Genomic DNA, 119205 nt, shown 5'->3' with positions numbered 1-119205 from the left:
TCCCCAACAAAGCAATAGGCCATATTCATATTGCAAGTAAATGTATATATTTCCAGATTGGCCTGTGGAGTAATCAATTAATTAAAAGTTAAATTGTATTTACAAATCAAATGATGTTAATGCAGCAAAGATTAACAGTTGCATATTGATTTATGGATCACAAAAAATAAGTACAGAAAATGGCAAGGCTGAATTATCTGATAAACAAATAGTGATTAAGTGATCTTTTTTCATTTGGACATCATTGTTGCAAGTTTTGATCAAGAAATGATAGGACTGGATGTTTGGTATGCTCAAAATGGAAGTTTATTTGATATTTATTTTCCTAGGTCCTTTAACAAATACTGGAAAAGTGGCTAACAATGACTGAGAATAGTACATTCCTTTAGTTTTGTGTATTGTGTGATGCATCAAGTATGAATTGCATAAAGGCAATGCCATATAATAGAGATATTATCTTCAGTTCAACTCTTCTATCGATTATTCCTAAATGCCTATTTTGGCTTTTAAATACATGGAGATTAGAAAGTCATATGTTTGTGAGAGCAGCAAAGGACTGTGGCTATTATTATTTCATCCTGATAATGTCTATCTGGTTGCCAAGAATTGACACCAATGCATAGTAACTTTTATTGATTATTAGTGCCATACATATGCTATGCCAATAATTATGACATCTAGATTCTTGGGAAGTGAGTATGAAAGCCAACATAGCTAAAGAACTAGCATCTGTAATTTTACATTCAATTCAATTCCATTTCAATTTATTAGATTTGTACGCCGCCCCTCTCCGAAGACTCGAGGCGGCTCACAACAGTAATAAAAACAGTATAACAATGGAACAAATCTAATAATAAAATTATATAAATAACTCCCAACAATTTAAAAAACCATACAGCACATACATACCAAACATAAAATATAAGAAAGCCTGGGGGAGATGTCTTAATTCCCCCATGCCTGGCGATATAGGTGGGTCTTGAGTAACTTGCGAAAGATAAGGAGGGTGGGGGCCGTTCTAATCTCCAGGGAGTTGATTCCAGAGGGCCGGGGCCGCCACAGAGAAGGCTTTTCCCCTGGGGCCCGCCAAATGACATTGTTGGCCACCCAGAGAAGGCCAACTCTGTGGGACCTTATTAGTGCGGTAGAAGGCGGTTCCGGAGGTATTCTGGTCCAATGCCATGAAGGGCTTTAAAGGTCATTACCAACACTTTGAATTGTGACCGGAAACCAATCGGCAGCCAGTGCAGGCCACGGAGTGTTGTAGAAACGTGGGTGAATCTAGGAAGCCCCACGATAGCTCTCGCAGCCGTATTCTGCACGATCTGAAGTTTCTGAACACTTTTCAAAGGTAGCCCCATGTAGAGAGCATTGCAGTAGTCGAACCTTGAGGTGATAAGGGCATGAGCGACTGTGAGCAATGACTCCCTGTCCAAATATTATTAGGTACACAACACATTGTTGTATACCTAATAATAATAAAAAGAGACATGGCATGGCAAAGTATTATATGGCCAGTACATTAAGAAAAATTGCAGACAAGCAAATAAAAACAAGTGCCGGCAACAATTAAAGAGTAGGAAAGCTGAAGAAAGAGACAAATGGGCTAATTCTGGCTGTGCAAGACCTAGCCTTAAGAACAAATTCATGCAACACTAGAATTGAGAAGCCAGCAACAGAAAACAAATGCCATCTCTGTAAAGAGTCTGCAGAAACAGTGCATCGCTTAGTACGCTCCTACAAAGGTTCACACAGACTAACAACAAGCAACAGCCTAACAAAGTAGCACATTGAAATATCTGCAATAAATACTACTTACCTGTAAGCAAGAACTGGTGGAACCACAAAATACTACTAATAGAATGTGAAGAAGCTAAAGTGTCTAGGACTTTAGAATTCAAACATACAAAAACTTGCCACCTAATACACCAGTCTTCACAATTATGGATAAGACAAAACAGTCTGGATAGTAGATAATACACTAGAACAAGGGTCCCCAAACTTGGCAGCTTTAAGACATGTGGACTTCAACTCCCAGAATTCTGGGAATTGAAGTCCACAAGTCTTAAAGTTGCCAAGTTTGGAGACTTCTGCACTAGAACAAGGGTGGCAAATTCACATTATCACATCGTCACATGACGTATTGGGACTTTCCCCCTCCCCTTTGCTAAACCGGGGGTGGGCATGATCAGAATTTGACACATCCAGCTTGCGGGCCATGAGTTTAACACCCCTGCACTAGAAAAACAGCAGAATAAAAGAGGAAGAACTGGAGAAAATAAAAGAAATATAAAGACCGGTATATAGAGGTAGAGTGACTGTGCCAAAAGAAAGCAAAACTAGTATCAATGGTATTAGTTTTGGGTGTAACTGGGATTACACCTGGGGTGTAATTCCAAAACATCTGGAGCACCAATTGAACGCTATCTGTATTGACAAAATCGCCATCAGTCAATTGCAAAAGGCAGCTTTACTTGGAACAGCTTGCATCCTACAATGATACCCTTAACATCAGCAGAGAACACCTGTCTATCCCAGGTCCTTCAGAAGTACTTAACAGGTGACTAACAATGCCAAATCATGTCTTAAAATCTGGCTGACTATGCAACTGACCATAATAATACATTACATATTTCCAGTCTGTCACTAAAGATAAAAGTCTTCAAAGAGCCACTGACATAATAAAATCTATACAGTGATACCTCGTCTTACAAACGCCTCGTCATACAAACTTTTCGAGATACAAACCCAGGGTTTAAGATTTTTTTGCCTCTTCTTACAAACTATTTTCACCTTACAAACCCACCGCCGCTGCTGGGATGCCCCGCCTCCAGACTTCCATTGCCCGTGAAGTGCCTGTTTTTGCACTGGTGGGATTACCCTGAGGCTCCCCTCCATGGGAAGCCCCACCTCCGGACTTCCGTGTTTTTGTGATGCTGCAGGGGAATCCCAGCATCGCAAAAACAGGCGCTTTGCTGGCAATGGAAGTCCGGAGGTGGGGTTTCCCAGCAAGGGGAGCCTCAGTGAAATCTCAGCATCGCAAAAACGCAGAGATCCGGAGGTGGGGTTTCGAGGACTTCAGTGTTTTTGCGATACTGTGATTTCACTGATGCTCCCTTTGCTGGGAAACCCCATCTCCGGACTTTCGTTGCCAGCGAAGCGTTCGTTTTTGCGATGCTGGGATTCCCCTGCAGCATCACAAAAACACAGAAGTCTGGAGGTGGGGTTTTCCATGGAGGCAGGGGAATCCCAGCAGCGCAAAAACGGGTACTTTGGCTGGCAAAAAGGGTGAATTTTGGGCTTGCACGCATTAATCGCTTTTCCATTGATTCCTATGGGAAACATTGTTTTGTCTTACAAACTTTTCACCTTAAGAACCTCGTCCCGGAACCAATTAAGTTTGTAAGACAAGGTATCACTGTACAAGAATAAAACGGTAAAAAACAATGGAAATCAATCAATATAAAGCAGTTATAACAAACATCTAGCACTGACACTTTTAAAATCTAAACCAGCTGAAACTCAAACCAGTCCATTAAGAGATGTACATGAAAGAATAAAGAGAATACCTGATTTCTAAACTTGCAACAGGTCCTGCATAGCAACCCATCTGAGAAGCAACCCATCTGATGAACTGTTTTGTTTCCTTATCAATTTAACAGTCATCAAAGATTACCACCTGAGAAGGACTTCCATAACTGTTTCAAAGTATTAGTAAATCCCAGCATTTTCAGTTAGCACAGATTCTAGAAGGATACTTGAAGGACATAGATGTACCTGAATAGATTGTGTTGAAATCCTGTGACTCTGCTGAACAATATTTGCATTTATTCTATTGATCAAGAAATTACCATGTGGATTGTTTAACAGGAGGAACTGCAGGTGACCAGTTTCATCCTTTCTTCTGTTTAACAGAAATCCAAATTTTAACAGCATTGCAGGCAGTGCCACCTGTTTGATCCCTGGAGGATATGTTGGATGCTGCGTGTGTAGGACTGCCCAGATCTCATTGATTGCACATATTCAGGAAGTGCAATAACTCCTGGGGAGACAACTATGTTAGAGTAGGAATGTCTAATCTCCACTCAGGATTTAACCAAGTTAATCTCTGCTCCTGTTACTTGAAAAGTTATAGACAAAGGATATACCCAGGAAAAGCTTGAAAAGGGAAAAGGGATTCCCTTTCTGCCCTGCCTAACAAAACTAACTTCTGTTCATGGCAGCCATATAGCTAGAGGTAGACTTATATGGGTGAAATACTCATTTGCACACCTTAGTCTTTCCTCATCCAGATGGGTGGTCCAACGAGAAGCATTTATGGTACAGAAAGACTTCTAGCTTTATTGGAGTGGAAGAATTAATGGCCTTGCCATTCTAGTTCCTTTGATAGCTTATGATTTCTCCTTGGCATAGGAAAAGTAATCTATGAGTTATTTAACACCCATGTGCTTTTTCAGTGTCGCGTATAATTTGTTTTAAACATTCCAACTAGACTAATCCTTATTGTTCCTATATCTTAAATGAAACTTCCATACTTAATTGAAAGAGTAGCCTAATATTCCCTATATCAGGAAAGATTATCCTAATATAGATGTATACAAATCTCGAGTGGAATTTCCATTATTTATTATTATTATTATTTATTAGATTTGTATGCCGCCCCTCTCCGAAGACTCGGGGCGGCTCACAACAGTAATAAAAACAATATAGTAGTGGAACAAATCTAATATTAAAAAACATATAAAACCCTATCATTATTTAAAAAACCAAACAGCACATTCATACCAAACATAAAACAAAGTATAAAAAAGCCTGGGGGAAAGGTGTCTCAACTCCCCCCATGCCCGGCGGTATAAGTGAGTCTTGAGTAGTTTACGAAAGACAAGGAGGGTGGGGGCAGTTCTAATCTTAATGCATTACAGCACAAAATATTTGAGAACAATGGGCAATTCAAAGATCTTTATGCCAGATTACTACAGTAACGAAATAAAAAAATGAAATTAAGAAATAATTTTGTATTTAAATTTTTGTACTGATTGCAAAAGCTCTCATTAAATAACTTTTTACAATGTTTCAGTCTTTTATTTAAATTATTTTAGAAATGCACAAGAAATCAAGTTTTCTGAAATGTTTTACTTGTGGCTCCTGTAAATTATCCTCTACAATTATTGATTGCACTAGTTTGCTATCACAAAACACATTTTTATTGCTCATACTCAGTAATAACCTGCTGTCCCCGGGGGTGGGTGGGTTAGGAATGCAGTCAAGGTAGTAAGTTTATGCACTATTTATTGAATACTTAATAGTTATTTTATTGTCTTTCCTTCTCTAGCGCCTTAGTATGATCCTTAATTACTTTTAAAATAGGAAATAATTAAATAGCATGTTTTACACATAAATGCTTTAATCATTTTAATCATCATCTAGAACTGAACTTTTATAGCAATTAAAGAAAATTTAGCTACTTGCCTAAACTGTTATCATACTGAATCTTGTGGGTTCAGTACAAAACCTTAAAATGTTACTATGCTCCTCAACAAATAATGATGTCTATCATTTGTCCTTTTTGTGGCTATTCAAATAATGTGACTTACTCAACTGAAAAAAAGTCCAAGAACCTATTTGAAAACTTATTTTGGTCTGTAAGCTATTCTCACCCAGTCACATGACCTTTAAGCCACTCCTTGTCACATGATTGCCAAGCCACTCCCACCTGGTCACATGGCCAGCAAGCCACTCCTACCCAGTCATATGACCATCAAGCTACACCCACACAATAAGCCATGCCCACAGTGTGGTAGCAAAAAATTTTGCAGCCCTTCATGCTCATACTACATACAAACAGCAATTATGTAGGGAAAATGATTAATTGATCATAATTATTCTGCCTGGCCACATTCAATGCAGTGCAAGTTCTGAAAAGAAAAAAAAACAATTTATTCTATGTATACAACCGTACAGTATTTTAAATAGTAAATTTAAATTTAAATGAGGGGGATTTAGGCATATAGAAAATATATCTTAAATAAACAGCAGGGAATGTAACTGGGAAAAAGGAGGAAGCAGCAAGTATTGTTCAATTTAGAGCACACAAACAGGGCAAAAATACTAGTAAATAATTAATTAAAAAAGGATATTGTTATTGCATCTGCTGTGACAAATCAATCGTGCTGAAAAACCCAGAAAACCATAAACCACCCATTCAGCAGCCTATCTCTACCATCATCATAAGGTACACACACTATAAACAAAACAATAATGCTCATAGATGTGTACAAAATGATGTATGGGATAATGACATTGCTTGAAAGATGCATTTTTCTCTCAGGAATAAGTTTGGATCCATGAAACTGTATCCTGAAGTTTCAGACCAGATATTATTTATCTCATATGCAGTTAAATTATAGAATTCATTACCAGTACAGTTCTAATTGTTGAGATACAAGAACTGCAGGTTGCTAAGCAAGACCTTCTAGTGTAGTCCTCGAGGATATTTCTTTAGCTAAGATGAAAGATAAACACAGAATTTATTTAATGCATTTATGAACCACCATCGGGTTCAGAGGGACTCAGGGCAATGTGCAATAAAAATTAGGTGGAACCTTCTTCAGGATTCATCGAGGAAAAACATTAAACAATTTTGAAATTTTCTTTTGCTGGAGAGACGGAGTAACGACACGGACACCAGAGCTGGATTTAAAATTGGGTCATTTTTATTAACATAAATTTGCATAATTTATTCAAATATTTTTGCATAAATTAGCATAAACAACTATGACCCGGAACTGGACCTGCAGGGTCAAACAAATACTTCCGGGGCGGAAATGACGTATGCCAGCAAACATTCCTGGGCAACTCATGGGCGTATCTCGATGCAAGGTCCAGGTGAGGGCCAGGCCATCACCTGTGACCTTTTCTGCCATGCTGTGCATGAGGGGGGTCCCACCGGCTAACCCGAATCGGGGAATTAAAGGTGTAGGACCCAAAGACAGGTTCCCCTCAGCTGCTCAGGCAGAAACTCCCTCCATGAGCTTGCGGAGAACCTGTCAATCATCCCCAAAGATGCCCAAGGGAGAACGCGCGGTTGCTAAACCACCCAATTTTCCGCCCCTAACCTGCCTACCCAAATGACCAAAGGTAAGCCAATTAACCTAATTAATGCAAGCACCCCCTAACCGCACAGCCATCACCCCAGTGTGGAATGGGCGAAAAAACAGCCCAGCTAAGAGGCAGAACTGCAAAAAATTCCCATTCGGCCCCCTAAGGGCGACCCCGAAGCACACTGCAAAATAGTGGAGGGCGGGCGGGTGTCTGCTCGGTAGATCGGTCCGGGCGAAAAGGAAGAGCCTCGGGCCTGCTCGCCCTTATATAGGGCAAGCAGGCCCCGCCCGGACCAATCAGGGCCTTAGCCAATCAGGCCCTGCTCTCCCGAGCGAAGTCTCGCATCGCGAGACTTCGCCCGGGATCCAAAATGGTGGCTGCCATGAGGGACCGTGTCTCCCGGTCCCTCCAGCAAAGCCTGCCTGCCGGGTAAGTCCGGCGCTGCCCTTGCTGGAGAGACGGAGTAACGACACGGACACCAGAGCTGGATTTAAAATTGGGTCATTTTTATTAACATAAATTTGCATAATGTATTCAAATATTTTTGCATAAATTAGCATAAACAACTATGACCCGGAACTGGACCTGCAGGGTCAAACAAATACTTCCGGGGCGGAAATGACGTATGCCAGCAAACATTCCTGGGCAACTCATGGGCGTATCTCGATGCAAGGTCCAGGTGAGGGCCAGGCCGTCACCTGTGACCTTTTCTGCCATGCTGTGCATGAGGGGGGTCCCACCGGCTAACCCGAATCGGGGAATTAAAGGTGTAGGACCCAAAGACAGGTTCCCCTCAGCTGCTCAGGCAGAAACTCCCTCCATGAGCTTGCGGAGAACCTGTCAATCATCCCCAAAGATGCCCAAGGGAGAACGCGCGGTTGCTAAACCACCCAATTTTCCGCCCCTAACCTGCCACAGGAGCGGGGGTCAGATCTCTATCTTGGCCCCCCGACTCCCCCCTCTAGCTGCGCCAGCTCACGCAGAGACCGCTGCAGGTCCTGTAAGAAGATGGCGTTCCCCTGGTCAGACAGGTGAACGCCATCATTACGGTAGAGCCATGGCTTATCTATTGATATAAGGGGATGAGGTATTACCACTCCACCCAATTCTCTAACCGTTTTCCCCATAGCCCTATTCACCCGTCTCCTAGCCCGGTGAATGGCCCTAAGGGAAGAGGCATCCCTCCACACAATCCTAGGTAATATGTCCGACCACACCACCTGCGTGGTGGGCCAGACCTCACGAAGCCTTCGCAGGTCTTCGCGTGCCTGGATGAGCAGCGCCAGGCCTCCCAGCATGCACAGGTCATTGCCACCTAAGTGCAATACCAGCCACCTGGGTGCGGCCACAGGACGCTGCCCACCCAGACCCCTTTGGGCGCGACTCCAGGAGCCGCCCCCCATATTGCCGGGCGCAGCCACAGAATGCTGACCGCCCAGCAACGCTGGTAGGAGACCCTCCCACCGCATACCTCTCCGGCCCATCCAGGTAACGTTGACCCACCGCCCCAGGGACAGGTGGGTCCCGATGGCGCTCCTGGCTGCCGCGCGGCCGGCCCAGAAAATCATGCTGTGGCCACACAGCAGCGCCGTCGGTTTCGTGTTAGCCTGGGGACCTGCAAGAGGACACAGACACAGAGAGGTTACCTAGCCTAAGCCCTGCCTGGGATCCTCAGCGGGCCTAACATAACCCAAATATGCCGCTGACCGCCAGCGGCCGATCTCCCGAATCCGATGGGCCGGGAAACCAGAAAGTGCCGCACTAGTGGCAGCGCCGATACGGAACGAATGCGTTCCATAACCGGCGGGATCCATGCCCACCTGGGCCATCGCCCTAGATACTAAAGCCCAGAATTGGAAACGGGTCAGAGGGGTACCGTCACAATGCCTAAACAGGTACCCCTGGCCTGACCCCCTCATACCACAATAAAGCCGTAGGGCAGCCACCGGACACACCGACTGGTCGGTGGCCGCACTAAGGTGTAAGGCAACCCCTCTGTGCAGCTGATCCGTTTTAGACCTTCTCACTACAAGGGACACCCCCCCTTGTCTAAAGGTCAGATCAGCGAACTGGAAGGCCCGGAGCGAAGTGTCAGCCTGAGACGAAGCCATGGCCTCGCTGACCCGAAGGGCCCCAAAGAACATGACACAAGCCGCTGCCCTGAAAAGACGGGCCTCGTACAATGAGGAACACAGACTGCCAAAAACCACGTTGATTGATGACAGCTGCTCCACCGTCAGGGGCTGACGAGTGTCACCTGGGGCCCCCGCTTGCTCCCTAAGCCAGCCCTCCAGCATCTTCCGGATGCGAAAGTCACCCGAAAGATCCGCAAACCCCCCCGCCTTGGACAGGAAGGCGAGGCCGGCTAACCGGGACCGGATCGTCCTAACTGACAGGCCACGCTGCCTAAGTTGGACGCAAAACTCGGCCAAATGCTCTACAGGGACAGGCCAACTAAGCTGGTAACCCCTGCCCTGCCTGAACTCCCCAAACTCCTTACCTGCACGCTGGTATGCCCTGAGGGTGCCGGGCGCTACAGACAAGGAGATTGCCCGGGATGCCTCGCCTCTCCACCACTCTGAATCCCTCCCAGACTCCAGAGGTGGCTGGGGAACGCTTCTGGCAGTTCTCGGGCCCACGGGGCCAGGGTCCGAAACCTGGACAACTGACCACGGGACAAGGCATCAGCAACCCCGTTATCTAACCCGGGGACATGCTTAGCCAAAAACAATGCGTTTAGAGACAAGGACCTGTGCACAAAATGGCGGACAAGCCGCATGACCCTGTCGCTCTTCGAGGACAGGGCATTCACCACATGGACAACCGCTAGGTTGTCACACCAAAAGTGCACAGTCTTGTCCCTAAACTGCTCCCCCCAAAGCTCTAAGGCCACTACTAAGGGGAAGAGCTCCAGGAACGTAAGGTCCTTAACCAACGAAGAGGCACTCCATTCCGGAGGCCATGCCGACCAGCACCACTGGTCACCTAACACTACCCCGAAACCACAAGTCCCCGCGGCGTCAGAGCAGAGCTGCAACTCAGCTTCCAACAGAAGCTCGTGCCTCCAGAAAGACAACCCGTTAAATCTATCCAAAAAATCCCGCCACACGCCGAGGTCAGCCCTGACCCCGGCGCAAAGGCGGGTACGATGATGGGGCAAACGGAGCCCCTTCATCGCATCATACAACCTCCTGGAAAAAGCCCTTCCAGGAACAACTACCCGACAGGCAAAATTAAGAATGCCTGCCAGTTCCTGAAGCTGCCGTAGGGTCACCTTCCGGCAGCCCAGAACCTCATCAAGCTTCCGCTTAATCTTTACCAACTTCTCTAGGGGCAATCTGGAAGATTGCTCCTCTGAGTCCAATTCAATACCCAGGAAGGTAATCCTGGTGGCGGGGCCTTCGGTCTTCTCAGAGGCTAAAGGCACCCCTAATTGAGCACAAAGGGCTTCGAAGTCCCGCATCAAAGCAAAACATTGCTCCGAATGCGCAGGCCCCGCCAAAAGGAAATCATCAAGGTAGTGAACGACCGTACCCAGGCCACTTTGCCTCCTGAGCGCCCACTCCAAGAAGGTGCTAAAACTCTCAAAAAGAGAGCACGAGACAGAGCACCCCATGGGCAAAGCTCTGTCCACGTAATAGCCCCCCTCGAAATGGAAGCCCAACAGCTCAAAGTCGTCTGGGTGTATGGGGAGGAGCCGGAATGCCGACTTAATGTCGCATTTACCCATAAGGGCTCCCACCCCACACTTCCTAACCATAGCCACGGCTGCATCAAAGGATGCATACCGGACTGAACACAACTCGTCAGGAATGAAATCATTCACTGACTCCCCTTTCGGAAAAGACAAATGGTGAATCAACCTAAATTCACCACTCGCCTTTTTGGGGACCACACCTAAGGGAGACACACGAAGATTCGGGAAGGGCGGCTCCGAAAAGGGCCCCAGGACCCTGCCTTCGGCAACCTCCTTCCCAATCTTCTCCCTAACAATGTCTTCATGACCAACAACCGACCTAAGGTTGTCAGACATGAAGGCCTTCCTAACACCCTGATAAGGGATCCTAAATCCCTCTGCAAAACCTAGCAAGAGAGCGGCCGCTCTCGAGCGAGGGTGGTAGTCGCCCAACCAACCCTCAAGCACCCCTAAATTAATTGGGCTGGGCCCCTTTTCCCCCAGCAGGTGGGGGAGGCTTTGGGGGACCCGAGCCTTTCTTTTCAATCCCCTTCTTGGGGCGGGGGCACACGGCTGCGGAATGGTTTCCCCCACAACTTCCGCAGGCGTGACGAAACCTGCAAATGGGGCGAAAACACGCCCCCTTTGCAGCGAACTCGTGACATATTAAAGAGGCACCCTTACTAACGGCACCCGCCACGGCCTTGGCCGGCGCGGGCGTCGCAGGCTCCTCCTCCATAAAGTGACCGCTATCGGTCCTATCACAGCCCTCCTTCCCTGACATATGAGTGGCCTGGAACCACAGGTCCGGAACCACCATATCCCAAGGCAAGTAGGGGTCATGGGCAATACGCATACGGAAGCCCTTGTCGTAGTGCCTCCATATGGTCCCCCCATACTCAAAATGGGCCCTCGCTATCAGGTCGATGTACTTCAGCAAGGCAGCGGCCCTCCCCGGCTGCCTCTGAATGACCACCGACGCAAAGGTCAGAAATGCATACAGCCACGAGCTGAAGCATTTCGTGACCTTTGTCTTTTTCACTTTCTCCCCAGGGACAACCTCCTTATCTTGTTTAGGGACCTCCCTGTTCAAGATGGAGAACAAATCAACGTACTCCCCCCGCCAGATAGCCTCCTTAACTGACGGGTGCAGATGGTACCCTAAAGGTGTGGCGGGCAACCCACAAGGGATGGCCCCAGGCTTGATGCTGGCGAACGGGTCCCACACCGTGGTGGCCCCCGAGCCCAGCACCCCAAGCCCCGGTGGATACATGAATGGGACCGGTGGCATAATGGCCGGTGGAGGAGGAATCCAACCCCCCACCCCCGGTGGGACAGGCACCCCCAGCGCCCCCACTGGCGGAGCTGGCGGGGACCAAACCTGACCACAGGTGCCTGCAGCAGCCCCCGTGAAACTGTTGCCACCCCCCATAGCTGGCGGGATGAACCCGGGACCCTGGATGGGCAGTAGCGGAGATGTGCCTGCATGTGGTGCAACCTCACCTGCCCCGTAAGGGGTAGAAGCCATCCATGGTGGGCCCATCCTGGTTGGGCCCTGGAAAGATGACCATTGCCCAGGCTGGGCCATCTGTCCAGCATGGCCCGTCTGCCCGGTGCTGCCCGCCTGTCCGGTTCCCGCCATCTGTACTTCGTGGGCCACTTGCCCAGCTGGGGCCGACTCCTCTTCGGGGTCTGCGCCCCAAGCTGCGGTGGCAGCCGAGGAAAGCCCCTCCGGGCCTGCCCCCGACCGCCACTTCTCCAACTCGTCGAGCCGCTCCAGGACCCTGGCCCAGGAGAGAGAAGGGGACACCTCGGGTTGAGGGACTGTGGGCATAAACCCTACCACCCCCCCCACCGGGATCCCCCCCGGGGGCCCCTCTGCCGCCGCCCGAGCCCGGGCAGACGGCCTGGCAGCCCTCCTAGGCCGCACCACAGGTTGGGCCGGGAGGGCCTTAGCTGGCCGCTTTTTAGGGGCCATACCACTAAAATCTATTTTTTTTTTTTTTAAACAAGAAGGAATAGGGCGGGACCAAGCCCTCCCCCAACGGGCCCTGCACCACTGGGACAAGGCCTGCTCAAAGCAGCAGGCCTCAGCGGTGCCAAAAAACCCCCCGGGAAGCCAATTCCCCCCTATCCCCGAGGGCAACAAGGCCCAAAAACCAGGCCTTTATCCCAGGCCTCGATCCCCCAGCGACCCCCGCAAGCCCGCGAGGCCACCAGGAGGCAGCACCTCCCTCCCCTTTAAAAAGGAAAATGAGGCTCCAAACCGGAGCGGAGCCCAGCCGATGCTGGCTCCGCTGGTGAGTAAGCAGGCTTTTCACCCCCCACAGGCCACAAAATGGCGCCTCGCACGAGGTCGCCAAACAAAATGGCCGCCGGAGCAGAATGATCGCACGTCTGCTCGGTAGATCGGTCCGGGCGAAAAGGAAGAGCCTCGGGCCTGCTCGCCCTTATATAGGGCAAGCAGGCCCCGCCCGGACCAATCAGGGCCTTAGCCAATCAGGCCCTGCTCTCCCGAGCGAAGTCTCGCATCGCGAGACTTCGCCCGGGATCCAAAATGGCGGCCGCCATGAGGGACCGTGTCTCCCGGTCCCTCCAGCAAAGCCTGCCTGCCGGGTAAGTCCGGCGCTGCCCTTCTGGAAATATATTTAAACTGTTGTGTGTTCCCCTCCTTTCTGGGTTAAACAATCAACTTTGTTAAAATTACTGCATGTTAAATACCATTGCTGAAAACATGCAGTAATTTTAACATGCAGTAATTTTAACAATAGTGTTCCCTCGATTTTCGCGGGTTCAAACTTCGCGAAACGGCTATACCACGGTTTTTCAAAAATATTAATTAAAAAATAATTTGCGTTTTTTTCCCCATACCATGGTTTTTCCTGCCCGATGACGTCATATGTCATCGCCAAACTTTCGTCCGCCTTTAATAAATATTTTTTAAAATAAATGTTAATAAATAAACATGGAGAGTAATAATCTAAATGGTTGCTAAGGGAATGGGAAATTGTAATTTAGGGGTTTAAAGTGTTAAGGGAAGGCTTGTGACACTGTTCATAGCCAAAAATGGTGTATTTACTTCTGCATCTCTACTTCGCGGAAATTCAATTTTCGCGGGCGGTCTCAGAACGCATCCCCCGCAAAAAGCGAGGGAACACTGTATTAATTGTTGATTGATTCTCTGAAACTTTATTAGAAAAAATTTTGGTATGTAAAACAGTAACAATCATTCTCCCTAATCTGTCTTTAAGCAGTACAAAACAGCCCAGAAAATTTCCCATCATTCATATTTACATACCAATTTTTTTTCTAATAAAGTTTCAGAGAATCAGTTTTCTGCTACTAAGCAAATGTAGACTTAGTTAACTACCTTAATAATGGTGATGGAGATTTATGAGATGCCACAGAGGTTCTGAAACTGTTCTACAATCCATAATCTAAAGTTGGACGCCCACACAGTAAAAAGATTGCAAAACAATTGAAAATGTTTGTATCGTGTTTTGCACTGATGCAATGGGAACTATGATCCCCTTGATCTAAAAAGTCACACCACCTATTATTTTCATAATATACATTCATGTATAGTGTACATTTTACTCTGTAAAATTTAACAATTGAAACGACCCTTATCAGCAACATAGCAATTAGGGAAAAACTTGAAATTATTAAGACCCGTCTTACATTATTTATTAATTTTGAGCACACAACTGTTCTTAGCGGTGGAAGACTTTATATTAAAATTAAATTAATAATATAATTTTTACATGTGACATATATCTGGCCTAAAAATGCCAAGATCACAATGGTGGTATAGGAAAAAGCTCTTTGTAACAGTTTTTATTCAATGAAAAGAAATCAATCTTCTGGCGAAGGCAAATATTGCCAGCTGCTAATGGACATTAAACAAGTAGGCGGAAAGCTAAAGTACACAAAATAACTTTATTGAAATAAAAGAGTATTTTGTTCTGAGCATGAGGATTCCTATTCATGAAATGAACTGGGGAAAATATACCTCATCAGGCATTCAAATCCTTATTATTTATGAAAAGAAAAATACCGTAGATGTTTATTACCAAGAGGGGGGTGGGATCTAATCCTTATTAAAGCTGTTTTTAAATAGCATGAAATTGTTTTAATTAAAATAGCAAGGTATCATTTATTGTTGTATCCTATTAAGCCTTTTTAAAAAAACTGTTTTTGCAAAATCCTGTTAATTTTAATTGTAATTCAAAACAAAACTGTTTTATTACCGAAACCCACAAAAATGTAAATAATCTCTTCATAATTACCCAAGGAATATTATATGATATAGAATGTGAATATTATTGGGATATTTTAGTAGAGATAATATTGTATTTGGGAGTACTATTGAGGGATAGTATAGTACTAGCATAGTGTGAAATCTATATGTTGTGGAATGCCCATTATTGGTAGCGCATAAATCATATAATTAACAGTATAAATGCACTGATCTGCACAATATTTCAAAAAGCAATAAACACAAGCATTTATTTTAATGTATTTATTATAACAAAAATAATTCTCTTTAACATTATTCTACTATTTTACACAAATAATTACAACGGGCTTTAAAATTTGCCTTTGGATATAAAAACAAAACAAAGTTGAATAGCCTTTGAACAGCATAAATGTACTCCCAAAACATTTTCAGAAAATAGAAACGGTTGTTTATCTGTTAAGGAAGCTGAGAAGTCCTTGGGGAATAGAAACAGCAGATGCTTAATGCAATAGAAGTATTACTACTACTTTTGAATTCTAAATTAAATAATCACATTTCAGAGGATAATTAAAATTTAATGTTAGCAACAAGACAGCCCAGTGAAAAGTTCAAGGGTATACTGTAAATCGTCCACAATTTGTTTCCAGTCTCATATGTATTCTATTAAATTCTAAAATAAATTAAGAAAAAGTGAAGCTACTTTCAAAAAGAATGAGTCTTATATCCTTAGTTCAATTTTAAATGGGCAAAGTCATAATCTTTGATGTGAAAAGATCTAGATAATACCAAAAGTTAACCTTTTGTGTAGTACTGTGGGATGTGAAACAAGATTATAGCAGTACAGTACAGCTGATCATGTAACATACAAACTATGGAATGTAGCTGAATCCAAGGGGCACTAGAACAGAGAGGACTGTCTCATACACATCTGTATGTGGAATTAATCCTGTGAAGGGATATGTAGAGGTGCATGATACATCAGCTGAATTGTCCTTTTCTTAAAATTAGCTTTATCTTGCACCAATCCCGAGACTACAGTGCTCCACATGTGGAGTTACAAGGCAGAATAAAAATGCAAATAGGCCTAAACTATGCAGGCCAGTGGCACAAGAAACTTTTGAAAAACAGTCTGTTTAAGCATCTTGGATGATGGCAACTAGTCATTATACAGTAGATTTGATGAAGGTGCCAAGTACCTCTTTAACAAGAACAATGATTTATTGTTTTTAACGCATTTAATGGGTGGTAATGGCTATGCCAGGCACAAGTCAGTGTAAAATAAGGATATACAGTATAGTATATAGAATCCCAGCAACCAATAAGATCCCACAGAGTTGGCCTTCTCCAGGTCCCGTCGACTAAACAATGTTGTTTGGCGGGCCCCAGGGGAAGAGCCTTCTCTGTGGCGGCCCGGCCCTCTGGAATCAACTCACCCCGGAGATTAGAATTGCCCCCACCCTCCTTGCATTTCGTAAACTACTCAAGACCCACCTATGCCGCCAGGCATGGGGGAGTTGAGACACCTTTCCCCCCAGGATTTTTATATTTTATGTTTGGTATGTATGTGTTGTTTGGTTTTAAATATGATAGGGTTTTATATGCTTCTTTTTTAATATTAGATTTGTTTCGCTATAATATTGTTTTTATTATTATTGTGAGCCGCCCCGAGTCTTTGGAGAGCGGCGGCATACAAATCTAATAAATTATTATTATTATTATTATTATTATTATTATTATTATATCTGGAGTAAGTTTTCATGCATTCGTTTATTTAGCATAAGGAACCTATTTTGGCGCTAGCTTATTTTGAACAAACACGCTGGAAATCTTCTCAACAGCCTGCAAAGTGAAATGAAATGTGAATATGCATCCCCCCCCATTACGTTTCCCCAGGCTGAAATTCACCCAGCTCTATCTGGCTCTCCGATATGGCAGGCCAACTGCGCAAAGCCCCGCCAATCCGCACAAACATGACGTCCCTTTTTTGCAACAATTTTCAGTATCTGTGCATGCACAGAATGCTTTGCACATGTGCAGACATGTGCACATTTGAGAACCGGTAGGGAAGTGAATTTCCCCCTTTCTCCCTCCTTTTCTTCCCATATCTTATGTATTCATTCACACCTATCTATTCTTAAACGGCAGAGATGCTTCCAAAAAGCCCCCCCCCCCCCCCGCTATAAATCTTTCAAAATAAGCCAGATTACTGATTTCCTAAAAGGGATTTGAATACCTCCTCAGCAGCAACTCTATTTCAAAAATGTTGCCCAAACCCCACACAACAAAGAACTTTTAAAATATGTCACAAAGAAGCTATCTGGAAGCCTTGAAAAGAAGAGGAACAGTTGTTATCTCCAATTTGGTACTGCTAAAAATAAGACTTTGATTGGGACAACAGATAGGAAAATAGTTGGAGAAGATCAAGGTCTTTGGAAAAGAGACCAAGAGCCTTCTGATATTGGCTTGAGTTTGCTTCTGTCTATACTATATCATAATACCATAGATATTTTATACTATAGATAGAATATACATGGTTGTCTGAGCAGCTATAATTGTCTTTTTCTAATAAAACTGGGGATTATAGATTAGTATACAGTGATACCTAAGGACGCCTCTACTTAAGAACTTTTCTAGATAAGAACCAGGTGTTCCAGATTTTTTTGCCTCTTCTTAAGAACCATTTTCTACTTAAGAACCCGAGCCCAGCACGAAGGCCCGGCCAGTTTCCTGCCATTCCCCCTTTAATCCCGGCCATCTCGGGCTTTTCTTGGCTGCCAGAGGAGCCTTTTGGTGGCACTTAAGGAGTCTTTGGCATGGGAGGCGTGTGCACCTCCTCGTCGCCTCAGAGTTCCTCTTTTTTTATTTTTAAGCCTTAAAGTTTTAGATTTTTTTTGATTCCCCTCACTTCAACTTCTTCCTTTGGCAGCGACTATCCTCCTCCTACTCCTCTTCTTCCTCCTCCTCCTCCCACCCAAATTCCGAGCTTTTATTTCTTTCCTAATGGGTTTACATGCATTATTTGCTTTTACATTGATTCCTATGGGAAAAAATTGCTTCTACCTAAGAACCTGATCACGGAATGAATTAAATTCTTAAGCAGAGGTACCACTGTATTTAGTTTTAAATTAATTGGATTTGGGCTACTATATTATATTGTTTTCTTTTTTATATATTGTAAGCGACCCGAGTCCTTGGAGAGGGGTGGCATATAAATCCAATAAATAAATAAATACTATATATTATGGAACCAAAGATATTCAAATCATTTAATGATGATAAATTGTTTATTTTTAATTGAAGTAAAGGAATTGGCTTGTAAAACATAAAACCATATTTTTGTCTGTGTCAACTAAGTGGTTTTCCATTGATGTTTATAAGAACTGTAGTTCAACGCCTTTGGAACATATCCCACTACCACAACGGCACAGAAATTTCAAAGACACAAGTCATCTGCAGTATTATATTAGGCAAAATTAACAAGTTAAGAAATTATATGTTTTCTAAAGAGCTAATTATTAACTGAGAGAAGAGAGGGTAAAATAAAATCCAAATAAACTCAATGATTTAGAAAGTCTGTTCTACTAGAAGAATATTATCATCTGTTACTTAAAGGGATTTTGGACAATTTGCATTAGTAATAGCTTTGATGGAAATATTATAAAACTAGATATTTGCCATCGAACAAGTGACATCAGAATTTCAAATCCTTTAAGCTAAGCTATTCCTTTAAACATTGTTTCTGAAAAATGCAGATGTCTAGGGTACTGTAGCAATTCTACTTTTACTGACTCTACAATGTCTTGGACAAATACGACAAAATATGTCATATTTTAGGTAGGGATGTTCTTTGGGGGTGGGGGAGTGGGAGGAAGGATGAAATAGTTTGCATTCGCGTAATTGCATTGCATATTTTTTTAAAAGGCTGGTGGAACTTTGATCATATAATCATGGTCACCATTACGACTTTTTAAAAATTCTCCCTGCAGATTCCTCTGATTTAAGCATTTATTTCAACATCGTGAATACATATTACTTCAAGACAATTTTATAATTCCAACATACAGGAAATTCAGAGCAGAATGACTGCTTTATTTTCGCTGTTCCATTATTTAAAATGAAAATTTCCTTACTGGCAAGCTATTTTTTGCACTATATTTAGCAATGCTCAGTAGCTAACACTACTAACCGATGCACACATCACCTTACTGAAAAAGTCATAGTTTGCAGTCCTATTTTTAAAAAGATTTAGAAACTAACTATATGCATTTCCAGCACCCCATTATGGAGAGTGTGTGTATTAATTTGTTTTGCATTTCACTGTTTGTTTTTAACTCATGATTGAAACTCAACAGAAGGGACATTATATACTGTTGCCTTAATAACATTTTATCTCGACCTCTGCTTATATGCATTGCAAGGTGTAAGTACAATGTGCCATCATGTGGAAAATGGTAAACAGAAAACTAAGAAGAAATAATAGTTTCTTATTAAACGAATATAGCCAACATTTTTCCATTTCCATTCCATGTTTGTGTAAATGACTGATAGTTACTTTCTTGGAAAACACTAATAGTAAGGCAGAGATATTCTTAGAAGATATGTGAGATATATTTATACTTTCTTTTAAAAATGGCAAATTTCTATAAATACTTTATTAAAAAAATATTTCAAATAAAAATAATTCCCCCCTTAAGTTTTACAAAAAAAAAAAAGCGATTGTCATTTAATTTGTTTCTTCTGTGAGATTCACCACAATTCGGCGATCTATAAGGTCCTTCAAAAATCTTTGCTCTGCAATAATATCATGATATTCATTCTGCAAAGAAAAAGAAAAGAAAAAAAATTCAAAAATACAAAATTTTGCAACCTTTATTTTTTTGGGCAACAGTCACTATTTATTTATTTATTTATTTATTTATTGTTTATTTGATTTACATAGCACTCATCTCAGGAAATGACTCTGGGTGGTTCACAAGTCAGAAATGTGCACTATAATCAAAACCTAAAAATATTTTTAAAAAACAAAAACAATAAGGACCATTATAACACTTTTAAAAATGTTAAAATGTCCAATGTGAATGCATACAAAGCAAGACATCATGCTTGTTAACAATATAGTCAGAAGCATAGTTCCCTCTAAGCTGAGCAGTGAGCAATCGCTCACTTAAAAATCATCATCAACTCAAGAGTTTTCCAAACCTGCCCAGAAGCCGAGAGGGAAAGAGTGAGAGGGAAGGAGAGAGAGAGAAAGAGAGGAAGAGAGAGAAACAGATAGAAAAAAGAGAGGAAAGAAAAAGAATGGGAGTAAGGAAGAGAGAAAGAAAATCAAAATCTAGTTTGAAACTAGCTCAACTATTTAACTGGCATTTTGATATTGATAGATTTGCCCTATTATGAGCTCACTGTTATAGACACACAGTACAGTATTTTATTTTGAAATTCTCTGAGGCAAAACAGGGTGGGTTTTTATTTATTTGTTTGTTTGTTTGTTTGTTTGTTTATTTATTATTTCTGTGCTGCCCAGTCCCGAAGGGACTGCCACTCAGACACTATACTTTTCCGCCCACCGCCCCAAAAAATTAGAGGGAACACTGGTCAGAAGGCAGGGCCACTGGTGCATGTAGCGCCCCAGGCTTGGTATTAAAGTTTTACAGAAGGCTAACAGGGTTGGGGCGATTCTAATCAACGAAGGGAGGATGTTTCACAGTGCAGGGGCTGCTTCAGAAAAAGGTCTTCTTCTAGTCCCTGTCAGTCAACGTTTTTAGCTTGACAGGATCTGTAGCATTAAGTGAATTGTTGTTAAGTGAACCAAGTACTCACTATGGGACAGCTTCTGCCATAAACTGGAAATAAATGCTGTTTTCCAACAAAGACGTTATAAATTGTATTTCTGTGACTACGGCGGGACATCAGAACTTCAAAAACAGGTCATAATTAGTTTTATTGGGGGTCCATTGTCACTTTGAACTGTCACCAAGCAGCTGGTTGTTAAGAGCTACCTGAATCATGTTCAAACTATGTTTTCAGAACTTGATTTGTTGTTTCTACCATGTTTTCCCAAAAATATGACCTACCCCGAAAATAAGCCCTAGCTTGATTTTTACATGTACACCCAATAAAAGCCCTAACACCACCACCACCACCACCACACACAAATAAGCCCTAATTAATACTTCAACCGGTCCAATTAAGCTACCTGAAGGCCTCATCAAAGCTCCTCATCAATCTGGAGTTCTGTTATCGGCTGCAGAGGCTTTCAGGAAAGCCTTGCCAGCCGCAGAAGTTCCTGGAGGTCTCCAACAGTGAAAGGCAGAAGCGGCCAGATCGAATCCCAGTAAGGAAGGGTGTGGCTAGCTGATGAGGCCAGAACAAGGCCGAAATGGGACCATCCTAGTCTCCCTTAATTTTAAAATTCCAGCTAAATATATATATTTGTTTTCGTAGATTTTCACGGGTATATGTATGTAGATTGTTCTGAGTTCGGGTTTTGCCCCGTGTAATATTTTGAGTGTCTATGCGACGTTTTGGTGAAATCACATTCACCATCATCAGGCTGCAGTTTTAAGCTTCGTGCTGTTGTAAATATGGAATGTTTGCAACTGCCATTTCTTCCTTATATATAGTGTTAGGGGTGGAGATTTGGTTTGAATGTAGCAAATAGATTGGGTGACTATGATTTGATTGGTTGGTGGAATCACAATTACTTGAAGGATTGACATGGTGATTATTATGAAATGTTTTTTTGTTTAAGGCTGGTTTCCAAATCTCTGGTAGGCGGGACCATAGTTCCCTCTAAGCTGAGCAGTGAGCAATCGCTCACTTAAAAATCATCATCAACTCAGAGTTTTCCAAACCTGCCCAGAAGCCGAGAGGGAAGGAGAGAGAGAGGAAGAGAGGAAGAGAGAGAAACAGATAGAAAAAAGAGAGGAAGGAAAAGAGGAAGAAAAAGAATGGGAGTAAGGAAGAGAGAAAGAAAATCAAAATCTAGTTTGAAACTAGCTCAACTATTTAAGTGGCATTTTGATATTGATAGAGTTGCCCTATTATGAGCTCACTGTTATAGACACACAGTACAGTATTTTATTTTGAAATTCTGAGGCAAAACAGGGTGGGTTTTTTGTTTGTTTGTTTGTTTGTTTGTTTGGGGACGACGATAGATTCCAAGCTGGGCGAGGTTTTTCTGTCCCGGGACAGGCAGTCTACAATCAGGAAGCTGGTGGGAGAGCTACGCCTCCAGCAGTATCCAAGTCTTCTATTCCTATCCAAAATCCTGGGAACCCTAGTTTCGTGCATAGGCATACTGCCGTGGGCAAGGTACCACCTTCGACCATTACAGTGGTTCCTTCTCCCATTTCAGAAGCAGAAATCTTTCGTTCATTCATTCATTCATTCATTCATTTATTATTTCTGTGCTGCCCAGTCCCGAAGGGACTGCCGCTCAGACACTATACTTTTCCGCCCACCCCAAAAAAAAATTTGAGGGAACACTGGGCGGGACGTATCATCTCTTTTGCTTATGCAGAGGGGGTGTTTCTCAATCTCTATTGCTTCCATAGTAATTCTTCTATATAAATTTTCTGTTTTGGAAAGTAATTTAGTTTTTTCAAAGTCAATTTCGTGCCCTGTTTTTTTAATGTGCTGGACAAGGGAGGAAGTCTTTTCTTCTTTTTTAACTGCATTCTTATGTTCTGCAATGCATGCGCTCACTCTTCGATTGGTTTGTCCAATGTATGTGGCTGCACATGTTTTGCAAGGGATTTCATAGATTCCTTTTGGGTTCCTTAGGATGTTTGCTATTTTTTGGTTAGTGACAAATGAAGTTTTGATCTTATGCTTGTGCAGAATTTTACTAATTTTGTCTGTGGTGCCCTTGATGTAAGGGATGTAAGCCTGATGATGGTGAATGTGATTTCACCGAAACGTCGCAAAGACACTCTTATTTTTGAGGAGGGAGGGTTGGTCTTCCACTGAGTCACCTCGTTTGCATGTGTTGCCCCAGCCTTTATATATATAAATATATATGTATAAAATGTTTTTAGCTGAAATTTTAAAATTAAGGGAGACTAGGATGGCACCACCTCGACCCCGTTCTGGCCTCATCAGCTAGCCACACCCTTCCTTACTGGGATTCGATCTGGCAGCTTCTGCCTTGTAAGGCAGAGAATCAACAGCTGAGCCACCAGATCTGATCCCTCCAGCTCTGCACCAGGGAGGGGCCATACACCTTTATTATTATTATTATTATTATTATTATTATTATTATTATTAATTATTATTATTATTTACATTTGTATGCTGCCCCTCTCCAAAGACTCGGGGCGCTCACAGAATAGATACAAACATAAGCATGTAGCAAAAATCTAATAATTTAAAATACAACTAAAAGCCCTAGTATAATATTTATTAATTAATTTATTTAATTGGATTTGTATGCCGCCCCTCTCCGAGGACTCGGGGCGGCTCACAGCATATATAAAAAAAGAACAGTAATATAATCCAATTAGTAATACAATATTAAAAACAATTAGAAAGAAAAGATTAACCTAAAAATTAACTTATTAACCAAACATTCAGCAATCATACTTAAGGCATTCAGTGGTCAGGGGAAGATCTAAGAGTCCCAAGTCTGGCAGCAAAGATGAGTTTTTAAGATCTTTCAGAAGGCAAGGAGGGGGGGCAGTGTGAATCTCTGGGGGGAGTTGATTCCAGAGGGCCGGGGCTCCCACAGAGAAGGCTCTTCCCCTAGGTCCCGCCAACCGACATTTTTTGGTCGACGGGACCCTAAGGAGGCCAACTCTGTGGGACCTCACCGGTCGCTGGGATTCATGCGGCAGAAGGCGGTCTCGGAGATAATCTGGCCCTGTGCCACGTAGGGCTTTATAGGTCATAACCAACACTTTGAATTGTGCCCGGAAACTGATACACAATCATACAGTCCAATCACACCATACATTATATCTATTGGTCAGAGGGCCAAGGTCTAATTGCCCCAAGCCAGGTGACATAGGTGAGTCTTAAGACTCTTGCGGAAGGCGAGGAGGGTGAGGGCAGTATGAACACATCGATGTGTTCGCCCTAGAACAAGGACAGAAGCACCAGCCTGAAGATGACGAGTGGGACCTCGTCGAAACTTCGCCAGAAATCTCTGAATCCTACACGGGAAGAAACCCGAATATGCCAAGACCTTCACACACATATAACCGCAATTTATTGCTATGTTATCGCTAATAAAAGAGAGAACAATAATCATACTGAATTTTGATCGATGATAGTTCAGAATGGTTCTGTCTCCTAAAAACTTCCTTTAGGTACTGCAGCCTCTCCTGCCCCCATCCAAAGCTGATCTGAGATACAACCTTGAGGACTTTATGAAAGAAGGGGTGGATATCTAATAACAGTTCCCCAGAAAATACTTTCTGTTGCTACAAGCTGTCATTTGATAAAACCTGGTAAAAAAGAAATATACTGCATACATATAAGTTTCTAAAGGAAATAGGGTATTACCTTAATCATCGAAGACATAGTGTCATTACCATAATAGTGCAAAGAACTGCCTTTATCCTGCAGGTTGTACTTAAAGCCTGCCAAATGAACTTCAGTACATATATCAAAGGCAAATGCAATGGCAATTAACCCTGTTGTGGGATGTTTTGGTCTCTAAAAAAAATGAAAATATATTTGATTTGCAAACAGATTCACCTATGCCAAACCACATTTTCATTTGGAAGAAATAATACAATTTCTATACCAATGTCTATTTGATTACCTATCTAATGTTAATTATAGTAAATCAAACATAGGTAATCCCTTTTATGGATATTATATTTATTGAAACTTTGAGGCTTAGGCCAAATTTCTTACGGTTAAGAGGATAGGATAAAAAATAATATACACCATTCTCAACTCTTGGGAGCAAAAATACAGAAATTTAGTAATGTCCTAATTTTGTGGTGATAGGTAATCTACAGGAAACTTTGTGATTCAATATTGCTGATTACAAGGCCCGTCGGCGACTCACCCAGCCGACAGTCTTTGCGGCGTGGCTGGGGGAAGGAGGCCGCCATTGTGGGGCGGAGCCTGCGGCCCCACGTCAGCACCGGGGGCCACAGTGACATCAGCGAGGTGCGCTGGGCACCGATTGGCTGCCGGGCGTTGAGGGAGGCAGCCCTATAAAAGGGGCTGCCTCGTGGAGCCGTTCCTCTTCGCCCGGCATTTCGGGACATTTCAGCAGCAGCAGCAGCACCCGGAAGTAGCAGACGACGAGGGACAGGTATCCACCCACCCCACGGCCGAAGAGGAAAGCGGCAGAGCACTCCTGCAGATCAAGGCATTGGCTTCAGGCTTGTTAATCCGGCAGGCAGTAGCGGCGTGGGGCGGGGGAATTAGTATTTTAGTCGGGCAGCTACTACATGGCGCGGGGAAGCAAGGGGAGGGCGGAAACCCAACGGATGGCATCGGGGGGGGGTGGATGGTGAGCAGGGAACCCCCCCCCAGCGAATCCCGCCATACGGGGAGGAAGAGGGCCCCCAAGAGGGCTTGGGTAGAGTTCCCTGGGCCTAAGAAGGCAAGGAGGCCGGAGGTAGAAGGCGGGTCTAGGGCCGAAGGTGGTTGCAAGGGACGGGCGGCAGGCGGCAGGGCGCCGGTGGCACGAACGAGAGGCCTAAACCGGGGACGGGCTCTCACACGGGGGCCACATGGTAGGGTGGTTGAGGCCTCGGGACAGGAGGTGGAGGAGCCCAGCGGCTCGGATCTCAGCGCCCCAGATGAGGGGGTCTCCACAGGGAGGGCTCCCAGGCCGGAGGGTGCAAGGGACGAATCACTTTTGGTTTCCACACAATTATTATCTGCTTTGCTAGAGAAACTGGATAAGAGGCCTAAGAAGAGGAGCGGGCCCCTGCGGAAGGGTGCCACGGGCACCACAAGCGCGGAGGAGATGCGGAGCTCCTCAGAATCGGTGGAGCGATACCAGAAGGAGCGATCGGAGCGGCACGCAAAGAAGAAACGCAAGAGACAGCGGGTGAGCAGGACAACTTCTTGCTCTGAGGATGCCGATGACGACTCTTCGCATTGGGGTGAGTGCCCTGTGCCTAAGCATCAGTGGTCCCGTCCAAGAGGGCCACGAGGCAGGCAGCAGGCCGTTAAACACAAAACACATAGGGCACACAGGACATGGCGCGCGCGCACGGCGGCACAGGTGTGGGGGAGGGGGCGCAGACGGGAGTTGGCAAGACGGGGCAGGAGGAGAAGGGACATGTCAAAGGATAGTTTCGAGGCTACTGCGATGGAGTCCACTGACCCTTACGAGGGTGACAGTGATAACCCTTTTGCCCCCGGCCTCCCAGACACTCCACTGAGCATGCATATGTCGCAGGCCCTCAAACGGAAGATCTGGAGAGGGGCATATGTGGATATATTTAGTATATTGCTACCGGAAAAGTCAAAAAAGGACAGGGACAAAGAGGACAAGAAGGGGTCGGAGGAACCGAAAGATACCAAGATGGACAAAGGGATATTAGCATGGACATATGCCTTTTTGGCTTACCATTCTGTGGTGGTAGAGGATGACGTGCACAAGACGCACGAGCTCATCCTGTACATGAATATGATTTTGAAAGCTTACCAGGAGTTTGGGGGTGAGGCATGGAAAGAGTACGACGAAACATTCCGTAGGTTCACCGCACATAATAGGCATTGGCCTTGGGACATGAAACATAATGACCTATGGCTTCAGGCTACACAGCAAGCGGCTACCCTGGCGAGCGGGCGGATGCCCACTGGTCACTTGCTGCTGACACAGGGGAAGGAAGCTACCCTCCCTCCCCCCGTGGTGGGCTCGGGGACCCAGGGCCATGCACAGCGTAGTGGGGCAGGTTCGACATTTCGGAGCGCGGCGTTCTGCTACGAGTACGGAGCAAGGGGGGCCTGCACAAGGGCGGCTTGTCGCTTTCGCCACGCCTGCGCACTGTGTAGCGGTAGGCACCCCACCTCAGTATGTTACAGAGGCAGGGGGGAGGCGGCAACAAGAAACCAGGGGGCCATCCTAAACCCCAGCCAGGAGGAACTCAGAGTAAGGGGCCCAACCCCCGTTAGGTTGGACAGATTAAAGGACAGACTTACCAGCTATCGACCCAGGAAAGGAGCGGAGTTTTTGATTAAAGGTTTTTCTGAGGGCTTTAGGATACCATATGAGGGGCCTAGGAAAGCCAGCCTAGCGGATAATTTGAAGTCGGTAGTTGGCATGGGACATGTGGTACGTGAAAAGATTATGAAAGAGGTGCGGGAAGGCCGGGTGGTGGGCCCCTTTAAGGAGCCACCTCTGACCTCCTTGCGAGTATCCCCCTTGGGGGTGGTGCCCAAGAGAACAGCAGGGGAGTTCAGGCTCATACACCATTTGTCCTTCCCTCCGGGTGAATCAGTAAATGACCACATCCCGGAGGAGCTGTGCTCAGTGCGCTACACACCTTTCGAAGCGGCAATATCAATGGTTCGGGGGTGTGGAGTGGGGGCTCTGATGGGCAAATGTGATATTAAGTCGGCCTTTCGCCTTTTACCAATTCACCCCGATGATTTTGACCTCCTGGGTTTCCAGTTTTAGGGTGGCTTCTTCGTAGACAGGGCCTTACCGATGGGTTGTTCGGTATTGTGCTCTTTATTTGAGAAATTTAGCTCGTTTCTGGAATGGGCCCACGTGAAGGGCACGGGGAATAGGTCAGTGGTACATTATCTCGATGACTTCCTTTTTGCAGGGCCCGCTGGCACTGGTGAATATAGGCGGGGGATGTCAGGATTTCAGGACTTATGTACAGACCTAGGCGTGCCCCTTGCCCATGAGAAAACCGAGGAGCCCGCCACCAGGCTTACCTTTCTAGGCATTGAAGTAGATTCGGAGGCGCAAACATGCAGGCTACCTGAGGACAAGTTAGCTAGGCTGAAGGATACAGTGAAGGTTGTTAAGGCAGCCAGGAGGGTGACCCTCAAGCAGGTGCAGGAACTAGCTGGCCTATTGAATTTTGCATGCCGCGTGATAGCGCCGGGGAGGGCGTTCATGTATAGCCTTTATAAGGCTCCACACCACAGGATTCGCTTGGCAGCTAGCATTAGGAAGGACCTGGGGGTTTGGCAGCAATTTTTGGATACATACAACGGGGTATCATTTTGGAGACAAGACATGCTGTTGAAAGGGGACTTGCAGGTGAAATCTGACGCGGACGGGACGGCTGGTTTCGGCGTTGTATGGAAAAATAGATGGTTCCGGGCTGACTGGCCACAGGGGTGGCTGGCAACAGCGGTTTGCAGGGACTTAACATTTCTAGAGCTATTTCCGATCGTAGTTGCCATCGAACTTTGGTCCCCTAGTTTCGCAGGGAAGACTGTGCATTTTTGGTGCGATAACATGGCGGTTGTACACGTAGTCAACACACTTTCTACAAAAAATGAGCGGGTGATGGGGCTGGTACGGCATATGGTGATGAAATGCTTGGCCTGTAACATGCTCTTTCGAGCACACCATGTCCCTGGGATTAGAAACGGGGTGGCTGATGCACTATCAAGGGGGCAGTTGGCTAGGTTCCGGCTGCTTGCCCCACAGGCCGAGGAACAACCGGAGGCAGCCCCCCACAACCTGTGGCTGATTGGAGGGCCGACATAAACAAGGCACTGGATATGTCCATAGCCGCGAGCACCAGGAGGTCCTACCAGCGGGCAGGTAGGGAATTTTGGGCTTTCCGTCAACTCAGTGGATATAAACAGCACTGGCCTGCCCCAGTTGAGCACCTGCTTGAGTTCTGTGCGCTTAACAGGCACCGGGGGTTGACAGCCCGGACAATCCGGGGCAAGCTGGCGGGCTTGGCTTTTATAGCCAAGTCTAGGGGTTTTCCTGACAACACAGGGGATTTTAGGATTAGGAAAGCACTGGAAGGTTGGATCAGGGAAAAGGGTCAGGTCCAGAGGGACAGCAGGCGCCCCTTCAAGTTAGCTCACCTAATGGGGCTGCGGGACATGTGGGACAGGCTGTGCCGGTCAGAGTACGAGGCAGCACTTTATCACACGGCCGCAGTCACTTTGTTTTTTGGGGCTTTCTGTATCAGTGAGGTTCTGGCGGCATCCAGGTCAGATAGTTCCGGCCGTGCCTTGACGGCTAAGGATATTAGATTCAGGTGGGGTGCGGTGTTCCTGCGGTTGAGAAGCTCCAAGACTGACCAGAGGGGATGGGGAGTTACGGTTAGGCTTTCACAGACCAGCAACAGGGAGGTGTGCCCCGTGGGGGCAATTTCATCATACTGGGCCCTTAGGGGCAGAGAGCAGGGCCCGCTGTTCTGCCAGCCCTCTGGGGGGCCTCTCACCAGATACCAGTTTTGGGCTGTAATGACTAGGGCCTTGTCCCAGCTGGGCTTGGACCCCAGGCAGTATGGGACTCACTCCTTCAGGATTGGCGCAGCTTCCTTTGCAGCTGAAGAGGGCTTTAGCACACCGGACATACGAGCCGTGGGCCGATGGAGATCAGCGGCCTTCCGGACATACATCAGCCCTTAGGTGAGTAGGGCGGGAAGGGGTGCAGCCTGCGCCTTTCTTTCTGACACTGCTTTGTTTCCTCCCTTCCTTTAGATAAAAAACAGGGTGCACACCACAAGATATTGATCTGCGACCACAGTATGGTGTACTGGGCCGAGAGGAGAGCCCAGGAGACGTCGCCCGGCACGCGATTCGATTTGGACCGGCACGTGAAGGCTCGCTGGCTGGGGCTTACCAGAGACCAGTGGCGAGCCATCCCACACGCCAAGGGGGCGTGGCAAGGGGCAGGTGTAAGTTTACCAATCCCCTGCACCCAGGCAAGGAGCTTTCGCCCGAGAGTTGCTCAGAGGAGGTTGTTGAAAGTTAACTCCGCCCCCATTTGATTTATGCACCCCTGCAGGTCACGTGGTTTAATTGTTTAAGTAGTTAAATTAGAATTTGGTTTAATAAAGTGACCCCATTATACCCATACCCATGTGTCCAACTGTTACTCCATCTGCGCCGCAATTTCTTAGCCAAGATCACTGAAATAATAAAATACTTACTTTTTGATTACGGAATTTTCTGGGGAAATGAAGCAATTCATATGCTGTTCTTTTAATAATAAATGGATCAAGGATTCTGATTTGGTTAGGCTTATAAATCATCTTCATTGCTGGTTTCTTCCAGAAGACATGAGTTGCCTATGGACAAAAAGCAGACCTTTAAGAGATTAAAGCTGTACTTCCATAACAGAAGAAAAAAATGATACAAACTGGTCTAGTCTACAAACTAAATACAGTGATCCCTCGATTAGCACGGTCTCGATTAGTGCGAAACGCTACAACACGGTTTTTCACAAAATATTAATTAAAAAATACTCCACGGTTTTTTTTGCTATACCACGGTTTTTCCCACCCGATGACGTCATACGTCATCACCAAGAGTCACTTCTCTGTCTCTTTCTCTTTCTTTCCTGTCACTATGCTTCAATCATTTTCTCATTTCTCTTTTTTCTCCCCTTTTTTCTATCATTTCTCTCTCTCTTTCTTCCTCTCTCACACTCTCTTCCTCCCTTCTCTCTCCCCCCCTCCACTTGCCCACGAGAAGAAAAAAAGCAACCTCTGCCGGGCAGCTCCCCTTGTGCCCCCGCTTTGTGCCTGCCTCTTTTGGGGATTTTTTTTCTTTTCTTTTTTGCGCTGGCGGCGGGAGCTGTTGGGGAGGGCTCTGCCGGGAAGGCCTCTCAGCTGCAGAGCCGAATGGGGGCGGAGGCAACAGCGGAGCCCGGCGCTGGGGCCATGCGAGGCTGTTCATCCAGGGGGGCGTGGACTGGCAAGTCGCCCTCCTTTCTCTCTCTTTCTCAAGATCGCTTGCCGCTTGCCTATTGCAGCGAAGGAGGCGAAGCAAGGCTCCAAGCTGCAAAGCGGCAAGCGATCTTGGGGTTTCCCCTTTGCCTGGGCGGCGGGAAGACCAAGGGAAGGTTCCTTCAGCCGCCCAACACCTGATCCGCTCCGCAGCGCGGCAGCAGCGAGGAGCCGAAGATGGGGTTTCCCCTTTGCCTTTACCCCATCTTCGGCTCCTCGCTGCTTCCGCGCTGCGGAGCAGATCAGCTGTTGGGCGGCTGAAGGAACCTTCCCTTGGTCTTCCCCGCCGCCCACACGCAAACTCCACCATCTGCGCATGTGCGGCCATGGAAAAAAAATGGCGCGCATGCGTAGATGGTGTTTTTACTTCCGCATCCAGTATAACGCGGAAATCGGTTAGCGCGGGAGGTCTTGGAACGTAACCCCCGCGCTAACCGAGGGATCACTGTATAGTCATGTTTTCTGCTTCACACTGAAAACATAGTGAAAATATACCCTGATTAAATGAGACTTAGCCTCAGAATCCTGAGGCTACTCCTTCAAAAACACAAAACACCATTCTCCCAGCTCCCGCTAACTCTATTCCAGTATAAAAATTATCCTCAGTTTAAATCTTTGGATTTCAATTTTTTTTCTAGGAACATTAATTATGGTATAAGTTACAATCTAACATAAAAAGAGTTTAGCAATATCTGAAGCATCCTGCTTTCAAAAGCAAGAAAGGGGATTTTTAAAGAATCTGCTCAAATTTTCTAAACTTTATTATTAGATTTCCATCCTGTCTCTTTTTTATTCATTTCAAAGTGGCATCCACAATATTCCCACTTATTTTTTCCATAATAACAACTCTGCATGGTTGAAAGTCCACCCAACCAGCTTTTTTTGATTAGCAAAGAACTTGAACTCATGATTTCCCTTAACCATTTTATCAAACTGATTGTTCCAAGTTATCTTGTATGTCTTCAGTCCTTTTTTCTCTCCCTTTCCCCATCTTAGAAAAAAAAATCTTAATTTGTAAGTGGATTTTTATAATATTAATTAAAATAGTCTATAGGGGTTATCACTATTTTATTTAGGGAAAAGGGAACATAATTATTATGAGATTTTTAGCCTGAGTTTTTACAATATATTTTGTTAATGCAAGGATACATTATCTATATTATACAATAAGTATAATATTATTTAACTCAGTAACTTCATCTATGCTGTAAGCTCTGGTGATATGCTCCGGTATATATTATATTCTACTATTACTTATTATTCCCATTATCATTTCCCTTCAATGCAAAGAGTGCATTTAATTGATGGAGGAAGCAGATTAAAAAATTGAAATTAAAAAATATAGATATACAATTAATTTGAAAAATAGAAACATAGAAGTCTGACGGCAGAAAAAGACCTCATGGTCCATCTAGTCTGCCCTTATACTATTTTCTGTATTTTATCTTAGGATGGATATATGTTTATCCCAGGCATGTTTAAATTCAGTTACTGTGGATTTATCTACCACGTCTGCTGGAAGTTTGTTCCAAGGATCTACTACTCTTTCAGTAAAATAATATTTTCTCATGTTGCTTTTGATCTTTCCCCCAACTAACTTCAGATTGTGTCCCCTTGTTCTTGTGTTCACTTTCCTATTAAAAACACTTCCCTCCTGGACCTTATTTAACCCTTTAATATATTTAAATGTTTCGATCATGTCCCCCCTTTTCCTTCTGTCCTCCAGACTATACAGATTGAGTTCATTAAGTCTTTCCTGATACGTTTTATGCTTAAGACCTTCCACCATTCTTGTAGCCCGTCTTTGGACCCGTTCAATTTTGTCAATATCTTTTTGTAGGTGAGGTCTCCAGAACTGAACACAGTATTCCAAATATGGTCTCACCAGCGCTCTATATAAGGGGATCACAATCTCCCTCTTCCTGCTTGTTATACCTCTAGCTATGCAGCCAAGCATCCTACTTGCTTTCCCTACCACCTGACTGCACTGTTCACCCATTTTGAGACTGTCAGAAATCACTACCCCTAAATCCTTTTTGCATGATTTCTGCTAGTTGAAGGGAAAGTCAAAAATAAATTCCAAAAGTACCAATTTAAAAGAGGTCATTCTTACTTAGGACAATTCCCCATGTCATACAGAATTTCATGGTTGCATACAGCAATATATAAATGAACATTGGCATAGCTACATGTTCTTGTGATTTAGGCATACTGTAAGAACAAGCCAATCCTGCAATAAGGTAATTAATATTACTAACTAGTCAAGTACTGTGCCTCATTATGGTAAGGAAAGCAAGAGAAAATTTACACACATTGTCAACACACAGAACTTACCATTATATTGTGGCCACTTAATAGGTCTGAAAGCCATTTTAAGTCATAGCGCTTGAAAACTGTAAAAACTGCGATAGTTTCAGGATCATAGTGAAGTGGATCTGAAAAAACTGACTCTGGATAGAAAAGTCGGAATGTCGTCCTCCTTCCAACATCATCTTCATAGCCTATAACAGGCCCATTGTTCATTCTATTCAGGAAAAATATTATTAATGGTTAGGAAAAATCCTGCTTTTATTTCTGAAGTATCACTTTGAAACGCATTCAAAAGGAGAATTTGTTCTAATATTGATTAAGGCTGCATAATATACAGATTTCACCTGTAAATATATAATAGATGCAATATGCCAACACGGGAGGTTTGACCAAAGTGATACACGATCCCTCATTTTTTGCAGGGGATGCGTTCCAAGACCACCCGTGAAAAATGAATTTCCGCGAAGTATAGGAAAGATATTTTTGTATGTATTTAATGAGTATTTGGACATTTAAAACCCACCCTTTGTATTAAACAATCAATGTACAGTGTTCCCTCGCTTTTCGCGGGGGATGCGTTCCGAGACCGCCCGCGAAAGTCAAATTTCCGCGAAGTAGAGATGCGGAAGTAAATACACTATTTTTGGCTATGAACAGTATCACAAGCCTTCCCTTAACACTTTAAACCCCTAAATTGCAATTTCCCATTCCCTTAGCAACCATTCAGATTAATACTCACCATGTTTATTCATTAAAGTTTATTTTAAAAAAATTTATTAAAGGCAGACAAAAGTTTAGCAATGACATATGACTTCATTGTGTGGGAAAAACCATGGTATAGGGAAAAAACCCGCAAAGTATTTTTTAATCAACATTTTTGAAAAAACGTGGTATAGACTTTTCACGAAGTTTGAACCCGTGAAAATTGAGGGAACACTGTATAATGTTTCTCAGCTGGAACTACATGTGATATCCTACCAGTTTCCTTAATAGAGTACAGTAGTACTGTAGAAGAATTTTATGAATTTTTCATGGATTTAAAATTTTCAATGGATTTAATGGATTTAAACCCCCTTTGAAAATCCGTGAAATACTGAATCCATGAAAGATGAACCGCGAAGTAGCGAGGGATTACTATATTACCTTAAGTCAACTGTTGAAATCTTGCTTTTATTTTTAGGAGCACCTTCATTTAGAAAAAAATCTGTCAAGGGACACAGAAGAACCCAAATTCTCCTCTTTTTCAACATTTCTTGTCCTTCTTTTTGTCTTCCCGTCAACCAGATTACTAGAAGAGTGGACTATCTTTGTCATAAATCAAAATCGATACCATGCACAAAGCATTTGACATGAAGCAAAACATTGCATGGAATTATTGAAGGATGCATATAATCTGGCAAGCCACTCGTCCTTGATTTAGTTTCTTCTGCAGAAATTTTTCAGAACCATGTAAGCTATTTTGTAAGCTACTGAGCAACAAAAACTTAAAAACTTCCCCTTCAACTATGAAAAAAGAAAGTGGAATGGGAACGGGTACAGTTACAGTTTGTTTGTTTGTTTGTTTGTTTACTTACTTACTTACTTACTTACTTACTTACTTACTTACTTACTTACTTACTTACTTACTTACTTACTTACTTACTTACTTATTTGTATGCCACCCCTCTCCGCAGACTCGGGGCGGCATACAAATCCAATAGATAAATAAATAAATCCAAATAAATAAATCAATTCCTGTGATTCCCAACTTCTTCTTTAGATTATCTGAAACAGATGTACTTTCTCATAATTTTTTCCTAAAATATTATGGAAAGTACTGAATATACAATCTTGAAATTATTTCCTAAATAAACTTTTTTATTCTGTCTTTTGAAAATTTTGAAATTTTGAAAGTATAGCCAGTCTTCATGTTTACTATTTTGCTATAGACTAACCACAGTTCTGTACTTTGCTTGTGACTTTCAAAAAAATTAAAAACCAAAGAAACAGAAAATGGGGAAGGAAGGAGTAACTTAAGATGTCATCAAACATAAATGGATTACATTTAAAAGAAGATATTTGCATAATAAAGTATCAGTTTTTAAATACATTCATGAATTTATTACACAGTATGCTGCCAACCTGCCTTCCATTGAGGACCTGTATACTGCACGAGTCAAAAAGAGGGCGGGGAAAATATTTACTGACCCCTCACATCCTGGACACAAATTGTTTCAACTCCTACCCTCAAAACGTCGCTACAGAGCACTGCACACCAATCAACTAGATACAAGAACAGTTTTTTCCTGAACGCCATCACTCTACTAAACAAATAATTCCCCTCAACACTGTCAGACTTTCTACTAAATCTGCACTTCTATTCTACTAGTTTTTCTCATCATTCCTATCACCCATTTTCTCCCATGTTGACTGTATGACTGTAACTTGTTGCTTATATCCTAAGATTTTTATTAATATTGCTTCTTCATTGCTTATTTGACCCCTATGACAATCATTAAGTGTTGTACCACATGATTCTTGACAAATGTATATTTTATTTTATGTACGCTGAGAGCATATGCACCAAGACAAATTCCTTGTGTGTCCAATCACACTTGGCCAATAAAATTCTATTCTGTTCTATTCTATTACAGGTAGTTCTTGTTGTCAGGCACAAGAAGCCAGAAGCTAGGACAGAATTCAAAAGTACTATATCTTTATTTCATGCTGCCTATGCAAGAATCTGTTTTACTAATAGTCAAGGCAAACTTTGTGCTAGGTAGTTAATGGAATTTATGGGAGCTGGATTTAGATCTCTTGTGAGAGCATAGTGATTCCAAACTGATGATGCATTTGATCCTGCCTTTAGGGTTAATCTGGTCATCTCTAAACTTGCTTAATCATTAAACTGGGATCAGTAACCCCATCATCGCTAATTACCCATGTTATCACATATGTCAGCAATGGACTTACAACCTCACTTCCACTCTAATTGTTAAATAAATCACCCCCATTTGCTATGCAAGACACTTCATAAGTGCTACTTGTGGTTTTATTCCTGACTCCTCCATTGATTCTGCTTGTTGGAAGTCAGCTGTGAAGTGTGCAAGTTGTGATCACCTGACAGTGGGGGCAATGTAACAATTGTTAAATGCAAAGACAGATCGTAAAATTACTTTTTCATTGCTAGCATCATTTCAAATAGTATCTAAACGTAGGTCTATCTATATATCATTATGCCATATTTCAGTATACCATTTTTCTTCTAATAATATGGGCCCATACCCATAATAAAGCTAATGATAAAATACTTATTTTTACAACAGAAAGTTTCTTTACCTAATTATCACATCGTAAGAATCAATTTTTTGACCCAGCTTCTTGTTTCGAAGGATTCCTCCATTGCCAACCACAATACATTTTTTACAGGGTGGGCTGCTGAATGATAAGAACACATCTATTAAGCATTATACAATAAATGTGTCTATAAACAGAAAAGCAATATCAAATGCAATTCACTGAAAATATTATTATTGGCAATATTTATTTTATTATTTTATTTATTAAATTTGTATGCCGTCCCTCTCCGCAGACTCGGGGCGGCTCACAACAGCAACAGAAAACAATATATAATACAAATTCAATAATTAGAAAGCTAAAAACCCATATTTTTTTAAAAAAAACATGCACACAACATACCATACATAAACAGTATAGGCCTGGGGAAGATATTTCAGTTCCCCCATGCCTGATGGCAGAGGTGGGTTTTAAGGAGTTTGCGGAAGGCAAGGAGGGTGGGGGCAGTTCTAATCTCAGGGGGGAGCTGGTTCCAGAGGGTCGGGGGCCGCCACAGAGAAGGCTCTATGTTCATATTCAGATCTATCTAAGGCTCTATGTTCATATTCAGATGCCCTGAAGATGAGGAAGGAGACAAAGGGATATTCTTTATCACAAAGTGACTTTAAGGATAGAAAGTCAACCTGTTGCTGACTTATTGGATTTGAAATGGGTTTTTAAGTAGAAGGTAGAGCTCCCCAACCAACATCATTCCTGTCAGTTTCTCATTTATAAGTACAGTTTCTGAAACTATTTTTTCATTAAACTACAGCAAAAGGGAAATGGGAAAGAGATATAGGCCATTTTTCTTCAGCCACACAAAATGTGCAAAATCATAAGGTTCACTTTGTTTCATTTTACTTTTTTGTTCATCTTGCACAATAGATACAGATGACCGGTAAAATAACAGTATTATATCATAAGATGCATGGTTTTTCTTACAAAGCTGTCTAAAGTCACATAAAAGATATAATCTTCACCTGTCATCTTCCAGGAACAGGTCACAGCTTTCAAGTTTTGAAAGTGCGAGTTTGAAAAACATTTCTGTAACACAAACTTTATTTTAAGAAAAGAACCAGCATTTTATTGTTCCCCCCAACAAAATTCAGCACAATTGATTTGAGTATAGTTTGTTGTTGTTGTAAAATTAAAGCACAAAAGCAAGCTTATATGAATAGTTGTATATAATTTTTTGTTGTAAAACTAAAGTGCACACAGAACAGATTTCTGTGCAGGAACTTTCTGTTGAATTTTTAGAGCTAACAAAATATAAGGCCACCTTAAATTATGTGCTAGCATGAACATGGCTTGCAAACAGGATTTAAGCACCACATTCAACAATCGGGAATGTTATCCTGAGTCAACTCTCATTGCCTCATATAAAATACATGTCTAGAAGCAGAATAATCTCTACTTACAAAGATATTAAATTATATTCCTAAACACACAATCACAATCAGACTCAACATATTCTAAACATTTTATCCCCTTCTCAACAGTTTTCAGCTGCTGCTCAAATATACATCATGGAAGCATTTACTACAGAACTATAAGAACGCCCCCCCCCAATATGTGCAAATTCTCAGAGTTGAGATCATGGTTCAGATACATATGACTTATGCTCGGTATATAGATACAGGAAGGCCTTAACCAGTATTATAAAAAAAGAGTACAAGAAAGCAAATCCTGCATCTTCTAATTTTACTGTCAAATCAAGTTGTTAATCTATATTTCACTCTATCTCTATGCAAGCCTTCTGAAAACACTATACTGTTGCAGTATAGCATGAAATATGTTAGAATAGGATTGTATTGTAATTATATATCTGGACCTCTAGCATAAAAATACTCTTACCCTGATTCTATAAACCAGGACAGGAAGGGTACTAAACTCGCCTAATCTGCATTCCTGGCAATTACTACAGGGAAACAAAAGGGCTCAAATAAACATCTCACAATAAACAAAGTTTTCACCACTCCGTTATAGGATCAAAGGGGGGAATTTACATTGCTTGAAGCATACAACAGCAGGACAGGGTGATTAAGGAAGATTAGTAAGATAAGGCAGAAGACTTCAGAGAAATTAGGTGTGAGGAACATCTGCTCTTGGGAAGCTTTCTAGGAAATTGTTTCTTGATATATATGGGAAAAGGAAGAACTCAAAAGATACGTTTGAAGTAATGTTATTGTATGTATCATTTGACATGTATATGTAATTATCCCCATTTCCTTATGTTCCCAAATAAAAAGGAGTACATGGCTCTACACCATGTCACTTCACCCAGAGAGAGACAATGTGTCCAAGCTTTCTTTCTAGGATTCGTGTTCGTGAGTGACCCCACACAGCTGGGTTGCACTTAGCCCCTTTTGAGGACGTTGCCTTCACTAGGGACTTTGACAGCATCCACACTATACCACTGAATAAAAATGAAGTACAGTGATACCTCGTCTTACAAACGCCTCGTCATACAAACTTTTCAAGATACAAACCCGGGGTTTAAGATTTTTTTGCCTCTTCTTACAAACTATTTTCACCTTACAAACCCACCGCCGCCTCTGGGATGCCCCGCCTCTAGACTTCCATTGCCAGCGAAGCACTCGTTTTTGCACTGCTGGGATTCCCCTGAGGCTCCCCTCTATGGGAAACCCCACCTCCGGACTTCCGTGTTTTTGTAATGCTGCAGGGAAATCCCAGCAGTGCAAAAACAGGTGCTTCGCTGGCAACGGAAGTCCGGAGGTGGGGTTTCCCATGGAGGGGAGCCTCAGGGGAATCCCAACAGCGCAAAAATGGGCGCTTCGGCTGGCCAAAGGGGTGAATTTTGGGCTTGCACGCATTAATCGCTTTTCCATTGATTCCTATGGAAAACATTGTTTCGTCTTACAAACTTTTCACCTTAAGAACCTCATCCCGGAACCAAATAAGTTTGTAAGACAAGGTATCACTGTACACATCTTTCATAATTGAACCCTAACTGTTTGCTGTTGGAACTACGTATAGGTAAATGGCAGCCGTCCCCAAACTTTTTTGGCAACCAGCACCAGTTTCATGGAAGACAAATTTTCCATTGATGGAGGGAGCGGGGTGTCTTTCCCACGTAACATTAACATGCCAACACTTACCTGAATTCCTCACTCCATAAGGTAGTTCAAACATATTTCTTCCATGACTTACAGTGATATCATAAAAATTACTTTTGCATAAGAAAGGCCAGAAATTATTCATCCTAAAGAAAATGAAAAAATGCTTATTTGTATTTGTGTGGTTACTTTACACTGTTTATCAGACTGCCTATTTCTCCCCGCCTTCTGTCATGGTATCCTGAGTTCCTCACTACACACCCCCAGGTATCGGAGAGCAGGGAATCCAGGGCTCAGGAATCGCAGTTGTTTTTTAATTAGTTTTGGGAGACTTGGCTTGATGTCACAGTTCTGACCAGTGCCCTAAGTCAGTGTTTCCCTTCCGCTGGCTGGGGTATTCTGGGAGTTGAAGTCCAAAAATAAGTTGCCAAGGGTTGGCAAACACTGCCCTAAGGCCATAGTTCCCTCTAAGCTGAGCAGTGAGCAATCGCTCACTTAAAATCATCATCAACTCAGAGTTTTCCAAACCTGCCCAGAAGCCGAGAGGGAAAGAGTGAGAGTGGAAGGAGAGAGAGAGGAAGAGAGAAAAAACAGATAGAAAAAAGAGAGGAAGGAAAAGAGAAAGAAAAAAGAATGGGAGTAAGGAAGAGAGAAAGAAAATCAAAATCTAGTTTGAAACTAGCTCAACTATTTAAGTGGCATTTTGATATTGATAGAATTGCCCTATTATGAGCTCACTGTTATAGACACACAGTACAGTATTTTATTTTGAAATTCTCTGAGGCAAAACAGGGTGGGTTTTTTATTTATTTGTTGTTTGTTTGTTTATTGTTTATTTATTATTTCTGTGCCGCCCAGTCCCGAAGGGACTGCCGCTCAGACACTATACTTTTCCACCCCCCCCCCCCAAAAAAAATTAGAGGGAACACTGCCTAAGGCAATCAAAAGTGGCAAGCCAGCCAGCAATAAAAACCCAGTCTTTTAGTAGGCGCACCGTAGCAACATTACCTAGGTCAGTATTTCTCAAATAGTGGGGCGGGCCTTCCTGGGGGCACGCAGAGCGATACCAGGAGGGGCGCATGAACCCTGGGGAACAATGCTTTTTTTGCGCCTTAGGGAGTAGAAGTTTTTTTGCACCAAACAATAGCACACAGCACAGAGTAAGAGAGTTGAGGTGCATATAACAAACCCTTAAGAAAAAAATGGAAAAAATATTTAACGGATAAAAAGAAAGGAGGAGAGACAGAGATAATGTGACAAACGGTAAATCCCCCGAAAGCTAAGATGAGGAAATATGACAATGCGTATGTAGCGCTTGGCTTCCCTGTGACTACGGTGAGAGACGAGGAAAGATCGGTATGTTTACTGTGGCTAAAAATGTTGGCAACAGACAGAATGAAGCCAAATAAATTAAGGCGTCACTTAAACACATTACAGTGGTACCTCTACTTAAGAACTTTTCTAGATAAGAACCAGGTGTTCAAGATTTTTTTGCCACTTCTTAAGAACCATTTTCTACTTAAGAACCCGAGCCCGGAAAACTACCCAGGAAATTTGAGAGCGGCATGAAGGCCCTAAGGTGGGTAAATCACATTATTGTCACTGCTTATTTGTGTTTATTAGTTGCAAGGAACCCATATTTGAAATTATATTTCTAAATAGATGGTCCATTCCCTCTTTCCCTCCCTCTCTGTTCATTCATTTTAAAAAATATATAATAATAATAATAATAATAATAATAATAATAATAATTTATTAGATTTGTATGCCAATTATGTGTGTCATCCTCAAAATCTGTAATACGCTACTTTCCTTCAACCAGTGGTCTCTTTCTGTTGACACAATTCTGAAAATTACTCAAGGCAGGTATCCAGGTCACATAAAGCCTTTATTTTTGAAATGGCTTTAGAGATTGCTCTTCTGCAGCTTCTGCAGTCTCTAAAAACCATGCAAAAGTTTGGCCCATTCAACTCTGGAGGCTGCATGAGAATACTGTACATCCCATTCTCACGTGATCTTTACAGAGTCCAAAAGGTGTATGAGAATGGGGCATCTATTTAGAAATAGATAAAACTCTTGAGGATAGTTGTTGGTGAATAATAGCATATCACCCAAAATGTCATAGACTGTCACCTTTGACGCATATGTCATGGGTTGCCATCACTGTTCTAGATCTAGTATAGCTTGCCTAGGAGAATGCTTCCTTTGTTATTCATTACAGAAAATAACTTCCATGAAACTAAACTGAACCTGCACCATATAACAACTCTCCGTGGGCATATAAAATAGCCACTGGTATTTGGGGAGAGGTAAGATTGGCTGAATGCTAAAAGTAGAATTGTGACATAAATCCCACCCTCTCTGTATATACATCCTTATACAGTAATACCTCATCTTACGAACCTAATTGCTTCCCAGGGGAGGTTCGTAAGGCGAAAAGTTCGTAAAACGAAACATTGTTTCCCCATAGGAAACAATGTAAAATGAATTAATGCGTGCAACGAAAAAATCCCGCAAAAAAAACGCCGCCACCAAGCTGTCACCTTTTGAAACAGCCGGGCGCTTCTCAGCGTTCTCCCAATGCCGAACCTGGAAGTTTGGCAAAAGTTCAGGTTCGGTGTGGCCGCCGAGAAGCCCCGCCGCCTGGCTGTTACCTTTTGAAACAACCGGGGGCTTCTCGGCAGCCTCCCGAACGCCAAACCCGGAAGTTCAGGTTTGGTGTTCGGGTTCAGGATCTTCTCAGCGGCCTCCTGAACCCAAACTTTTGCCGAACCTGGAAGTTTGGCAAAAGTTCAGGTTCGGGAGGCGGCCGAGAAGCCCCGCCGCACGGCTGTTACCTTTTGAAACAGCCGGGGGGCTTCTCAGCGGCCTCCCGAACGCCGAACCCAGAAGTTCCTAAGATGGAAAAAGTTCATAAGAAGAGGCAAAAAAATTCCGAATCCCGGGTTCGTATCTCAGGTTGTTCGTATGGCGAGGGGTTCGTATCATGAGGTACCACTGTACGTATGTATGAAAGGAACAACGCTTCCTATGTGGAGCTCAAAGCTTGTTTCATTCATTCTGATATAAATAGCGAGTTCCTATCGATATGCAGGCAACATATGGCTTTAAAATACTTTACTATTTTTCACAAGTGAAACCATGCATTCCTGTAGGACAGCATAACTTGAGAAGATTATTAAGGAAGAATGCAAGTATGAACAGTATTCATACATACAGTTCAACAATTGACATTTCGGAGAGGGGCGGCATACAAATCCAAATAATAAATAAATAAATAAATAAATAATAAATAAAAGCAGGAACAAAGTTATCAATTACAAAAATAAACTAAGAACGCACTCCTACAGGTGAGAAAAAATTCACGACTGTAAAGGCATTTATACTAGTAAAAGTCAGAAGTCAAACCTAGCAGTTACATATTTAAACCTTGTTTCTAATGACACAAGAGATTCTTGTAGCGATTTTTGAAGAAAATGGGCTTGGAATGTTCTCCGTCAATATTACGTTGGTTCAGAAAAGGCATAGTTCAATTGATATCAGTGCATCAACTTTTCCAGATTATAGTAATCTATACTCTAGAGCAGGAGTCTCCAAATCATGCTGGCTGGGGAATTCTGGGAATTGAAGTCCACAAGACTTATAGTTGCCAAGTTTGGAGTCCCCTGCTCTAGAGTTCTTGGTTGTTGTGCCTTTGGATAAGTCTTGATTAGTAGGCAATTGAATCTAAGTTTTCTCTTGACTCAATAAGGGTCATGGTTGGTACTTTATTCAATGTGGACAATGCTGAGCACATTCCTTCATGGGAATGTAACGCTCTCACTAACCTAAATTTCCATCACTTTTTTTTCTTACTCACTTTAATAGAGTGGAAGTATTGCCTCTGAAATTGCAATATTTTCTGTTGAGAAAGGACAATCTAGAAAAAGAAGAAGAGACTGTATTAAAACAGATTGACAAAAGATGAAGATTCCATTTTATTTATATAAAATTTGTTAGTTAAACCTTATAAAGGATAAAAAATAATGGATAGAAATAGTTAATTCCATTGGTAAAATCTAAAAAACGAATTGCCATATACAAACAATGCTACTTATTTCTGTCCAAGTATGTCTAGCAATGACAAAAAAAAATCCCTCAAGTACAAATAAATCACTCATAAAGAATAATTTAAACATGTCAGCATCATCAGATAGAATCAAGGAAAAATATATAAAGTCATAGGTTCACCACTATATCCTGACATTCACAGTGTGCTTTCTATCTGGCGAGGTACAAAAGTTGGCCTTAAAATGCTTCTTTGAAACCTGGGGGACAGATCCTAGGCAGTTTCATTCATGAACTGCTGAAGCTGTTGTACAACCACTTTTCCCACCAACTTCCCTAAGAAAGGGAGGTTGGATGCTGGATGAAGATTGTACAGCAATGGCTTCTTGCAGAGGGGACAACCCAACACCTCTTTTAAGAGATGGAGAAACAATCCGCTCTCTAAAGGAAGAATTTGCCACCATCAAAATTAATTCGCACGTCACTTCCTGAGCATCCTTAGCTAGTCAGGAGGGCCATGGATCTAATGAGCAAGGGACCAAGCTCACAATTATAAGGTACCTGTCCACCTCCTTAGGCCCAACAAGTTCAAACCATTTCCAGATAACATGAGGTCTGTGGCCAAGGTATCTCCACAGGACCAACACCAAGACTGACATCTACTTGGGAATGAATCCAAGTGATTTTGTTTGATAGATGCCCCTACTCTCCCTGCCTTCCGTAAACTCCTTAAAACCCACCTTTGTCGTCAGGCATGGGGGAACTGAAACACCTCCCCCGGGCATGTACAATTTATGTATGGTATGTTTGAGTGTGTGTCTGTTAGCAAAATGGGGTTCTTTTAAATATTTTAAATTATATTTAGATTTGTTATAAATTGTTGTGTTATGCTGTGAGCCGCCCCGAGTCTGCGGAGAGGGGCGGCATACAAATCTAAATAATAAATAAATAAATAAATAAATAAATAAATAAATAAATAAATTTAAAAAAAAAACTTAAGAGCTCTTAGGTTAAACAGAGCCAACAGACAGCTATCTGTAAACATAATAAGGGTGAAGAAGTACTGATGCTTCACTGCCCTAACAAGATCAAGGCATTTGTTTTTAATTCTCTTATTTTTATAGTTATAAGACATCCAGAGTTGCTTTTACAAGCTGCATAACTACAGCATATAAATCAAATAAATTGTCATTCATCTCTAAAAGGTGTTCTTGTGAAAATCAGGCACCTGAAAGGGAGGGAGGGAATCTTTGATGCACAAGTGCCCACACCCATAATTCAATGCCTTGGGAGGGTGAAAACAGCTTCCTGCACCCCCCAGAGGTCCCTTGGAGGCCGGAAACGGCCTATTTCCCAACTTCTGGTGGGCCCAGAAGGCTTGTGTTTTGTCCTCCCCAGGCTCCAAAGGCTTCCCTGGAGCTAGAGAGGGTAAAAACCGCTTTCCCACATCCCTCTGGAGGCTCTCTGGAAGCCAAAAACATCCTCTCAGAGCCCCTGTGTGAGCCAAAAATCAGCTGGCTGGCACACACATGCACACTGGAGCTGAGCTAAGCTAATGGCTCAAATGCCAGCAAATATGGCTCCGCATGCCGCCTGTGGTGCCCATGCCATATGTTTGCCCTCACTGGTCTGGGGGACTCAAATCAAGAGCCTTTTCCAACACCACAATTTGAAAGCATCATTTCACCAGGATTCGGCTTTCCTTACAGGCCAACTCTCAGCGTCATACATTACTTCTGAGAAAACCACAGCTTTGCCTATACAGACCTTTGTTCAGCAAAGTGGCCTCTGCTTTTTAATGTGCTGTCTAGATCTGCCATAGATTTTCATTCAAGGAGCAAGCATTTCATGGCTGCAAATTATCATATGCCCTGATCTTGAAAATATAAGTTACTGCTTTTATTTCTTCCTTTTCTATTTGATAGGAAGTGATACAACCAGATGCCATAGTTTTAAGTTCTTTTTTTTAATGTTTAGTTAGTTTCATGCCAACTTTTTCACTCTGTTTCCATCAAGAGGGTTGTTAGTTCCTCTTGACTTTCTGCCATTAATGTGGTATCATCTGCATATCTGAGGTTATTGTTATTTCCCCCAGCAAGCTTAATTCCAGGTTGTGATTACAGCACAGCATTTGGTGTGATGTACTCTGCACGTAAGTTAAATAAGTCGGATGGCAATATATGGCCTTGGTCCCACTCCGTTCCTTATTTTGAACCAATCAGTTGTGGCTTCTTCATCTCCTCCTTCTGGGTAGCTTTGGCACTTAGGACAGCAATACTTCTGCACCGTTGAATTTCATTTTTGTCCTAACCTTTCAACAGCTTTGCTTTTTAAACATGACAAACTGCTTTCTAGCTCCTGAATTTCCCAGGGATTGCAGAAGCCTTTCACATAGCTTAGCCACATGTACAAATAATGAGAAAGGAAAGGATGGCTTTTCTAACATTACCCAAAGTTGGTCTTCCACAGGTTGCTATGTAATACGACGTACATCACTCCAGAACCCAGGACAATCATTAACAAGATCTGTTTCTTGGCCAGCATACCTGAAACACAAACATTAAATGAAGCTTTTATCTCTAAATGTTAATTGTGGGCAATGAGTACAGTAGAAAATAATTTATACTATGCATTTATTAGATGACTAATTCATTTATCAGACTTTCAAGCATAAACAAATAACCTCTATTTCTATAGGGCTTCTATATATAATGGTGTTTATTCATTCTGATTATGACTATGCTGTGCCAGTAGTTATATTTCTCAGAAGAGATTAAATCAAACACTTTTTAAAAAATGCATTTTCTCATAGAAAGGGAAGGTATGACCCTGAACACACTGCTGATCTATTATGCATTTTTCCAAGTTCCAAACTTTGTATTTTGCTAAAAGAAAATTAACTCACTCTTTCCTCAAAGATATACAACATAATCCTCTTTTTGATGTACACTTATAAGGGTTAGATAAGTATAGGCATGTAAAATATTAGTCAACTTTGAACCAAACCTGGCAGCAGCCATTTTTCTGTTCCTCAATTGTCACACATAGGGGGAATTGGAAAGGAGGGTGGAATGCCTTACTAGATACAACAGAGAACTTTCTGGTGAGAACCAAGGTCATCTCTACTGCCAATGAATCAGGTTGGGAAAGGAGTGCCTGGAGAGCCCGCCAATTAACCCAATTGGTCAATGTGACCTGTGATTAGGATTATGAAATACTAATGCATGAGGGTGAATATGATCTAATTGGAACAACAGAAACCCGGTGAGACGAAACACCTGATTGGAACATGCAGATAAAGGGATATAAATTTTTCAAGAAAAATGGGTCACACAAGAAAGGAGGTGGAGTTGCACGATACATAAAAGACCACTACACTGTCCCTGAGTTATATCCAACCAAAGAAGATAACCCCCTAGAAAGCATATGGGTTAGCATAAAAGAAAAAAGTGTAACACTACAATAGGAGTATACTACAGACCACCAAACCGAACTGAAACAATGGAGAACCTCTTTACAAGCCAACTAACAGAAATATGCAAAAAGCAAAACATAATATTTATTTATTTGATTGATTGATTGATTGATTGATTGATTGATTTTGTCCAATACACAATGAGGGTTTTAGTGGGTATACATAAGGAATATAGAGGATATACTCATAGTAAAATATATCTAAGAAAGAATAGAAGAGAAGATATAGGAATAAAACATATCAATGAAAGAATAGAAGAAGAGATATAGGAATAGAAGAAAGGTATAGGAGATATAGGAGAGCAATAGGACAGGGGACGGAAGGCACTCTAGTGCACTTATGCGTGCCCCTAATAATGGGGGACTTTAACTACCCCAACATCAATTGGAAAACCAGCTCAGCACCAAGTGGAAAGTCTAACAGATTCCTAACCAGTCTCATGGATAACTTTCTGGCCCAAAAAGTGGAAACAGGAACCAGAGGGACTGCAACCCTGGGCCTAATACTCACAAACAGTGAAGAAATGATAGAGGGAATTGAAATAGAAGGGGCATTGGGTGAAAGTGACCACGTTATCCTAAAATTCAATATACAGTGTCCCCTCGATTTTCGCAGGTTCAAACTTCGCGAAAAGTCTATACCACGGTTTTTCAAAAATATTAATTAAAAAAATATTTCGCTGTTTTCCCCCCTATACCATGGTTTTTCCCGCCCAATGATGCCAGATGTCATCGCCAAACTTTCGTCCGCCTTTAATAAATATTTTTTTAAATAAACTTTAATAAATAAACATGGTGAGTAATAATCTAAATGGTTGCTAAGGGAATGGAAAATGGTAATTTAGGGGTTTAAAGTGTCAAGGGAAGGCTTGTGATACTTTTCATAGCCAAAAATAGTGTATTTACTTCCGCATCTCTACTTCGTGGAGATTCGACTTTTGCGGGTGGTCTCGGAACGCATCCCCCACGAAAGTCGAGAGAACACTGTAATGCAATCACTAACTGCTGGACCCAACACCACTGTAGACTTCAGAAAAGCAGACTTCAATAAGCTCAGAGACAATCTGGGAAAGATCCCCTGGAAGGAAGTTCTAAACAGTAAAAGCATACTGATGTAGCTTTTTTTTTTTAAAGGATTTATTTTGAGAACTAAAAACGGAACTGTTGTACTAGTTTCTAAACTGGTTGTCTGAAGTTCCTGAATTCCAATGTTTTGCAAAAATATTTTAAAAGTAAAATAAGAAGTATGTAGCATACTATCAGCAGCATATAAATAAAACTACTATAAGCTTTTCTATAGATGGTACATTCCACCGGCAAGACTAGCAAAGATTTATCCAACATTACGAGATACATGCTGGAAATGCAAAAAAGGAAAAGGGCACCTTTTTTCACATGTGGTGGTCATGCTCCAAAATACAAAAAACTTGGCAAACAATTCATAGATGGCTTAAAGAAATTACCAAAGAAGAAATAGAATACACCCCAGAAGGTTTGTTACTAGGAATTTGGAAGAGACATTATTCTAAACAAACACTTCTTCTCATAACCCATATAAATACGGCAACTAGAATAGCGATAGCGCAAATGTGGAAAAAAGGAACCGATTCCAACAGAAAATTTAATAATAAAGTATATACATGTGTAGAAATGGATGAAATTACAAATTCAATTAAGGGAAATAAAATTAATGAACCGAAACGAACATGGTACAAATGGCATGAATGGATTCAAAAGAGAACCTAAAAATAATACAATACAAAGTATTAGTACAAACAAAACAAATAATATATATGTCTTTCTTTTTCATCACTATATGGAAAAAGTAACATATTAATGAAACAAATAAATAAATGTACAATGTGTAATATTGAATGTAAGATGCAAAAGGATTAAGGATACACACAAAAGGTAACAAAGCTGGATGATGATCTGTAAAAAATGATTAAACCATGTGATAAATACTTGTGAAAACAATAAAGAAACTTTGAAAAAAAAAAGTACGTAGCATTCTCATATACCTGCTTGCAATGACTGAGGTGTTTTGAGAAAGGAACAGAAAAAATGTTGCTTAGATTCTCACTAAAACTGAATTTGTCCCCCATTGGGAAAAAAATATTCTGTGATACCCAGATCTTACCTGCCATGTGACCCAGAGTGTGGAATTTCACCTTGCAAAACAATGGCAACCGCTGGATACCGTATTAATTTTCTGTAATTAATATTATATGATATTGAACATTAAAAAATCTCTCTGAGAATTTCCAGTGATGACACGGAGAGCTGCAGCTGGAGAAGAACAATCTCCCTTCTTTGAAACTCCGTTCTTTGAAATGGCCTTATTTTCGTTTTTCTGGAAACTCTTTGAGGCACGGAAGTCTGAAGGACTAAGTGGGAGAAGAGGGGCATCCCAGGCGGCAGTGTTCGCCTGCTGCGGCAGAGGGCATCCTCCCTATCTGAGATAAAATCATCTGCCTTTGCTACTTTAACATGGCGGATCTGAAACCAGGGCGAGCCACAAAGAATTAGGAAGTTAACTATTGCAACATATTGCATCTGATCTATAAACAGAAGGAAATGGTAAACAGGGGGCCCAACTGCAACGGCAAAAGGAGATCTCCAAATTTGGCACTTAGCGGCAAGAGAAAGGAGAAATAGAAACAACCATGACAATGCGGAAACAGAGGGCTAAGAGATATACGGCAAATCGATTTAAATACAAAATCCTATAAAGGAGAGAAAAGGCTGCATACAGAATTTAAAAGGACAATATTTGGACTGCAAGAAGAGCCAGCCAGATAGAAAGACCACTAAAAACTGGCGCTTGAGAAGATTTGACAGGGGTCTGATCGATAGACACAAACAGAACGAAAGGGAACCAAAGGACAACGTCCAAAGACAAAATCCAAGGGAATCAGGATTAAACAGCATAAAGGAACGGATGTAGATATATCAATTATATATTAATTATAAGTGTTTTAGTGGATATTAATATATGTATATACAAACACATACCTATAGCCCTTTTTTGAGAGCCTATTTCACAATCCTCTTCTCTGTTTCACAATCCTCTTCTCTGGTTCACAATCCTCTTCTCTGTTTACCGGATCTATATCAGCTCTATCCCCTTCTTTATATTGCGCCTGGAAATGATTTATCTCTACCCTTGTTCACATATTTAAATTATATATACATTTATGTTATTATGTTATTGCAACCTATACCAACTTATATTATAAATATATACTAGTAGAAATCACTCTCCTAATACTTTAATATTTTCATCTATTGTAATTGTCTTCTGCCGCACCAATCCCAGTGACTGATAAGGTCCAGGTCCCGTCGACTAAACAATGTCATCTGGCGGGCCCCAGGGGAAGAGCCTTCTCTGTGGCAGCCCCGGACCTCTGGAATCCACTCCCCCAGAGATTAGAACTGCCCCCACCCTCCTTATCTTTCGTAAATTGCTTAAGACCCACCTATATCGCCAGGCATGGGGGGAATTGAGACATCTCCCCCAGGCTTATATAGTTTTATGTATGGTATGCTTGTGTTGCATGGTTTTTAAATGTTGGGTTTTTAATGTGTTTTCTTTTAAACATTAGATTTGTCACATTGTATATTGTTTTATTATTGTTGTGAGTCTCCCCAAGTCTGTGGACAGGGGCGGCATACAAATCTAATAAATTATTAAATTATTATTATTATTTCTTACTTATTAAAAATATAATATATTATTTATAGAACATATTAAACTGTAAAAAATTATAACAACTATTACCTCTGTATCTTAACATCATAAGTAGTTTAAGCATTTTAATATAAGGTATATGAACTAAACTCATTAATTATTATATGTTATCATAAGTACAACTATATAGTAGTAGGATAATTGATATAGGGAAATAGAGTAAATTAATTTAAATGTATCCAGTAATCCCTCGCTACTTCGCAGTTCATCTATTGTGGATTCGCTAGTTAACGGGTTTTCAAAGGGGGCTTAAATCCATTAAATCCATTGAAAGTTTTAAATCCATTAAAATTCATAAAATTCTTCTACAGTACTACTGTGCTCTATTAAAGAAACTGGTAGGATATCACATGTAGTTCCAGCTGAGAAACATTATAGAATGACTGTTTAATTCAAAGGGTGGGTTTTAAAAGTCCAAATACTCGTTAAATACATTAAAAAAATATCTTTCCTCTACTTCACGGAAATTCGTTTTTCACGGGTGGTCTTGCAACGCATCCCCGCGAAAAACAAGGGATTACTGTAATACTATGTATAATAGAAATTGAACGGGTCCAAAGACGGGCTACAAGAATGGTGGAAGGTCTTAAGCATAAAACATATCAGGAAAGACTTAATGAACTCAATCTGTATAGTCTGGAGGACAGAAGGAAAAGGGGGGACATGATCGAAACATTTAAATATATTAAAGGGTTAAATAAGGTCCAGGAGGGAAGTGTTTTTAATAGGAAAGTGAACACAAGAACAAGGGGACACAATCTGAAGTTAGTTGGGGGAAAGATCAAAAGCAATGTGAGAAAATATTATTTTACTGAAAGAGCAGTAGATCCTTGGAACAAACTTCCAGCAGACGTGGTAGATAAATCCACAGTAACTGAATTTAAACATGCCTGGTATAAACATATATCCATCCTAAGATAAAATACAGAAAATAGTATAAGGGCAGACTAGATGGACCATGAGGTCTTTTTCTGCCATCAGTCTTCTATGTTTCTATAGTAGATTCCCAAAAAGACTATACAACAGGGAAAGGGAAATGCACAAAAAGAAACCCATTGCCAAACACATTTAAGGAAAAGATAGAGAAATTAAAATTGATAAACTTATGGAGAATTTTACATCCCAGAGACCAACAGTTTACATTCTACTCAGTACCTCACAAATCCTACTCTAGAAAAAACATGGCATAGGAAAGCAATGAAATAAGCCAAAACAAAACAATCTGTAGACATAACAACAAACATATGGGCAGATCACAATCTTTTTGCTGTGGTCTGAAAAGGAACTAAAAACAAAAATAGGAGGTGAACACTAAATACACACTTATTAAAGGAAATGAATATGTACAAACGACCGCAAAGGAAATAAACTTTTCTTAAAAGAAAACCAAAAAACGACACTGCAAAATCTATGGGACACGTTAAAAGTTTATATCAGAGGAACCACCACTATAGCAGTGATAGCAAACCTTTTTTTCTCTGGTGCCGAAAGTGTGTGCATGTGCGCTATTGCATATGTGCGAGTGTCTACGCTCATAATTCAATGTCTGGGGAGGAGAAAATGGCTTCCCTCGCCCCCTTGAGGCCAGAAATGGCCCATTTACTGATTTCCAGTGGGCCCAGTAGACCCATTTTTCACCCTCCCCATGATCAAGAGGCTTCACTAGAGGCTGGGGAGAGAGAAAATGCTCCCCGTGCCCCACGGAGGACCTCCGGAAGCCGAAAACACCCTCCAAGAGCCTCTCAGTGAGCTGAAAATGAGCTGGCCGGTGCACACATGCACGTTAGGACAACAGCTCACGTGTCAGCAGATTCGCTATCATTGCACTATAGCATATACAATTCAAAGTGTTGGTAATGACCTTTAAAGCCCTACATGGCATTGGGCCAGAATACATCCGGAACCGCCTGCTACCACACGAATCCCAGCAGCCGATAAGGTCCCACAGTGTTGGCTTTCTCCGGGCCCCGTCAACCAAACAATGTCGTTTGGCGGGTCCCAGGGGAAGAGCCTTCTCTGTGGCGGCCCCGGTCCTCTGGAATCAGCTCCCCCCAGAGATTAGAACGGCCCCCACCCTCCTTGTTTTTCCCAAACTTCTTAAGACCCACCTTTGTCGCCAGGCATGGGGGAGTTAAGTTATTCTTTCCCCCTAGGCCATTATAAGTTATGTATGGTATGTTTGTGTGTATGTTTGGTTTTTTATAATAAGGGTTTTTAGTTGTTTTATCAAATTGGATTGTTATATGTTGCTTTACCATTGTTGTTAGCCGCCCCGAGTCTGCGGAGAGGGGCGGCATTTATTTATTTATTTATCAGATTTGTATGCCGCCCCTCTCCGCAGACTCGGGGCGGCTCACAGCAATAATGATACAATGTAACAAATCTAATATTTAATTAATTTATAAAACCCCAATTTAGAAACCAATCATACATACTAGCATACCATACATAAATTTTATAAGCTTAGAGGGAGGGAAATACAAATCCAATAAATAATAATAATAATAATAATAATAATAATAATTATTATTATTATTATTATTATTATTATTATTATTATTATTATATACAGCTAAAAAAGAAAAGAAAAGTGGCAGCGACATAGCAAAATAATGGAAGATATAAAACAATTAGAATATAAATTCCCAAAAACTCCAAATGAGGATAAAACTTATGAAGCCCTAACTGCATTTAAGCATGAGGAAGGGACGAAACAGCCTTGAATATTAACTCTTCAAGTACAAGTTAACTCTTTAAGTGCACATTAACTCTTTAAGTACAAGTTTGGTACAAGTGTACAATATGCAGTTTACAATGGCAATCCCTAACAACCATGTACCCTGTGCTAACAAGCTAAACTTAATGGAACAGAAAGAATATATCAAAAATATTAGATTAACAAAACAGACATTTTTTGAAAACACAAACAAGCCCGGCAGGTGGTTGGCACATAAGATTAAAAAGGGAAAGGAAAATAGGGTGATTCCCCAATTAATGGATGAGGAAGGGGAACGGCATCACAAGGAAGAAAAATTAAAGAAAATTGCCTTAGAATATTATAAGAATCTATACAAATAAGATCAGATAGAATTCAATTAAAAAATATCTTTTGGCATCTTTATAAATACCACAATCATTTTTATGTTTAAAAGTAGCACAATTTCCATTTTCAACGACAAATTTATTCATTTAAAATTCTTTTATTCAACATTTTAAAAGTCTTCCTGAAATAACCACACCAAAATAATGTTATGTGTTATATATTATAATTATTATATCTCTTATATACCTATACATACACACACAGGCATAATATAAACTCACATTTGGTGAGACTGGTGGCTATCTAAATTTCATTATTAAATTCTATTAAATAAAACATTTATAGTTTTGGCAGTCTTTAAAGGAACAACAGAAATACATCAAATTACCAATTAGTATGAGACCACTAATTATTTTAGAAATAAAAGATAACCAGAATGCAGCTGCGAGAGCAATCATGGGCTTCCCTAAATATGCCCATGTCACACCAACACTCCGCAGTATGCATTGGTTGCCGATCAGTTTCCGGTCACAATTCAAAGTGTTGGTTATGACCTATAAAGCACTTCATGGCACCGGACCAGATTATCTCAGGGACCGCCTTCTGCTGCACGAATCCCAGCGACCAGTTAGGTCCCACAGAGTGGATCTTCTCCGGGTCCCATCAACTAAACAATGCCGCTTGGCGGGACTCAGGGGAAGAGCCTTCTCTGTGGCGGCCCCGGCCCTCTGGAACCAACTCCCCCCAGAGATTAGAATTGCCCCCACCCTCCTTGCCTTTCGTAAGCTACTTAAAAATCACCTCTGCCGTCAGGCATGGGGGAACTGAGATACTCTTTCCCCTTAGGCCTTTACAATTCTATGCATGGTATGTCTGAATGTATGTTTGGTTTTTACTTTAATGGGTTTTTAATTGTTTTTACTATTGAATTATTGTGTATACTGTTCTATTATTGTTGTTAGCCGCCCCGAGTCTCTGGAGAGGGGCGGCATACAAATCCAATAAATCAAATCAAATCATTTAGTGTTTATACAGGAGTGAACTTAATGTCCACAAATAGCCTTAGGGTTCATCATAAATCTCTTTCAAGAAACAGCATTCCAAATCTGGGAACTAAGTCTTTTCTCCCAATCAAAGCATGAGTGCAGGGGTCCCCAAACTTGGCAACTTTAAGACTTGTGGTCTTCAACTCTCAGAATTCTCCCACCAGCTATGCTGGCTGGAAAATTCCGGGAGTTGAAGACCACAAGCCTTAAAGTTGCCAAGTTTGAACACCCTTGGGTTCAGAAGCAGGCAACACTCCCATTTCCTGAAAAAGCTCATGTAGGTATAGCCATCGCTTTTAAAGGTCAGCACAAGTATTTTCTTAAATATTAGAGGAGAACAGGCAAGTAGTATAACCATTATGGGACTGGTACAAAATGGTCCAGGCACAATATTTAACCAGTGGCATTCTACTCTACCAAAAGGTACCAAATTATTTTTAGTTAACTCAATAAATTGTGTTACAAATGCCTTGATGTACCAGCGCATATGCAACTGAGACAAAAAATGACACCTAGTTTATTAATATAAACTAACAAAAAAACTTTTTAGCAGCACCCACCACTACCACCTAACTGAACACCCAGCACAAATTCTATGAGGGAAATTTAAGCTGTGAGTTTACTGTTGAAAATGAATTTTTAAAAAACCCTTTGTCCAGAACTATTCAAATGCTTCCAACCAATTTGACTTTCCTGTCCATCTTCTAGCTTGCCTGAGATTAAGTTTCAATATGTTCAACCTTCTCCATTTTAGAACATTAATAACTCTTTTATATGACCTATAAAGAAACATTACCTGTTCCTGAGTCCAGATGAGAAGTTTCTTAAGTTATTAAATTTTTAAATTAACTAAGAAGTAAAAGCCCAAGATTTTTAATCCCACCTGTAATTTACTAGAATCAAACAAAACCTTTATACTGCAATTATGAAGCTAAATTCATAGACATAAAAGCAAGGCAAATGGGTGGGCATAACTCTGTCAAATATGATACTTTATGCCAGTGATTGTGAACCTTTTTTTCCTTGGGTGCCAAAAGAGCACGCACAGTCACTATCGCACATGCACAAGTGCCCACACCCATAATTCAATGCCTGGGGAGGGAGAAAACAGCTTCTCCCACTCCCCAGAGGCCCTCTGGACGACTGGAAACGGCCTGTTTCCCAACTTCTGGTGGGCCCAGCAGGCTCATGTTTCGCCCTCTCTAGGCTCCAAAGGCTCCATCCTCCTGGAGGTTCTCTAGAAACCAAAAATGCCCTCCCAGAGCCTCTATGCGAGCCAAAAATCAGCTGGCCGGCACACACATGCATGTTGGAACTGAGCTAGGACAACGCCTTGTGTGTCAGCAGATATGGCTCCGCGTGTCACCTGTGGCACCCGTGCTATAGGTTCCCCACCACTGCTTTATGCAAAGCAATTATTTATTCAGAGTTAGTTAAATTGCTGACTTTGCTTCCATTAATAATAATAATAATAATAATAATAATAATAATAATAATAATAATTTATTAGATTTGTATGCCGCCCCTCTCCGAAGACTCGGGGTGGCTCACAACAACGATAAAAACAATATTATAATGGCACAAATCTAATATTAAAAAACTAAAAACCCTATCTTAATTAAAAACCAAACAGCACATACATACCAAACATAAATTATAATAAGCCTGGGGGAAAGATGTCTCAAATCCCCCATTTATCAATGTAATCTGGACATTCAGGGTTGATGTTCATAGCCAACAATTTCTTTTAGAAAATTATTTTGGTGCATGGTATAAAAAGAAGAATGCTGCTGGTTAATCTATACAACAAAGAAGTAGTTTGTTGTTTCCACAGCACAGAGGAATAACCACAGCATCTTTCATTTGATTCCTAAATGAAGTTAGCAAGTTTCTGCCTGTTTGGTCTGGTTTGTTAGGTAGTTTTGGATGAGTGGATGGAGACAGCCTCAGATTCTATAAAGAAGATTCAAGGATCAAGAAACAGTGAAATCCAAAGGATCTTTGGAGAATAGCCAGGAAAGAAATACAGTGATACCTCGTCTTGCGAACTTAATTGGTTCCGGGACGAGGTTTGTAAGGTGAAAAGTTTGTAAGGCGAAACAATGTTTCCCATAGGAATCAATGGAAAAGCGATTAATGCGTACAAGCCCAAAACTCACCCCTTTTGCCAGCCGAAGCGCCTGTTTTTCCCATGGAGGGGAGCCTCAGGGAAATCCCAGCAGTGCAAAAACGGGCGCTTCACTGGCAACAGAAGTCCGGAGGTGGGGCTTCCCAGTGGTGGCGGCTTGGGTTTGCAAGGTGAAAATAGTTTGGAAGAAGAGGCAAAAAAATCTTAAACCCTGGGTTTGTATCTCAAAAAGTTTGCATTTACCTGGAGTTATATTCTGTTGTTTAAGTGTTCCCTTTATTTTTTTGAGCAGTGTATAATAGTTATATTTAAATATACAGTGGGGAGTTCAGCTTCATTGAAGTTAATAATATAAAGATCCTTGCTTTAGTATATTAACTTTAATGAAATGTAATCTATACTGAAGCATGAATGTTATGTAATACTTCTACTTGATATCAGCTTCTGTACTGTTGGTTTACATGTGCAGACACATGATAAGTATAATCCTACAAATTATGCAAACTACTTTGGGAAAGTTTTTAGAAAAAAATATTTTTGCATTAAACCTATTGTGTATACATGCTCAAGCTTTTCTGAACAAGTAGGCTTTTGCCTCTTAATAAAAGCTACAATTCTTACATCATCATACAGGGCTGTAATATTTTTTTCTTATGTGCATGTATAAAAGATATGTAAATAATCTACACAGAATCACTTGGTTTAGGCTGGCCCATAAATGTTTTACATAAGAAAATATATTTTATTTCAGATCGGTCCAGAATATAAAGTTTCAACAATAAATCCTACTATAAATTCAAAGCTGTCTGAATGGGTTATGATCCTACAGAGCAGTGTTTCCCAACCTTGGCAACTTGAAGATATCTGGACTTCAACTCCCAGAATTCCCCAGCCAGCGTTGGCTGGCTGGGGAATTCTGGGAGTTGAAGTCCAAATATCTTCAAGTTGCCAAGGTTGGGAAACACTGCTATAGAGAAAAACGCCAGCTCACCAGCTTCAAAGACCATGATAATGTAGGTGGAAAATTCCACAGACATACACACTTCCTCCAATGCTAAATTTCCTGAATGCAGTGTTGGCAGAAAGTGGCAGCGGATCAGAGCTCTCTCCTGTGAGAAGAGTTGGAATCCCTTCAAGCTACACTGCTTCTGAATTGGCATTGTCAATTCCCACTCTCCATTATTTCAATCCAAAGAAACACTAAAAACATAACATCTGCCAAAAACACAAAGTTATGACCTATTAAAGCCTTTCATGGCATCGGACCAGAATATCTCCGGGATCGCCTTCTGCCGCATGAATCCCAGCGACCGATTAGGTCCCACAGAGTTGGCCTTCTCCGGGTCCCATCGACTAAACAATGTCGTTTGGTGGGGCCAAGGGGAACAGCCTTCTCTGTGGCGGCCCCAACCCTCTGGAACCAGCTCACCCCTGAGATTAGAACTGCCCCCACCCTCCTGGCGTTTCGTAAGCTCCTTAAAACCCACCTCTGCCGTCAGGCGTGGGGGAACTGAGATAATTTCCCCAGGCTTATACTGTTTATGTATGGTATGATGTGTGTATGTTTTCTTAAAATATGGGTTTTTAGTTTTAATTATTAGATTTGTATTGTTCATTGCTTTTCTATTACTGTTGTGAGCCGCCCAGAGTCTACGGAGAGGGGCGGCATACAAATTTAATAATAAATAAATAAATAAATGATAAATTCTCAGCCCACTTCCTGCCTTGTGGCCCAGTGTGAACTAGCTAGGCTGTGCAACTGGTAGATATTCTCAGATTTTTGTCTTCCCTAACTGTAGGTTATTATCAATTATTGCAATGATATGCACATATATATTGCGAATAAAGCATTTCATTATCTAAAGCAGTGTTTCCCAACCTTGGCCACTTGAAGATATCTGGACTTCAACTCCCAGAATTCCCCAGCCAGCATTCGCTGGCTGGGGAATTCTGGGAGTTGACGTCCAGATATCTTCAAGTGGCCAAGGTTGGGAAACACTGATCTAAAGCATAAAAATTATACTCTCTATATATCTAAGAAAAACGTTATATGCTTATCTGGCTAACAATAAAGGTCAAACCAACCATGATTGGATTAAAGAAGCTACGTGCTGGACAGAGACAACTCACCCCTCTTGACTAAGTTTAAGGAAATAATAAAGTTTATGTTGACCTTAGGTAATTAATTAAAACAGTCCTTCTGTTTGGTTAATTAAGATGCTCTCCTGTTTATTTAGCTATCTTTGTACCCTGACAGGATTCGTGTGTATGCTATAGATCAGTGATTTTCAACCTTTTTTGAGCCGCGGCACATTTTTTATATTTACAAAATCCTGGGGCACACCACCAACCCAAATGACACAAATCTAATAAATAAATAAATAAATAAATGAATGAATAAATAAATAAATAAATGCATGCATACATGCATGCATACATACATACATACATACATACATACATACATACATACATACATAACCCCCTCATATATACAATCCCATGTAACATCCCCTTATAAATACAGTCAATCATCAATCATCCCTCCTCAAATTTATACCACTGTCTCATTTCTGGGTACTTCTCCTGTCTTTCCCCCTTTTCTCTCTCATGTTTCTCATTTCTCTCCCTCCCTTTTTCCCTCATTCCTTCTCCCTCTCACTTCTCCTCTTTTTCCATCCCTGACTCTCTCCCCCCCCTTATGTGTGTGTGTGTGTGTTCCAAAACCAGTTGAGGGCTGGGTTTTTTTTCTCTTTTATTCTTTTCAAAAACATGTGTGGGCTGGGGGGGTTTTCTTATTATTTGGGTGCTTTTTACCACATGCTTCAAGAATCACCTCTCTCTCTTTTGTTTCTCTCTCCTCTCATTCTCTGCCTCAATCATTTTCTCATTTCTCCTTTATTCTCCCCTTTTTGTTCTCATTTCTCTCTCTCTCCTTTCCTCTCCCTATCTGTCTCTCTTGCTTTCTCTCTCTTGCTATCTCTTTTTCTCTCTTGCTTTCCTTCTCTCTCTCTCGTTCTCTCTCTTATTTTCTTTCTCTCTCTCTCTCTTGTTCTTTCTCTCATGCTTTCTCTCTCCTGTTCTTTCTCTCTCTCTGTTGCTCTCTCTCTCTCGTTCTCTCTTATTTTCTTTCTCTCTCTCTCTCATGCTTTCTCTCTCTTGTTCTTTCTCTCTCTCTCTCTGTTGCTCTCTCATTCTCTCTTATTTTCTTTCTCTCTCTCTCTCTCTTGTACTCTCTCTCTCTTGTTCTCTCTATTTTCTTTCTCTCTCTGTTCTCTCTCTCTCATGCTTTCTCTCTCTCTCATGCTTTCTCTCTCTTGTTCTTTCTTTCTCTCTCTCTCTCTCTGTTGCTCTCTCTCTCTCATTCTCTCTCTTCCTTTCTTCTCTGTGGAAGCCTGCGAAGGTTTTCCTTAGTTTGAATGTTCTGAGCAAGCTGGCAGGGGGATGAGAAGCAGCCCCTTTACTGACAGCCCGGGACGGGACTGTGAGAGGGGTGGGCGTTCCCACAGCACTCGGAGCGGCGAGCGGCCGGATCGCCAGCGCCGCTGCAGCCACCGCTGTGGAAGGAGCCGCGCCCCAAGAAAGCCGGAGAGAAGGATCGGGCGGGCGGGGACAGCCACAAGTGGAAGCCTCAGCCTTGGAGCTCCCACTTGCAGAAGCCGCCCCTCCCCCGGCTATTGCCCACCGCCACCGCTATTAGCGACGAGAAGCCATGGGCGCATGGGGGCCGACTTTCAAAGCAACCTTGGCCGGCCTCCCGCGGGAGGGTGCTAATAGCGGCGGCGGGCAATAGCCGGGGGGCGGCTTCTGCAAGTGGGAGCTCCAGGGCTGAAGCCTCACGGCACACCTGACCATATCTCGCGGCACACTAGTGTGCCGCGGCACACCGGTTGAAAAACACTGCTATAGATCACCTATTAACTATTTACATTGTAAACTAGGTTAAGTTAAGAATTAATGTTTTATATTCGTACAAATAAGAAACTGATTATAAAAGAATAAACTTGCAAGTCTAGAATCATGACACAGCATGATCCCAGAAAGAGAGAGCTTTCTTCTCAACATGAGACAGCTCTGCTCAGCCCAAAAAGATATTTCCAACATGGACAAAGCATTCTAGAAACCATGTGTCTGTGTCTGTGATTTCCACATTTGTACACCTAACATATATGATGGGGAACCTATGGCACGTGTGCCACAGGTGACACATGGAGCCATATATTATTTATTTTATTAGATTTGTATGCCGCCCCTCTCCAAAGACTCGGGGCGGCTCACAACAATAATAAAAGCAATAAAACAGTGGAACAAATCTAATATTAAAAGAAAAAATATATAAAACCCCAACAATTAAAACCATACAACACATACATACCACACATAAAATATAAAAGCCTGGGGGAGGTGTCTTAGTTCCCCCATGCCTGGCGATATAGGTGGGTCTTGAGTAATTTGCGAAAGACAAGGAGGGTGGGGGCCATTCTAATCTCCGGGGGGAGTTGATTCCAGAGGGTCGGTGCCACCACAGAGAAGCCTGAGGGCATGAGAGGCGTTGCCCTATGTCAGCTCCAGCGCGCATGTGCGCACTGACCAGCTACGCTTCGGCCTCTGGAGGGCAGGGGAGGCCATTTTTGCCTTTAGGAAAACCTCCGGAGCCTGTGGATGGTGAAAAACAGGACCAATGGGCCTACCAGAAGTTCGGAAACCAACTCCTCAAAAGGCCTCCTAGAAGCCTGGGAAAGGCAAAAAATGGCCCAAAGGGCCTACTGAAAGTCTAAAGGCTTCAGTGAGTCCTACGCGCACGTGTGGAGGGGACAGCATGAGGGTGGTTGTGCGTACATGCGTGGGGGAAAGGCATTGAATTATGGGTGTGGGCACGCATGCACACACTATTGTGCATACACATGCCCTCTTGGCACCCAAGCAAAAAAAAGTTTCGCCATCACTGATATATACTGCTAAAAAAAATAAAGAGAACACTTAAGCAACAGAATATAACTCCAATTAAATCAAACTTCTGTGAAACTATCCACTTAGGAAGCAACGCTGATTGACAATCAATTTCACATGTTGTCAGCACATTCAACTTTGTACAGAACAAAGTATTCCATGAGAATATTTCATTCGTTCAGATCTAGGATGTGTTATTTGAGTGTTCCCTTTATTTTTTTGAGCAGTTTTTCTGCTTCAAAATAAACAGCAGCTATGTAAACTATAGGCAACCATGGTTTACGACACACAGAAAAGGCCATCTTTTGTATAATAACGAGAATTCATCTCGGAAAGGTGAGAAGGGAATGGTCAGAGAACTTTTAACTATGCTGAATTTTATTTGGTTGGTGTCACTTAAAAAAAAATAAAAAATACTCTGTTCCCTCCTCTCTTTAAATTCAATGCATAAGCTTCCCTAAAGGGGAAGAAAATGAGCCATCACCCAAAAGAAAAAAGACAGCTGCAGTGTGCATGCAATTGCATTGAACTGAAAGGAATGACTAAGTTCTCTCCCCCAAAATTACTTTCTAAAATGGGAGGATCACCTTAGATTAGCTGAGGATCACGTTGCTCTAAATCAGTATTTCCCAACCTTGGCGACTTGAAGATATCGGGACTTCAACTCCCAGAATTCTCTAGCCCAGTGTTTCCCAACCTTGGCAACTTGAAGATATCGGGACTTCAACTCCCAGAATTCCCCAGCCAGCATTCACTGGCTGGGGAATTCTGGGAGTTGAAGTCCAAATATCTTCAAGTTGTCAAGGTTGGGAAACACTGCTCTAGCCAGCTATGCTTGCTGGAGAATTCTGGGAGTTGAAGTCCACAAGTCTTAAAGTTGCCAAGTTTGAAGACCTCTTCTCCAGAGCATCAAGGGCAAACTCTGAGTCCTCGGAGAGGGGCGGCATACAACAACAACAATAATAATAATGGCGGCGTGCCCAAATAGGAAAGCACATCCTATGTTTGGTACATCAGAAAATTAGCCGAGTTCTGCAATCGCGTCGGCGGCTGAGCTGGCTTCTAAGGAGGCGCCCGGGGAAGGTTGTACACCGCGGTGTAGGGACTTCTGCTAGAGCGGGGCGAGGGGGGGGGGGGGGTTTAGACTAGATCAGTGTTTCCCAACCTTGGCAACTTGAAGATATCTGGACTTCAACTCCCAGAATTCCCCGGCCATTCTGGGAGTTGAAGTCCAAATATCTTCAAGTTGCCAAGGTTGGGAAGCACTGCACTAGATGACCTACAAGGTCCCTTCCAACTTTAGTAATCTGTAAATCAGGCGCTCGGGCGAGCCGGGGAGGGAAAGCGAAGGAGGCCGATAAAGCCCCTTGCTCCGACTGCACGCCCACCCCAAGGAAAGTTTCCCGCGACTTACTCCCGCATCAACAAGAACGGCGGCCGCCCCGAGCCCAGGCAGGCATGTTCGCGACGCGCCTCGTCAAATCCTCGCCTTGCACCGCGTGCCCTTGACCGGAAAATGCAGCGCCGCCAGACAAACCATCCCCGGGGAGATAATTATCTGGGTGCCGCCGATGAGACAAGGCGGGTGTCTCCCTCCCTCCCTCCCTCCCCCCCTTAAGCGATTGGCTGAGCTGGGGAAATCCCGGAAACTTTGCAAAGGTTTTTCTCCCGGTTCGGTGGGACAAGCGGCTTCGAAACGACGCCCTCACGCCCTTTGGGAACGGATTACCTATCCTCGCCGTTTTCTCCCCGCAGCGGCGCTTACCGGGTTCTGCAGCGAGCCCTGGGTTTTTTCCCACCGCGAAGAGCGCTGCTTTGGATGCGCGGGATTTTGTCCTTCCCCGTTGCTTTCAGGGCGCGGCGCTTTTGCAAATCCAGGCCCCTCGACCTCATCGGACAAAGGAGGCCGGGAGTTGGCGGCCAGTTTTCGCCTGGAGGAAAGCGTCTGAGAGCCGAAGCTGGGAGCCGACGGCCAGAGAGAGGCGGCGAGGCTTCTGCTGCGGCTGCCCAAAACCTTCCCGCTAAGTGAGGAAACGGGACCGCCTCCCCGCCTCGCTCTTTCCAGGCAAATTGCCAGAACAGGATCCAAAGATGGGAAGCGCGCCCGCCTTAGGAGACGCCCGGCGTTCTAGCCGTACAACGATAGTGCATCCTACCCCGCCGGTTCCTAGAATTGGAGAGACAAGAGGAGGCAGCTGGCCCGTCACCTTTCAGGCAATTCTCTAATCCCCAGGCGAAATTTTATATAATTGAATATAAATATTCATCATTCTCTCCATTGCTGAATCCTGCTGTGGGCCTGCCCATGCAAAGTAGGGATGAATATATGTATGGGTGTATGTATGTATGTGTTCTGCCGGGCTCTCTGGTAGGAGTCTCCCGAAAATTCAAGGGTATAAATTTCAGACACACGCACACACGTTTGAAAATTCAAAACATTGTTCTTTATCACAAAATTCAAAATAAACTGAACACTCTTTTTGTATTGCAAAGAGCACTCGTCCCAAAACAACCTGGTAGTCTGTACAGTTTCCCTTAAGCAGTCATTAAGTACTTAGCTAGCAGCTGTGAAGAAACTTCACACCCCTTCTTCTTCCAACGAAGTGAGACACACACAGAGAGACACACACACACTGCTCTATTTTGGTTTCAAAGGCATGAAAGATCAACAAAGTCCAGAAAACTGCAACACACAACTCCTGAAGAACTATGATCAGATACTCTTTCACAAGGGCCAAACTATTTATAGCAGCAGCCCTAATTACTGCAGCCCCACCCAACCACAGGTGGCCTCATTTTCTCTTGTAATAATCCTTCAGTTGTTGTCTCCTATGCATCACTCTCCGCATGCGTGGATATGTCATTAATTCTTGTTCAGAATCCAAAGATGATACAGATGATTGATCTCCTGGGCTGTCTGCCAAACTCCCCTCTTAGAAACATAGAAGTCTGACGGCAGAAAAAGACCTCATGGTCCATCTAGTCTGCCCTTATACTATTTTCTGTATTTTATCTTAGGATGGATATATGTGTATCCCAGGCATGTTTAAATTCAGTGTCACTCTTCCCTGTCACTCATGCTTCCTTGGTCAGAGGAGACTTCATCGGCAGATACCATCAGGAGCAAAACAGGCCTGCGGCATGTGGATGTTTCCCCCACATCCACCTGCACATTCCTTGGGGCAGGAGCTGGGCCAGAGCTAACCACAACTCTGTGTGTGTGTGTGTGTGTGTGTATGTAAATTTTTGCCACACAACTCCCAGCAACCCATAAGAACTTGCAAAGCCAGCGTTCTCCGGGTCCTGTCAGCCAAACAACCTCAACTGGTGGGCCTGCTGGGAAGGGCCTTTTCTGTGGGGGCTCCAACCCTATGGAACCAACTGCCTCCAGAGAGTCCCATCCAGGGGTGGGCTGCTGCCACGACAGGGAAAGACACAGTGGGGTAGTGAAAATGGAGCTCCACCCCAGAGCACCCAATTTGCACTGAAAGTTGAAAGAAAATGCAGGGCATCCTGCATAAGCCACGCCCACAGTGTAGTAGTAAAAATGTTGGTAACCCTTCACCAGTCGCATCTTTCCCACCTTGCAGGCCTGGAACCACTGAACAATTGGAACTTAGATTGGCTAGAAGTGAGTGCATGTGGGGTTCTTATTAATGTTTTTATGTAGTTCATACATAAGGTGTTTGGGTGTCAAGTCAACCCTGATAAGACGGAATGGCTGTGGGTTTTGCCTCCCAAGGACAATTCCATCTGTCCGTTCATCATCCGGGGGAGGAATTACTGACTCCCTCAGAGAGGGTCCGTAAATTGGGTGTCCTCCTCGATCCACAGCTTACATTAGAGAACCATCTTTCAGTTGTGGCAAAGGGGGCGTTTGTCCAGGTTCGCCTGGTGCACCAGTTGCGGCCCTATCTGAACCAGGAGTCACTGCTCATAGTCACTCATGCCCTCATCACCTCAAGGTGATGTCCATGTTACACCAACACTCCACAGTCTACATTGGTTGCCCATCAGTTTCCGGTCACAATTCAAAGTGTTGGTTATGACCTATAAAGCCCTTCATGGCATCGGACCAGAATATCTCCGGGACTGCCTTCTGCCGCACGAATCCCAGCGACCGGTTAGGTCCCACAGAGTTGGCCTTCTCCAAGTCCCGTCGACAAAACAATGTCATCTGGCGGGACCCAGGGAAAGAGCCTTCTCTGTGGCAGCCCCAACCCTCTGGAACCAGTTCCCCCCGGAGATTAGGATTGCCCCCACCCTCCTTGCCTTTCGTAAACTCCTTAAAACCCACCTCTGCCGTCAGGCATGGGGGAATTGAGACCTCTCCCCGAGACCTATATAATTTATGTATGGTATGTTTGTGTGTATGTCTTGTTTTTAAATAAGGGTTTTTTAGATATTTTTAAATATTAGATTTGTTATTGCACATTGTTTTTATTATTGCTGCGAGCCGCCCCGAGTCTATGGAGAGGGGCGGCATACAAATCTAATAAATAATAATAATATTATAATAATAATAATAATAATAATAATAATAATAATATATATACACACACACACACATACAGTATATTGCCCACACAAAATAGGGATACTTTATATCAAAATGTATATGTATATCAAAATTTTATTTTATATATATCAAAATTCATTCCTGCTTTGCATGGGCAAGCCCACAGCAGGATTCATCATTAAAGGAAAGAATGGACTTGATGAATATTTATGCCACATTTGTCTCTCATATTATTATGCTACCCATTGGATGGCTTGCTTGGTTTTGGTTTAACTGTGTTATGTTAAACCTAGCAGTTCTGTAGGTGAGTGCAGGCCTCTGTTAGTTTTCCAATATACCCATCAACAGATTTTAACTATTAGCCTTCCCCAACTTCCTCTTGTCATAGAGGGTGAGGATGACTGGGAAAATAGGATCATGATCCATTCCTGTGGTGGATACTACATTGATGTGGGCTTGCATTTGTGCTGTGTAAGATTAGTGCTCCCAAATTCTTCAACATTGCTTCAGAAGTAACTAATTCCTTGTCTGAAAATTTTACCCACATTGTTTTCTTGCAATACTTGTCTCTATACCACTGATAAATCCAGAAGTGAATTAAAGTTAAAATATGAGGCTGGAGACCTCACCTACAAAAAGATATTGACAAAATTGAAGGGGTCCAAAGACGGGCTACAGGAATGGTGGAAGGTCTTAAGCATAAAACCTATCAGGAAAGACTTAATGAACTCAATCTGTATAGTCTGGAGGACAGAAGGAAAAGGGGGGACATAAATATGTCAAAGGGTTAAATAAGGTTCAGGAAAGAAGTGTTTTTAATAAGAAAATGAACACAAGAAGAAGGGGACACAATCTGAAGTTAGTTGGGGGAAAGATCAAAAGCAACATGAGAAAACATGAGCCTTCTCTGTGGCGGCCCCGACCCTCTGGAACCAACTCCCCCCAGATATCAGAGTTGCCCCCACCCTCCTTGCCTTTCGTAAGCTTCTTAAAACCCACCTCTGTCGTCAGGCATGGGGGAATTGAGATATTCCCTTCCCCCTAGGCTTATAAAATTTATACATGGTATGTCTGTATGTATGATTGGTTCCTTAAATTGGGGTTTTTTAAATTACTTTTAATATTAGATTTGTTTATATTGTCTTTTTACTGTTGTTAGCTGCCCCGAGTCTGCGGAGAGGGGCGGCATACAAATCTAATTAATAAATAAATAAGATATTATTTTACTGAAAGAGTAGTAGATCCTTGGAACAAACTTCCAGCAGACGTGGTTGGTAAATCCACAGTAACTGAATTTAAACATGCCTGGGATAAACATATATCCCTCCTAAGATAAAATACAGGAAATAGTATAAGGGCAGACTAGATGGACCATGAGGTCTTTTTCTGCCGTCAGTCTTCTATGTTTCTATGAGGAAAAAAAAACGATTAATGTAATAGTGTAAAAGAGGATCACATAAGTTTATTTCTCGAATCTCAGTTTTATGAATGTTGCAATTCCTTTATTAACAATATAAAAATTAAGTAGATTTAGGTTCTTTTTGCTATTTATTTGCTTCATTATTTGTACCTGAAACACGTGGTCTGCCTTGAAAGGACTGAATGCAAGATTACAGGATTATTTTCATGTTTTACCGGTTGTGGCATAAAAACATGTAACTAACCATTTTTAATGATGTGTCCTCATCTCATCCCCAGACTGCTTCTAGGGCAGCCTAGAGTCATCTGTAATTATTGTGCTGTTAAAGTGGTGTTTCTCCTCTTTTTTTCCATCACAAATCTTGCCACACAAGCATTATCTGGTATTTTTATGATGATAAGGGCAAGAGATGACAAAAGCTCAGACCTCTTGGCTGGTTAAGTCTGCTGTGGGCATGCTTCTGTAACAAAATAATGTTCTCACTATTTTGGCTTTGGATAAGAAAGAAATCAAACAGTCTGTTTCTCTAGGGCAGTGCTTCTCAAATAGTGGGGCGGACCCCCCACGGGGGAGCGAAGTAATGCCGGACCTCAGGATACGTGGGAGGTTTTGCCACAGGAAGTAGGATGCGCATCCTACCTGACATTTGTACCAGTACCTCTGTCATGTTCCTTGGGGTTGTGTCCAGAGCAGCCCGTTCTAAAAGGAATTCATGAGACATTTTCTTTTAGAACGGGCTGCCCTGGACACAACACCGAGGTATGCGACGGAAGGTACCAGTAAAAGTGTCAGATAGGATGCACATCTCCCGATTGGGCACAATTTGGGGGTGGCGGGGTGGGCCACGAGACACGCATCCTAAATGGGATATGTAGATCCATATGTGTTCCTGGTATTGTGTTCACTGACCCTCGCCTGCCTCCAGCTCTCGACCGAAGCCGTAGGGGGAAGAAACTCTAGCGGGCTACGGAAGACTGACAGCCAAACTTCTAGCTGGGCACATCCTTCTTTGTCTCTTCCAGACGCATCCCTCATCTCTCTGGGGGGAGGGGGGAAGAGTGCACGTAACACACAGCACCTGATACTATACTATTTACAGTTGCGGCGTGCATGAAATGTTTATTTCTTTCTAGGGAGCGCGCGGAATGTTTACTTCTTCCTAGGAGGGGCGTAACAGAAAATAATTAAGGAGCACTGCTCCAGGGGGATGTGGGAGACTATGGTAAGTACAAGAATATCATGGAAGAATAAATGCAGGTCTTTCTGGAGACTAGTATTTCCTCACTTACCCTCTCCCCAAAGGGATTTGAACTTAATAAATTAGAGTGTGCATGATGAGCTTGGAATGAGTTCATACACAACTGAAGGCCTTTGTTGACCTTACACCTTCCATTACTTAGGTTCACATCTCTGGAAGTTACAAAAGTAAAAAGAGAGAGAGAGAGAAAGAATCTGGCTGACACTAGACATAATAAATCACTGCCTCTTGCCTTTCTCCAGGTTGTTGTGCCTTCCTAGTTTCAATAGGAGCTAAATATTTATGGTTAGGAATGGGAAATAGAGCTTTCTTCGTCATCCAAATTGCATGAGAGGAAGTGAGGGACAGATCTCTTATTTACAGAGATTTAGAACAAGGATTCAGGTCCCAGGACCAAATTATCTGATGAGTTGGGATAGAATAACAAAGAGTTTCCGCTTGTAAATAAACTGATATCCCCAGGTTAATTAGTAAAAATATGTGAAATTCAGAATATCCCTTCTAAAGGTCTTTTTTAATCTTTTCTATCTCTACTTTATACTTATATTATGTTAAACATACTACAATACAATACTATATTTGTATGACAAATAGAATAGAATAGAATTTTTATTGGCCAAGTGTGATTGGACATACAAGGAATTTGTCTTGGTGCATATGCTCTCAGCGTACATAAAATAAAATATACATTTGTCAAGAATCATGTGGTACAACACTTAATGATTGTCATAGGGGGTCAAATAAGCAATGAAGAAGCAATATTAATAAAATAAAATAAATAAATAAATAACACAAGGTTTCTTAGGAAACAGCAACCTCTGCTGATGGTCCAGGCAGTCTAAACACTTGACTACGTCTTTGCTTCCACTCAAGTCTTAACATGCATCCATTGAGTTATCCTTTATCAACCAACCTAAGGACTCCGAAATCAATTAACATTAGCAGGCATAAACCAAAGCCTTGTTTAGAGTTCATGACAGAATAAAACTGTGCAGTATCAGTTAAGTTGTACAAAACAAAAGGAGTGGAAGAGAAGGGAATAAGTATTAAGAAATAGGCTATGTTACAATTAGAAGCAGGGTTTCTTTGTTCAAATTTCTGTCTTACACAATTCCCAGACAAATAAGCCAGTTAGAAATAACTAGGAACAGGAACAATGGAGTTCTTTTCCTAAATCAGCTACTGTAAGGTAAGCAGAAAAGTGATGAATCTGATCACTTTTTGATAAAGAAAGTACTGTACTTTTCGGAGTATAATACTGTGCATACCATTCCCCCCCCCCCCCAAAAAAAGAGGCTGAAAATTTGGGTGCATATTATCCTAGGAATGTAGCTTTTTTGAAGCTTTTTTCCCCCAGCCCTAAAGAGGCGTTAACGTTCTTCCTGGCTTGCAGGCTTGTTTTCATTTCTATTCTCTGCAAAGGTTTTTTCCAGCCCTAAGTTTTTGCAGGCTTTTTTCCCATTGCCTCTTGCTCCGAATAATGTTTCTTTGAGCCCTAATCATGGGATAAAAATAATGTGTTGAAGCTAACCAGACTAAGGATGCTAGCCAACTGAATACCTGGTGTTGTGGTTCAGCCTGAGGCTGCTCAGGGACCGGCTGTGTCTCTGCTGGCTCCATGCCTGGAGGAGGATGACAGCGCAGAGGAGGGGGCTGAACAGTCAGACGGGGGAGAGGAAAATCAGGAATGGGATGAAGGAGAACAGCATGAGAGCCCCGAGGGGGGCTCTCCCCAGCCAGTAGCTTGGAGTCATTAGGTGATGACGCACAAGCTGTCATTGACATGAGACAGAGACGTTCAGAGCAACGTTAAAGAAATATTATCACCATTGAATTAGAAACAGCTGGGTTTGGGTGTGGTCCTCATCAGCAGGGTTTAAAAGGCAGGCAAGCCCTTGAAGCCATGTGGAGTGTTATCAGGTTGGAGTGGCGTTATCCTGTCTTGTTTCTCAGTGTCTCTGTTCCTGGCTTGTGGCCCAGCAGCTTTGGAAGATCCGTGGGAGGTGTAGGTCTGCTATCTACAGCCTTGGCTTGGCAGCAAGAATTCTGTATTGCTGCATGGACTTTTGGCCTTCGTGGATATATCTGAAGATACAGCATTTTCCTGTTTGTAAGGACATTTTCTGTTACCTGTGTTTTTCTTGAATTTTATAAAACTGCCTTTGCCTTTTACCAGTGTGTCTGGATTCTCTTTTTGGGTTGGTATTGGCTTCTGGAGTGACCCAGACAGAACACCTGGTAGGCAGATTTCCCCTCTTATTTTCCTCCCCAAAAACTAAGGTTCTGCTTATACTCTGAAAAATACATACCGTACTTATTTGCCTGCCTTTTTTTTTTCTTTAAAGAAAACATCTCTTTATCAGCAGATCAATAGTTCAAAGCACATTCCTTGTTGTAAAACAGGTTGTATTGCCTATAAATTGGGATTGGGGAGGGATCCTGTTCCAGTGAAGGGACAGGGAGACAGGCTTGATAACAACCTCAATTAAACAGCTAAGCTCTCTTACATTTGATCTCTGAAATGCATAGCACCAGTTTTAGCTCTTTTGACAGGAAAGCAAAAAAAGATCAAACTGCTTTCAAAGGCCACTTGAATCATCAGCAGAGAACCCCTAGTTTTAAAAGTATGCTAAATAATGTGTGAATTGAATTAAAGATTGCTCACCAATCATTTGACACCGGCTCCTAGCCTTTTGATACCGTGAATGACGCATCTTGTATTTAACGGATATTAACTTCTTTTCCTTAGTTTTTCACATGACTCTTCATTTCCAGTTCGTGACGCACAACTGATTGTGTCTCGCCTTCTATTGAGGTAAAACCAAAAACCACCCATGCAACATTGAATGCTGCTGTGAGAAGCATCAAACATAGATAGGGCAATACATATTAAAAATGAAATACTGGTACAATGCTATAGATATTCCTTAATTTAGAAAAAAAACAGTCCTAGGTACGACTTTTACCTTGGCATTTCTTTTTAAATGGCAATGGTGAAAAGGATTGTAGTTACTATTATAATAGTAAAAATGTGGCGATACAATTGATACAAAACTAAAGTTTATTAGGGCATATTACAAGTATTAAGATAAACAATCAGAAAAACAACATAGCATACCAAGATAAAATCAAAGGAAATACATTTGGGCATCACATAATGGGTGGATATTTTGATATTGAGTTCCAATCTTGTTTAAAGCATAAAAACTGGCTGGATTACTTTGGGTCAGTCACTTTCTCTCAAACCACCCCTCCTCACAGGCTTATTCTTGTGGGAAACAGGAAGACAAAGGAATATTAGTATGCTAGAGTTGCTTACAAAAGTAATAAGGATGGAATAAAAATCTAATTAATGCGTATGAATCTCAGTGACTGGTTAGGTCTTCAGGTCCCGTCAACCAGACAATGTCACTTGTCGGGACCAAGGGGAAGAGCCTTCACTGTGGGGGCGCCCTGGCCCTGTAGAATCAGCTCCCCCCAGAGATTCACACTGCCCCCATCCTCCTTGCCTTCCGTAAGAGTCCTAAGACTCATTTATGTCGCCAGGCTTGGGGCAATTAGTTCTTAGGCCCTTTGGCCCCTGAATGTTACGTGTGGCTGAACTCTGAGTGTGTACTATTGATTTTTAAAATATTAGGGACTTTAGGTTAGATTTTTAGCTAGTTAATTGGATTTGTTATTGGATTCTACTGTTTTTATTATATGTTGTAAGCTGCCCCGAGTCTTTATTTTATTTTATTTATTTATTCATTTGTCCAGTACACAAATACATAGGAAGAAAAATAGACATGTAGTAATATATATAAGGGTAAAGTGAACTTAGAGGAGAGGATATATGAAAGAAAGAAAATATATATGATAAGTGAGAGAAAGGAAAGACAATTGGACAGGGGACGAAAGGCACACTAGTGCACTTATGTACGCCCCTTACTGGCCTCTTAGGAACCTGGAGAGGTCAATCGTGGAGAGTCTAAGGGAGAAATGTTGGGGGTTAGGGGTTGGCACAATTGAGTCCGGCAATGAGTTCCACGCTTCGATAACTCGATTGTTGAAATCATATTTTTTACAGTCAAGTTTGGAGTGATTCATATTAAGTTTGAATCTGTTGTGGGCTCTTGTGTTGTTGCGGTTGAAGCTGAAGTAGTCATTGACCGATAGAACGTTGCAGCATATGATCTTGTGGGCAATACTCAAATCGTGTTTTAGGCGCCGTAGTTCTAGGCTTTCTAGGCCCAGGATTGTTAGTCTATTTTCGTAGGATATTCTGTTTCGAGTGGAGGAGTGAAGGGCTCTTCTGGTGAAATATCTTTGGACATTTTCAAGGGTGTTGATGTCTGAGATGTGGTATGGGCTCCAGACAGATGAGCAGTAGTCTAGGATGGGTCTGGCAAAAGTTTTGTAGGCTCTTGTGAGTAGTGTGAGATTGCCTGAGCAGAAGCTGCGTAGGATCAGGTTAACAACTCTAGAAGCCTTTTTGGCGATATTGTTGCAGTGGAGAGGGGCAGCATAGAACGCCGATAGATGATAGATAGATAGATAGATAGATAGATAGATAGATAGATAGATAGATAGATAGATAGATAGATAGATAGATATTTTTATTTTTAAAAATATGGTGCCTACTGTAAAGATGCTGGGACAGGATTGATTTGAGGGCCTCCCTGAATATAAAAAGGTATATCCTATTGCTACTTAGGTCCCACTAAAAAATCTGTCTTATAATACAATTCTATGTAATATTTTTTTTGGGGGGGGGGGGGGGCGGGGGGAAGAATCCAAAGCAGGTTTTCCTTTGGTGGTTGAACCAGAGGAGTAGAATCATGCTAAGAAAAGCAACTCTTGACACAATCTGGGTTACACTGTAGGAGCTCCATGTTATTAGCATAATGGTGCCAATCCAGGATTGTCTTTTGAGGATACTAATAAATAATTGGTTCAAAAGGCAGTTGCTTGCTTTTTGACAAGTTGGAAAGGTTAGAAATGATTTATTACCCAGATACTGTATATCATTACTTGCCAAGAGGTTTCAAATTTAATGTGCTGGTAACATCATATAAAATCTATGACCCAGGGTCTTGCTGCCTCTGGGACCATTTGCTCAGTCCAGATTGAGATGCTTCTGATTGCCTCCCTATAATTATATTCTAGCTGTATAGAGCAGGGTCTCCAATCTTAGCAATTTTAAGACTTGTGGACTTCAATTCCGCCTGCTACCGCACGAATCCCAGCGACTGATAAGGTCCCACAGAGTTGGCCTTCTCCGGGTCCCATCGACTAAACAATGTCGTTTGGCGCGCCCCAGGGGAAGAGCCTTCTCTGTGGCAGCCCTGGCCCTTTGGAACCAACTCCCCCCAGAGATTAGAACTGCCCCTGAAGTAGACCCAGAGACAGGGTTCAAACAAATCGGTACTTTTTATTCAGCTCAGAGAACAAGTGACAGCTCAGCAAGGCAAGTGACAATTCAGCAAGTACCGACTGGCTCTGCTTGGAAAAGCCGCTTCTTTTATACATTTGCGGCTCCCGCCAAAGCAAGAGCCAGCCGCATCTGAGCCAATCAGGAGCGACTTCCTGCTTCGGCTCAGACAGCGCTGGAAGACGGAACAAACTATTTACAGGAGATACAAGGTAGCCATTACAAGATACAACACCCCTCCCCTCATAGTTGGACACATCCATCACGACAGCCACGTGACAAAGTCGTCCAATCGGTGGGGTCTCCTTGAAGCTCGCTCTGACCTGCGCAGTTCAATTTCTCCTTCGACACTGACTGTGGAGGATGGCTCGCCGCTGTTCTCCCGGTGCGGCGGACTTGGCCTGGCGGGCCCAACGAAGGCTTCGGAGGAGGAGGATGGCTCGGCGTCGCTGGATGGCTCTCCCTGGCCCGATAAGTTCCTTTGCGTGTCTCTTAATTCGGGCAATGTGTAAAAGTCTGTTGACGGGGGAGAGTCCATGTCAGCGGGTTGTGGCAATTGATTTTCTGTTCGCTTACGAATGTGGTCTATGTGTCGTTTCCACAAACGACCATCCTCTAGTTTTACTATATAAGTCTTTGGTGCATTTTGCTTAATAACAATTCCTTTCATCCAATTTACATTTCCATCAAAACTTTTTACATATACATTTTGTCCCAAATACATTTCTCTTTCAGGTTTTACACACATTTGATTATTATTAATACAGAATCTTGGGTTCAACCTATATAGTGGTGACCTTAGTTTCCTTCCCATTAATAACTCTGCAGGGCTTACATGTGTGTGCGAGTTAGGGGTGATGTGTTGGGTGAGTAAGAATTGGTCCAAGTTTTGTTGTACATCCCCAGGGCCTGACCTGCGCAATGCCTCCTTTGCCACACGAACGTAACGTTCTGCCAATCCATTAGCCCAAGGCGAGTAAGGCGAGATGAGGGCATGCCTGACCCCTAGGCCATCTAGGAACAATTCGAATTGCCTGGCTGTTAGTTGTGGCCCATTGTCAGACACTAAGATATCTGGGCAGCCATGGGTGGCGAACAGTCTACTCAATACCTTGATGGTGGCACTTGTGGTTATGTTGTTCATTGCTATTATTTCCACCCATTTGGAGAACGCATCAACCACTATTAAGAAATACTGGGGACCCCACTGGACCAGCAAAGTCAATGTGGATTCTTGACCAAGGACCAGCAGGCTGCTCCCACTCAGCCGGAGTTGTTTTGGGGGGATTAGGCCGTGACTCTTGGCATGGGTCACACTTTGATACCCAGCTCTCAATATCAGCATCCAGACCTGGCCACCATAAATGCCCTCTTGCTAGGCTCTTCATCCTGACAATCCCAGGATGGCCCACATGTAACATTTTGAGTACCTTTTCCCTTAGGCTTTTGGGGATGATCACTCTATCTCCCCACAGTAGACAACCCTTTACATACGATAATTCAAGTCTTTTGGTTTTGAAGTCACACAATTCAGGTTTCACAGAATCATTTTGCCATCCCTTAAGTACACAGTTTACCACTTGTTTAAGGATTTGATCTTGCTGCGTGTGTGCAGCTACCTCTTTGGCCGTGGTTAGTGGGTTATCCTCGAGTTCTATCATTAGTACATCTGTGGAAGGAGCAGGGTCCTCCACTAAGTCTGTTATGGGGCACCTGCTGAGGCCGTCTGCGTGATTGATTTCCTTCCCCCCCTTGTGGGTGAGATCATACTGGTACCCTGAGAGGAAAAGAGCCCATCTGATCAGTCTTGGAGACATAAAAGGTGGAGTGGGCTTGTTGGGGGCTAGCAGACCTAGTAAAGGCTTGTGGTCAGTGACTAATTCAAAACTTCTCCCAAAAATGTAATTGTGAAATTTCTTTACCCCTGCCACTAAAGCTAGAGCCTCTTTGTCTAATTGGCTGTAATTCCTCTCTGTGCTGGTCATGGTTCTTGAAAAAAATGCTATTGGGGCCTCTGTCTTATTAGGCAGAACGTGAGCTAGGACTCCTCCTATGCCGTACGGTGAAGCGTCGCACGTAAGCCTAATGGGTAGTGAAGCACTATATTGGACTACCACACTTTTAGAAGTTAGTAATTGCTTTATTTGGAAAAAAGCTTCACGTTCAGTTTCCCCCCAGGTCCAGCGGGTTTCCTTCTGGAGTAAACGATGTAGAGGCTCTGCTACTGTTGCCTTCTGCTTTAAAAAAACGGAATAAAAATTAAGGAGGCCTAAAAATGCCTGCAGCTCATTCTTATCTCGTGGCTCTGGGGCTTCCCTAATGGCTCTCAGCTTCTCTGTTGTGGGGTGGATACCTTCTTTGTCTACTTTATATCCTAGGAATTCTATACTGTTGGTTCCCCAGACACATTTGTCAGGCTTGATTCTTAAGCCTTTGTCTTGTAACCTCCTAAGTACTTCCCTTATTCTTTTGTTTACTTGTTCCTGGTTTTCCCCTGCAATTAAGATGTCATCAAAGTATGGGATGGCCCCATTAACCCCTGACAATAGGCGTTCCATAATGCTCTGAAAAATCCCTGGGGCTATGCTCACCCCAAACTGTAATCTCGTGCATTTGAAAGCCCCCCTGTGCGTTACGATTGTCTGTGCGTTTGCTGTTTGTTCATCGACCGGAAGCTGCTGGTAAGCCTGCGCGAGGTCGATCTTTGCAAACCTTTTCCCTTCCCCCAGGGAGTGTAGGAGTTGTTGTACCACCGGGATGGGGTAGGGGTGATGTTGGAGGGCCTTATTAAGGGTAGATTTATAGTCAGCGCAAACCCTTAAAGAACCCTCTGGCTTCAGAGGCGTAACTATGGGAGTTTCCCATGGCCCTTGTTCCACAGGGACCAAAATACCTTGGCTTATAAGTTTATCCAGCTGCAGGTCTAGTTTGGGGAGAAGCGGAAGGGGGACCCTGCGAGGTTTTAGCCTGACTGGTGGGACCTTGGGGTCAATAGAAAATGATATAGGGGGGCCCTTATACGATCCTAAGGTGGGGCTGAACACTTCGGGGAACTCTTGCACAAAGTTAGGCATATTATCACAGTTTACATTACACACACCCGAAATTTCAATCCCCAAAGGTTCCATCCAAGCCAACCCCAAAAGAGAGTGCTTAGCCCCCGTTACAATAAGCATGGGTAGGGTACATTTGACATTCTTGAATACAATAGGTACATATGCTGTTCCCAGGACCGAGATTACCCCCCCTTGAAAATCTCTGATCACTAAAGAGGTTTGTTTTAGATCAGATTTAGACAGATTAGGCATATATAGTTTAAACTTCTCCCAAGGCATAATGGTATACCTAGACCCAGTATCAAGCTCCATCGAGCATGGTTGGTTATTTAGTAACAGCGAGATAACAATTTTGGCCCCTTTTTTTGTTGCCGTGTTATTCACGGAAAATTGAGTGTTACCTCTAGAGTAGTCGCGGTTAGCGGTTGAGTAGTTCCTTTGACCCGAATAGCGGAACGGTCGATTTTCTCGCGGTTGGGGCGTCTGGTTTTGTGGTCGTTGGTGCTGCGGTGTGGCAAATGTCTCCTCTGGTGCCGTTGCTCTGCATGCAATGGTGATGTGGCCTCGACGGTTGCAGCGGCGGCATGTGGCGTCTCTGAAAGGGCATCGATGGCGCTGGTGGTTTCCCCGGCAGCCCGCGCAGGGGGCTGGGTGAGTAGCTCTGTGGTGTCTCGGCTGGTCTTGTACCAGGAAACAGTTGTCCCCGTTGTGAGCTGGTTGGCTGAGGTCGTCTGATTCCACGGCGCGGGGAGACGCGGAGTCAATCTTGGCGATGAGTTCTCGCCTTCCGTGTTCTTTTAATTCTCTAGCTGCTGCGTCGGCGGCTTCTGCGGTTTGCGCTAGTTTAATCACGGTTTGTAGAGTCGGCTCTTCTTCAGTGAGGAGTTTGTTTCTCACCGTGGCGCTTCTCATGCCGAAAACCAAGGCATCGGTGAGGCGAGCTTCCTGGTCTTTAAACTTGCATTGAGCAAGTACCGTTCGAAGTCGCGTTGTAAACTGGTTGATTGATTCAGTTTCCTTCTGAGCCATCATGGAAAACTGATGCCGAAAAACCATGGCTGGTTTGGTCGGTTTGAAATGGCTCGCTAGCTTGTCTTGTAGGACGTCCCAAGCTATGGTTCTTGCTGGCTGCGGGTCGGTGAGAGTCTGGGCAAGGCCACGGATTTCTGGGCCGCAGTAATTCAGAAAGATAGCCCGTCTGCGATCGGCTTCGGCGTCCTGTATCCCCGCCGCCTCGAGGAATATCTCGAAGGTGGCCATGTACTCGTCCCAGGACGTTTTCTCGGGGTCGAAGAGTTCCGGAGCCTGGCCGATCTGGACTTTGCTCATGTTGCACGCGATGTTTCTTCCGTCCGTTCGTCACCAGTGAAGTAGACCCAGAGACAGGGTTCAAACAAATCGGTACTTTTTATTCAGCTCAGAGAACAAGTGACAGCTCAGCAAGGCAAGTGACAATTCAGCAAGTACCGACTGGCTCTGCTTGGAAAAGCCGCTTCTTTATACATTTGCGGCTCCCGCCAAAGCAAGAGCCAGCCGCGTCTGAGCCAATCAGGAGCGACTTCCTGCTTCGGCTCAGACAGCGCTGGAAGACGGAACAAACTATTTACAGGAGATACAAGGTAGCCATTACAAGATACAACAGCCCCCACCCTCCCTGTCTTTCTTAAACTACTCAAGACTCATTTATATCGCCAGGCATGGGGGAGTTGAGATAGCTCTTCTCCCTAGGCCATTACAAGTTATGCATGGTATGTTTGTGTGTATGTTTGGTTTTATAATAGAGGTTTTTAGTTGTTTTTATTATTGGATTGTACATGTTGTGTTTATTATTGTTGTTAGCCGCCCCAAGTCTGCGGAGAGGGGCGGCATACAAATCCAATAAAAAATTATTATTATTATTATTATTATTATTATTATTATTATTATTATTTCCCTGAATTGAGGAATTATGGGAGTTGAAGACCACAAATCTTAAAGCTGCTAAGATTGGAGACCCCTAGTATAGAGCACTTTCTTCCCAAGTCAGAATGGCCCCTTCTCGGTTATTTTTTTAGAAATGAAATGAAAAGGGGTCCACTTCTTTTAGGGGTTCACCAACACTATCTTGTTAGGCTTTTGGGATACAGTGTCCCCTCGATTTTCGCGGGTTCAAACTTCGCGAAATGTCTATACCACGTTTTTTCAAAAATATTAACTAAAAAATATTTTGCGGGTTTTTTCCCTATACCATGGTTTTTCCTGCCCGATGACGTCATATGTCATGGCCAAACTTTCGTCTGCCTTTAATAAATATTTTTTTAAATAAACTTTAATAAATAAACATGGTGAGTAATAATCTAAATGGTTGCTAAGGGAATGGAAAATTGCAATTTAGGGGTTTAAAATGTTAAGGGAAGGCTTATGATACTGTTCATAGCCAAAAATAGTGTATTTACTTCCGCATCTCTACTTCGCGGAAATTCGACTTTCGTGGGCAGTCTCGGAACGCATCCCCCGCGAAAATTGAGGGAATACTGTATACCCCTTGAGGTTGTAAACTGAATCATCATGTGACCATGACAGATTTTATGAACTTTTTGGTTGTAGTTAAGGAACACTAAGATCATTAAGTGAACTCGTTGTTCTCTCTGACATTTTGTTCTCCAGAAACAAGAAGTAAATGGCAATTTTTGAAGAAATATAAACCATCGTCATGTGCTGCAAAATGCTATAAATGTGATCCAGATATCTACCAAATGTCCAAAATGCAACCATACTACCTCAAGGGGAAGGTAAATGATGGAACTTCAAATCTGGGTGCTAAGTCCCTTTTGGGGGGCCCGTTGTATCTTCAAATGGTTGCCAACTGACTGATCTTAAGTGGAGGAGTATGTAGTTGTTAAAGCTGAAAACTGCTGTTTTACCAGGTGCTGTCTTTTTTATAATTCTATGCCAAAACTATATTTTTTTAATGTATCATTTATTAAAGTAATATATATCTTTACCGAAATGAAAAATGAATAAAATAAAACTTTTAAATCTCAGGCAATATGTTTTTATTTGGATATAATATGCTATTGGTAAACTTTCAGTTTGTCTTTATTTCCAGTTGAGGGAATTCATTGAACTCTTTTAGAATTTCATAAGAATAAAAATGAGGAACTGGGACCTACTTTTAGCCTTAGATGTATCAGAAGAGAAGAAATTCTGGACCTATTAGCCAAAGAAAAAGAAACAAAAGAAAAAGAAACATCATGACATTGATTATAGTGTGTTAAACATTAAAAGATTAAAATATATCTCTACCCTACCTTTATGGTTACGATTATCTCTTTTTTTCCCCCTGTCCTTCTTTTTCATATGCTGGTTTTTTACTACTACAAGCAAATAGCAAGTTATTGTGCACTTGCTAGAGCAGTGATTTTCAACCTTTTTTGAGCCGCGGCACATTTTTTACATTTACGAAACCCTGGGGCACATTGAGCAGGGCTTCCTTCCTCTTTCTTTCTCTCTCTCCATCCATCCATCCCTCTTTCTTTCTCTTCCTTCCTTCCTCTCTTTTTTCTCTCTTTCTCTCTCCCTCCCTACTTCCCTCTGTCTTTCTCTCTCTCTCCTTCCCTCCCTCTCTCTCTCTCTCTCTTGCTTTCTTCCTCTCTCTTGCTCTCTCTCTCTTTCTCTCTCTTGTTCTCTTTCTCGCTCTCTCTTTCTCTCTTGCTTTCTTTCCCTCTCTCTCTTTCTTTCTCTTTCTTTCTCTCTCTCTCTCCATCCATCCCTCTTTCTCTTCCTTCCTTCCTCTCTTTTTTTCTCTCTTTCTCTCTCCCTCTCTCCTTCCCTACCTCCCTCTATGTCTTTCTCTCTCTCTCCTTCACTCCCTCTCTTTCTCTCTCTCTCTTGCTTTCTTCCTCTCTCTTGCTCTCTCTCTTTCTCTTGTTCTCTTTCTCGCTCGCTCGCTCTTTCTCTTGCTTTCTTTCCCTCTCTCTCTCTCTTTCTTTCTTTCTCTTGCTTTCTCTCTCTCTTGCTTTCTTTCTCTCTCTGAGCTTCGCGGCACACCTGACCATGTCTTGCGGCACACTAGTGTGCCGTGGCACACTGGTTGAAAAACACTGTGCTAGAGAACTGCAGGCAACCTTTTTCACTGTTCAGATGTGATCTTTATAAACAAGGGGGGAAAAGCGAACTGATTCGTGTGACCAATAGTGAATAGTTGTCTTCAATTTTATATCGCTGATTACATGGTTTCAAGATAACTTAAAGCAAATCCTTATTTTCAATAGGATTTAGTTTAGTTATTTATTTAGCAAATTAATATAGCTACCATTTCCTAAAATGTATTTCTGGCTGATATATATGTATGTTCAAATCCCAGTGATAGGGTATGGCTAGCTGATGAGGCCAGAACAAGGCCGAAATAGATCTATCCTAGTCTCCCTTAATTTTCAAATTCAGCAAAAACATGTGACATCTCTCTCTCTCTGTGCGTGTGTGTATACCCACAGGATTGTTAAAAATTACAAACCATCAGGCACAGGAGAGATTATATATTAACTATAATGAAGCTATTTTAAATGTCATTTGTCCAGATGCCAAAGTGTTGCTTATTGGTATTCCCATAAATTTACTGCCTGGGTTTATACAGCTTCCTCTACTTCCAAAAGTTTATTTAGTAAAGAATTACTATTTTTTTTAAAAAAACATATTAAACCTATTCTGTCCCAGCTACGAGCCCCCCAAGAAATAGGCCCCCACACACTGATTTTACAAGAATTAAGGCATGTAATTCTAATATTTTAGGAGCAGGGAGGTTTGGATGTAGAAATCCAGCAGCAAAGCAAGACAGCTGCTAATTAGAATCCAAAACATAAACCAAAATTCACAGATATTTTTTTTTGATCACACAGCTCCCACTCTGAGTTGGCAGGAAGCCCGGAGATAATGAGCCCAGCTCCCCAGTTTGTAATTCATCATTGAAATAATAATATTCCAAAGAGAAATCCGAGCAGACATCTGGACCATAACAAAAGTTGACTTACACACTGAAGCGGCACATGGCCAATTGTTTTACGCAGAGACCTCCTCTTGCTTAGCCACTCGTGTCTTCTGGCAACTCTGCATACACTAGCATCAAAAAGAGCCTCCTCCTTTTCTCCTGAGTCCCTCAGGTGCACCTCAGGAGAAGCAGAAGGCCCTGGTTTTTTATCAGCCTCTGACACCCCATTCTCTCTAATCTCCTCGCTATCAGACTTGGGTGCCAAGTACATAGGCCTAGGATACCAGGTCACAACCGTCTCTCAATCCTTGAGATCCATGACCAGCTGCACGTCTGACGACAGAGGTGGGTTTTAAGGAGCTTGTGAAAGGCAAGGAGGGTGGGGGCAACTCTGATATCTGGGGGGGAGCTGGTTCCAGAGGATCGGGGCCGCCACAGAGAAGGCTCTTCTCCTGGGTCCCTCCAAATGACATTGTTTAGTCGAAGGGACCCGGAGAAGGCTAACTCTGTGGGACCTAACCGGTCGCTGGGATTATACAATTCAGCAGCTCTCTATTGGTTATTATGGCTGCCCATGGTATATGTGACATTATACTAAGTCATAATATCCTATGTTTGACCATAGAATAGAATAGAATAACAGAATTGGAATGGACCCTGGAGATCTTCTAGTCTAACCCCTTGCTTAGGTAGAAAACCCTACACCGCTTCAGATAAATGGTTATGCAAAATCTTAAAAACTTCCAGTGTTGGAGCATTCACAATTTCTGGAGACAAGCTTTTCACTGATTAATTGTTCTAACTGTCAGAAAATTTCTCCTTAGTTCTAATTTGCTTCTCTGTATGATTAGTTTCCACCCATGGCTCCTTGTTCTACCCTCAGGTGCTTTGGAGAACAGTCTGACTCCCTCTTTGTAGCAACCCTGAGATTTGGACGAGAATGTTCTGTGAATACGAGATACTGGCAGGATGAATTAGAAATTGATGAATGGGATATGGAAGGTATAATTGAAAGAATTAAAAATACAAGAATAAGAGAGATGAGAAGAAAAATATTACAAACATAGAAACATAGAAACATAGAAGTCTGACGGCAGAAAAAGACCTCATGGTCCATCTAGTCTGCCCTTATACTATTTTCTGTATTTTATCTTAGGATGGATATATGTTTATCCCAGGCATGTTTAAATTCAGTTACTGTGGATTTATCTACCACATCTGCTGGAAGTTTGTTCCAAGGATCTACTACTCTTTCAGTAAAATAATATTTTCTCATGTTGCTCTTGATCTTTCCTCCAACTAACTTCAGATTGTGTCCCCTTGTTCTTGTGTTCACTTTCCTATTAAAAACACTTCCCTCCTGGACCTTATTTAACCCTTTAATATATTTAAATGTTTCGATCATGTCCCCCCTTTTCCTTCTGTCCTCCAGACTATACAGATTGAGTTCATTAAGTCTTTCCTGATACGTTTTATGCTTAAGACCTTCCACCATTCTTGTAGCCCGTCTTTGGACCCGTTCAATTTTGTCAATATCTTTTTGTAGGTGAGGTCTCCAGAACTGAACAGAGTATTCCAAATGTGGTCTCACCAGCATTCTATATAGTGGGATCATAATCTCCCTCTTCCTGCTTGTTATACCTCTAGCTATGCAGCCAAGCATCCTACTTGCTTTCCCTACCGCCTGACTGCACTGTTCACCCATTTTGAGACTGTCAGAAATCACTACCCCTAAATCCTTTTCTTTTGAAGTATTTGCCAACACTGAACTGCCAATACAATACAATACTCAGATTGAGGATTCCTTTTCCCCAAGTGCATTATTTTACATTTGGAAACATTAAACTGCAGTTTCCATTGCTTAGACCATTTATCTAGTAAAGCTAAATCATTTACCATATTACAGACGCCTCCAGGAATATCAACCCTATTGCACACTTTAGAGTCATCGGCAAATAGGCAAACCTTCCCTACCAAACCTTCCCCTATGTCACTCACAAATATATTAAAAAGAATAGGACCCAGAACAGATCCTTGTGGCACACCGCTTGTAACCTGACTCTGCTCAGAATACTCGCCATTAACAATAACTCTCTGATGTCTACGCTTCAGCCAGCTGCAAATCCATTGAACTATCCAGGGATTAAGTCCAATCTTCACTAATTTATCTATCAGCTCTTTATGTGGAACCGTATTAAAGGCTTTGCTGAAGTCCAGGTAGGCAATATCCACGGCACCACCTTCATCCAACACCTTTGTGACATAGTCAAAGAAATCAATGAGATTAGTCTGATCACAAAAATGGTATTATACACCAGTACAATTAGCACACTTTCAAACAACGAGGAATGGAAATTGTTGGCATGGCTGTAAGGAAAAAGGAGTATTTATGCATATGTTTTGGGAATGTAACAAAGTTCAAAAATTTTGGAAGCAAATTCAAATGGAAGTGAATAAAATTACGAATGGTCATTGGAAAATAACCAAGGAAGTAGCATTATTGATAAAAATAGTGAGGTAAAAGGATATGAAGAAATTAAAACTGCAGCGATAGAAAGTGCCCAGGCAACCATAGTGCTTGGGTGGAAAGACTATAATAAATGGACGATAAAAAAATTGGTGCAGGTACATGGTGGACCACATTCACTTTAAAATTATGGAAATCAGATTACACAATTATAATGAGGAGAAATTAGCAGCAACAATGAGGCTGTGGGAGAAGGTTAAAAATTATATATTAAAATTATATATTAACAATATCGGCAAGTGATGCAAATGTAAAAAATAAAATTCAATCACTTTATAATGAATGAACAATGTAACCCAGAGAGGAAGCAAATGAAGGATAAAAAATTGAATCTTCCCTGGTGAAGGGAATCTTTTTTTTTTGTATGGTGATGGTACACTTTTATGTTTTATGCTTTCGTTTTGTTTTTTGTAAAACTTTTTTAAAAATCAATAAAAATTATATTTAAAAAAAGAGAGAATGTTTTGTGAATTCAGCCACTTTGGTTTGTAAACCATGGTTTATCATTTAATGTGGTGATGAATGCTAATTCAATAAATCATTGTTAAATTAAAGTCTGACAGTGCAATATGTGAATTGCTATTTTGTTCCATCTATTCTTCATTGGTTTTAGACCAGTGTTTCCCAACCTTGGCTACTTGAAGATATCTGGACTTCAACTCCCAGAATTCCCCAGCCAGCATTCGCTGGCTGGGGAATTCTGGGAGTTGAAGTCCAAATATCTTCAAGTGACCAAGGTTGGGAAACACTGTTTTAGACTATGAGGCGCCAGTTGTCTAATACAACCGTGCCCTCACAGTTTCCATTTAACATCTATTCCTCATCATTTTTAATCAGTGCAAATCCATTCACCTTTCATAGCCTTGCTTATGCATAAAGTGACATTTTTATTATAAATTTTGAATTCATACTTTTGAACTTATATTCTGAGTTATTAGTAAATTGTAACTTGGCCTAGCTTTCCATTCTGTATAAATACACACCGTTTTCCTGAGCTTCTGAGGAGAATAAAAACTTATATATCATATTTCCAAATCTCAAATTAATACCCAGTAAAATAAAGCAATAATTAACAAAAACTCCTCCAATTAAGAGTAATGGCTCTTTGAGTAATGGCTCTTGGTCTTTATGATTGTCTTAAAGGTAAAGGTTCCCCTTGCACATATCTTCTAGTTGCTCCCGACTCTAGGGGGCAGTGCTCATCTCCGTTACAAAGCCAAAGAACCAATGCAGTCCAAAAGCATCTCTGTGGTCATGTGACCTGCATGACTAAATGCAAAGGTGCACGGAACGCTGTTACCAAAAGTGGTCCCTATTTTTCTACTTGCATTTTTTTACGTGCTTTCGAACTGCTAGGTTAGTAGAAGCCAGGACAAGTAATGGGAGCTCACTCCATTATGCAACGCTAGGGATTCAAACTGCCAAACTGACAACCTTTTTGATCAACGAGCTCAGCGTCTTAGCAACTGTTAAATAGGTAGATAGAGACTGGAGTCAATACTGAAATATTTTCCTTCACCATTCTTTCAGAGTAAGTCACAATTGGTTGTGCATAATGCTAAACCGTAAAAATGCATTGTGAATCATAATCATTGGAGTCACAAAATATGTGAAGCTATTCTAAACAAACAACAATGCAATTTGTAAATTCAGTGGTTTAATTTCAGACCAGATTCTTTTCAAATGTAGTCTGGCACTTTGGCATATATTTTTTTATTTTATTTATTTATTCTTTGTCCAATATACAGTACATATGAAAGAGAATAGACATTAAGTAATGTATATAAAGATAGGAAGTAAAGAAGAAGAGAAGTAGATAGGAAGAGAATATATATAAAGGAGAGAATATATAAGATAAAAGGGATAAGGAAAGACAATTGGACAGGGGACGATAGGTACATCAGTGCACTTATGTACGCCCCTTACTGGCCTCTTAGGAACCTGGAGAGGTCGATCGTGGAGAGTCTTAGGGAGAAATGTTGGGGGTTAGGGGTTGACACTATTGACACAATATATACAGCACTGGTCCTAAGCCTGTGAACAGAAGTTTTTAAAAGACGAGAAGCCCCAACAAAATTCAACAGCAGCAACAACAACAACAACAGATGACTATGATTATGAACAAAATCCCAAAAAGGATGAAGGTAAAGCTGAAAACTCCAACTCTAAGTTTTCCTCGTTGAGATTAACAGTCACATTTGACAATCAGCCAGAGAAATGCACTGATACGTGACTTATTTCACATTTCCCACTAAAGTTAAACCATAATAAGATGTGTGAACTCAGCCATATAATGTTATTGGCCCCAGGCATGAAGGTATTATCCAAATGTACTTTTAAATGAAAGTTTTGCCAAAGTCATGAGATTTCAGAATAGAGGCAGGAAAAGTACATCTAAAAAAATCATGTCAGTTCTACTTTACCTCAAGTACCATAAACCTTTTCATGGTAGCATTTAAATATTGGTTTACTTCATTTTTTAACGTGAGATTCCACAAAAAAGAATTCAACGGATTATTTTTAAAAGTTAATATTTAATTGAAAGAATCTGAGTCGAACAACCAGTTTCTTCTTGTACCATATCCGTCATCAGATGTTGCCAATCATGTTGGCAATCCTATCTTTATCAACAGCCATCAAAAAATTGCTGCTGAGTTTTGTCCACACCAGTTCCTTTGACTTTGAAACAATGTCATTTGGTGGGACCTAGAGGAAGAGCCTTCTCTGCGGGGGTCCCAACCCTCTGGAATCAGCTCCCCCCAGAGATTCGCATTGCCCCCACCCTCTTCTCCTTCTGTAAAAGTTTAAAGACCTATCTGTGCCGCCAGACTTGGGGCCATTAGACCCTAGCCCCCTGGCCAACGAGAGTAGGATGCCTTGCTGTATGAATGGGAACGAATGATTTTAAATGTTATCAGAGTTTTAAAAAGTTTTTAAGCTATATTAATTGGATTTTTTAGATATGTATATTGTTTATTGTTTTGATGTGTTGTGAGCCGCCCCGAGTCCTCAGAGAGGGGTGGCATACAAATCCAATAAACAAACAAACAATTAAATAAATAAATGTTTGTAAATTATATGCTAGCAGTTTATAGTAGCACAAAGAAAGTTCTCCCATGGAGCAGATGTTTGCTGTGATAATATAGATATTTTTATACTCTTTGTCAATATCAATATCGTTCTGTGCAATCTATGTATACTGAATAGCTCTGTAAAGTAAATAATAGAGAACTACAGAACAATGTATTTTCCCGAAAAACATAGATTGTTGTGCCAAAAGGTCCTGTCAGGTTTTTGCTTGAATGTTAACTCATTATTCGAATATATTCCTGAGCCAAGGATCAGCATTTTATTTGTTTGTTTGTTTATTATTTTGACTTCTATGTTGCCCAATCCCATTGGGACTCAGCGCAGCATGATTTAATGTACATTAAACTTGGTTATTATGCTGGCGAAATACTTCTTTTAGAGCAGGGGTCCCTAATCCCAGGTCTGTGACTGGGAATGGTCCACAGATTGTTGGGAACTGGGCCACTCAAGCATGCAAAACTCCATTCGCACAAGCAGTGGGTGAGCGTGCACAACCATTCCCTCCCTGACGCTGTTCAATGGAGCCGGAAGGGTTGGGGATTGCTGTTCCAGAGAAGTAATAATGAATGGATAATTGCAATTTTGGAGGTAGAGTAGGCGGGGTGGGGATCAGTTTTAGTAGGGCTGCTATTATCTGAGTTATAAAAAAATCCTTAATGCAGCATCTAAGAAAATCAGTAACATGATTTGTTGCCATCTAGTGGTTGTCAGAATATTTGCAACCCAGATATGGTAGCCTAAACTCACATGATGATAAAACCAAGTAACTTACCATATTTTTTAGAGTATAAGATGCACCTTACTTTGTGGGGAGAAAGAATAAAATTGAACGCTGCATTAGATTTGAAAAAGCCTTTTTCAGAGGGAGTAGGAATGGAAACAATCCTGCAAAAACCTAGGGCTAGAAATGACCTTCTTCTGAGGGAGTAGGAAGCCGAGAAGATCATTAATACCTAGTTAGGATTGGAATGTAAACAAAGCTACATTTGGAGTATAAGATGCACCCAAACTTTCAGCCTCTTTTAGGGAGGAAAAAGATGCATATTATACTCTGAAAAATACGGTAGTTCGTAGATGCCCTAGCTAAATCACTGATCTCTGTACATTATTAAGTAAAATAACCTTTTTATTCTTCTAAAGTTTTTAAAAGCTTGTTCTGTGTCCTATGATGTGTTCTGTACATTTAAAAAAATTAATAATTATAAACATTATAATAACTTAACAATAAGTCATATAAAAATACTATTTTTAATATATAATATAATACAATAACAGAGTTGGAAGGGACCCTGGAGGTCTTCTAATCCAACCCCCAGCTTAGGCAGGAAACCATACACCACTTCAGACAAATGGTTATTCAACATCTTTAAAATTTCCAGTGTTGGATCATTTACAACTTCTGGAGGCAGGTTGTTCCACTGATTAATTGTTCTAATTGTCAGGAAATTTCTCCTTAGTTCTACATGGCTTCTCTCCTTAATTAGTTTCCATCAATTTCTTCTTGTCCTAATCTCAGGTGCTTTGGAGAATAGCTTGATTCCCTCTTTGTGTGTGTGTGTGTGTGTGTGTGTGTGTGTGTGTGTGTGTCAGCTTCTGAGATATTGGAATACTGCTATCATGTGTCCCCTAATCCTGTGTTTAATTAAACTAGACATACCCAGTTCCTGCAACCTCTCTTCATATGTTTTAGCCTCCAGTCCTCTAATCATCTTTGTTGCTTTTCTCTGCACTCTTTCTAGAGTCTCAACATTCTTCATACATCGTAGCAACCAAAACTGGATACAGTATTCAAAGTCTGGACTTACCAAGACTTTATAAAGTGGTATTAACACCTCACGTGAGCTTGATTGTATCCCTCTGTTTATGCAGCCTAGAACTATGTTGGCTTTTTTGGCAGCTGATGTATATTGCTGGCTCATATTTAAATGGTTGTCCACTAGGACTCCAAGATCCCTCTTACAGTTACAGGTAACAAGGTACCCCTATACTGTATCTCTGCATTTGGTTTTTCTTGCCTAAATGTAGAACCTTACTTTTCTCACCAGTGGATTTTGTTTTGTTTGATAGCACCCAATGTTCAAGTCTGTCAAGATCCTTCTGTATCTTGAGCCTATCTTCGGGAGTATTGGCTATTCCTGCCAGTTTGGTGTCAGCTGCAATTTTGATGAATTCCCCATCTATCCCCTCCTCCAAGTCATTGATGAATATGTTGAAGAGTAGTAGATCTAAAACAGACCTTTTGTATAAAGACAAATGCAAAAAACAAGTTAAGTAGTTCTGCTTTCTCCCTATTGCTTGTCACTTTCTTTCTCCCAGCAATAGACCAATTGTTGTCTTGACTCTTTTTTTTAACATGTTGAGAGACGTTTTGGTTGTTATTTTTCACTTTTGTCACAAGCATTTGTTCATTGTGAGCCTTAACTTTCATTACTTCATCTTTACAGACTTGGGCTATTTGCTGATATTCTGCCTTAGTTATTTGTCCCTCTTTCCACTTTTTATACTTTTATTTATTTATTTATTTATTTATATTTATTTATTCATTTGTCCAATACATAAATACATAGGAAGAAAAATAGACATGTGGTAATATATATAAGGGTAAAAGTGAACTTATAGGAGAGGATATATGAAAGGAAGAAAATATATATGAAAAGCGAGAGAAAGGAAGACAATTGGACAGGGGACGAAAGGCACACCGGTGCACTTATGTACGTCCCTTACTGGCCTCTTAGGAACCTGGAGAGGTCAATCGTGGATAGTCTAAGGGAGAAATGTTGGGGGTTAGGGGTTGAGACGATTGAGTCCGGTAATGAGTTCCACGCTTTGATAACTGGATTGTTGAAATCATATTTTTTACAGTCAAGTTTGGAGCGGTTCGTATTAAGTTTGAATCTGTTACGTGCTCTTGTGTTGTTGCTGTTGAAGCTGAAGTAGTCATTGACCGGTAGGATGTTGCAGCATATGATCTTGTGGGCAATACTCAAGTCGTGTTTTAGGCGCCGCAGTTCTAGGCTATCTAAGCCCAGGTCCTTCTTGTCTTTCTATTTGTCAGACCTCCAGCTCTCATTTGTGTTGGTGATACATGGACATGATTAAAACCACATAGAGGCTAGATATTTTAGTTAAGTGACTCAGTAGCTTGGAATATAGAATATATGATTCCAGCCTACTAGAATATATAACTTTAACCTTAGACTGTTTACATTCAACCTCACCCCATTCCTATAAGGGGCCTGCATAAGCGTATCATGGTGCCTACTGTCCCTGTCTTACTGTCCAATTGTCCAAATTTACCTGTACCTACTTTGCTTTTGCTTATGTTCATACCAATACCTGCTATCTTATACATGTTTTGACAAATAAATCAATAAAATAAAATAAATAAAATATTGAAAGATGTAATTTTAAACAAGCTAGGAATAGAGACTGTGTATGGAAAGAACTGAAACTTCTGTCCTCGTTGGTTTGTTGTAGTGCCAAAATAAACAAAAGCAATGATTTGCTGATGAGACCAGATTCTCCAGGCCTCATATTAAAACTTGCTTCATAATATGGTCTAAATACTGTAACAAAGACTCTGCTAAGAACCTTTTTATGTGCTTTGCACCATTAATGAAATACCAAAGCCTAGATATCATCATCAGTAATTCTCATTGAAAACATTTTTATGCAGGTCATCTAAAGATACCAGTTATGTATTGTATCATTATTTAAATCACATAATGTTAAATAAATAAGCCGTACACCAGAGAGAGGCTTCAGGCTTCCCAGGTGTGGATGGGGCAAGGAGAAGGCCCTCCCAAACATGCAAGGTCCAAGTTGTCTCCTCACTCCACCGGTAGACTAATTGCAAGAATTAGGGTGCTGACCAGTGTTTGTGCCTGATTCAAAATCCATTCCTCCAACACTCCAGGAGATTTCCAGAATACCCTTAGAGCACTGGTAGAATGGCCTCAAATCTAATAAAAAATGTTAGTAAACACCATTGTTTAAAAGGCTTTCTTATCAGATTTGAGTTGATTCCTTCATCGTGCAGGAAGATTTCCCTTCTGTTGTGTGTACAGCGTTCCCCCGATTTTTGCGGGTTCGAACTTCGCGAAAAGTCCATAGCACGGTTTTTCAAATATATTAATTAAAAAATACTTCACGGGTTTTTTCCCTATACCACGGTTTTTCCCACCCGATGACGTCATATGTCATCGTCAAACTTTCGTCTGCCTTTAATAAATATTTTTTTAATAAACTTTAATAAATAAACATGGTGAATAATAATCTAAATGGTTGCTAAGGGAATGGGAAATTGTAATTTAGGGGCTTAAAGTGTTAAGGAAAGGCTTGTGACACTGTTCATAGCCAAAATTAGTGTATTTACTTCCGCATCTCTACTTCGCAGAAATTCAACTTTCGTGTGCGGTCTCGGAACGCATCTCCAGCGAAAATTGAGGGAACACTGTACTCCCTTGCAGAGTGAGGAGTTTTCAGATTTGGAGGATGACTGGGATTTAGAGATCATAAATCTCCCTGCTCTACCGAAAGTTAGCAATGTTAGTGTAGACCACGGAGCTAATGACCTAGAGATGAGTTCCGGTGACTCAAATGGGGGAGACCACAGATGGAGGGACGCTCGTTTTCGAAGGTGGCGAAAACGCAGGGAAGAAAGAGGGTGGAGATAGTAGAGAGTAATTAATTAATGAATTATGTCACATCCGGGTGTGAGATGGAAGAAACGCTGAGTTTATTCAATCTTGCTAAAAAGTATGGCTGCGTCCTGAAACTTGCTCCGAAACTCGTAAGCATGATGTGTGATTTATTATCTGTTTCTTTATAACTCCTGGCTAGCCTTAATTAGCCATAAATTTTAGAATGACTTGTGGAATGTCTTTCATGCTGCTTCCAGGCTATCTACTTTATTGCTGAGATAATAATGATGAGGAAAGAAAACTGCGTGCAGAGTTGAAATGTAAGGAGAAATAAAGAGGATATGTTTTATAATGAGATTCATTGAGAATTCCTTTATTCCAAGTATTATGCGAATCAGCCTGAAATTAATTAATTAATCAATCAATCAATCAATCAATTAATTTACTTACTTACTTACTTATTTACTTATTTACTTATTTATTTATTTGATTTGTATGCCGCCCCTCTCCGAAGACTCGGGGCGGCTAACAACAATAAAGAAGACAATGTAAACAAATCTAATATTAAAAAATAATCTAAAAACCCCAATTTAAGAGACCAATCATACAAACAAGCATACCATGTATAAATTCTATAAGCCTAGGGGGAAGGGAAATTTCAATTCCCCCATGCCTGACGACAGAGGTGGGTTTTAAGGAGCTTGTGAAAGGCAAGGAGGGTGGGGGCAACTCTATCTGGGGGGGGGACTGGTTCCAGAGGGTTGGGGCCGCCACAGAGAAGGCTTGGAAGAAAGGGGAAATCCCTCAGTGCACTGGAGGAGGGGAATAGACCTCAAATCAGAAATGGGTTCCTCCCGGTTTGGATCAGATTGCCCGAACCGTTAGTGACCCACTGGTGACGTAATGTGGCATCATGGATCTGGTTCTGTCTGTGCCAGCCCGTGCATAACTTTTGATGATTTTTTCATTGTTTGTATGGCTTTTCATTGTCCGCTGTGAAAAAAGCCCTCCACTTGCCCCTAGGTTAATACTGACCATTATTTCTTCAACCGATGCACACCTGAGCAGCTCCTCAGCTGTTTTTCAGCCTGAAACTGCCTTATGAGTGTTCATGGAAGTACAATTGCCAAAAGCGAAGCGTGAAATGCTCATCAGTGGCGAAGGTAAGTGGAACTCACCCCTGCCTCAAATCCAACATTCCCTCCACTTGCAACCTTTCCCGCTAGCTTCCCGATTGATCTGCTGGGGAAGCCAGCAGAGAAAATTGCAAACGGCGATCACATGATTGCAGGATACTTGGCAACAGTGGTAAAGGCAAAGCACATTGCCAAGCACTCAAAATGTGGCCATAATGCTTTATCAGGTATAAAGTAAACGTTCCAAGACTGTTGTGATTGTGCTGTTACAGCTAGTTCTTGGTCTACCTTGATCATTTTGTGATCAAAGTTCAGTTTTCAAACTTGCAGGCTCAATTACGATCATAAGAGGACTACCTGTAATAGCATATTTTCTATTTTGTTGTAACATTTTGAAATATTGATCAGCTCCATCTTCGCAACTTGGGCGTCCTCCTTGATCCGCAGCGGACATTGGAACATCATCTTTCGGCTGTGGCGAGAAGGGCGTTTGCCCAGATTTGCCTGGTGCACCAGTTGCGGCCCTACTTGGACAGGGAGTCATTGCTCACAGTCGCTCATGCCCTCATCACCTTGAGGTTCGATTACTGCAACGCTCTCTACATGGGGCTATCTTTGAAAAGTGTTCGGAAACTTCAGATCCTGCAGAACGCAGCCGCGAGAGCCATCATGGGGCTTCCACGATTCGCCCACATTTCTTCAACACTCTGTAGCTTGCATTGGCTGCTGATCAGTTTCCGGTCACAATTCAAAGTGTTGGTCATGACCTTTAAAGCCCTATATGGCATTGGACCAGAGTACCTCTGGAACCGCCTGTTACCGCACGAATCCCAGCGACCGATAAGGTCCCACAGAGTTGGCCTTCTCCAGGTCCCGTCAACTAAACTATGTCATTTGGCGGGCCCCAGGGGAAGAGCCTTCTCTGTGGCAGCCCCAGCCCTCTGGAACCAACTCCCCCTGGAGATTAGAACTGCCACCACCCTCCCTGTCTTTCGTAAACTACTCAAGACTCACTTATACCGCCAGGCATGGGGGAGTTGAGACACCTTTCCCCCAGGCTTTTTTATACTTTGTTTTATGTTTGGTATGAATGTGCTGTTTGGTTTTTTTTAAATTAATGATAGGGTTTTATATGTTTTTTAATATTAGATTTGTTCCGCTCCTATATTGTTTTTATTTTATTTTTATTACTGTTGTGAGCCGCCCCGAGTCTTCGGAGAGGGGCGGCATACAAATCTAATTAATAATAATAATAATAATAACAATAACAATAACAACAACAACAATAATAATAATAATAATAATAATAATAATAATAATAATAATTTATTAGTTCCTGTAGCACTGAAAGATCATGTGCAGAGTGTGTGATAATCAGGGGTTTTTTCCCTTTTATTCAGCCCAATGCAACTTACAACCAGTCATTTAGCAATTGGTCAAAGTAATAGGAGACCTTCTTAGGGGTCCTTAGACCAGGTTCTAAAGTCACAACAGCAGTCCGATGACCACTTTGGAGGCACTTGACAACCACTTGCATTTATAGTTATTTGAAGCAGGTCTGGTGGACTGAGACCAGTCCACAGCATGCCAGCAACTGATCCGCACTAACAATCAAAGCCCCAGCCACAAGATGCAGGCTTCATGCATCTAAATTGTGCCCTGCAAACGGTGGCTGGGGAATTTTGGGAGTTGAAGTCCAAGTATCTTCAAGTGGCCAAGGTTGGGAAACACTGTTCTAAGGGGAAGTGACAGTAACAAACATAAGGGATAAGTACAGAGAAAAGCAAGAAGTTTGTGAAAGGCGTATGTCTCTTACAAACCAGTAAGATAACTCTGCAAATCCTAAACAATAAACAGCAGCAAATAGGAGTCTTAAAAAAAAAATACAGCAACCATAAGCCAGATACTACAGCGTGAAAGACAACTGATGGACTTACAAAACATAGAATGGCTTCGTCCTAGAGAGAGTTACAATCTCTGAACAGTCTTGTCATCCTCAACATGCTCTTTAAAATGAAAGCATCCCAACTCACCCGCTTTCCATTCATCCTTCCACTTTTAACTGGGTTCAGCCATAAAGATGTTGTTCCTTGTGCACACGAAAATAAAATTCCCCACTCAGACAACTTCAAGGAGACCTTATCAACGCAGCCTCTGCAATGGAAACATTTCAATAAACAACTTCTCCAACTCAGAGCATCACAGCTGTCTAATGACCCAGAAGAAGAAAATCTAATTAACTCTTTCAGTGCTTTGTCAAGAACACACTATAGGCTGATATCATTAAAAGGCAGGAGAAGCCTTAACGACAGCCTAAAAACAGCAAAACCACTAATAAATTTTGCTCTGTTAATTACTCAAAATAATACACTTTACCTCCAGAATCAATGTGATTGTGCTGCTCAGGAGGAGGAACAATTTATCTGAGGGTTGCCTTGAATAATGTAGATTCACAAAAATCCATTCAAAGCATGAAACTGACAATGGAGGACTTCTCTTTGTTTTTAATTTATGCTCCAACAATCCTCTGAAACAACCAGAACCTCCCCAAACTAATTTTTAAAATATTTTCTCAGGAGGATGAGAAGTCAGTTGATCATTCCAATCCTCGGAATTTTGAATCTTCAGAAACCATGCTTATTGGTGGAGCTCACCAGGGCATTGATAGGTCCACAATCATAATGCAGAAGGCGTGACGGCATAGAAAAATTCTAAGGTGGAATGCTGATATTGCAATACAGCAATGATGGTGAACCTTTTTTTCGTTGGGTGCTGAAAAAGCGCGTGAGCATGCTATCGCACATGCATGAGTGCCCACACCCATAATTCAATGCCTGGGGAGGGTGGAAACAGCTTCCCACGCCCCCTGGAGGACCTCTGGAGGCCGGAAATGGCCTGTTTCCCATCTTCTGGTGGGCCCAGGAGGCTCGTGTTTTGCCCTCCGCAAGCTACAAAGGCTACGCTGGAGCCAGGGGAGGGTAAAAACACAAGAAGCTGTCTGGAAACCAAAAACGCCCTCCCAGAGCCCCCATGTGAACCAAAAATCAGCTGGCCAGCACACACATGCACATTGGAACTGAGCTAGGGCTTGTGTGCCAGCTGATATGGCTCTCCTTCGTCAGAGGAGCCTTCGTCGGGAGATTCTATCGGGAGCAAAACAGGCCTGTGGCATGTGGATGTTTCCCCCACATCCACCTCCACATTCCTTGGGGCAGGAGCTGGGCTAGAGCCAACCACAACAGGCATGTATGTATGTATGTATGTATGTATGTATCTATGTATCTATGTATCTATGTATCTATGTATCTATGTATCTATGTATCTATGTATCTATGTATCTATGTATCTATGTATCTATGTATCTATGTATCTATATCTATCTATCTATATTTTATTTTATTTTATTTTATTTTATTTTGTCCAATACACAATAATACACAATTAAGTTTATAGAGGATGCACTCGAAATAAAATATATCAAACAAAGAATAGAAGAGAAAATATAGGAATAAAATATATCAATGAGAGAATAGAAGAAAATTTATAGGGATAGAAGATATAGGAGATATAGGAGAGACAATAGGACAGGGGACGGAAGGTATGCTAGGGCGCTTATGCACGCCGCTTACCGACCTCTTAGGAATCTGGAGAGATCAACCCTGGATAGTGTAATGGTAAAATGTTGGGGGTTAGGGGAGGACATTACGGAGTCTGGTAAGGAGTTCCACGCTTCGACAACTTGATTACTAAAGTTGTATTTTTTACAGTCAAGTTTGGAGCGGTTAATATTAAGCTTGAATCTGTTGTGTACTCTTGTGTTATTGTGGTTGAAGCTGAAGTAGTCGTTGACAGGCAGGAACGTTGTAGCATATGATCTTGTGGGCAATTCTTAGATCATCTTTAAGGCATCGTAGTTCTAAGCTTTCTAGACCCAGGATTGAAAGTCTAGTCTTGTAGGGCATTCTGTTTTGAGTGGAGGAGTGAAGGGCTCTTCTGGTGAAGTATCTTTGGACATTTTCGAGGGTGTTAATGTCCAAGATGCTGTATGGGTTCCAAACAGATGAGCTGTATTCAGGATGGGTCTTGTCTTTTTCTTTGAAAAGCAAAATTTAAGCAGCTATTTCCATGCTTTTTCAAGCACGAGTGAAAATTGTAGGCATTTTAACTTTGACATAAAATAAATGTAATTTTAAAAAAACTATAGTTTCTAATAATAAAAATCTGATGATGATAGTAATTTCATTCATTCATTCATTCATTCATTCATTCATTCATTTATATTTCTATGCTGCCCAACTCCCTATGGACTCAGGGCAGTTCACAACAAAAACGAACATGAATCAGTATAAAAACATTTCAATTTTAAATAATTGCAGCCATCCGTACATTCATGGGCTGACTTCCCTAGTCATCCCCCCGAAGGCCAGTGGCCCCAGGCCTGTCAAAAAGCCAGGTCTTTACAGCTTTCTGGAAGTCCAGTAAGGTGGGAGTAATGCGGATCTCAGAAGGTAGCTGATTCCAGAGAGTCGGGGCAACCACAGAGAAGTCTCTCCCCCGTGGACCCGCCAGCCAACACTGTTTAGCTGATGGGATCCAAAGAAGACCAACCCTGTGGGATCTTACCAGTCACTGGAAAGTATGTGGTAGAAGGTGGTCTCGAAGTAATAATCAATTAGAACTTTTATTTTAATCAGATCAATTTATTTCAGGATGCTTGAACATCACCTATGCTATGTTTTTTCCCCTTTAGAAATGACAGTAGTAATTTATCCTTGTTTTGTTAGTAAGGTTACATAAAATTACATCATAAACATTCTGTAAACATGTACAAACTTATTAAAACTGAAAATCTAAAAGTACATCTCCCTCTAGGTAAAGGGTATTAATTACAATTAATTGTTTTTGCCTTGTTACTTTTGATATTTAATATTTATTTTGTCAACAAAAAAGCCATTGAAGAGATGATCAAACACTCTTATATTTTCCTCTCATATCCCACTTTTCTCATTTTTCTGGGCAGTTTAAAAGGGTGAATTGTTCTCAAGACAATTATTTAGGGCAGTGTTTCCCAACCTTGGCAACTTGAAGAAATTTGGACTTCAACTCCCAGAATTCCCCAGCCAGCTGGGGAATTCTGGGAGTTGAAGTCCAAATTTCTTCAAGTTGCCAAGGTTGGGAAACACTGATTTAGGGCACAAGTTCTTGCCCCTTTTTCTTCCATAGATCTTTTTGACAATCTGATGAAATTTATAGCACTTAGAAAATTTTATTTAAATGTATAAAACACCTAGATATAAATTATACTATAAAGGAAACCAATTATGATCAAACACAATTTTTTAAATGTTAAAAGGTAACAAATATAAAATGCAATATTATATAGAAGAGATTCTTTGTAGCTCAGGATTGAACTTTCCTTTGTGCTTTCTGAGGTGAGGTGGTTGTTATTTTTTTGTAGACATTACCTAACTCAAAGCCCGCGGCCAAATCTGGCCTATAGGGTGCTTAAATCTGACCTTGAAATAGCAAAGGACCAGCCAGAAAATAGTAAACGAGTCGTCTGAGAAGAGCAGCATAGAAATCTAAATAATAATAATAATAATAATAATAATAATAATAATAATAATAATAATATAGTGGTACCTCGATATACCGGTATGAGTCTAATTCGTTCCAGACCCGAGCTCGTATGTCAATCAACTCGCATCTCAAACGAATGCCTTTAGACTTTGTTTTTCGCGCCAAGATAACTGGAAGCAAGGAATTCTTGCGCCACCTAATGGAAGCTCGGCTCGTATCCCGAATTTGAGCTCGGGTGTTGAACAGAAATTTTGCTCGCGTCTCGGCTCGTAACTTGGAATACTCGCATGTGGAGCAGCTCATATCTAGAGGTACTACTGTAACAACAACAACAACAACAACAACCAGCCTACAATGCCTCTAGCACCCAAAATTGAGTATGGGTGGGCACAACCCTCTGTGCCCCATTTTGACTGCCTAAGGCATTGCGGGCCAGTCCTATTTCCAAGCTGGCCCCGCTGGCCCGATTTAAGCACCCTGTGGGTCAGATCCACCCACAGGCCATGAGTTTAACACCATTGTTCTGGGAATTCTCTAGCATTTTGGATTTAGCTTGATCTAGGCTGCTCAGTTTCACAATTAAAACTAAGATTACGCTTGTCCATGTGTTGTGCAATTAAGGAGTTTTCATCATGTCTTTTGATTGCTAGTTGGTATTTATGTATATACACTGCCTGATTATCCTACCTAGTGGATGTTGTAGTCCTTACACTGCATGTTGTAGAATTTTTTTTTTTTTTTTGAGGCTACTAGATCTTTGGATTTTATTTAAGATGTTTTGGAACGTGGATGCTTTTACCATAGATTTGTGTTTCTTCACCACCCAGCAGTAGCCACATACCTGCCTATTGGTTGTGAACTTGTAATTTCCTGCTGGCTTTCCCATTGACTTTCTATCTGTAAATTTCAAACTGGCAGGAATTGTAGGAATTGAGATAATAACAGAATGAAAGGGAATGGAGAAGGGAGGAGGGAGGGAGGGAGGGAGGGAAGGAAGGAAGGAAGGAAGGAAGGAAGGGGTGGGTACAAGGCCTAACTGTCCTCCGGACACAACAGGAAGGAAGGAAGGAAGGAAGGAAGGAAGGAAGGAAGGAAGGAAGGAAGGAAGGAAGACAAGACTGAAACCGTGCACTCTAGGACAGGGGTGTTAAACTGGTGGCCATATGCCAGATGGGTCACAAGCAGGTTATTCCCCTCCCAGCTCCTCAAATGGGAAAAAGGTCACGAAATAACACATGATAGCAACGTGATGTAGCGAGTTTGACACCCACGCTCCAGGGCAGGGGTTGGCAAAATGGACTCTTTTATGACATGTGAACTTCAACTCCCAGAATTCCTGAGCTGACATGATTGGCTCAGGAATTCTGGGAGTTGAAGTCCACAAGTCATCGACGAGCCAAGTTTGCCTACCCCTGCTCTAGGGCAATAAGTTTTGAACCAAAGTACCTCTAATAGGTTAACTTACAGAATGGGTCCAAAAGCCAAAATCACAAGTCAAATTTGGCAAATTTTATAATTTGCAAAATTGGTTAAATAGTTGTGTTTGATTGTGCCATACAGTTCAACTTTGGCTATTTTTCAAAGAACATGCTTGATTGGCAGGTTTATGGTGATGTATAAACCCAGCTCCCTCCCAAAAGGTGCCCACTTTTTTGCTTCTGTCCTCCCAGGGCCATAAAAGTAATGTCATACAACTATGGGTGTCTTGGGAGGAGTGGGGAGGTGGGGGTCAGGTCCCAGGCCCAAGGAAGAGTAGATGATGATGTGCATTGTGACATGATTGTGCAAATGCTTCAATTTGTCAACCCGCAGCAGATAAATCATTTGTATGTGCAAATGACCTTTGGAAATGGAAGATCAGATAAAAGGCTTCCTAGCCCACAGTAGGAATGTGAATTCAAAAGGGTTTCTTGGGATGTAAAGAAGAGGAGTGGTGCTAGATCGACATGGACACAGGCTTAAAAGATCGTTAATGTTGTAACCAAAGGGGAAAAAATAATACAATTAACTCATCTGGGCCTGGTTGCTGTCTGTGGCACAATACTTGGCAGTTCTTTTGATGCCGTTTTGGTTTCTTAACAGATGCTGCTCTACTTAACTCCTTGGCCTACTTTTCCATCCCAGTTTATTGTGTGGAGCATCTATAGAGGGAAAACGGGCTGTCAGTTTGTTCGCCTCCTTCCTACTTTCGGAGGTACCAAGCGAAGATGTTTGCTTTCGCCTTTCTGTATCAAGCTGAGGCTCCATAATGTAAATCCAAATGAGGAAGAAAAAGTAGGAAGAGGTTGAAGCTTATTTATTTATTATTTATTTTGTCCAATACACAATAAGGCTTTTAGTGGATATATATCTATATACACAGAGTAAAATACATGATGAAGGTTATAGAGGAGATACTCATAGTAAAATATATCTAAGAAATAATAGAAAAGAAGTTATAGTAATAGAACGTATCAATGGAAGAATAGAAGAAGAGATATAGGAATAGAAGAAAGGTATAGGAGATATAGGAGAGCAATAGGACAGGGGACGGAAGGCACTCTAGTGCACTTGTACTCGCCCCTTACTGCCCACTTAGGAATCTGGATAGGTCAACCATAGATAATCTAAGGGTAAAGTTTTGGGGGTTTGGGGATGACACTATGGAGTCCGGTAATGATTTCCACACTTCGACAACTCGGTTACTGAAGTCATATTTTTTACATTCAAGTTTGGAGCAGTTAATATTAAGTTTAAATCTGTTGTGTGCTCTTGTGTTGTTTTGGTTGAAGCTGAAGTAGTCACCGACAGGCAGGACATTGCAGCATATGATCTTGTGGGCAATACTTAGATCTTGTTTAAGGTGTCTTAGTTCTAAACTTTCTAGACCCAGGATCATAGTTCCCTCTAAGCTGAGCAGTGAGCAATCGCTCACTTAAAAATCATCATCAACTCAGAGTTTTCCAAACCTGCCCAGAAGCCGAGAGGGAAAGAGTGAGAGGGAAGGAGAGAGAGAGGAAGAGAGGAAGAGAGAGAAACAGATAGAAAAAAGAGAGGAAGGAAAAGAGAAAGAAAAAGAATGGGAGTAAGGAAGAGAGAAAGAAAATCAAAATCTAGTTTGAAACTAGCTCAACTATTTAAGTGGCATTTTGATATTGATAGAATTGCCCTATTATGAGCTCACTGTTATAGACACACAGTACTGTACAGTATTTTATTTTGAAATTCTCTGAGGCAAAACATGGTGGGTTTTTTGTTTGTTTGTTTGTTTGTTTGTTTGTTTGTTCGTTCGTTCGTTCGTTCGTTCGTTCGTTCGTTCGTTCGTTCGTTCGTTCATTCATTCATTCATTCATTCATTCATTCATTTATTTATTTATTTATTTATTTATTTATTTATGTGCCGCCCAGTCCCGAAGAGACTGCTGCTCAGACACTATACTTTTCCACCCACCCCCCCAAAAAATTAGAGGGAACACTGCCCAGGATTGAAAGTCTAGTCTCGTAGGGTATTCTATTTCGAGTTGAGGAGTGAAGGGCTTTTGTAAGCTCTGGTAAGTAGTGTGAAATTGCCAGAGCAGAAGCTATGTAGGATTAGGTTTACATCTCTTGAAGCCTTCTTGGCTATATTGTTGCAGTAATGACTTCTACTGTAAATAATTTCCCACCTGTCGGAGCAATAACAGGATTCAAAAGCAGCTTTGCCCTTATCTGGAGAAGGGGAGGGTAGCAGTTGGGAAGTTAATTCCCTTTTCCACCCTTTGCTAATTATTCACCCTTTATCTCTTACGGTCTGTGGTTTTTCCCGCCAGCTAGATCACGCCCCTTTCCAAATAGATGTTCGACCTCATTCAACTCTAACTCAAAGCACAATTGCACAATCATACCAATAAACTGCAGAACGTGGGGAGACAATTAATAAACACATTGCATTCTTCTGCTTGTTGTGACTAGATCCCCCTTGGATAGGCTTAAGCATTTTTAATGACGAGTTGAATTTGAAAAACCTCTCCTCCACCACCACCACCTGGAGAAGTTAAAGAAAACAGCCTGTTAATTTTTACACAACAATGCTGCAACCTTCTTTCCCTACGGAGTCCGGTAATGAATTCCACGCTTCGACAACCCAATTACTAAAGTCATATTTTTTACAGTCAAGTTTGGAGCAGTTAATATTAAGCTTGAATCTGTTGTGTGCTCTTGTGTTGTTGTGGTTGAAGCTGAAGTAGTCGCCGGCAGGCAGGACATTGCAGCATATGATCTTGTGGGCAATACTTAGATCATGATTAAGGCGTCGTAGTTCTAAGCTTTCAAGACCCAGGATTGTAAGTCTAGTTTTGTAGGGTATTCTGTTTCGAGTGGAGGAATGAAGGGCTCTTCTTGTGAAGTATCTTTGAACATTTTCAAGGGTGTTAATGTCTGAGATGCAATATAGGGCGAATTGAAGAGATTTGAAAAAGAAGGTTCGACACTGCAAATATTGACTCTTTGCATAAACTTAAGGTAATAGTCACAGACCCCTTGCATCCTAAATGGAATTGTAATTAAATGGACCCCTCGCATCCTGGACATAAATTGTTTTAACTCCTACCCTCAAAACATTGCTGTAGAGCATTGCACACCGTGACAACTAGACATAAGAAGACTTTTTCCCCAACGCCATCCCTTTGCTAAACAAATACTTCCCTCACCACTGTCAAACTATTCACTAAGGCTGCATCACTATTATTATTACTCATCGTTCCTATCACCCATCTCCTCCCACTTATGTCTGTAAAGTGTTGCTTGTATCCTTATGATTTATATTAATATTGTTTCCTGATTGCTTATTTGAACCCTATGACAATCATTAAGTGTTGTACCTCATGATTCTTGACAAATGTATCTTTTCTTTTATGTACACTGAGAGCATATGCACCAAAAACAAATTCCTTGTGTGTCCAATAACACTTGGCCAATAAAGAATTCTTTCTATCTATCTATCTATCTATCTATCTATCTATCTATCTATCTATCTATCTATCTATCTATCTATCTCTTATTTTGTCCAATACACAATAATACACACACACACACATACCTATCTTGTCAATAAAAGCCTTTGACGCTTATGAAAATTTTTAATTTTTTATCTTTATTTATTTTTATTTATTTGTCAAACATGTACAGGATAGTAATAGTTTGTATAAACATAAGGAAAAAGTAATGATAAGAGGACAGTAGGACAGGGAAGGTAAGCACAGTGGTGAGCTTATGCACGCCCCCTTACACACCTCTTAGAAATGGGGAGAGATCGACTGTAACTTCCTGCAGTCAAGTTTGGAGCGGTTTACATTTACATACATGATTCTTGACAAATCTATATTTTCTTTTATGTACACTGAGAGCATATGCAGCAAGACAAATTCCTTGTGTTTCCACTTGGCCAAAAAGGAATTATATTCTATTCTATTTAGTTTGAATCTATTACGTGCTCGTGTATTGCTATGGTTGAAGGTGAACTAGTCATTAACAGGAAGGACATTTTGGTATACAGTACAGTATTTAATCTTTGTGTCATTCTCACATTCTTGGCCAAGACAGGACAGTAACTAAAAACTTAGCGCTTCTTGGTTCTACTTCCCTTTCATCCCAGGAGTGCTGCTGGGAATTGTAGTCTAAATGCAACGTTAGAGACGGGCACGATTGCCTCTGGTCCCGCCCCGCGAACTATTGCTCTGCATCCTCCACCTCTTCCGGGCTCGCAGGCGAAGGGGCGTGCGCGGCGTACTTGCCCGGCTTGGAGCCGATCCGGACGGCTGGGGAAAGAACCGGTAGCTCGCTATCATGTCCTTTCTGCTGTGCGGGGTTCGTCCCCTGGGCGCCCGGGGTTTCAGTCTCCGGCCCGGCCCGCGCTGCTGCTGCTCCAGGATGTTCGGCTCGGGCTCCTTGGAACCACCGCCGGGCCGTTCTTCCCGTTGGGGCAAGGGTGGGTGGGGGCGATCGGCGTTCGCCTGGACCGCGGGAGCCACCGCGGTGGTGGCCGGGCTGGGGCTGGTGCGGCGGGCGGAGATGAAGGAGCAGCCCGGGCGGCAGCAAGAGCAGCAACTACGGCCGTGGGGGAAAGAGGAGGACGAGGCGGATCTGGCCAAGCTGTGCGAGAGCTTCATGGCTCCCCCGGTGAGCGGGCTGCGAGAGCTACGCGAGCGGCGCGGAGAGATGCGAAGCCGCATGGAGCTGCTCATCATGGAGACGCAGAGCCAGGTGTGCAAGGCTCTGGCCCAGGTCGACCGCGGCGCCGCTTTCACCGTGGACCACTGGGAAAGGAAGGAAGGTGACCCGAATTCCGGGGCTGAGTGGGGACGCGTTCCTTTCTCGGGGGGCCGCGCACTGACTGGCAAGCTCTGCAGGTTGGAACTAGTTCGGAGTAATTGCCCCTGCCTGCCGGTGTGAGACTGAATTTGGTTAGGATAGAATAGAACGGGTAGACAAAGTTGGCTCTTCTATGACAGGTGGACTTCAACTCCCAGAATTCCTGAGCTAGCATGATTGGCTCAGGAATTCTGGGAGTTGAAGTCTACAAGTCACAGAAGAGCTAAGTTTGCCTACCCCTGGGCCAAGCAATGAAAAAACTAATAATAATAATAACAATAATAACAATAATAATAATAACAGCAACAACAACAACAACAACAATAATAATAATAATAATAATAATAATTTATTAGATTTGTATGCCGCCCCTCTCCGAGGACACTGGCCATAGGTCAGTGATGGTGAATCTTTTTTTCCTCAGGTGCCGAAAGAGCGTGCGCACGCGCTATCACACATGTGCGAGTGCCTAAGGCCATAATTCAATGCCTGGGGAGGGCAAAAACAGCTTCCCCCACTCCACAGAGGACCTCTGAAGGTCGGAAATGGCCTTTTCCCCAATTTCTGGTGGGCCCAATAGGCTCGTGTTTCGCCCTCCCCAAGCTCCAAAGGCTTCCCTGGAGCCAGGGAGGGTAAAAATGCCTACCCCTACCCTCTGGAAGCTCCCTGGAAACCAAAACTGCCCTCCCAGAGCCTCTGTGTGAGCCAAAAATCAGCTGACCAGCACACACATGCACATTGGAGCTGAGCTAGGGCAATGGCTCGCGTGCCAGCATATATGGCTCCACATGCCGCCTATGGTAGCCATGCCATAGGTTCGCCATCACTGTTATTTTTTAATTTATTATTATTTAATTTATTAGATTTGTATGCCACCCCTCTCCGTAGACTCGGGGCGGCTAACAACAATAATAAAACAACATGTAACAAATCTAATATTTAAAATAGCACCTATAATTTTCTATTAGATCAAAACTTAAGATAGAGAAAAGTGGTACATTTGTTTACATTGGCATGCAGTTCTGACATCTTTATGTGTAGGGTTGGTTAATAATTACTTTTTAATTTTTTAAAATTTTTAAAAGCTGATGTTCACCTAGAGATGGATGATAAATAGCTTGACTCAAGTCTGATTGCTTTCATTGTACTATGACATGGTTCACTTGATCATATTCTCCTAAATAAATTGCAGCTAGTAGGCTCAAATAATATAATAGACTTCCTTATTGGCCAAGTGTGATTGGACACACAATTTTTTCCTTGTTTGTTTATTTATTTATTTATTTTATTAGATTTCTATGTCGCCCTTCTCAAAACGACTCAGGGTGGCATATGGTGTTGCATATGCTCTCAGGGTACATAAAAGAAAAGATACATTTGTCAAGAATCATGAGGTACAATACTTAATGATTGTCATAGGGTTCAAATAAGCAATCAAGAAACAATATTAATGTAAATCATAAGGATACAAGCAACAAGTTTCAAGTCATAAGTGGGAGGAGATGGGTGATAGGAACAATGAGAAATAGTATTTATTTATTTATTATTTAGATTTGTATGCTGCCCCTCTCCGCAGACTAGTAATGCAGCCTTAGTGAATAGTTTGACAGTGATGAGGGAATTATTTGTTCAGCAGAGGGATGGCGTTGGGGAAAAACTGTCCTTGTGTCTAGTTGTCGTGGTGTGCAGTGCTCTACAGCGACGTTTTGAGGGTAGGAGTTGAAACAATTTATGTCCAGGATGCGAGGGGTCCATTTAATTACAAGAATTAATGTAATTCTTGATGTTTAATTACAAGAATTAATGTAATTCTTGATGTTTCTCAAGAATCATAAGATACAACACTTAATGATAATCCGGGTACAAATAAGCAATCCAAACATAGTAGGAACCGATCAATATAAATTGTAAAGATACAATTCAGTTAGATCTGAAAACTGACCTCTTTACTCTCGTACAAAGTTTCACTGGCTAGAGTAGAGGAGCGCTCTTATTTTCCCTTTAGCATGTCCGAGATTGTAATAAATATCTCAAAGGTCTCGGTAATTTAGAAACTTGCTTCCTTTTCCCCCAAAAGAAGCAAAGAAAAAAAGTGTTGTGGGTTCTGAACAAATAACCAGAACTTGCCACAGAGACTGAAAATGTAACCCATCAATTTTACCTTCATCGGTTCTTGCTTGAATTACACAATTACTAGTATCCTTCTAAAATTAATTGCTGGGAGGCCATAGTGAAGAGTAACAGAATATGATTCCTTGGGTCTCCTGTAATCCAGTAGCTACTTCTGGCAAATAAAATGCCGTTGAAGTACTTGCATACAAAAATAAAGGATTCTATCCAATAATTATCTGAATGGGTCCATAATTGGAAAATATTATTCTAAACTTTGGAAATCAGTTAGCTGTTTAAATAATTGCTTGTTTCTTTATTTAACAGGTGGCGGAGGTATCAGCTGTGTACTTCAAGATGGTGACATCTTTGAGAAGGCTGGTGTCAATGTTTCAGTTGTTTTTGGACATCTTTCTGAAGAAGCAGCTCAGCAGATGAGAAGCCGGGGGAAGACTCTGAAGACCAAAAGTGGTAAGGTTTCATACATGAAATCTAAACAATCTAACAACTTTTGTTGGGTTAAAGAAAAAGTGAATCTGATCCATCATCCAGCTTCCAATAGGGGCTAGGCACAAATCCATGGATATAAATAGTTCTTTACATACTAATATCAATTCTCTGAGTTCAGTGTGATTTCTTCTGGTTAATGAGGACCATAGCAGAATCTTGACACAAAAATATGAAGTTTCCTCAGATCTTTTCCAGATTCTATGTATTCTGAACAGCGAGACATGTTAACTTATTTCTTGCAAAATCTTAAATAGCAATTATATCTTTTCTCTTAGAGGTTGCAAAGGTGCTTCTGGAATGTAAAATGCAGAGTCGAGAGTACATTTAGAAAGCTTACTATTTTGTTTTGTTTTTCAGTTTTATTATGCATGAGTTGTTATCATTACATTTACATGCTGTTTGATTCACAGTAGGTCTGGATTTATGTTTTCACTGTTGAACTAAGACATTCTTTCTTCATTGCTATTTAGGAAAATTGCCCTTTTGTGCTATGGGAGTGAGTTCTGTCATTCATCCCAAGAATCCTTACATTCCCACTATACACTTCAATTACAGATACTTTGAAATTGAAGATGGAGATGGTAAGTGTTATACCTTGATCCAGAATTATATAAAACTATTTTTTCTGTGATCTGTGACATCACATGCATGTTCAAAGAGATGCTGCTGTTATCATTTTAGATAACAGAGTCTGAGAGACTCCTCACTTGTTGGTAATAACAGAGATGGACAAGAGAAGCTTTATAATTCAACCATAAAAAAGAGGGTTCCTGAGGATTTTACTCCACTTATAGTCATTGATGACTATAGGGGGTAGTGCTCATCTCTGTTTCAAGGGCCATTGGCCAGCGCTGTCCAAAGACATTACTACAGCCATTAGTGCCATATTTACATGCTCACAAATTCCAGAAAGGCTAGTCCTATTGGGGGGAAAATAATAAAGAAGTAGTTGTTGAGCACAAGATTTTACAACTCAGGTCTTATATTATTAAGAGACTTTTTTTGTTGAGAGATAAATTGTGAATGAGTAACTTGCTTTTTATATGCATGCTGTACTTGTTTGACTTTTGTATGACATTAAATCTCAGGAAATATATTAAGTAGCTATGCATGTAATGAGTATCTTAAATTACTGTAAGTTCTTAAGATCACAATAGCCATTTTTCTGCATTAGAGATGAATTGCATCTAAATGGACATGATGATTCTTATATTACAAGATTATCTACCCCAAAAAAATTAGAAAAAGAAATGATGGTCTTTTGCTGTTCTCTTAGGTACTATACAATGGTGGTTTGGTGGTGGAACAGACCTTACGCCAACTTACTTGAATGAAGAAGATGCTATACATTTTCATAAAACTCTGAAGGACGCCTGTGATCAACACAATCCTGAGCTATATCCTAAGTTCAAGAAATGGTACGTAAGAATTTCATATCAGAATTTTTTTTTTTTTAACAGTTGCTGTCATTCTTGGAACCGATGAAACTAAGTGTGTTTAGCTCTTGACATTAATAGTCCCCTCTTTCTATACATAAAAGGTCTTTCTGTTTTTAAAACAGTTTTAGAAAACATTGTAATATTTTTGCTTTAGTAATATAGTGTGTTTTCTTTTAAAATAAAGGAGTCCCACTAGGTTGCTTTCCTGCATTCTGACTCAGTCTTCCAGATTTCTGTGTCTATATTACTCTTTTAACCGGCACTATTGGGATTGACAGGTGTGATGAATATTTTTTCATCAAGCATCGTGGAGAACGGCGGGGAGTAGGTGGCATCTTCTTTGATGACTTGGACTCTCCTTCGAAAGAAGAAGTTTTTCAGTTTGTGAAGAGTTGCACCAAAGCTATTGTGCCTTGTTACGTTCCCATTGTAAAGAAACACTCACAGGACAAATTCTCACCAAAAGAAAAATTATGGCAGCAGCTCCGTAGAGGGAGGTGAGTAAGAGTGAATTTTTTGAGTATCAGGATAGAAGATTGGAACATCCCTTGGGACCAATAATCCAAAAGTTTTGGCTCTTTCTTTAGCCCATGTTTTCCTGGTTTAGTGTCTTGAAAAGTTAACATCAAGTTTTTCTATTATTATTATTATTATTATTATTATTATTATTATTTATTGGATTTGTATGCCGCCCCTCTCTGCAGACTATGGCTTTTGGAGGACCCAGATCTAATAACTGAAACTTACATGCCTCCAAACTTTTATTTTCAAGGCGAAACATTATAGAACACTTTGAAACTAACCACTAAAAAATTAATATGATTTTGGGAAAAGTTTGATAACTTTGAATGCTGTCAAAATATATATTGTTGGCTCATTCCACTCAACAGCATACTTTAAGATTTCTGCTGTTCCCAAATAGCTTTATTTCTTGTTTTTGTGTTAGAACTATTTACTAATGGTAAACTTAAATCTTCTGATTATATGAGAATTATTGATGTTACCAATTTAATTTAAATAGAGTAGAATGCTATTTTTCTGGATGAAGTTTTTTTTAAAATGAGATCATTTGTGTCTTATGATAAACCATGTGGCATCTAACTGTTGTAGCCCCACCTCCACCCACTGTCATTTCTTATGACTGGTCTGAAAGATAAGAATGTGGTTTTTGAAATGAAATAACTGTTACTCACATTTCATTTCATTTCATTTATGAAACAGATTGTGTCATATTTAAGTCTTTCTATTGCCATAAATTGAGAAATCAAATTGAGATTGATTTAGAGAAATGGAAGAACTTACAACTATCACTAATGGGAAAAATAGTTTTAATTAAAATGAATATTTTGCAAAGACTTTCTATGTGTGTTGTAATAGTTGTTTCTGAAGACTACCTTGAAATTAAGTAAATAATATTTTGTGAAATGCTGAAAGCCAGAGTAAAAGCTAGGCAGGATCAGTAATTAAATTGCAATGCCCCGTATTGCCTTTGCCTTTCTCAGTGTTTAACAAAATCAGGAATAAAAGCATGCCATTTAAGATACTAGAGGAATGCCTTTGATGTTGTTTGTTTCCAACAGGTATGTGGAATTCAATCTTGTGTATGATAGAGGCACAAAGTTTGGCCTTGCAACACCAGGGTCAAGAATTGAAAGTATTCTTATGTCTCTGCCACTCACTGCCAGGTAAGATCATAACTGAAATATTTATTTGTTTGTTTGGTTATTTATTTATTTGTTGGTTGATTGATTGATTGATTGATTGATTGATTGATTGGATTTTTATGTCGCCCCTCTCCGTAGACTCGGGGCGGCTAACAACAATGATAAAAAACAACATGTAACAATCCAATTAATAAAACAACTAAAAACCCTTATTATAAAACCAGACATACACACAAACATACCATGCATAACTTGTAATGGCCTAGGAGGAAGGAATATCTTAACTCCCCCATGCCTGGCGGCATAAGTGAGTCTTAAGTAGTTTACGAAAGACAGGGAGTGTGAGGGCAGTTCTAATCTCCAGGGGGAGTTGGTTCCAGAGGGCCGGGGCCGCCACAGAGAAGGCTCTTCCCCTGGGGCCCGCCAAACGACATTGTTTAGTCAACGGGACCTGGAGAAGGCCAACTCTGTGGGACCTTATCAGTCGCTGGGATTCGTGCGGTAGCAGGCGGTTCCGGAGGTAATCTGGTCCAACGCCATGTACAGATTTGTGGGGTAGTTTAATATTAAAAAAAAAAAGATGGGTTATAATTGCAGTAGGCATAAAACCATTCTCTCAATCAGGTTCTTCAGGAATTGGATTAGGATAGGACTAGGAAGAATTGGACTAGTCAAGCATTGGACTAGGATGGGGAGTGAACTGAATGTCTGTTCGACTGGGGAGAGGGAGTTACTTTTCTTTTTAGCCAAGTTTTCCTGCACTGTTGTGAACTGCCTGAAGTCATTATATGAGACAGGCAGCCATATAAATCTTTTAAATAAATAAGCACTGTATGGCAAGACCAGAAAGAAAAGGGAATGAAAGGAAATTGGCCACAACAACAGGGAATAAGAAAAATGGGCACTAAATCAAAAGAGAAAGGGAGAGAGAGAGACCACCATGTAGAAGTTTTTGTATTCAGCACACCTTATCCAAATTCATTTTTTTCCCAGTGACTAATGTAATTACTGGTTCTGAGAGAAGCTGCAATTATTGCTGAATCACAGAACACAGTGAAATATGTTGTGGCCAAGTTGGAGAATATTCAGGAGACATAAATGAAAATAGGACATGCTGGAAATTTCCTATTTCTGTCTCACCTGCATAGCCTGCTTTGCCTTGTCTTTCAAGCTCAGCTGCAGTTTGCTTTAATATGTTGATGTTTTAGGGAAAATAATACAAAAGAAAGATTTTTATTGGGTAAGCTTTGCAGGGTTAACAAGAGTGAATTCACAATAAGGTAAGTATGAAATGGACAGATTGTTTTTATTGTTGTTTCGCTCTGACATTGCAAATAGTGCATGGGGAGAAAAGTACTAATAGCTGTTTTCATACATCCACTTTTCAGATGGGAGTATATGCATTCACCACCAGAGAATTCCAAGGAAGCAGAAATCCTAGAAGTTTTGCGCCATCCCAGAGACTGGGCACAGTGAATGGCCATGGTCAGCAATGAGGAAAGGACTTGTTCTGCTGCACATTCCCAAATCCACCTGTCACCACACGGCAGTCAACGAATGTTTACCTATTCTCTCACCTCATGCCTTAGGAATAGTATTAGATTTTATCCTCTGTGAATGTTTTCTTAGAACTCACCCATTGCTCCTTTGTTGACTTTTTTCTGGGAGTGGTCATTTTTTATTAGTGTAACTGTAAAGACTTAGTAAGGCAAGAGGATATGCACTAAAACAACAGACTGTAGTCAAGTACTGCAAATTACTGAGGTGTAGACTACTTGTTACTCTTTCAGGGATTTAAACACACTTTCTTATTTTTCACAAAAGAAACAATTGTTGACATATCCAGTTCGGCCTTCCGTTGCCTGCAGTCTTTCTGCTTCTTGCCGATCAGTTTCCAGTAGAATTATTTTTGTAATTTAAACTGAAATGCTAGTCCGTTTGACTTGTGATCATCTGTTAAATTGCAAAAAAAAAATGTCTGTATTAGCTACTTATCAGTTATGGTGGAACAAGTCCATCTTAGTAGCACAGTTGTTGACTGCAGATGAAATGCAGCCTATCCTTTTATCAGAGTCACAAGTCCCTGGCTTTGCATTTGTACTGCGCTTGGCACAGAGTTTTTAATGAAACAAATTACATTTCTGTAGGTAATTTTGATCAACGTAGATTCACAAAAATGTAAATCCATAATGTTTGAATAGTCAAACACATTGGAACTTAAATTCAGGAAGAGCATAAGGTGGTATTGTATCTCAGGTTACCAATATTTTTCTTATTTACTTTTGAAAAAATGTTTCTCAGCAAACATGTTTGGGAGAAGGAAACAGTCCTATACCAAGCTAACAATCAATTCTATATAAAGTATCTGCATGTACGTGCACATACATACAATCTTTGCTGAGACAGTCATAGAAAAGGGTTTCAGTAAACTATATACTGGTATAGTCCAAATTAAAGTTTAAGAATTAAGTAATGGGAAGGATGGGAACAGGTTTCTGAAGAACAGAGATATCTGATGCCTAATTTTGATCAACCTTTTACATTTTTGTCAACAGAGACTTAAGTTCCCAGCTAATCCCATAAATGTTTTTTTTTAAACCCATAAAGGGTTTGCAGGAGAACTGGATGGAATGGAAAACTGCTATATATTAACAATAGTTTAGAGAAATGTAAAACTCACATCACAGCTGGAGTGAACCCACGCCTGGGTTCAGCCTGGTCTGCTTCTAAGGAGATAACGGGCTGCCTTAGAATGAGAAAATAGGTGTTCCTGCTTCTGAAAGATATCTTTGAATCTAAACCACTGTGTTTAAGCTTAAGTTCAACTTTGTGTTTTGAATATTGGCAAAGGATAAAAAAAGGGAAAAACAACTTTTTCATACTATTTCTTCCTTATTTGTGTGCGTCTTTAAACTTTCATCAGTGTTTATTGGTGCAGAAAAATAGAAATCTAGGGCTATGGTACATTGAACAAGCATTTCAAGCACAGACAATGTTTTAATATGCTTGGTAAATTTCCAGTTGGTGTGCTAAAGATGTTCCTTACTGTGAGTTCCCTGGTGGTTTTCTTGTAAACATTTCATTACCAAATTAGATAACATCACTGCTGGGCATCAGTATAGTGATGATGTTACCTAATTTGGTAATGAAATGTCCAAAAGAAAACCATCTAACTCAGCACCAGAGAACACCCCCACAAGTTCAAACCTGAGCTACAAGTATTCTCTTTGATCAGATATTCCTTACATGCTTGTTCCGGCATCATGTTCCTAACAATGTTGTTAATAAATATGCAGGAGGCATTAAATTTTAGATTACTTTTAAAATTTTAGATCTCTGATTTGGAGCAGCATTTTAAAACATTGTGTTTCAATTTTCAAAAAGAATGAGGATTTTCTCAATTTTTGCTTTTAATTTTGTTTCGGGAGTTTTGACAAAATGGAAAATGTTTTCTGTACTGTTACAGTATGTTATTCAAATTATTTTTGATAGCAGGATCTTTTATTTTTTGCTGTATTGTAAAATCAAAACCGAGTAAAAGATTTGGATCTACAAACATATTGTGTAGCATTTTTATTTCAAGCATTGTAGTGCAAACATTTCTGATAAAGCATTTCAGTTAATGTTGAGAAATTTAACTTTTCATCGCTCTAGTCTTCAGACCATAAAATAATCTTAAATAAAGGCTGATGCTGCATCTAATAATAATATCAGTTTGAGAGGGGAATCAATTACAGGAGGATAGTGTACTGCCTTTTGTTGGGTGCATTCAAATAGTGGCTGGGCTGAATAATCCCAACTGTTGGAGATATTCTTGTGTGTATTTGTACACCAAACACGGAGCTACTCAGTGGCCTAAATGGCTCTTCTAAATTACATGATTCTGTAACTAATTCAGCATTAATCAAAACAAGAGGCAAAATTTAAATATGTTAGCTGTTGTGTAAACAAAATCATGGTTTCAGCTACACATCACACCATCAATAAATTCAATTTCAGTACTTGGGACTCAAATATCTGCAAGCATCCATGGTTATCAGATCAGGAGGAATTGATAAAAAATAAAGAATTGGGAATAAACAGGATTGTCCAAAAACCCGATGTTGTGATAACCATTAGATTTGTACCATTGATCTGAAGAAGTTTTTAGAAACTGCACTGTACATGGTATTGTGCTTTACTTGGCATTTAAGGGTAAAGAAGATAGAAGAAAACTATCAACCAGACTGCACAAACACTTCCTGCCCATCAAGAGACATGACCATCTATCCCTCATGTCTGTCCATAAAGACTCAAAAGGGTTCTTCCCTTAGTTTAGTTTAGTTTAGTTTTATTGGATTTGTATGCCACCCCTCTCCGTAGACTCGGGGCGGCTAACAACAGTGATAAAAACAACATGCGACAATCCAATACTAAAGTAGCTAAAAACCCTTATTTTAAAACCAATCATACATACAGACATACCATACATAAATTGTAGAAGCCTAGGGGGAAAGAATATCTCAGTTCCCCCATGCCTGACGACAGAGGTGGGTTTTAAGAAGCTTACGAAAGGCAAGAAGGGTGGGGGCTATTCTAATCTCTGGGGGGAGTTGGTTCCAGAGGGCCGGGGCCGCCACAGAGAAGGCTCTTCCCCTGGGTCCCGCCAAACGACATTGTTTATGCTGTATCCGCATAGTAACAGCCGGCCGCTTAGAGCCGCGCCGCCGATCCCTATCCAAGGTGCTGATAGGGCGCGCAAGCCCCAGGTACAATGTAAGCGGGAAAGTTCCTCTGTATTGATTGGTGACTGCCTCAGGCAGAGTGAGATATAAAAGCCTGTGTATTAACTTTTACTCTTAAGCCTGTACCTGCCCGGTTGGCACGTTCCTTGATTAAACTACCATGTTTGAATAAAGGCCTCAGTTATTATAGTTTAGTTGATGGGGACCCGGAGAAGGCCAACTCTGGGACCTAATCGGTCGCTGGGATTCATGCGGCAGAATGCGGTCACGGAGATAACCTGGCCCGGTGCCATGAAGGGCTTTATAGGTCATAACCAACACTTTGAATTGTGACTGGAAACTGATCGGCAACCAATGCAGACTGTGGAGGGTTGGTGTCACATGGGCATATTTAGGGAAGCCCATGATTGCTCTTGCAGCTGTAATCTCCCTTGTTTTATCCTTTAAAATTAAATTCAATCTAGGGGACTAGGCGAGGATCAGAGGCAGTGATTTTTCCAAGATTTTCCGATAAGTTTCATGGAGGAGGGTAAAATTAAAGTTGAAAATCCCCAACAGAGTCAAACTAACATGACTATTTGGGTCTTTTCAGACTTTGGGCTGTTGTGAATTTAAAGTGAGATCTTGCAAATTTGGTACATTGCCCGGAGAATGATAGTCAAATTTATGAGTGCTTCCGGCCCCAAATAAATACTTTGTTTTATCCATGGAGAGCTACAGGGCTGAAATCCAGCAGGTTCTAACAGATTCTGGAGAAACGGTAGTGCAAATTTTGAATAGTTTGAACACCCGGCAAATACCACCCCTGGTTGACCCCAGAGTGGGATGGGAATGGGGATTTTGCAACATCCTTCCCCTGTCACGCCCATCAAACCACGCCACACCCGCTACCCACAGAACCAGTTTAAAAAAATGGATTTCAGCACGCTTCACCACTGAAGAGCCATTCATAATCATGTGTCATTTAAAAAAAATTATTTAAACTTTTATTATTAAACAAAATACAAAAAAAGTCGTATCGTTGTTCTTACAGATCTAATACCGTTTCTGTTAACACATCATCACTACAACTCCTTTCGTTATGTCAGAACCAAATCAAATACAAATCATTATATTAATACAGAACAGAATGTTAATATTTCCAAGTCTTTTGCATATACAGTGATACCTTGTCTTACAAACACCTCGTCATACAAACTTTTCGAGATACAAACCCAGGGTTTAAGATTTTTTTGCCTCTTCTTACAAACTATTTTCACCTTACAAACCCACCGCCACCTCTGGGATGCCCCGCTTCCGGACTTCCGTTGCCAGCGAAGCATCCGTTTTTGTGCTGCTGGGATTCTCCTGAGGCTCCCCTCCATGGGAACTCCCACCTCCGGACTTCTGTGTTTTTGTGATGCTGCAGGGGAATCCCAGCAGCGCAAAAACAGGTGCTTCGCTGGCAACGGAAGTCCAGAGGTGGGGTTTCCCATGGAGGGGAGCCTCAGGGGAATCCCAGCAGCGCAAAAATGGGCGCTTCGGCTGGCAAAAGGGGTGAATTTTGGGCTTGCACGCATTAATCGCTTTTCCATTGATTCCTATGGAAAACATTGTTTCATCTTACAAACTTTTCACCTTAAGAACCTCGTCCCGGAACCAATTAAGTTTGTAAGACAAGGTATCACTGTACAACTATACTCAGTTTTGTTTTTTATTGCGGATCCATCTATACCATTTTTCCCATATGTCTTTAGTTTCTTAATTTCTTACTCCTTTAATTTTATTTGTCATTATGTCCATTTCAGCACATCTAATTTTTTTTTTTCAGTGATAAAGTTTTCAGACGGGATATATTCCATAATTGTGCTATTGAAATTCTGACTGCAGTAACTAGGTGCTTCATTAGATAGAGCTTTTGTCTGGGGTAGTGTCGTTTCCAAATGCCCAGAAACATGCTTTCTAGGGAGTATTCAATTTCCTCTTCCAATATTTCTCTAAGCCACCTATGTGTGGTTTTCCATATAATTTGAATTTTAGGGCACGACCACCACATATGAAAAAAGGTTCCTGGGTGTTTCTTGCATTTCTAACATATGTCTTTAAGGTTGGGGTAGATTTTAGCAAGTCTAAACCTATGATTGCATGGGCCAAGAACGTTCAACATAATATACACTTAATTGACAGGGAGAGATCATGAAATAACATCTGTAAAATCACATTGTCAGCAGCTTACAAAGAAAAATTTTATAAACTTCTGTATAGTTGGTATTTGTCCCCACAAAGCCTTGCTAAAGTCATTTTAAGGGCAGTACAGTATCTCAAGTCTAAGAAGCCCATCGCCATGTGTAACATATAAAATTTGGGGCATGATAAAACCTGCAAAAAGCACCAGGAATTTAGCTCCGGTGCTTTTCCAAAATCTTTCCAACCTATTCAAATGTTGGCTCCATGTCTTGCTACTGTGAAGTCTGCAAAGAACAGACAGTTTATACATAGGCCACTGTACACTGTACACAAGAAGGAGAGGGGGAGATTTTGGGTGGGTCTCACTTTGCACAAATATTACATATACTGTATATATGTAGCGCTTCAGCTGTCCATACCTTGTCTGACTGTAAACAAATGACTGTATGACTGTAACTTTGTTGCTTGTATTTCTAAAATTCATATTCATATTCATATTGGAGAAGGATAGGCATACAAATCTAATTAATAATAATAATAATAATAATAATAATAATAATAACAACAACAACAGCAGCAGCAGCAGCAACAACAGCAATAATAATAATAATAATGGCTTGTTGCATGGTTTTAATGATGGGTTTTA

At 41.5% G+C, this 119205-nt stretch overlaps 2 protein-coding genes across 16 annotated transcripts; one reads left to right on the top strand and one right to left on the bottom strand.

The window, feature by feature from the left end:
• Positions 1–18282: 18282 nt before the first annotated feature.
• On the bottom strand, positions 18283–96173 carry ST3GAL6 (ST3 beta-galactoside alpha-2,3-sialyltransferase 6). Of its 15 annotated transcripts, none has more exons than XM_070749992.1 (12): positions 96074–96173; positions 80831–80870; positions 71875–72016; positions 46070–46166; positions 43433–43492; positions 39616–39719; positions 37477–37552; positions 36500–36595; positions 33206–33395; positions 30074–30211; positions 24522–24674; positions 18283–19833 (listed from the first exon to the last, which is right to left on the bottom strand). In XM_070749992.1, exons 3-12 carry the CDS (start codon positions 71921–71923, stop codon positions 19741–19743), a joined length of 1056 nt encoding a protein of 351 aa, XP_070606093.1. In that variant the 5' UTR covers positions 71924–72016; positions 80831–80870; positions 96074–96173; the 3' UTR covers positions 18283–19740. The 15 variants fall into 15 exon arrangements, with proteins under 15 accessions (XP_070606093.1, XP_070606092.1, XP_070606095.1 ...); XM_070749991.1 differs by having other exon boundaries at positions 36500–36598; positions 96074–96172; XM_070749994.1 differs by having other exon boundaries at positions 36500–36598; positions 37477–37540; positions 96074–96171.
• A 9159-nt stretch (positions 96174–105332) lies between these two features.
• Positions 105333–115225, top strand: CPOX (coproporphyrinogen oxidase). The gene is made up of 7 exons (XM_070749990.1): positions 105333–105909; positions 108384–108527; positions 109037–109147; positions 109843–109984; positions 110284–110502; positions 111586–111690; positions 113058–115225. Exons 1-7 carry the CDS (start codon positions 105423–105425, stop codon positions 113143–113145), a joined length of 1296 nt encoding a protein of 431 aa, XP_070606091.1. The 5' UTR covers positions 105333–105422; the 3' UTR covers positions 113146–115225.
• Positions 115226–119205: the final 3980 nt, after the last annotated feature.

Source organism: Erythrolamprus reginae, chromosome 4 (genome assembly GCF_031021105.1).
Source record: "Erythrolamprus reginae isolate rEryReg1 chromosome 4, rEryReg1.hap1, whole genome shotgun sequence".
Classification (NCBI taxonomy): Eukaryota; Metazoa; Chordata; class Lepidosauria; order Squamata; family Dipsadidae; genus Erythrolamprus; species Erythrolamprus reginae.
This window is presented reverse-complemented; position numbering and strand designations above follow the sequence as displayed.

What these genes read in the sequence shown, in the direction of transcription:
- CPOX (XM_070749990.1), top strand. Translation starts at nt 105,423, where the DNA reads ATGTCCTTTCTGCTGTGCGGGGTTCGTCCCCTGGGCGCCCGGGGTTTC. An exon ending in GACTCTGAAGACCAAAAGTG is followed by an intron (nt 108,528 to 109,036) that starts GTAAGGTTTCAT and finishes ATTGCTATTTAG; the next exon opens with GAAAATTGCCCTTTTGTGCT. An exon ending in TGAAATTGAAGATGGAGATG is followed by an intron (nt 109,148 to 109,842) that starts GTAAGTGTTATA and finishes CTGTTCTCTTAG; the next exon opens with GTACTATACAATGGTGGTTT.
- ST3GAL6 (XM_070749991.1), bottom strand. Translation starts at nt 71,923, where the DNA reads ATGCGTCATTCACGGTATCAAAAGGCTAGGAGCCGGTGTCAAATGATT. An exon ending in GAGCCGGTGTCAAATGATTG is followed by an intron (nt 46,167 to 71,874) that starts GTGAGCAATCTT and finishes TTTGTGTTTCAG; the next exon opens with GTATGCTGGCCAAGAAACAG. An exon ending in GAAAATTCCGTAATCAAAAA is followed by an intron (nt 24,675 to 30,073) that starts GTAAGTATTTTA and finishes CATTTTTTTTAG; the next exon opens with AGACCAAAACATCCCACAAC.